At 51.9% G+C, this 141834-nt stretch overlaps 7 protein-coding genes and 1 pseudogene across 8 annotated transcripts; 5 read left to right on the top strand and 3 right to left on the bottom strand.

Annotated features, from left to right (window-relative positions):
* Window positions 1–3950: 3950 nt before the first annotated feature.
* Window positions 3951–4886, bottom strand: LOC309685862 (olfactory receptor 14I1-like; the record flags this gene model as incomplete). Its single annotated transcript, XM_082501560.1, has 1 exon — window positions 3951–4886. The coding sequence occupies one exon, from the start codon at window positions 4884–4886 to the stop codon at window positions 3951–3953; it is 936 nt and encodes a 311-aa protein (XP_082357686.1).
* Window positions 4887–17162: 12276 nt separating this feature from the next.
* Window positions 17163–18098, bottom strand: LOC309685869 (olfactory receptor 6E1-like; the record flags this gene model as incomplete). Its single annotated transcript, XM_082501566.1, has 1 exon — window positions 17163–18098. The coding sequence occupies one exon, from the start codon at window positions 18096–18098 to the stop codon at window positions 17163–17165; it is 936 nt and encodes a 311-aa protein (XP_082357692.1).
* A 7395-nt stretch (window positions 18099–25493) lies between these two features.
* On the top strand, window positions 25494–26453 carry LOC309685861 (olfactory receptor 8A1-like; the record flags this gene model as incomplete). The annotated part of the gene is made up of 1 exon (XM_082501559.1): window positions 25494–26453. The coding sequence occupies one exon, from the start codon at window positions 25494–25496 to the stop codon at window positions 26451–26453; it is 960 nt and encodes a 319-aa protein (XP_082357685.1).
* Window positions 26454–34593: 8140 nt separating this feature from the next.
* On the top strand, window positions 34594–129159 carry LOC309685860 (olfactory receptor 14C36-like; annotated as a pseudogene). Its single transcript has 2 exons — window positions 34594–35353; window positions 128946–129159. The product of its transcript is annotated as an olfactory receptor 14C36-like (transcript).
* LOC309685841 (olfactory receptor 14J1-like) lies at window positions 47002–47937 on the top strand (the record flags this gene model as incomplete). Its single annotated transcript, XM_082501545.1, has 1 exon — window positions 47002–47937. One exon carries the CDS (start codon window positions 47002–47004, stop codon window positions 47935–47937), a length of 936 nt encoding a protein of 311 aa, XP_082357671.1.
* Window positions 58283–72605, bottom strand: LOC309685840 (olfactory receptor 14A16-like; the record flags this gene model as incomplete). The annotated part of the gene is made up of 2 exons (XM_082501544.1): window positions 58283–58924; window positions 72312–72605. The coding sequence occupies 2 exons, from the start codon at window positions 72603–72605 to the stop codon at window positions 58283–58285; spliced, it is 936 nt and encodes a 311-aa protein (XP_082357670.1).
* LOC309685839 (olfactory receptor 14J1-like) lies at window positions 105823–106752 on the top strand (the record flags this gene model as incomplete). The annotated part of the gene is made up of 1 exon (XM_082501543.1): window positions 105823–106752. One exon carries the CDS (start codon window positions 105823–105825, stop codon window positions 106750–106752), a length of 930 nt encoding a protein of 309 aa, XP_082357669.1.
* LOC309685838 (olfactory receptor 14J1-like) lies at window positions 125433–126368 on the top strand (the record flags this gene model as incomplete). Its single annotated transcript, XM_082501542.1, has 1 exon — window positions 125433–126368. One exon carries the CDS (start codon window positions 125433–125435, stop codon window positions 126366–126368), a length of 936 nt encoding a protein of 311 aa, XP_082357668.1.
* Window positions 129160–141834: the final 12675 nt, after the last annotated feature.

The raw sequence follows: 141834 nt of genomic DNA, 5'->3' as shown, positions 1-141834 counted from the left end.
TTTTGGGCAAGGATTTCCGATGCTTGTGCAATGCCTCACACAACTGTGGCCTGGGCACTCATAGACAACACATACCTGATCATTTCCATAGTGTCAGTGTCAGTGTGTGTGCCTTCGGAAACCATGCGCGTGCTAACAAGCAATGGGATTTGGGTGAGTGGCGTGTATGTACAGTGAATATGAACTACAAATTTATACCCTTGTGAAGGCAGGATTTCAAAAGTTTCAAGCAAAGTCCTTACTGTCAAAAATGCTGAGTTTATTTTTTCTAAGCTAAGAATAACCTAGACTTTCTTTGTTTTAAATAAATGCCCTCTGTCCCCCCTTCCACTCTTCCTTGCCCAGCAAGACTGCAACCTGCTGCCTCCTGTTCTGTGGGTCGTGAGCCATCCATTGCAGAACAGCCTTAAACACGGCCTCTTCTTTCCCACGGAGCTGCTCCTTCTGCATGACACACAGGAGGTCTTTGATGGAATGCTGCAGAAACTCTCTCGACACCCTGGTCACCCCCTCCAAGTGATGGGGGATGAAAGCATGGGCGTCTTCTCGCAGGTCAATAATAAAGTCAATAATAAAGGCAGTAGTAATACTCGGTGAATCTCCAGATGCCAACGCAGTTCTCCAAGCACAGCTGGGACTTTAAGAACTCGCAGCACAGTCTGACGATGCCCATGACGTTGAACTGGTCGGCTGCTATCAGCAAACGTTCAACATTGTCGGCCGTGACCGGTACTGTGCCGGTGTAGGCGTACTTGGTAATGAGCCGCATCATTTCAGGTGAAGTGCCAGGGATTTTATAGACATTGTTCCCGGCATTGCTCCAGCGGGTGGAAAACAAAGCCCTGAAAAAAGCAAAGCAGTGCTGGGGGAAAAAGCATCTTTGCTGCATTAAACCCGGACCCTATTATCCCCTGTGCCTCCTTCCTGGGGCACCAATTTGGGCACACACAGTAGCCACGCTGGGAGGCCGTGGGGCTTATTAATTCATGTGTTACGAGCCGGTTGTTTTAACAAGGAGTCACCGCCTCCGGCTGTGCACAGAGAGCCACAGGGCCAGTGCCCTCCTTGCTTCAACAAGACCACCAGAGAATGGCGCTGTGTGGGGAAGGAACACCTCCCGCCCCACGGCAGACAAGCCCGGCTGGCCACGCTCCAGCCCTGCACCGCATCGGGGGGTTCGTCAGACACCGCTTCCAGTGCTGCTGTGAGATCTTGGGTTGGGGATGAATTCCGGTGTCCAGGGAGGCACCAGGACTATGGGGAAGTGCTGGAAAAGAGGTTCAGTGCCGAGGGAAGCGCTGGAGAGACACTAAGGCAGCGTGACACAGCCTGGGAAATGCTGTGTGTCCCCATCCCCTCTTGTTCCAAGCACTGACCTGAAGCATTGACTGCAGCTACAGAGGATGTTCTTGTGAGCACTGAACTCAATGCCACCCATCACAGAGTCTCTCCTCCAGGCAAAGCTCACTGAAGACGGTGCAAAGCACAGCACTCCTCTTCCTCTCCCTGGGTGAGGATGAGTGTCGCTGGGAGCCAAGCTATTGCCCACGTCACAGCCTGTGGCAGTGGAAAGTGCTTCTCCTGGAGGTGCTACAGCGCTTTGTCTGTGCCCTCCCTCCAATATCGTCTCCCAACCCCTGCCTGTCTGGTGGCTCTGGAATGTGCCCCAAAGTGAAATCACAGGCGCAGGGGTGACCTGGGACCGGCTGTGAGCCCCCGTGCAGCTGGTGCTTTACCTCTATATTGATTCATGGGTGGTGGCAAATGCTCTGTGGGAGTGGTTACAGCAGTGGGAGCAGAGCAACTGGCAGTGCAGAGGTAGACCCATCTGGGCTGCTGAACTGTGGCAAGACATTGCTGCCCAGATAGAGAATCTGGTTGTGAAAGTACATCATGTAGATGACCACGTACCCAAGGGTCAGGCCACTGAGGAACATCAAAACAACCAGCAGGTGGATCAGGCTGCTAAGATTGAAGTGGCTCAGGTGGACATGGACTGGCAACGTAAGGGTGAACTATTCATAGCTTGGTGGGCCCATGACGCCTCAAGCCATCAAGGAAGAGATGCGACATATAGATGGGCTCGTGACCAGGGGGTGGACTTGATCACGTTCACTATTGCACAGGTTATCCACGAATGTGAAAGGTGTGCTGCATTTAAGCAAGCCAAGCGGTTAAAGCTTCTTTGATATGGAGGACGTTGGCTGAAATATCAATACGGGGAGGCCTGGCAGATTGGTTCTATCACACTCCCTCAAACCCGCCAAGACAAGCACCACGTGCTCACAACGGTGGAAGCAAACACCGGATGGCTGGAAACACACCCTCTGCCCCATGCCACCGCCCTGAACAACTATCGTTGGCCTTGAAAAGCAAGTCTGATGGCGACATGGCACCCCAGAGAGATTTGAGTCAGACAGTGGGACTCATTTCCAAAACAGCCTCATAGACACCTGGGCCAAAGAGCATGGCACTGGGCGGGTGTATCACATCCCCTACCATGCACGAGCCTCTGGGAAAATGAAACAATACAACGGACTGCTATAAACTACACTGAGAGCCATGGGTGGTGGGACCTTCAAAAGTCGGGATACACATTTGGCAAAGGCCACCTGGTTAGGTAACATTTGAGGATTTGAATATGTTCAGGAAGACAGTCTGGGATATTCCTGACACAGGCAAAGGCAAAATTATCTGTTGGATTTCTTTATTTTAAAGGCCCTGAGTGCACTTGGTGGGTGATGCGGGAGGATGGGGATGATCAATGTGTTCCTCAAGGGGATTTGATTTTGGTGAGAATGGCCAATGAATCAAATGATATGATATTTATTGCTAAATTACCACTATATGCTCTACCTATGGTATTACAGTGAGAGTGACCTAAATTAATGAAGAATGAACTTTGATGAAACTGAGCAAAGTGCAGAAGTGATGGAACCAGAAGTGGCTGCAGCAACTGGCACCCGGGAATTGTCTTGAGATCGACATCTTCAACCCACAGATGATGGGCATGGGCCATGCCGGCTACACCAGCTGTGAGCTCCAGATGCAGCACGCAACAAGTCAACACCACACATCACGTCTCCTGCCGGGAAAGACAGTTACAAGAGACGGAGCCCAAAGTCATGGACTAAATGAACTCAAGGGACATTTCAGTGGGATGGGCCATGGACTAAGGGAATGATATCTGTGTGCATATATACATATATGAAAGACAGGAAAATGGTGGTGATTTATGGAAAAGTGTAAGACCTGGGCATGAGGTAGATGGTATAGAATAAGGGGCGGACGCTGTCCTGGTTTTGCCTGGGATAGAGTTAATATCCTTCCTGGTAGCTGCTCTGTTTTGGATTGACTTTGAGAATAACATTGCTAACACATATTGTTTTAGTTGTTGCTGAGTGATGCTTATATTGTCACGGACTTTTTCAACTTCCTGTGGAAGGTGGGGGGCCACAGACAAAACATGCTGGCCAAAGGAATATTCCATCCCATAGATGTCATGCTCAGTATATAAATGGGAGTTAGCAGAGGGGCAGGGATCGGTGATCACATCTCCGGACAGGCTGGGTAGTTAATCATTGGGAAGTGTCAGCAATTTGTGTTGCATCACTATATTTTATTATTATTATTATTAGTAGTAGTAGTAGTAATAATATCTTTTCTGTTACTGTTCTTTTAAACAATATTTATCTCAGCCCATGTCTTTTATTTCTGTTTCTCCCTTTTCTCCCTATTTTACCTGGGACATCCCATTTCATTTAAGAGCTGTTATCTGACCAGCTACATCTGACTCAGTGTTGTGCAAGGGTCAGACCCAGTAGGATCAAGCCTCAAAAAAAGTAGTATAAACCCAGAAAAATATCAATAAGCAGGATTATCACAAGAGAAAAATTCAGGCTCGTGGTCTAAGATCAACTCTGGGCAATGTGCGGAGAAGGGGCGGCAGGTTATTGTCGGTGAAACAGCGTCCATTGGGCCTGTTTCCACAGGGCATCCTTGAGCTCCTGGTTCCTCATGCTGTAGATGAAGGGGTTCACTGCTGGAGGCACCACCGAGTACAACACTGCCACCACCAGGTCGAGAGATGGGGAGGAGATGGAGGGGGGCTTCAGATGTGCAAACACTCCAGTGGTGATAAAGAGGGAGACCACGGCCAGGTGAGGGAAGCATGTGGAAAAGGCTTTGTGCCGTCCCTGCTCAGAGGGGATCCTCAGCACCGCCCTCAGGATCTGCACATAGGACAGCAGAATGAAAACAAAACACACAAATGCTAAACAGGCACTAACCACAATCAGCCCAACTTCCCTGAGGTAGGAGTGTGAGCAGGAGAGCTTGAGGATGTGGGGGACTTCACAGAAGAACTGGTCCACGGCATTGCCCTGGCAGAGGGACAGTGAAAATGTATTGGCCGTGTGCAGGAAAGAATTGAGAAACCCACTGGCCCAGGCAGCTGCTGCCATGTGGACACAAGCTCTGCTGCCCAGGAGGGTCCCGTAGTGCAGGGGATGGCAGATGGCAACGTAGCGGTCATAGGCCATGATGGTGAGGAGAGAATACTCAGCTGAAGTAAAAATGAGAAAGAAAAAGAGCTGGACAGCACATCCTGCATAGGAGATGGCCCTGGTGTTCCAGAGGGAGTTTGCCATGGCTTTGGGTAGAGTGGTAGAGATGGAGCCCAGGTCAAGAACAGAGAGGTTGAGGAGGAAGAAGTACATGGGGGTGTGGAGGCGGTGGTCGCAGGTGATGGCGGTGATGATGAGGCCGTTTCCCAGGAGGGCAGCCAGGTAGATGCCCAGGAAGAGCCCGAAGGTCAAGAGCTGCAGCTCCCGTGTGTCTGCGAATGCCAGGAGGAGGAAGTGGGTGATGGAGCTGCTGTTGGACATTTGCTGCCTCTGGGCAGGGGGACCTGTCCAAGGAGGAAAAGGCAGTGACAAACTGGGAGAGACTTCTCTGAGGAAATCCCAATGCCATTCCTCACAGAAATCCCCCTCCCACAGCTGAATGAGGAATGACCCAGCTCATTCCCAACCCCACAAACTCAGTGACACTCTCCCTTATCGGGTAAAATACTGCCTCGACACCAACTTTCCATGAGGGCACCTCTGGGGCACGAGTCAGAGGCAGAGTCAGAGGCAGAAGAGAAGCTGACCCGCACCCCCTCCCAAACTCCTTAGATGCAGAGTTCAACAGAGGGGTGGGGAAACAAGGAGAAACACGTATGTTCTCTGAAAAAATGAAGCGAGGAGAGGGAGTCAGGCAGGCGTGCAGTGAAGCCTTCTCCTCAGTGACATTGTCTCCAGACAGAGACACTGCATGGCACTTGCTTTTATGTTGTGCATCACTTGTAGGACACAAACACTTCTCCTGGACTGGAGGTGCAGCTGCTGAGAAGGCATCTTGGGCTCTGGACCCTTTGGCTGTGGGGCAGGCGGGAGAGAAGAGCAGAGGCTTCCTGCCGAGAAGTTGTCTGAAGGTCAGGGGGTGGCCGGAGGTGCCAGGATCACCCCTGCCTGGGCACTTCTGGCAGCAGCTCCCTCTCTGTCCCTGCCTGTGTCTGGGCTGCCAGGAGCTGCCCCTGCCTGGAGCTGCTTCTCTGCCCCCGGGTCTCCTCCCTGCCAGTGCCCCAGAGCCCATCCCACCCGCTGTGTGCTCAGCTCTGCCCTGCAGACCCCTCCTGGCAGCACAGCGCTGTCCGGGGGCATCTCTGGGTGTGTGGGGGCTCAGGAGGGGTTCAGGGAAGTGCTGTTGAGAACGAGGGTCTCTGTGCCTTCTCCACAAAGGAGAAATCCTTTCCCACCTCCCACTGCCCACCCAACAGCCGAGAGGAGAAATCCCACAGCACAGACTTGTTCCCTTTCAGGGGAAAGGTGCCTCGATGTCCTTCTTCAAAACGGGCCCTCTGCAAATGTCCTGGGGGTGATGGGGATCTGGAGCAGCCCTGACCCACACAGGTCCATCTCAGCAACAGAAGGCATCTGCCTTGCTGGCAGTCACTCCTTCCACCCACTGCTTCTCCCCACAGAAGCTCCGTGGGAGCTCCCCGGGCAGGCGCAGAGCTGACCCTGGCAGAGTCCCTGCCCCGGCACACAGCCCCTGGGGTGTAAGGACCCTGCTGGCAAGGACAGCCCTGGCCACCCCTGCCTGCACACCCCTACGCACACCTCCACAACCATCCCCAGCAGAAGGCAGCCCTCGGGCCCTGTCCCTCTCACCGGGCAGCAGGGAAGCCCTGCTCTGGAGCACATCCTCCTCCTCTACAGCAGAGAAACTGAGAGAGTCCTCCTGACAGAGCCCAGCAGCTCTCAGATGGACCAGCTTGAGGAGATCCCTCCAGGAACTGGAGCTGCATTGCCCGGCACCCCGAGACTTACCACGCAGAGGGCGGTGAAGATTTCTGCCCCATTGAGCTCTCAGCACCCCCCACTCCCAACTGCCTTTAAGCTCTCTCTGCCTCGCAAGTCTCCTCTCGCTGCCTGCAGGCAGTGCCCCCAGCCCTGCTCCTGGGCAGAGCTGTCTCTCTGCAGCGCTGCCCGCTTGCCAGGAGCTCCCTCCGGCCCAGCAGCCCGGCCCAGCTCAGCAGCAGAGGACCAGCCCAAAGTGGCACTCTCTCTGTCCCCTCTGGGCTCCCTGGAGGTGTCCCTGGGGCTCCAGGGGAACCTACTGGTAAACAGCCTGAAGGAGTCCCTCGTGTTCCCACCCTTAGATGTGGAGAGAGACTTATTTCTAGCTGTTGCAAATTTAAGTCTAAGAGTAACTGTTTTGTTTTAGTATTAGACATGACAGCAGGATAATGCCAGGGAGCAATCTCCTTTTCTTCTTTGGAGGGAAGGGATTCAGCTGAGTCAATGGAGGCTTCTCAGCCTGGGTTTGTAGTCCCTGGGGCTACAAGAGGAGTTAGCTCCATCCCATGCCCACCACAAACCCCCAGCAGGTGGCATTCCTCTGGCCTCACTTCACATGGGCACAAGAGCAGCTCCTGCATGAGAGCTCCTGGTCTCAGCTCACTTGTGAATGAGTGGAGAGGGAGGGCAGGAGGAAGATGTTCGGACACAGACACCTGGGGACATCTGTGGTGCCAGAGGTGACCAAGAGGCATGTTGGGAACTGCAAGCTCTATTGGAGCAGTTCAGAGAGACAGGGCAGCATCTGGGGGCATCTTGGTGGAGGCTGGGGGGAAATCCCTTTGGCCAACTTCAATGACAGAAGGTGTCCACGTGGAGGACAAGTGCCCCTGTAACTCTTCCTTCTGCCCAGGGCAGCCCATAGAGGGATTCAGCTGACCAAATGGAGTCGTGCGGCACAGGCAGAGTTAAGTTTCTCTCTTCTCCATCAGTTGTCTTTTCCACATGTCCCTGGAGTAGAATGGCAGGTGTCTCACGTGCATCCCTTCATTGCCTGACCTAATTCAGGGCAGCTGAACCTCAATTTAGTTTACAAATTCAGGGCTGTAGTGGTAGGGGAGGTGCCAGGGCTCTCCAGCACAACTGCATGTGCCTGACAGGGACAGCCGAGGTCCTGTACAGGAACCCCGTCCCCATCCAGCCTGGCTGTGTGACAGCCATCACCCAGAGCATCTCAGACAGAGTGGGTGCCTTTGGGCCACTGACTGAGTCCCACCCCTGCACTGGCACAAGCTCTGTCCCTTTCTCTCTCCAGAGAAACTGGGCAGCGCCTGAACAGCAAGCACATCACACCAGGGTCTCCTCTCATGCTCCTTCACTCTCAAACTATGCTGGTTCTTCTCTCCTGAATTGTTTAGCCATCCCCTTGATGATAGAATCATGGATCAGGCCAATGATTTTCACAGTGGGCCTGAATCACAGCATGTTCACACCAAGGACATTTTCAACACCATCTTGTTCTTCCTCAGACCAGCTTCATCTCCACCACAGAGTTTGCTCCCTTTGTGTGCACCTCAGTTCCTCTTCACACTGCCCTTTGCCATCCACTCCAGCATGTCTCTGCTCTGAAGCAAATCCTTTGCGCAACTGAGGTCTTGGGGCCTTGGAAGCAGGTCTTGTGAGTCTGCTCTCAGCCCAAGTGTGCCACAGCTCAGGTGCCGCAGCCCAGCCATGCCCCAAGGTCTTCAGCCTGGGCACAGAGAGGAGGGGCTGGAGCTGTGTGTGCCATCTCTTCATTCCACTTGGAGGGAAGAAGAGCTGAGGGGTGTTTGGACATCTCCCATGACTGGGGTGCTGTGATGGGTGGGTGCAGGATGATCAGGAGGCCAGAAATTTTGAGAGAGGCTTGCCCTCAGGGTGAAGGACCTGCTTAGATTTGTGGAGCTCCTCTAGGTGATAAATAAACTGGGTGAACCAGTAAGGGTCAGAAAAGAGACTGGTAAGGGTTACATTGTGGTGGGAGACAACAAACCTATTTACATCACCCTGTCAACTTTAATTGCCCTGGCATTCACTGGAAGGGGACCACAACTGCATGCAAACTGTCCTGGAGGCTTCTCGAGAATATTGGTCAAGACACAGCTGAGGACCCCAGTCTTTATAGCACAGCTGCCAGATCGGCCAACAATGGTAATGCTCATCTGCATCTGTTAATTTCCATGAAGGTAGAGCTGGACATGGACGTCTAAAGAATGTCAGTTTTGGCTATCATGTCCATGAAATAGTGGGGCCTGTCCCCCCAGAGGGAAGGAGAATAGAAGAATGTAGATGCTAGACCTCAGAGGAGCAGCCTTTGGCCTCATCTTGTGACTTTTAGTCGGGGAGCACATGTGAGCAGCACAGAAGGGCAGCAGAGCTCAGTATACCTCATCTGCAAGGACAGCATGTGTCAAGTATGAGAGTGTAGTCATACCAATAGTCAGAAAAAAACAAGCCCAGCTGTCAGGAGAGGAGCTTGGGGAAACAGAAAATTCATGGGGAAGCTCTATAGAGAAAATGAAGCATGTGAGATGAGGAGGCATGTGTTAAAACAAAGGAAGAATTCAGAAATACGGTTGGTTTTAGAAAAGCCACAGGTCCTATAGAGCTGACACTTGCACGGAAGTTCAAGGGCATAAGGATAAGCTGTTACTACTCCAGGAACTTTGAAAGAAGAATTGAACATCGTGTGTGACCACTGCCGAATTCGCTAAGAGCATGTGTAGATCCAAGTTTTTCTCTGTTCTCTTCTCTCCTCCTTCTTCACCAGCAAGGCCTCCCAGTTCCATGTGCCTAAGAGGCAAAACCCCATGCAAAACCCAGCAGTGGATGGAGATCAAGTCTGGGGATACTTAGCTAAGGTCAACCCTTAGTAGTCCATTGGACCAGATGGGATGAATCTAAAGATGTTGGGAGAGCAGCCCAATGTCACAAGAGGGCTGCTGTGATACATTTTGGAAGGTCATCATGACTGAAGAATCCACATGCATTGTCGGGAAATCACAGGCATTGGCATAGCCCCAGAAAACCCCAGTGCTGGCAGGAAGGAAGCAGGCACAGGAGTAGGAGTGTGTAGCTGTGGTGGGGACGGCCAAGGACCTTGGTGGGGCTTTGACACCCAAACAGAACTGAGAGCCTTGTCTGCTCAGCTATGGCTTCTGTCTCTTCCACTGTGTGCCACGAGAGGACACCAGATTCTGACAGCTCCAGTGCATTTTTTCTCCTCACCTGCCCTCCACAGAGCCTGGGACGTGCGCTACTGCTGATCTGCACCTGGTGTTACACATTCCCACATTGCATTGCCCCCACAAAGTGACCAGAGTATTTTAAGAGGCCAAGGATACCCCTTCCCAGGGGATGGGGCTCTGGGCTTGACCATTCTGCTTGGTAAAGCACATCAAGGGTTTTCACAGGGGTCTTCACATTTAAATTTCCTCCTGTACCAAGTGCCTTCGACTTCCTGCTTTACCAGTCCCCAGAGACAGGTGCTTTGCCTGCTCATTCCCTCCATGGTCTCTTCAGTGAGGGACGTCAGCAGGGCCTGCCAACACCCTCAGAAACCTCCAGGTTTGCTGCTTCTCCAGAAGCTTGGTCAGCCTTTCAGGAGCTGCAGTTCAGGAACTCGGCACCAGAGGGCTCATTCCCACAAAAAAAACCACCCGAAGGAACCAAGTTGGGGCATAATTTTCCTTTAGTCTTCAGGTCTGATGTGGCTCATTAAAGAGATTTTGGGAGTGCAGTCAAAGTGAAAAGATGTCAAAGCAGAGAGACAAAGGGAATAACATGTTTGATTTTAACTAGCCCCTTTGGCATTAATGCCAATGCGTTTGGCTTAGAGGAATGACTTCAAGTAGAGTCGGCACCATCCAGAGCCATATGGATGGACTGGCACAGACCCCGCACCATCCCTTGCAGGAGGCACCCCCCCTCTCCTAGGCTGAGGCATGCATTCAAGATGCAAACCTCTGCAGTGCCCACTTGTCACAGGCCTCCTGGCAGAGGCTGACTCATTCCCCATGACCCTCCAAGCCTGCATCAGCTCATTGGGCTTTTGCTCCCCAGCACTGCAACGCTCCAGCCCATGGCAGCTTTGGCTTTGACACCCTCCCTCCATGCTGGGCCAAGGCTTCTCAGTTCCTCCTTGGCAGCTGCCCCCTGCTTCCACCTCCTGCCTGCTGCCTTTTGGCCCTGGCGCTCACTCACTTTACACCAGCAGCCTCCTCAGAGGGATGTTTCTCTTCATGGCTATTCAGAGAGATCCTTCCTGCCCTTGGAGGATGCTGTCCTGTAAGGCCTATGAGATTCCCTGAGCTCCTTCACCCTTCAGAGCTGCTTCCCAGGGCACCGCTTGTATCAGTCTCCCACACACATCAAAGTCGTCTTCTCTGGAGCCCGCCCATCTGTGCTCCGCTGCTGGCCTTCCTCACTCCTCTTTGGCACCTGGGACACCACTATTTCCTGGTCACGACAGCCAGGGCTGACACTGTTGATCACATCCTGACCAGCTCTTCCATGTTGGCCAGTACCTGGGCTAGGTGAGCACCACCCTTCCTGGCCCACCTGGCAGCTGTGTTAAGAAGTCATCCCAAGATCCTCCAGACTGTTGGCACCCTGTTGCTTTGCCTGGCCACTGAATGCCAGGATACTTACGGTTCTTCATGGGAACCTGCTCATGAACCTGGAGGCTTCTCTGGGTAGATGTCAGAACAGTTTCAAAGGTCCCTTATGGAGGCTGAGTGCCTTTCTTGCTGGGATCATCACAGACCAGCACCTCCTGGTGAAAAAAAACACCCTTGGATGCAAACTCTCTGGTCCTACGCACTGGTAAGTGTGTAGTTGGCTCATGTGAACCCTGGCTTGTTCCCCATCCACTGCTGGTTGTTCTCCTCTGGAATCCTGCCTCAAAGCACAAAGGCCTGGGAGACCTTGCTGGTGGTAACAGAGGAAAAGAGGACATCAAGTGTCTCAGATCTATCTACACCTACTCCTACTAAATTCAGCAGTGCTGCTACATTATCCCTTGGGCTTCTTTAACTGTTCCAGAAGTAGCAAAAGCTCATCTTGGTGCCCTGGAATTCCTTTTGAGTTTCAATTCAGTTTTGATATGGACCATTGCTGCGCCTGGACAGTGCTCTCCTTTAGGGCAAGATGTATCCAGGCACACTGTTCAAGTTATTGGTCTTTTCATTGACTGTATCACCAAGGGAGTGAGTGAAGATGCCTGTGCGATGTGCTTCATGGCCATGCAACGCGTGTCACTGTGGGATAGAGAGGGGTCAGACCTTGCCTCTGAATAGACCTGGTGACTGATGCCTCTGACTGATGCCTCTGAATGATGGCATCACACAACAGAACAGACACCAAATAGCACTCTCTGCGATGCTGTCTGGGGCATCTGTGATGCATCCACCCTGAATGGGAACTGTTTTCTCGTAGGTCCCGTGTGGTCCATGCCAGCCTTGGCATCTCATGTAGCTCTCTGGGCCTAGGTTTGAACATGAAATTGAGTAGCTGCCCCAAATTCTGTCAGGCAATGTGGGGCTGAACAGGGGAACAATGCCATTATTGTCACTGCAGATCTCTATGATTAGAGAGAGAACACAGAAAAGAATATAGGAGTTCTCTATCATAGGTTCTATGATTCTGTGGTTCTGTGAAAGGGCGGTCGATTGGAAGCTTGCTGAACACCTGGGGTCAGAAGGTTGTGTCCAGAGATACGCAATCCATCTAGAGGTCATTTACTACGTCTGTACGTGGGGAGTCGACACTGGGACCAACACTCTTTAACAACTAGGTTAATGGCCTGGATGGTGGGGCAGAGTTCACCCTCAGCGGGTTGCAGATGATATGAAACTGAGAGGAGCTGCTGCTACACAAGATGGTTGTGCTGCCCTTCTGAGGGACCTCAGCAGGCTGGAGAAAGGAGCAGAGGGGAACTTCACCGAGTTCAACAAGGGGAAATGCCCAGGCAGCAGTAACACCATTCAGCAGTACATGTTGTAGAATCATAGAATCATAGAATTGCTGAGGTTGGAAGGGACCTTTAAGGTCATCAAGTCCAACCATTAACCTACCCTGACAAAAAACACTTCAAAACCATGTCCCTAAGTACCAAATCTGCCCTTTTTATAAACACCTCCAGGGATGGTGAATCCACCACCTCCCTGGGCAGCCTATTCCAATTATAAAAACCCGTTCAGTGAAAAAGTGTTTCCTAATATTCAATCTACACCTCCCCTGACATAACTTGAACCCATTTCCTCTGGTCCTATCACTTGTCACCAGGGAGAAGAGGTCAGCCCCCACCTCTCTACAACCTCCTTTCAGGTAGTTGTAGAGGGTGATAAGGTCTCCCCTCAGCCTCCTCTTCTCCAGGCTAAACAACCCCAGTTCCCTCAGTCGTTCCTCATAAGATTTGTCCTCCAGACCCCTTACCAGTTTCGTTGCCCTTCTCTGGACACGTTCCAACACCTCAATGTCCTTCTTGTAGTGAGAGGCCCAAAACTGAACGCAGTACTCGAGTTGGGGTCTCACTGGGCCGAGTACAGGGGGATGATCATTGCCTCAGTCCTGCTCGCCACACTAGTCCTGATACAGGCCAGGATGCTGTTGGCCTTCTTGGCCACCTGGGCACACTGCCGGCTCACATTCAGCCGGCTGTCCACCCGGGTCTTTTTCTGCCGGGCAGCTTTCCAGACACACCGCCCCCATCCTGTAGTGCTGCAGGGGGTTGTTGTGACCCAAGTGCAGGACCCGGCACTTGGACTTGTTGAACCTCACACCATTGGCCTCGGCCCATTAGTCCAGCCTGTCCAGATCCCTCTGCAGAGCCAACCTACCCTCAAGCAGATCAGCACGCCCACCTAGTTTAATGTCATCTGCGAACTTACTGAGGGTGCATTCGATCCCCTCATCCAGACCATTGATAAAGATATTAAAGAGAACCGGCCCCAGCACCAAGCCCTGGGATACAACACTTGTGACCGGACACCAACTGGATTGAACTCCATTCACCACCACTCTCTGGGCACGGCCATCCAGATGGTTTTTTACCCAGCGAAGAGTACACCTGGTCCAGGCCATGAGCAGCCAGTTTCTCCAGGAGAATGCTGTGGAAAACGGTGTCAAAAGCTTTGCTACAATCCAGGTAGATTACATCCACAGCTTTTCCCTCATCCACTAAGTGGGTCACCTTGTCATAGAAGGAGATGAGGTTTGTCAGGCATGACCTGCCTTTCACAAACCCATGCTGACTGGGCCTGATCACCCTATTCTCCTGCATGTGCCATGTAATGGCCCTGAGGATGATCTGTTCCATGACCTTCCCAGGCACCGAGGTCAGACTGACCGGCCTGTAGTTCCCTGGATCCTCCTTCCTGCCCTTCTTGTGGATGGGTGTCATGTTTGCCAACCTCCAGTCAGCTGGGACCTCCCCGGTTAGCCAGGACTTCTCATAAATGATGCAAAGTGGGCTGGTGAGCACTTCCGCCAGCTCCCTCAGTACCCTTGGGTGGATCCCATCTGGCCCCATTGATTTGTGTACCTCCAGGTGCTGAAGCAGGTCCCTCACCATTTCCCCTTGGATTACAGGGGATGCATTCTGCTCCCCATCCTTGTCTTCCATCTCAAGGGTCTGGGCACTCAGAGAACAACTGGTTCTACTGCTGAAGACTGAGGCAAAGACGGCATTAAGTACCTCAGCCTTTTCCTCATCCTTGGTCACGATGTTACTGGTCCCATCTACTAGAGGATAGAGATTATCCTCAGTCTTCTTTTTATTGCTAATACATTTATAGAAACTTTGTTTGTTGCCCTTGACAACAGAAACCAGGTTTAGTTCTAGCTGGGCTTTGGCCCTTCTGATTTTCTCCCTACATAGCCTCTCTACCTCTTTGTAGTCCTCATGAGTGGCCTGCCCTTCCAAAGGCCATAAATCCTCTTTTTCTCCTTAGGTTGCAACCCTAGCTCCCCGTTCAGCCAGGCCGGTCTTTTTCCCAAACGGCTTGTCTTTTGGCACAGGGGGACAGCCTGCTCCTGCGCCTTTAAGACTTCCTTCTTGAAAACCATGCAGGCTTCCTGGGCTCCTTTGCCCTGGAGGACTGCCTCCCAGGGGACTTTGTCAACCAGGCTCCTGAAAAGCCCCAAGTCTGCCCCCCGGAAGTCCAGGGTAGCAGTTCTGCTGACAATTACGATAGATGGGACTCCTCGTTTTGAACTACAGAAATTCAACAGACCTCGTAAAGGAATAGTTCATCACTTTAGAGAATTATATTTTTTTGTGTGTGTGTATATATACATTAGAAGACAAATACAACAGTAATTTGAGTGAGACTGCACTTTTAGAGGACTCTAGTGTCTGAATTTGTGACTATATTTACTTTATAGCCAGCTGTGGTGTGTGGGTTTCGATGTCTCAGCGTTTTCGAGCTTGCCCGGAGCGGGGACCTCAGGAGGGAGACCTCAGCACTCGACCCAAGCTGCCACCACGGTTATTTCATACCATGAGCGTCGTCACATTCAATACAGATTAGAAAGTTTGCTGCAAAGTTCATTCTCTCCCTTGATGGCTGCCATCCTGAGAACTTCTTCCCCAGTGCCAGATCCCCCAGCCCTCCCCCTCCTCCCGAAGCCGTAGCGCTCGCAGTGTCCCACATTTACTGTCCACTGCTGGGAGTGCACAGCTTCTGACTGATATCGTTGGCTGAGTGTAGTCTTTGTATATTTTGTATTGGTATCTGGATCCCTATTGGTTCTTTAGTGTTATTAATGTAAATTATCCAATCTTTGTCTATTAAATCTGTTGACATTTCCACCCATGTGTTTGCTTGTTTTTGCCTGATTCCCCTTCCTGGGTGGGCAGGGGTCATCGGGTGACAGAGTGATTGTCTAAAGGACCATAAATTGTGAGGGATTTCTCAAACCATAACACAGGCACAACTTTATGGTGAGGCTCTGGACTTGGTTTCTTCTTCCCCATTGCTCGGGGAAGCCGGGAGGTGGTGTGCGGTTTTCCTACACTCGGCCTCGCTCACCCTCAGACCCCACCACCCCCAGGAAGAGCCCTGAGTCACCAGTGAGGGGCAGGACCTGCCTTCCCAGGGCCTGGGGGTCAGGGGTTGGCCTTTCTGCTGCATCAAACCAACCAAGGGGTTCCTCAGCATTACAGCCACCTGCACAGTGCCTTTGCCTATCTGCAACCACAGCCTCCAGTTATCTCCTCTAACGAGCCCATGGGGAGGCTTTGGCAGTAACGACCCTCAGTGGGCCCAATCAAGGCTTCAAGGTACTTTGCTTCTGACTTGGACTTCTGGAGCACTTTGTTCAGTCTCCTCTCAGTGTCTGCGGTTAATGGAGTCAGGGCCAAATACACCATGGGGCTCGTTAAAGTACAGAAAGTCCAAACGAGCTATTTCTCTCCCTGTAATATTCTTCACGTATTCAATAAAGCTAATTGGAGATGTTTCATACTGTAATTTAGAAGGAAGATTTTAAAGAGAACCTAACAGAAAATATTAATTTTTTTTTATTTCAAAGGGTTTTTTTATTAACAGTTCAGTTAGAGAAGAGGCGATAGAAGCAGTCAGCAGTTGATATTGATGCAGAGGGTCTCCTCAGGAGGTCCGGGCAGCCAGGAAAAGCAGTCCCCTGAGGTCTGAGACTGTATGGACAGCCTTGCTCCTCACCTCCCCTTCCTCCCCATCCCTGTCATTGGCCAACTGGGGTTTGCATCACTTTTCCTTACCTCAGACTTCTCCACTGAACTCTGCAGCTGGGTGTTACAGCTCCATTGCACCATCTCCCTCCTGCGCTCCTCAGAGACCTGGCTGCACCCAGGCGCAGGAGGAGTTTTCCTCTTCGCAAGCAGAGAAAAGTAAAGCATGATCAAGTTTGATAAACAATAAAACACCCTCTGCAACCAGATGCTCAGGACAAGCTGCCTCTAATGCGGTTGCTTTGCTACAAGGGATGATCTTATCAGAAATGCTGTAGATGGACAGGTACAAAAAGAGAGATATAAACGTAGTTACAGACTTGGCTAAAGGAGATAATTAGACGACGGAAAGACAGGCAAACTTGTAACTCCCTGAAGCTCAAAGCAGCAGCTGGATAGGTGACAGGAATCTGAATGACCAAAGAGGAAGGGCAGGAGAAAAGTGGAGTGCAATAGAAAAGGCCTTTGTCGAGACAGTCTGCATCTGAAAAGCTGACTTTAGAAATGGTCATTGTATATAAACAGGTGATACATGTCTGAAAGTTGAGGGAAATTAAAACCACTTTATTAACAGGCAGAATAGTGGCAATGAAGTCACAGGGGAAGATCTATAATTCTGTGGAATGTAATTTTTGAAAGGTCATTGGATTTGTAGAGGTCTTGTGAGAGAGGACAATCAAGTGTTGGACCCAACTTTGAAGGAGGCCAAAAGTGCAGCTCAGGGAACTACTGGCCCAGAAAGCCAACCACATCCTGGGCTGCATCAAAAGGAGCGTACCCATAATGTGTCCTACAGCCCTAGGCAACAATCCCCGTAGTCCAAATGGTGATCCAGAGAGCTGCTCTCTGTGATTCATCTTGATGGGTTTACACCCCTGACATTGCTTGTGCCTTCTTCAGTTGCAGATGAGCTTCTTATCACTCAACCTAAAACAATCCAATGAGAACATAAATCTCCTGAGACATCTGCGTTTGGAGGTTATATGCATATTCATTGGTATTATTTAACATAGGAGAGCAGATCATTGGAGTTGCTGTCCAGAAAGGCATCATGATTGAGGGAAAAGCTATCGTGTTGCACGGGCAATGGCTTCATTCAGGGCCAGTATCACAGCCTTGTTTCTAAGACTGTAGATGAATGGATTTAAGAATGGGTACAGGACAGTGTTCAGCAAAGCTACCATTCTGTTTGCCTCCAAGGAAACATCTCCTGAAGGATGCACATAGAGAGCAATGCAGCTCCCGTATACAATGGCCAAGGTGGTGAGATGAGAAGAACATGTAGCAAAGGCCTTCTTCCTGCCGGAGGCTGCTGGGAGGTGTAGAATACAGGGAAGGATGCCTATGTAAAATGTCAGAGTTAAACATAAGGAACTGAGAACAACAAACGATAATAAAACCGAGTCTATTTTCCAAATCAGGCTGGTGTCAGAGCAGGACAATTTGAATAAGGGGGAGTTGTCACAAAAAAAATGATGGATCTTGTTTGAGCCACAGAAAGTCAGCTTGTAGAGGAGGACCGGACGGTAAGTCAAGAGTGTGATGCCCATGACCCAAGCAGCAAGAACCAGGTGGATGCAGAGCTGAGGCTTCACGATGGCAGTGTAACGCAAAGGCTGGCAGATGGCAACATAGCGGTCAAAGGACATGACAACAAGTAGAACAAACTCTGTACAGCCCAGGGCAAAATAGAAATAGGATTGGGCAAAGCAGCTGCTTAGTGAGATTGTTCTCCTACCAGAACCCAGGATCACAAACAATTTGATGCTCGTGGAGGACGTAAACCAGATTTCCAGGAAGGACAGGTTGCTGATGAAAAAGTACATGGGGGTTTGCAGGCGGTGATCCACACACACGAGGAAAATGATGGTTGTGTTCCCCATCACTGTTGTCAGGTATATGAGCAGAAGGACCAGAGAGAGAAATAGCTGTAGTCTTTGATCAAGCCCCGAGAAACCCTCGAGGATGAACTCAGTAACTGCAGTTTCATTTTCTGGTCCCATGCTGAATTTCAGTTCATCCTGCCGAGACAGGAACACGGCACAAAGCCAAGTGTGATAATTTCATGGTCTGGATGACCAGGTCTGTCCTTCCTCTTCTACGCCTTTGTTTTCCTGCAGTCTTCCTATAGAACACAGAGATAGTCCTCCAAGCATTTCTCACACCCTGGCTTTTATGTTTTACATTTCAGTTAGAGTCCCCAGAGTATTTGTCATCTTCTTTCTACCTTTTTCAAACACTCACAAAGGGTTCTTTCTGCAGAACAGAAGATTTTAAAGAGGCTTTTAGCCATTTCAGCCCATTCCTGGGAAATTCCAAATTCACTCAGACCTATTGCAAACATCTGTCATACCTATGTGCCAAACTCATCTCTTCTATTGCACAAATGCTAAACCATCAAATCAAATCAAATCAAATCAAATCAAATCAAATCAAATCAAATCAAATCAAATCAAATGTGTATGTTGAAAGCTCTTTTTTGTACTTTTCCGTACTTGCCTTTTTGGGCTAGGAATCCCTGAGGATTTGTTGATTTCAAACCAAGTAATATCAAGCACCTCTTTTGTAATCCCCTGCTCTCCTCCACAGATTCTTGTTCTCTTCTTGCTTTCTTCAGGAAAGGGGGAGTGGGTGGAATAGGGACCACATAGAACTTGTCTTCTTCCGTATTCTAAATAATGATTGAAATTTACCATGGTTCCACACACTCTGTCACACGGTCTCCTCTGACATTTGTCCGTGCTGAAATGCAGTGCTTTCCAAACAGCGGCTCATTGCTATTACTACCAAATGTCCTGACCTAAATGCAGGGCAAGAGAAGAGTGTCTGGAAGAGATTTGTAATCTTTCTTTGGCATGCCAGTTATGGGTTGGGAGGACCCAGCCTCTAGCATTTTCTTGTGTCTCCATTGACTGTAGAGGGAGCCTTGGGGAAACAAGTTCTCATAGGCACCTGCAACGAAGTACATGAAACTCATTATTCAAGTCTCAAATCTCTGACTCATTAACTTACTGTTGTTTTTTACATCAAAATACACATCTAACAGAAGGAAGCACAAGAAAAAATACATGCAATAAAGACTGATGTTTTTCCCTTCATCTTTGCATTTGCTTTTAGACATAGAAAGAAGCAGAGCAGATGACCCCCCCAAATTAGGATGATTCAAAATGGAAGGGGAGGAGAGGGAGGGGAGGAGACGGTGGGTTTGAAGCAGGGATGCAAAGCTTCTCCACAGCCTGTGTTGTCCCCGCAGGCTCTGTCCAGGGCAGAATGGGTAGCACTCACCCAAGGAGTAAAATGGGAAGTTCAGTATAGGGCGGTGCCCCATGCTTGCATGGACATTTGAGCTTAGGGCTCAGGCTTGTCTTAGAACCCAATCGCCCGGCTTGTTCTTTGCCTCTAGTCTGGCACAGGGGAATTTCTGCACTGGCTCTTGCCTGGAAAACTTTCTGAGGTTAAACCACTGGCTGGATGCGGCTCAGGCTCAGTCACCTACAGCAGGATGAGCATAGTGAGTCAGTGCAACAGAGGTCACAGTCCCAGTTTCCATTTTCTGGGTCAGTTCAAACACCCAAAGGGTTGTGTGTTCTTACTCTGTTGGGTGACACCTAAATTATCTGAAAATAAGAGGAGAGAGCAACGCTCATGTTTCATAGTAGCTGGAGCCCACGCGGGCTGCTCCCGGCAAAGGGACAATGCCGCAGAAGAAGCAGTCTCTACACTGGGCACAGAGGGTCCGATGGCATACAAGTTGGTGGGCTGAGCATGGATAGAGTTGTCATTGCCCAGCAGCTAAAGATAAGCATGGAGCACAACCAGGAGTTCGTAAGGACAGAATAGTATGAGGGGTTGCAAATGGCGCTGCAGCAAAGGAAACACATCCCAGCACATAGGTTAAACTCAGCTGGGCCCAGGAAGACAGAGGAGAAGGTCTGTGACTTGTAAGCAGCCACAGAGACTGCCAAACATGTTAGGGGAATGACCAAAGTGAATTAAATGGCCAAGAAGGACAAGATGCTGAGGAAGGGATCCATGGGGGTGTGGTATAGCGGCAGAGTCAAATGACGGCAATGGTGACTGCATTCCCCGTGACAGTGAGCAGATAAATCACCAGCAGCAGTGTGAAAAGGAGGACTTTCCACTCTGGAATGACTGGAAAGGTCTTCAGGAAAGATGTGGTATGGTTGTGAGGATCCATTTCTGTACCCAGTCAGTTGAACGCATGACAAGGGTAACTAATACCATGTTGTGTTTTTGACCCTTCCTTCCCTTTTCTTGGGCTTCCTCTTCCTTCTTGAAATGGGACACCAGAACTGCCCTCTGTAAGGATTCTGCTTTTCTCTGTGTTTTTACCCAGTGGCATGAAACAAATATTGATCCAGCCCACTTGTCTTCAGACTCAGGAAATGCCTCTCCAGCCTTGCTGGTTTGCATGGGTATTCTGGACTGCCAGCTAGGAACTGATATTTCTGGCAAAAGCTGTATGAATTCTGTTACATTTCTCATGGTGGTGTAGCTGGGCATCAAGCCTGTGCAAGTGTGCAGCCAGAGCACTTCAGTCATTAATCCCCTGGGTGGTCCAGGGACCCTCCCAACTCATCATCTACATCGACAAGAGGAGACACTGGTCTGAGAGAGGGGATTGACATGGAACCAAAGGATTGAGTTGAGTCACCCCCTTCAAAATTAACCAGCTCCAAAATGAGCCAAAATGAGTCACCTTCAAAATTAACTGCTGGACTTGGCAGTGTTAGGTTCACAGTTGGACTCGATGATCTTAAAGGCTTTTTCCAACCTCAATCACTCTATAATTCTATGATCATTTCAGAAGCATCTCTTCTACAGACCCACGCAGCCATTGCAAAAGTCTCCTTGCAATTTCCCTTTAAGCCTTCCCTTGACTAGGATGCCTACAGCACCATAATCCGTGTGTTGCTATATACGTACTGAAATCAGCACTCTCGGATAAGTCCCTGTTGTGTGTAGCCCTGGAAAACTCCTTTTGAGTGTAAAGGAAAACAGAACCAGCAGGAAAGTGGTTTGGCAACAAAATAGGAAAACAGAGCAAAGGGGGAAAAAGGGACCGTGTGAGTGGAAACAGGTTTCTAGTCAGCAGGCTTCTCTGATGGAGCCCTGCAGTAGCCTGTGTCCCGTGTTCTCATTGGAGCCGATTTCCAACTACCTTCTGTGCGGGCGCATCCTCTGTTCTTAGTGGGCATGTGTGAATGGCAGTGAACTTCAAGCTGGAATCACCGGTGAGGAGGATACGAGGTCTGTCTTCCAGCAACTGGAGCAGGGCTGCAAACATCCTGGACTCCAATGCCCGGGTGCAGGCAATGAGGAGACCATGAAGACCAGGGTCCAGCAGCTGGATAGAACCAGTGCCTAAGGCAGACCTGGGTCTTCTCCTAGAGAGACTCATGGGCTGGAGAAGGCTGACTGGCTCTCTCCTGCCCTCTGCACAAGGCTCACAGGGCCCTGCTGACCATAGACCTCAACGTTGCAAGAGCTGAGGAACTCATGGAGGAACAGCATGGTACAAATTGGCAAAATGGGCTTTGAGTCCTTGCCGGTCCTGGCTCTCCAGACTGTACCTGCACAGCTTGATCAGGACACGGTTCTTCAGCCGCCACCAGCATCAGGTAGGCACCAGTGAGGACCCTCAGCTCCCTTCAGTCAGGGGAGCGGTGTCTGTAAGCAAGTTGTCTTGTGGAAGAAAAAGGGGGCCAAGGTGTCTGGGAGTCACTATCAGAACCCAAGTGGGAAAGGAAAAATGCTCTTGTTTTTGACAGAAAATCTCATCTGGAGTCAAAGCGTGGGTCAGACCTTAACTAGAGCCAAGAGTGAACGTAAATATCATCCAGGAAAAAATTCCTTCATGTGCACTGGCTCAAACCAGATCACTCACAGAATCCCAGGATCACACCGGTAGGGTTTTGGAGGTGGTCTGTGGAGATTGTCTTGTCTCACCCACCTGCTAAACCCCCCTTCAGTTAATGTGCCTGAAGGGTGGTGGGATCTGCTCAGGGAAGGCTGCTCATGGGCCCCTCGTCCCCCCGCTCTGGCCTCACACACATCAAGAGCGACCAACAGCTGGGGCACATCTGGAGCAAGGCTTCATGTGTGATCAGAGATGGATCTGCAGAGACCCCCACCAGGAATGGCTGCAACCTTACAGTTACAAAAGGACTCTGCTTGTGAAGAAACCATTAGCCTTGGTAACTAGGTGGTTCCATTCTTATGATGCAGGTGGATGGAGACCTCTCTTATGAAGAAAGGTTGAGAGAGTTGGGGTTCTTCAGTCTGCAGAAGAGAAGGCTCCAGGGAGACCTTACAGTGGCCTTCCAGTACTTAAAGGGGGCCTACAAGAAAGCTGGAGAGGGACTTTTTACAAGGGCATGTAGTGATAGGACGAGGGGGAATGGCTTCAAACTGGAAAAGAGGAGATTTAGATTGGATATGGGAAAAGAAATTCTTCACTCTGAGGGTGGTGAGACACTGGCACAGGTTGCCCAGAGAAGCTGTGGCTGTTCCATCCCTTGAGGTGTTCAAGGCCAGGCTGGATGGGGCTTTGAGCAACCTGGACTGATGGAAGGTGCCCATGACAGGGGGTTGGAACAAGATGATTTTTAAGGTCCCTTCCAACTCTAACCATCCTAGGGTCTATGATTCTATAACCTGAAACGGGAGATTCTGACCTGGAACAGGAAGAACATCAGACAGACAGACACTGGAGCAAGTTGTCCAGGCAGGCTATGGAACGTCTACTCTTTGAAGTTTTCAAGACCCTACTGGGACACAGCCCTGACCACCAAGTCTGACTTCACTGGAGACAATGCTCTGTGCAATTGCTACCCTAAATGATGTCTCAGGGTCCTTCTCTCCCTTTGCACTCAGAGGAGAGACCTGAAGGGTCCACCTGTCATGAGGAGCAAGTCAGCAGAGCTTAACCTAAGTCAGCTCCCTTAACCTAAAGCTGGAGCCAAGCAGAACCCTGTGCACCATTCCTCTAGGAGGGTGGAGTCCTAACTGTCACTAGATCAGCAGCTGAGCTCACTTTAGCCCCCAGCAAGTGAAGCACCTTGACCTCTGGGGAAGGTTTGGGTTTCCTCTCTCCTTAAAGGGCAGAGCCTGGCACCCCTGTTGGGGACTTATCCTGTCCCACATTCCCAGTCTCCTTAGCTTGGAGGAAATCACTCCTCCCTCCCCAACAACCATTCGTGGAGTCTAGAAGGAGAAGCTGTGAGGAGCATCTCATTATAGTTCTGCTCTGTGAGCTGGAAGAGATCACGGCTCATTCCCCGGCTTGTTTCCCCACCTCCGAAGAGCACAGAGGTCCAAGGGAGGGCAGCTCAGGGCTTTTATCCCCCCGGGGCTTCACTTGCACAGGGCTCACTTGCTGTGACACAGAGAGTTGAGCTGCAGCAGGAACCTTCAGGAGCCTCTTCTATAAACCCGGGAGGCACTGCAGAGAAGGGGATATTCAGGTGCTGCTGAAGACTCTCAGAAGGAGATGGTGACAGGTGAGTGCAAGGACAGAGCAGTGACTAAGTCATGGGTCAGGGTCTGCAGGCAGAATTGGAAAGGGGAGGGTGGAATGGAGAAGAGGCAGGAGATAGCCCCCAGACCTTGCCTTTCATGCTCCATTCCCCTCAGAGGAAGGGCTGTGACATCCTGCTGGGGACTACAGGTAGGTGCTGGGTTTGCTGAGGTGGGTATCATTAATGTGCCAATGGCTCTTTGCACAGCGGCCACTAGGAAGTGGGACCATGTGTCTTGGTACAGCCCTGTCCTGCATGTCTTCTTCTTCCAGCTCACTCTTTCCTCTGGATACCCTCCCTGGGTCTTTGACACCACTGAACAGATACAGGCAGCGTGGTTGTCAGTGCAGAGACAGAGCTGCGGGGCATCAGCTGATGGGCACTCGGACACCTCCGTGGACATGAAGAGGTTGGAGAGGAGGGTATGGGGCCAGCGTGCCAACACACGTCCTTTAATGTCTCAACTCTTATTCTCTCTCTGTCTCTTTCTCCATCTTGCTTGTGTCTTAGGGCTTCACCTCAATGCCTCAGCTCTCTCACAGCTGTCTCTCAGCCATCCACATGGGGTGTGATTTACTGAGAGCACTGACTCTGGGGCACCCTCCCCATGGAAGCACCTTCTGGAACAATGCATCCCAGTGTAGGTGCGCTGAATCACTGAGTCAAAGGGCTCCTCCGTCCCAGGAACTCTCTGGGCTCACCAGGTGCCTGCCTTGGCCATCTCCAACTCTCTGTAAAATGTGTGAAGTTTGAGGCAGAGCATCATCAGGGACAGTGTTTTGTCTGACCCGAGTATTATGGAAGCCCAGAGAGGTGGTGTAGGCTTTCTCTTTCAGCCACAGGCGTTCCCTGGGCAGGCAACCAGGTGTGTATCAGGCATTTACTGGAAACGTGTGCTTCATGAGGATCCTTCTCTGCCTCAGCCCCCACTCACCCCCGGGACACTCTTGTGTCTTCACTGCAGTGCTGAACAGGGAGCCCTGAGCACTCAGGTGGCAATGCTGAGGTCCAGGTGCTGTGCTGCTGCAGGGAGGCAGCCCAAATGCACCCAGAAATGTAAGGTGAGGAGGAAGAGATGTCCAGCAAATGATCGTCACCCCTGTCCTTTTTGCCTCCTCCTTGTGCAACGTCGCTTTTCCTCATTTGGCTTAGAACCTCAGGGACCTCTTCTCTGGAATCCCGTTTTCCCCACCCTTCTCTCCCAAGTTCAAATCTGCTTGTGAGTCTCCTGTCTAACAGACCCTTTGCAGTGCCTTCAGCTACCAAGCTAGTAAGTTCTGGCCACTCTTGGTCAGTGGAAAGAGATGGACTGTCCAGGGACAGAATTGTGTCATCAGAAAGCAAATGTTTCAGGGAGTTGAGACCTCTAGCCCTCTTCAGTGTCCATTCTTCCTCAGTGGAAAGAAGCTGTCTATGGCACGATGCGTTCCCCTAAAGGCTTTTTTTGCATGATGGAGTTTTCCTCTCTGGCCCGTCTTTCTGTTGCTTGAAATTTGGCTAAAACCTATGCTGGGTACTCCTGGCAATAACTTCACGCATCACAATCTAATTGTGATCAAATGAACATTTTCTTTCATTCCACAGAAATAGGCACCTCGATGCGGCAACTCACCTCTCTAATCAAAGGAGATTCTTCAAAGAAGAGCAGTTTGGCCCTCTCAAAGAACCTTTTCTTGCCCTTTCGCCAGGAATAGTGCCCCTAAACCAAGTCGGAATTCAGTCAAATGGGGGAAAACCTCCATGTTATCTCTGGCAGTGACTTCTTCCCAGTTCATTTTCACAAAAAGCACAGAAACGCATGCCCTTCCCCAGGTTCCCTTCCTGCCTCATGGGGAAAAGAAGGTCCTACAGCACCTCATGGAGAAAGAGGAATGGGACAACCAGACCTCACCAGTGGTGTTCCTCCTGCTGGGATTGAGTAACGTCCCCAAGCTTCAGGTGCCTCTCTTCATCCTCTCTCTCATGATCTACATGGTGACCATGTTTGGCAACATCCTCGTTGTTGTGCTGGTGGTGGCACATCGGCATCTTCACACTCCCATGTACTTCTTCCTGTGGAATTTATCCAGTGTAGAAATCTGCTATACCTCCACTATCCTGCCCAGGCTGCTGGCCAGCTTCCTAACCAGGGACAGAACCATTTCTGCTCAAGGCTGCATGACGCAGTTCTTTTTCTTTGGCTGTTTTGCAGGTGCTGAGTGCTATCTGCTGGCCACCATGTCCTATGATCGGTACTTGGCCGTATGTCAACCCCTGCTCTATGCAAGCCTCATGAACTGGAAGCTCTGTCTCCAGCTGGCGGCTGGGTCCTGGCTAGCAGGATTACTGATGTCTACCATAGTCACTGGACAATTTTCCAAGTTACCCTTCTGTGGTCCCAATGCAATTGATCACTTCTTCTGTGATTTTGCCCCGTTGCTAGAGCTCGCTTGCAGTGACACCACCGTGCTTAGACTGGTGACTTTCATAATCTGTTTTCTGGATGTAGTCGTCCCGTTTGTAGTCACTTTGGTATCCTACATCTGCATCATAGCTGCGATCCTGAGGATCCCCACCACCATGGGGAGGCAGAAGGCCTTCTCCACCTGCTCCTCTCACCTCATGGTGGTCACTGTTTTCTATGGCACCCTCGTCGTTGTCTATATGATACCCAGGACAGCCTCACTGAGGCAGCTCAATCAAGTGCTCTCCTTTTTCTACACCATCCTCACGCCCATGGTCAATCCTCTCCTCTACAGCCTGCGGAACAGGGAGGTCAAGGGGGCTCTAGGAAATGCACTCAGAAAAACTGTGGCCTGCGTCGAGAGCTCATACTAGTTGAGATCCACCAGGAAGACACAGGTTGTGGGTCTCCTTTGACCAAGCATGGACAATTCGTAAGTGCATATTTTGTGTCCCAGGTCCATCTTTAGAAGTGCAGAATCTGTGGACTGGTTGTGGAATGAGAAGTGGGAGAGATGAATTTGTGTCTTAAAGAAATACAGGTCTGGTGTTGAAGAGTGTCAAATCTTCCCTGGCTTGCTTCCTTCTTTAAAGTAAACACGATTGTGATCCTGCAGGTGGGAGCTGTGAAATGCCACACCTGCCCAGGAGTGGGAGAAAACTTACGCTAAACATGCTGTTTCCTCTTCCGTTACCCAGCCAAGCTGAGGGCTGCCATTCTTGCATGCCTGGGACTCCTCAGGGCACCTCCCTATTGGCAGTGAGAAGTGGGCGGCTGAATCAAGCCCCGCTAGTGGACACGTCTAAATCCCAGTAGATGCATGCCAGCCCTCGTGTTCTCTGGGCTTCCTAGCAGAGGACAACTGTGAAAGCTAGTCTGACAGGGTCACACACCTCCGCCCTCCCTCCCCCCGAAAAGAAAAACCAAGATCCATCTTCAGAAGAAAGGCAAACAAGCTGGGTCTTGGCTTCCCAATGTTTGAACACAGCAATCATCACTTTCCCCCTTCTTTCCTCCTCCTAATCTGCCTCCCCCTCTCCGACCCTCCTCTCCCAATGTCTTTACTTTTTTGTTTCCCACTGGCTGACTGAGGTATGGCAAACTCAGTCCTCCTGTTTTCTTCTTTCTTGCATGAGAGAACAAGGTCAGCTCATGAGGCTTGACTGACTACACACACCCCCAGCAGCGGGCGTGCCCCATTTCCTGCCCTGAGGCACGCACACAAGATGGAAATGTCTCCATCATCCCTGATTTGCGCAAGGGCCTTCGGCCCTGACATACTGCCACAACACGCTTATTCCTCCTCCAAGCACAGACGAAAATTCCTTCCCACTTCCAGGCTCAAATCACAGTTGCAAGAATTTGCTGCCCTTCAGAAGAGGCCTTGAGCTTCTTGGATCTTCTTGGTGCTCATGGCAATGTTCTTGGCTGCCTCCAGGGTTGATGGGCTTCTTGTCTATAGCAAGGACATTATGACAAACTTTTAGGAAATGTTTGCTTTTCTGTCATTCCGACATATAGAAAGAGTAGACATAGAAAAGAGTGAAATACACGGAAATGGATGCTGAGCTAAGGGACAGTAAGAACCAGGTGAGACACCCCCATAGCTGTGGCTTCCTGGCAAGAAGTCCATCCTGCAAAAGGGCTCCAGCCTCTGCCGCTCTGGAGTGGGGAATCAGCAGTGTCCATGCCACCTGGGGACTCAAACAGTGCCTTTTGAAAGACCACCCTTCCTCTGAACTGCTTTGGATTTGTTCTTGAGGATGGGGTATCACGGCTCACGCTGCAAATACTGATTTCACTGGCACTGCCCAGAGCAGCTGTCCAAGATGCAAACTGCTGCATTTAGATTTAGGCAGATTAATGTTTGTGGGTGACTTTGGATTGTTTTTTTGTGATTGGTGGGGCTTTTGTTTGTTTAGTTTTGGGGGAGGGTGTTACTTTTTTTAGATACTGATAGGGAACTCACACAACCGCCTGAAGGATTGTTGGAGGATTACTGACAGAAGGCCCAGCATTTCTTGCATCTCAAGACATGAGATGCCAGAGGCCAAGGGAAAGATGTTTTGGGCACTACCTTGGGATTTGGGGAACAGATACTCGCTCCCCTCTCGCAACACCCTGCTCTCCTCAGTGAGGGCTGTGAGAAACTCTGCCAACCAGGTCTGAACTCACATTTGTCTCAGGTAACTTATGTCTAACTGCAGCCAATGTGGTCCAGCCAGCTCAGGATTTGAGTTTCCATTGGAGGACAAATCATTTCAATTCACACTTCTTTTCCATCTTCACTCTGACACTGAATGTTGTGTGACACAACTGTCCTGGCTCTCCGGGCAGGATGGGCAAAAGTTTGATACCTGAACGGGAACTTTTGCCCTTGCTGGAAATAGGAACGCAGCAGGCTCGAGCCAAGAGACCCAAGAAACAAAACTTCCCATAGGGCCAACTAATGAAAACGTGCCACAGGCTGTGGGACCTTCTCTTTACTGACAGAGAATTAGTGAGTCTAGAAAATACAGCTTCACCTATTTTTCCCTTTCTTGTAACTTGGTTCTCAGAATTTATGTAGAATAGAATCATGGAATCATAGAATCATGGAATCATAGAATCATAAAATCATGGAATCGTTTAGGTTGGAAGGGACCTTTAGGATCATCGAGTCCAACTGTTAACCAAGTCCACCACTAAACCATGTCCCTCAGCACCATCCCAACATGTCTTTTCAATACCTCCAGGGATGGTGACTCAACCCCTTCCCGGGTAGCCTGGTCCGATGCTTGATAACCCTCTCAGTCAAGACGTTTTTTCCTAATGTCTAATCTAAATCTCCCCCAGTGCAACTCAAGCCCAATTCCTCTTGTCATATCGTTTGTTACTTGGTAGAAGAGACCAAGCCCCACCTGGCTACAACCTCCTTTCAGGTAGTTGTAGAGAGCAATAAGGTCTCCCCTCAGCGTCCTTTTCTCCAGGTTAAAAACCCCCAGTTCCTTCAGACACTTTGAATCTGCTTTGCCACTTTGAAACTGTCTCTGAAAAACTAGCTCAGGATACGTTTTTTATATTTGATTGAGCCCCAATTAATGTGCTGCATTTAAGTGAGTTTCCATACCTGGAGCAGCTTTGCACAATGTCTGCTCAAAGAGGAGAAATAGCTCAGCCTGCAGTTGGAAATGGGTGAAGCTGGGGGCAATAAATGTGTTGCTTCAGATAATATTTGGTACGCATAAAATACAAAAAGGTTGTGAAGGTGAATGGGCAGGAAAGAAACGGAAAACTGGTCACCCAGTGGAGCTGTGCAAGAGGAGGATGGAGCTGTACATAACATGAGGCCATGCAAGTGGGATCAGCATGAAGAGAAGACAACTTTTGTAGGGAAGATGTTGCAAGGGAGTACCTTGACACCTTGACTTCGCCCAACTGCAAAACAGAGTTTGGGCATAGGGCAGAAGTGACGGGCAGAGGTGTCCTGTGCTAAAAGGACTTCTCTGAGAGAAGGCTTGTGGGATTTTCGTTGCAGAGATTTGAGGCAGTCCTTTCAAGATCTAAGGTGGCTGAGCTTTGGAAAGAAGGAAGAATCAGAATGCATCTCAAGGATAGTTTGGAATTAGTTGTACTATCTTTTCTCTCTCCTATAATGTAAAGATTACAATAGTGTCCTTAAGTCATCCATGCTCCATATCTTTGTTCCCTCCTTTTATGAAGAGAGGGAGGTGGAATAGGGGAGTAGTTTCTCAGGCCAACGGATAGATCCCAGGTTAGTGAAAGGGCACAAAGGCAGGCAAATCGGTGATCACACCAGAAGATTACCTGCGTTTCCATTCTCGGAAGTCCGAGCTGTGCAGCAGAGAGCTCAGAGCTGCCTTCATCTGCCCCGCATTCCAGCATGGAAAATGAAACTAATCTAGTCCAAAGGTTGGGTTTGATTCTCTTCACATCCTAAAGCACCACATGGGGCCGGAGACAGGCAGGACACTGAAAGAGGAATCACACTTCCCCACTTCCCTGGACAAAATCTTAGGTGCTTGTGGGAATCTCAGGAGGCGTGGCATACCGATTTCTGGGTTCAACGAGCTGGTCAAATGCCTTGTCCCCGTGTCTGTAATGGTGGCTTCGATGTTGGGCTCTCGTGTGCAGAGTCTGCACAGGGACGCTGCTGTTTCTTGAGCAACCTGCTTGACCTCAGAACTAGCCCTGCTTGGAACTAAAGGTCGAAGTAGAGACCCACTGATCACAGGACAGTTCCACCCTGAATTGTCCCATGAGCATCTGCTGTAGCCACCCTCACATCCAGGCTCAGGGAAGGGCTGTAGGGAAAGGGTCTGTTGGGGTCTCTGGTCCAGCCTCCCACCAAAGGGTGGGAAATCGCCAACCTCAGACTCTGGTCAGCTGTGACTGTGGAGCTGAAACCTGAAAACCTCCAAACATGGAGATCAAAGATCCTCTGGGAGGGTCCCGCTGCGGTGCAGCACCACCCTCCTACTCAGTTTTCACTCTTATGTCCTCCAGGTCATTATAAACATTTCAAACAGGGCATATTACGATATCGACCCCTGCAGAACCCTACTGGAGAGATACCTCCAGACATAGTACCATGCAGGAACCACGTGCCTCCAAGCCCAGCAGTTCAGCTGTTTTTTTACCCACCTGCTTATCTACCCATGCAGATTCTACTGTCCTCAGTTAGAAACAAGGTGGGGGTGATGCTGAATGCCCTTCTGACTTCCCAGTAAAAGTTACCGCTCTCTCTGCCCAGCAATCCTGTCCTTTCAGCACAGAAAGCAAAGAGGATGGCCAGGTGCGATCTGCTTTGGGTAAAACCCGTCACCTTCTGTTTCAAACACACAGAAAAAGTCCCTGAGTGGACATGCTCTGGGGCACAGCCTTCAGCTCCCCTGCTAATCCTTTGGGGCATGCACTTTTTGGGCGCTGCCAGTGAGCAGACAATACCCCCAGTCTCCGTGATCTTCCAAATCACAGAGTGACCACTGTGACACTGGCTGCCCCCTCAGCTCCCTCAGCTTCCGCCCCTCCTGTCCATAGGCTGGTAAGGATTGTGTTTGCTCGAGGACTTGACCCCAGCCGTTGCTGGTGGTTCTCCTGCAGGTTCCATCCTTGAGCCCGAGGCCTGGGAGACCTTGCTGGGGCAGACTGAGGCAAAAAGGACATGGGGTATTTCAGATCTATCAGCACCAGTTCTTATGAAACTCAGCAGTGGCCACACAGTGGCTTTGTTTCTCCTTGAACTGTTCCTGAAGGAGTAAACACTCATTCTGGTGCCCTTGAATTGCCTTTCGGGGTTAGATTGAATTGTGCTCTGGACTATAGCAGAGCTTGGAGGAGGCTGTCCTTGAAGACCAGCTGGAATGAGCTCTGCCACCATGTCACAGCTCTGTCTACCACAGGAACGGCTCCAGCTCGTCCTCCCTGTGCCCCTGGCTGAGATCATTGCTGCACGTTTGTGCTGAAGCCCCCCAGCTGTGGCACCAGGCAAGCCGTGACTTGCCATAAGGAATCCTGGTGTGCAAAGCCCTGTGTGTGCTATTGATGGGACAAGAAGAGGGGTTACTCATGGCCAGCTCTTCTTCTGCTGGGAGAAAGGACACAGCTGGAAGTAAGTGTCTCTGCGCAGCTGAGGGAGGGAACATCAGGGATTGCATCAGGCTGTTTTCCAGCGGGTTCCCCTGGAGCCCCAGGGACACCTCCAGGGAGCCCAGAGGGGACAGAGAGAGTGCCAGCGTGGGCTGGTCCTCTGCTGCTGAGCTGGGCCGGTCTGCTGGGACGGAGGGAGCTCCTGGCAAGCGGGCAGCGCTGCAGAGAGACAGCTCTGCCCAGGAGCAGCTCCTCTGCACAGCGCAGCAGGGCTGAGGGCACTGTCTGCAGGCAGCGAGGGCAGAGCAGAGTGTTCACCAGGGGAGGCATCTCCACAGCCCTCGGCACAGTAAGTCTCTGGCTGCGGGGCAGTGCAGCTGCAGCTCCTGGCACTATCTACAGCTGGCACCTTCCATGGCTGGGGCAAAGGAGAAGGACGTGCTCCAGAGCAGGGCTTCCCTGCCCCACCATCAGAGGCACAGGGCACGATGGCTGCCTGTTCCTGGAGACGTCTGCAGGAGGTGACACTGGGTGTGCAGGCAGGGGTGGGCAGGGCTGTCCTTGCCAGCAGGGTCCCTGCACCCCGGGGGCTGTGTGCCGGGGCAGGGGCTCTGCCGCCTGCTAGGGTATGCTCTCAGCCTGCCCGGGGAGCTCCCATGGCGCTGTGTGGAGAAGCTGTGGGTGGAAGGAGTGACCGCCAGTGAGGCAGATTACTTCTGCTTGTGCAAGGGAACTGCAGGGTTGAGGACTGGTCCCAGCTCCAGGTCACCCCAAGGACATTTGCAGAGGGTTCTTTTGAAAAACAATGTCAAGGAACTAGTCACCTGCAAGGGAACAAGTCTATGCTGTGAGTTTTCTCCTCTTGGTCGGCTGGATGGGCAGGGAGAGATGGGAATGGATTTCTCCACCGTGCACAAGGCTCTGAGACCCCATTTGTTGATAGGACTTGTCTGAGGTTCTCGTTAACCCCTGCACACGAAGATGTCCCTGGGCAGTGCCCTGATGCCAGGAGGGGTCTGCAGGGCAGAGCTGTGCACGCAGCAGGCGGAATGGGGTCTGTGAGCATGAAGAGGGAGGAGATATGGGGAGAGAGAAACAGGTCCTGGCCAAGACAAGCTCCAGGTAAGAGAGTCATGGGCAGGGAGGAAGAGAGCCGGGCTCCCAGAAATGCTGTGGGAAGGGGGATACAGGCATCTCCCTGCCCTCCCCGACAGTGCAGATGCCTTCCCTGGAGCAACCCCTGGTCCCCTCGCTCACACAGCAGAGCCTCTGCCCTTCGTGTCATGCGGGTTTGGTCATGAGTTGCCTTTCCAGCAACCTGACCACCACAGAGGAGATTTGCTCAAGTGTCCGACTGTGTCTCCCTCACCTGCCTGCCCTGGCAGAGGTACTTTGGCATCCCCTCTTCTCCCGTCTGCCCTTGTTCTTACTGTTACACTCCCTGGTGGGGGGGGCTAAGGATTGAAGCGCAGCTGAGACACCAACACTGCACGTACTTTCGTGCACGTATGTCCATGGAGGAAAAGCAGCCAACTTGCATCCTGTCTGCCTTTGGCGCTCTGGGAATCACAGTGTATGCGGCTGGAAATGACCTGATCGTGCCTTCAGGATAAGCAAATTTAAGATAAGTGATTCCTTCTTTGAGGGGTCCTGCTGGGCTGCAGGCTGCCCTCCAGAAGGACACAGTTCTCCCACGGCATCTCTGTGTTATCTAGCAGTCCCACAGAGAAGACATCGTGGTGCTAAAGCCATGGAAACGCTGCTGGGCAGCTGTCTGTGGGCAGCTGTAATGAGCCCTCTGTGTCCCTGGCTGGGAGGGCAGAGCTGAGGTCTTCCTCAGGTACGATTAGAGGGGCTGAGGGCTTTAGAGAGATGCACTTGGAAGGCGCATTCCTCTGCTCTCACCAGTGCCACAGAATCGTAGACTCCTAGAATGGTGTGGTTGGAAGGGGCCTTTACGGGTCACCTAGTCAACCCCCTGCAATGACAGCCCGTTTGTGTCTCAGGACCCACAAGGCGCAGCAGGATTTCTGTCTTAAAAACACTCCCAAGGTGTGTTGGGGCAACTAAAACAGTACGAACACAACAACATCCCCACAGCTCTGCTCTGCAGCCGGGTGCATTGGGAGCCACAATGCTGAACAGCTCTTTGCTATCAAAAGTGGATTTAATCTGAGATCACCCCAAGTTCCTATTTTCCTTTTGCTGTAGGGCGGGTCTGAGTCCTGCAGAGCCAACAGCAGAACCTCCTGTTCTCTGGGGCACCCTCAGACAGCACCAATCTCAGCTCACAAAAGGTCTTCCTGGAAAGGTAAAAGTGGTTTGGGGGTGTTTTATGAGAAATTGAATAGATTATACTCAGAGAATTCCAGCTCTGGAGCCCCAAACAAAAGAAGGGCATGGGCCTGTTGGAGTGGGTCCAGAGGATGGCCACAAAGATGATCAGAGGGCTGGAGGCCCTCTCCGATGAGGACAGGCTGGGAGAGTTAGAGTTTCTCAGCCTGGAGAAGAGACGGTTCCATGGAGAACTTACTGCGGCCCTCCAGTAACTAAAGGGGCTACAGGAGAGCTGGGGAAGGACATTTTACAGGGGCATGTAGTGACAGGCTGAGGGGGAATGACTTTCAACTGGAAGAAGGTAGATTTATATTAGGAAGAAATTTTTCACTTTTATGGTGTTAAGGCACTGGAGCAGGTGTCCCAAAGAAGTTGCGGAAGCTCCAACCCTGGAGGTGTTCAAGGCCAGGCTGGATGGAGCTTTGAGCAACCTGGTGTGGTTGGAGGTGTCCCTGCCCATGGCAAGGGGGTTGCAACTCAGTGATCTTCAAGGTCCCTTCCAACCTAAACCATTCTATGATTCTATGAATTCTACCCTAACTTGTCACTGTCTTTACATTTTGAAAAGGTCCCTGTGCCCAGAAGAAAATGCCCAATGGCAGCTCCATCACCCACTTCCTCCTCCTGGCATTTGCAGACACATGGGAGCTGCAGCTCTTAACCTTCTGGCTCTTCCTGGGCATCTACCTGGCTGCCCTCCTGGGAAACGGCCTCATCATCACTGCCATCACCTGCGACCACCGCCTCCACACCCCCATGTACTTCTTCCTCCTCAACCTCTCCCTCCTCGACCTGGGCTCCATCTCCACCACTCTCCCCAAAGCCATGGTCAATTCCCTCTGGGACACAAGGGACATCTCCTTTTTGGGATGTGCTGCACAGGTATTTCTGCTTTTCTTCTTGCTCGGAGCGGAGTTTTCTCTTCTCACTGTCATGGCCTATGACCGCTACATTGCCATCTGCCATCCCCTGCACTACGGGACCCTCCTGGGCAGCAGAGCTTGTGTCCACATGGCAGCAGCTGCCTGGGGCAGTGGGTTCCTCAATTCTCTCCTGCACACGGCCAATACATTTTCACTGCCCCTCTGCCAGGGCAATGCCCTCGACCAGTTCTTCTGTGAAGTCCCCCACATCCTCAAGCTCTCCTGCTCACACTCCTACCTCAGGGAAGTTGGGCTTCTTGTGGTCAGTGCCTGGTTAGCATTGGGGTGTTTTGTTTTCATTGTGGTGTCCTATGTGCAGATCCTGAGGGCGGTGCTGAGGATCCCTCAGAGCAAGGACGGCACAAAGCCTTTTCCATGTGTGTCCCTCACCTGGCTGTGGTCTCCCTCTTTATCATCACTGGAGTGTTTGCCCACCTGAAGCCCCCCAACATCTCCTCCCCATCTCTGGACCTGGTTGTGTCATTTCTGTACTCGGTGGTGCCTCCAGCAGTGAACCCCCTCCTCTACAGCATGAGGAACCAGGAGCTCAAAGATTCCATTCAGAAACTGATTTCATGGTCACCTTCTAAGCAGCAGTAAAATTACCATCTCTCTCCACAGATGACTCATAGGATGTTCTACGCCAGTCCTGAGCTCTCTTTCTTCTCTTCATTCTTACTTTCATTCTTACTTTTTTTTTTAGATTTTTCCTGCAGAAAGGTTTCGATGCCTTCCACTTCAAAAGAGGCATTAACCCACTATCTCTCCACTGGTGCCTCTATAACAGTGTCTAACACCAGGTCAGGACTGAAACTCTCACAGCATCCCTATAACAAAATGGGATCTACTTTGTGCTATGCAGAAACACTGGTCCTTACTTCTAAAGCTGGTCTCAGGAGAAGGCTTGAGCAATGGCATCCCCAAAAGGACTGTTGCTTTTGGGTTCTTTTAGAGCTCGAGGATTGGATTTAGGACTCACTCGTCAGCATGTAGTGACAGTGGAAGCAATGGCTGGTCACTGAGTGACATAGCCAAGGTTGTCACATACAAGCCGTGACAGACAACTTTATTCTCAAGGGGGAAATGGAGTTTCCTGGAGATCCCCTGGGCTCTCCACAAGCAGCATTTGCCTGGGGTGGGCATGGAATGGAGCCCCACAAAGTGAGAAATCACCCAAGATGGAGACACCAAGCTGAGTGGTGCTGTTGACTTGCCTGAGGGATGGGATGGCATCCAGAGGGACCTGGACAAGATGGAGAAGTGGGCCCATTTGAACCTCATGAAGTTCAACAAGGCCAAGTGCGGGGTCCTGCACACGGGTTGGGGCAACCTCCCATATCAGTATAGGTCGGGGGGATGAAGGGATTGAGAGCAGCCCCGCTGAGGAGGACCCGGGGGTATGGGGCAATGAAAAGCTGGACATGAGCTGACAATGTGCACTCACAGCCCAGAAATCCAGCCGTGTCTTCGGTTCCATCAAAAGAAGCATGGCCAGCAGGGAAAGGGAGGTGGTTCTGCCCCTCTATTCTGCTCTCATGGGACCCCACATGGAGTGCTGCCTCCAGCTCTGGAGCCCTCAGCACAGGTGTCGTGGTTTAACCCCAGCCAGCAGCTAGGACCATGCACCCACCGGTGCAGTTCTCCCCCTTCCCCCAGGAGGAAAGGGAGAAGAGGGTGAAAAAGAGTGGAAAGGGAAATAAAACAAATAAGCAAACAAAAAAAAAACACCCAAAGTCATGCGTTGAGGTAAAGAGAGCTTAATAGAACAATAACAGAAAAGGAAAACAACAACAACAGCAACAACAATATTACTACTGCTACTAATGACAATACAAGTCACTGTCACCACTCAGTGAATTGGTGCCTTCCCGAGCAGCGTTTGCACGTACCCGCCCCCTGGTTAAACCCATCCAAATACTGAGCATGACTTCTGTGGAATGGAATATTTCATTGCCCATTCCATCATTCTCTCTCGGCCCTTTTGAGCTTCTACAGAAAGCTGAAAAAAAAGTCCTTGAAAAATATGAACAACACCTAGCAACAACTAAAACAATATGCATTACTGACATTCTTTTCCTACCAAATCTGAAACACAGCAGCCACTGGAAAGAAAATTAGAGTTGTGGTCAAGGTCTCCCTGTCCAAATGGTGGGCAGTGACGAGTGGCGTTCCTCAGAGGTCCGTATTGGGTCTGGTGCTGTTTAACATCATTGTTGGTGACATGGATGTTGGGATGGAGTGCACCCTCAGCAAGTTTGCCAATGGCACCAAGCTGTGTGGAGCGGTCGACATTCTGGAGGGGAGGAATGCCATCCAGAGGGACCCGGACAGGCTTGAGAGGTGGGCCTGTGCAAACCTCGTGAAGTTCTATTATGCCAAGGGCAAGGTCCTGCATGTGGGTCAGGGCAATCCTGTGAACAAATCCAGGCTGGGTGAAGAATGGCTTGAGAGCAGCCCTGAGAAAAAGGACTTGGAGGTGCTGGTGGATGAGAAATTCAAGATGAGCTTGCAATGTGTGCTGGCAGCCCAAAAATGTCAACCGCATCCTGGGCTGCATCACCAGTAGCATGGCGAGCAGGGCGAGGGAGGTGGTTCTGCCCCTCTACTCACTCTGGGGAGACCCCGCAGTGCTTCATCCAGCTGCTGGGCCCCAGCATAAGGAGGACATGGATCTGTTGGAGTGGGAAAAGAGGAGGCCACAAAGGTGATCAGAGGGGTGGAGCACCTCTGCTGTGAGGACAGGCTGAGAGAGTTGGGGTTGTTGAGCCTGGAGAAGAGAAGACTCCGGGAGACCTTATAGCAGACCGAGTAGCTGAAGGGGGCCTAAAGGAAAGCTGGAGAGGGACTTTTTACAAGTGGTAGTTGTGGAGCTGGAGCTGGTGGACAGTCAAGGTAGGCCAAAGCATCTCAGCTGAGACAACTGATTTCTCTCCCTCCGGGAGAAAAGGAAGCCTGGACAATTGCACCCAAGCTGTCCATCGCTGGAGGAGGATGGGCAAGGAGTGGGTGCGGATGTTGCAGAGTCTGCTTGGAGATGTTCCCGTAACCCAGACCCCTTCAAAAGAGCATGCCGTTCATTTTGTCTCTTTGCTTCCCTCTGTGAATGGAGGGAGCTCGTGACCTTAGCGTGTGACTCGCTGTGAGCCCATGTGAACCGAGTCCAGGGCAGGGAGTGCTTTGGTGTTCGTGGGATCCCAGTTTGGCACAAAAATGTGTTTTCCTTTGGTCTAAGGCTATCCACTGTGGAGAGTGGACTTCAGCGGAGGTAAGGTGGACTTAATGTACAGCAGAGGAGTGTATTTTGCATTTTGTATATTGTATTTTTCTATTCAACCATGCCTTCCTTTGGGCTTGTTTTTGGGTTGCAAAGAAAATTCTGTGTCTGGGTGCAGTTCATTCCCCAAGTGAAACAGGTGGAAACTGGTGCCAAAGGGCTGAAACCTGCAACTCCAGAGTGTAGCAGAGAAAGCTCAGATTTGAGGAAAGGTGCTGTAAGTCCCAGGTGGCTGATGAGAGAAAGGCGGGGTTGGAGGTGAGGACAAAGGCTGCCCACAGAGTGTCTGACATACAGGGTCTTGACTGCCCTACTCAGTCAGACTCTGTTTGGAGAGGTCCAGTTTCAGTGTCATTTGAAATTGCTGATATCAATAGACAGAGAAATTAAGCAGACAAATAAAAAAAAAGTAAGAAAAATAAATCCTTTCTTCTCATTATTTACTATTGAAACCTTTTCACTTCTGAAATCTCTCTAATTAACCACAGCAGAATTGTATAATAAGAAAATTATGCCCAGAGCCATTGCTCGTTATGGCATTTTGCATGTTAATGAGCCCTCTGGTGCCCAGTTCCTGAACTGCAGGTACTGAGGGTGGATTGAAGTGGTCTCTAGAGCAGTGCAAGTCAGCCTCCAAGGTTCTGAGGGCGTCAGCGGTCCCCACTGAGGGCCATCCCTGACTGTCCCTGAAGCAGAAAGCCAGAGGCACTGCTTCCAGTTGGAAATGAAATGTGAAAGTGTCTGTGAAAGCCCTTGCCGTGTCTCATCAAGCAGGATATTCAAGCGCTGACCCCCACACCCTGGCAATGGGGACTTCTTCCTTCAAGGGATGCTCAGGGCTCTTCCTTGGAGCGGTGAGATGAGGGAGTGTGTGTAGGAAACGTCTCGGGCTGTCTGGAGGGTGGGTGAGGAGGCAGCGAAGCAGTGTGTCTGTGAGGAACTGGAGTTCTCTCAGGGGTTCCAGTGGAAGAGTCCACAGCCATTGTGGAAAGGACAAGGATTTCAGTTCTGCTGGGGCGGGGTGGGGGGGATGTCGTGCATCCTGACCACAGGCTGTCCTACACTTTCCTCTGCCTGTGCCTGTTTCTCTACAGATTTCAACCACCACCCCTGCTTCCCCACCTCACTCCCACCCCGTGCTGGCCCAAGCTTTACTCATGACTCTCTGTCTTCACTAATTCTTCAAACACAAAGCCATGTTTTTCTGAGCTTTTGCCAATGAGTTCCCCATAACCTGTGCAGCTTCTTCCAAAGCCCTCCTAATGCTCCTCTCTCTCCAGAGATGGAGCCACAAGAGGGAACCCCACCCCTGAGCCTTCCATCCTGTCTGTACTGAGAACTATGTGCCCATCCATTGCAGCACCACAAACTGTTTCATTTCTTCTACTGCACCTTCGCAGTGACTCCATCGCTGTCAATGGCAGAGGGCAGGGGCTGTGCGGCTGGGTAGCAGCTCCACAGGAAAGGCTCTGGTGGTCTTTGGGTTTCATTTGGTACAACAGGAGCCATCAGTAAAGACAGCCAACAGCATCCTTTGCTTCTTTTATCATTCCCTGAAATCACAAGTGCTTCTCTTTTATTCTCCTTATACCCTCCCAAAAGAACAGCCCACCTGTGCTGGTTTGAGGTGAAACAGAACCCCTCTTCTGTTCAGCAACTTTACTTTGCAGCTGAGCCACTTTGAACTAACTGAACTCTCTGAAATTAACAGCATATTGTGGTGACACTGTTCAGACCGATAAAACCTGATTAGTTGTAATGTATGCCGAGGAATGGTATGCAGAATTCTCTTTCTCCTACTTATTGGTATAACACCCAAGGCCAGCTGACTTGTTTCTTTGCCCCATTGGAAGGTCAGAAACAGAAGAGCATAGAGGAGTCGCACCTGTCTGGAGGAGGGGCCAGGACAGGTGACCCCAAACTGACCATCAGGGTAATTCATCCCATCTGTTTCATGCTCAGTATAAAAGCTGAGGGATCAAAGGGTCAGGTTTTTTCCTTCAATGGCTGTTGTCTTGGGAGGTTTCTGGCTGTTTGTCTGTCTTTGATTGCTATCTGTGCATTCCTGAATGCAGTTCTCATCCATCCCAGAGTTGAGCTGGGGACTTTCCCCAGGCCTGCTGGTGACGTGATTATCATCCTGGGAGTTTGATCCAGTTCAGTATGTATGTCATTATTTCTTTTTTATTTTGTTATTAATATTGTGTTAAAGTACCAGACTTTCTTCTAAGTTCATAAGTATTTTTCTCTTCTTCCTGTCCATGGAGAGAGAGGTAGGGGAGAGCGTCTATTGTTTGCTGCAATGGCCAGCGTGCTCCAAACCACAGTAAGAATAAGGGAACTGTACTGTTGGACTGAAGGCAGTCCTTGATCCTGCACATGGAATTCCGTCAACAAATAACTTGTGTTCATTTAATATTTGGTTGGCTGACTCAGGGAATTGTCCCTGACACTCCCTTGGCTGGACTCAAACAGTGTTTTCTCTGGGAAGCTGTCTGGAGGAACTGCCTCATATCAACTTCATTCCGTGGTCTGTAAACTTAGGGCCACGCGCTGCAGTTGAAGTGGAAGGTTCGTGGGTGATGGTGGTGACTGCAATGACACATCATGCAGCTTTTGGTCTGGGTCTCTGGACACTCTGAACCAATGGAACACTGAAGTGCAGTAAATCTGGATTTGGAGCATACGGAAAACACCATGAAAATGTTTAATCTGGTTGAAGCAGCAAAATTCTGTGAGTGTTTGCCCCTGTAGAGGCAGTATGGGAAGTGCACAGCATCAAATAGATGGTGCAGCTTGAGCGGTGTGAGTAGAATTGTAGAATCATAGACTCATAGAATAGTTTAGATTGGCAAGGAAATTAAAGATCACCAAGTCCCAGCCCCCCTGCCCTGGGCAGGGACACATCCCACTAGACCAGGTTTCTCCAAGCCCTGTCAAACCAGGCCTTGAACACCTCCAGGGATGGGGCAGCCACAGCTTCCCTGGGCAACCTGCGTCAGTGTCTCACCACCCTCACAGTGATATTTTTTTCCAAATATCTATTCTAAATCTCCCCTCTTCCAGTTTGAAAGCAATCCCCTTGTCCCGTCCCTACTTGCCCTTGTAAAAAGTACCTCCCCAGCTTTCCTGTTGCCCCCCTTCAGATACTGAAAGGCTGCTATAAGGTCTCCCAAAGAGCTTTCTCTTCTCCAGGCTGGATGCTGATGGTCCAGGGCCAGATGCCTGGCTGGACATCTGTGCCACCCACCACATGTGCTGTTTCATAGTCGGAAGCCATGGGCTGGAGCCTGCAGGTCCTTCTGTCACTAGAAGCTCATGACTGTCCTGCTCAATGACTTGCTGTGGTTCAGGTTGAAGGTCAGCCATCTCCCCTCCCCACAAGGTGTTGCATGGACAGCAGGGCCAGGGAACCCTGTGGGGTGTGCGTACGCCTGCCTCTGTTTCTGCTTGAGCCCCACTGGTGAGATGGGCCAGCATCCTGGGTGCTGGCAAGGGTCTCAGGCTCCCATGTGGGGTTTTGGAAGCTGTGGAGTGGCCACAGGGGACAAGCAGGCACCCTCCAGTGAAGCCCATAAGTGTTGCCCAAGCTCCCTCTCAGAACCTCAGGCCGTTTACCCACTGCTGTCCCATGTGCTGTTCATGGCCCAGCACAGGGCCGTCAGGACGACAACAGGGAGCACATTCATCACTGCCAGCGGCGGCACGTTGCAGCTGGAAGAGCCGAGGGGTCGTCACCACCAGTGCAGCAGCCGACGTATTGCCCACAGTCCTCACAGTGCCTGCGGTGCCCTTGTTCCCGGGGCTGATGTCACAGAGTCGCTGGTTCCGGGTGCTGGGCATGGTGGCCTCTCAGGGGGAAGGAGGGGCAGCCTGGGGGGTTCCAAGCAGGAGGGGAGGCAGAAGCTGGGATGGGACACCCCCGAGAGACCCCGCTGAATGCTCTGCCTGTGGGATGAGGGTGTGCAGGCCCTGTGGCAGGCAGCAGCGCCTGGCTCCGAGCACTGCCTGCTGACAAACCAAGTGTGGCATCATTGCCCTTTGGGCAGTGCCTGCTGCGACAGGGCTATGCGTAGATGTTTTAAGGCAAAAGAGGGTTGATTTAGACTACATAGACTACATCTTTGGCAGCAGGCTGGCCAGCTTGGTGAGGCGGGCTTGAATCCAGAAGACTTGGGGCTGGGGTGAAGGGGACAATGCTCATGCCATCACAGCTTACTGGGGAATAAGCCCGGCCAACCAGAACAGTGACAAATATTCCTAGGTGGACTCCCAAGGTGATATCCAGAAAGCCAACCACCTCCACGGTGCGTACGACTGTGATGGATCCTCTCGCTCTCCTCCAGGAAAACCTGCATGCTTGATGACCTCTCTGAAATGCCTGAATTGATGAGGCCTTCTACAGACAGCTGGAAATAGCCTCATGGTCACAGGCCCTGGTTCTCATGGGGGACCTCAGCCATTCTGGTATTTGCTGGAGAAACAACACAGCCAGGCACACGCAGTCCCAGAGGTTTCTGCAGAGCATTGATGAGAACTTTTTGACACAGTTGGTGGGGAAACCAACGAGGAGAGGTGCGCTGCTGGACATATTGCTGACAAATAAAGGAGGACTAGTTGGGGATGTGAAGGCTGGGGGTAGCCTTGGCTGCAGTGACCATGAGATGGTGGAGTTCCGAATCCTGTGTGGAAGAAGCAGGGCAAAAAGTAGAACTGGACTTAAGGAGAGCTGCCTTCGGACACCTCAAAGACATACTTGGAGGAATCCCATGGGCAAAGGCTTTGGCAGGAAGGGGGGTGCAGGAGAGTTGGTTAATAGAAAAGGTCCACTTCCTCCAAGCTCAAGATCGGTGCATTCCTAGGAATAAGCAATTGGGAAGAGGAGGCAGAAAATCTGCAAGGACCTTCTGGAAAAAATACAGGTGCAAGAGGGAAGTTTACAGAAAGTGGAAAAAGGGACTGGCCACTTGGGAGGAGTATATAAAAATTGGGGGAGTATGTAGGGATGGAGCGAGGAAGGCTGAAGCCGGCCCTCAGCAATCCCAGACCCTGGAGGAAGAGAAAAAGCCTGGAAAAGGGAAGATTTTCCCTTGGTCAAGGTGGATAGGGTTAGAGATCATTTAGGCAAACTTGACACCCACAAATCCATGGACCCTGAAGGGACGCACCCGGGAATGTTGAGGGACCTGGCAGATATTATTGCAAAGGTGCTCTCCATCATCTTGGCTTTAAACTGGAAGAGGGCAAGTTCAGATTGAACATTAGGAAGAAGATTTTCACTTTAAGGGTGGTAAGGCACTTGAACATGTTGCCCAGAGAGGTTGTTGAGGCCCCATCCCTGGAGGTGTTGAAGGCTAGGCTGGACGTGGCCTGGGGCGACCTGGTCTAGTGAGAAATGTCCCTGCAATGGCAGGGGGGATGGAACTTGATAATCTTTAAGGTCCTTTCAAACCTAAACCATTCTATGATTCTATGATCTTTGAAAGGTCACAGGGGACAGGAGAAGTGCCTGAGGACTGGAGGAAAGCCAAAGTCACGCCAGTCTTAAAAAAGGGCAAGAAGGAGGACCCAGGAAACGGCAGGCTGGTCAGCGAGACCTGGAAAGGCTGGAGAGTTGGGTGGAGAGGAACATAATGAAATTCAACAAGGGCAAATGTAGAGTCCTGCACCCTGGGATGAAAAATGCCATGCACCGGTAAAGGTTGGGGGTTCACCTGCTGCAAAGCAGCTTTGCCGAGAGGGACCTGGGAGTCCTGGTGGACAATAAGTTGACCATAAGCCAGCCCTGGTGGCCAAGAAGGCCTATGGTCTCCTGGGGTGCATTACAAAAGAGCGTGGGCAGCAGGTGGAGGGAGGTCATCCTCCCCCTCTGCTCTGCCCTGCTGAGGCCACATCTGAAGTATGGTGTCTAGTTCTAGGCGCCACAGTTCAAGAAAGACAGGGAACCACTGGAAAGAGTCCAGTAGAGGGCTACAAAGATGTTCAGGGTACTGGAGCACCTCTCTTATGAGAAACAGCTGAGAGAGCTGCGTCTGTTGAGCCTGGAGAAGAGAAGGCTGAGAGGGGATCTCCTCAATGCTTATCAATATCTAAAGGACGGGTGTCAAGAGGATGGGGCCAGACTCTTTTCTGTGCTGCCCACTGACAGGACAAGGGGAAACGGGCACAAACTGGAACACAGGAAATTCCATCTGAACACAAGGAAAAATGTCTTTACTTTGAGGGCACCAAAGCACTGGAACAGGCTGTCCAGAGAGGCTGTGGAGTCTCCTTCCGTGGAGATATTCAAAAGCCGCCTGGCTTCATTGCTGTCCAACCTGCTGAAGATGACCCTACTTTGGCAGGTTGGTTGCACTAGACAATCTCCAAGGGTTCCTTCCAACAACTACCATTCTGTGATTCTGTGGTCCTGTGATTCTGTGATCTTCTATGTTTTCCGTTGGCCAAAGGGATTCCCCACCAGTGCCCCCAGATGCTGCCCTATCTCTCACAATTGCTCCATTAGAGCATGCAGTTCCCTGCACGTGTCCTGAACCACCTCTGGCACCTCAAATGTCACCCGGTGTTTGCATCGGAAAAGCTCCCTCCTGGCCTCTGTCTCCATTGCTCACATGGCAGCTCAGAGAAGGAGCTCACACCGATTTAGGGCAGCTGAGCTGAGGCAAGAGGAATCCTCCCTCTGGTGGGTCTGTGGGGTGCACTGGAGAAACTGAATGTCCCTCCGGCCTCAGGAACACTGCTGAGAGCAGAGATGCCTCATTGACTTGGCTCAATCCCTGCCCTGCACTGGTGGAAATGATCCCTGGCCTGTCACTGCCTCCGTGCCCTGCCTGGCAATGGGGCAGGAATGGGGGTTTCCAGAGGGGCACACGGATACCTCCTGTAGGTCCGCACACCCTGACAGAGCACTTTCCACCACAGGGATCAGTCCGTCCAGGGTTCAGAGAGGGACACTCGGTGATGACTGCATTCTGCTTCAAACTCTGCTCCCCAGGAGAGACCCCGCTGCCTTGGAGGAGCTGTCAGCCCTGGAGGCGCAGGGACACCTCGAGGGATTGGGGCAGTGTGGGGAGGAGGCAGAGAAAGCCACAGCTGGTCCTCTGCTGCTGAGCTGGGCCGGGCTGCTGGGACGGAGGGAGGTCCTGGCAAGCGGGCAGCACTGCAGAGAGACAGCTCTGCCCAGGAGCAGCTCCTCTGCACAGCGCAGCAGGGCTGAGGGCACTGCCTGCAGGCAGCGAGGGCAGAGCAGGGAGGCAGAGAGAGGTTGAAGGCAGTCTGGAGAGGGAGGATGCTGAGGGCGAATGGGGGGAGAGCTCTTCCCAAAGCAAAGCAGCTGCAGTAGCTGGAGAGATCTCCAAAAGCTGGCACCTCCCACAGCCCGTGAGATCTTTCAGGAGGACGCTCACAACTTCTCTGCTGTGGAAGAAGAGGACATTCTCTAGATTGGGGCTTCCCTGCTTCACCATCAGAGGATCAGGGCATGACAGCTGCCTTCTCCCAGGAATGGCCAAAGGGCTGTGAAGGTGGGTGTGCAGGCAGGGATGGGCAGGGCTTTCCTTGCCAGCAGGGTCCCTGCACCCCGGGGGCTGTGTGCCGGGCAGGGACTCTGCCATCTGCCAGGGTCAGCTCTCCGCCTGCCCAGAGAAGTCCCACGTAGCTTCTGTGGGGAGAAGCTGTGGGTGGAAGGAGTGACCCCTGGCTGGGCAATGTCCTTCACCTTGAAGAGGGTGCTGTGTGGGTCAGGGTTCTTTACACCTCCAGATGACCTCTGGTCATTCCTGGAGGGACTTTTCAAGATGGAGTTCCCTTAATATGAAGGTAAATTTCTTTTGCTGTTTCTTCTCTTGGTTGGCTGGGTGGGCAGTGGCACATGTCCAAGAGGACTTTCAAATGAAAGATCAAAGGAGGGATCCCTGTAGAGATAAGGAGCTTTCCTGAGTCTGTGTCTTCGGTTTCCAGCTCTGGGGGCTACAGACAGCACCAGCATCCCCTTTCCAGTCTCACAAGGGTCTGTGGGACCTGCCCTTTAGCCCCTGCACACACGCAGAGACTGCAGGGCAGAGCTGGGCACACGGGGGCTGCCATGGGGTCTGCGAGCACTGGCAGGGAAGAGACGTGGGGGCAGGGAAAAGGCTGCTGGCAGGGAGAGCTCCAGGCAGTGGAGATGGGCTGGGAAGGAGGGAGCTGCTCCTGGAAGCCCTGCTGCAGGGGAGATAGGGGCACCTCCAGCCACCCCTGCAGTGCAGATGCCTTCCCTGAGCCACCCAGCACAGCCCTCAGCCCTCACGGCCATGGGCTCTGGGGTGGGAGTCAGCTCTGTGCCCGGCAGAGCAGCAGGAGAGGCGAAGGGAATCCCTCCTGCCACGTGCCCCATTGCTGCTGCCCAGCGGTGGGGCTGAGGGCACCTGCCCTGCATGATCAGTGTCTGGGCGGTGGCGTGCCCAGCAGGGTGAGGGTAACGCTGTCCTGAGTGCCCGGCTGCCTCTCCCCGTGACTCTCCCAGCCAGACCCTCACGGGATTTCTCCTGGTTTCTCCACGTGTCTCCTTTAATGTTACATTTTATTGCTGTCAGCCTCCCTGGGATGGGAATTTCAGCTGCAGAGTCCCACACTGATCTTGTTCATCCACTCCTGCCGGTGTGTCCATGGGAACCAGTGTCCCCGCTTTCCTCTGACCTGTGGGGCTGTGGGCAATGCAGAGAGAGCCTACGGGAAATGGCTTTCATTTTTCTTACAGAAGTCTGCATTGACTTACTCTGTTTCCCTCCTTGGACAGGTGCCCCTGCCCAGAGGCAGCAAATGTCCAACAGCAGCTCCAGCACCCACTTCCTCCTCATGGAGTTTGCAGACACACGGGAGCTGCAGCTCTTGCACTTTGGGCTCTTCCTGGGCATCTACCTGGCTGCCCTCCTGGGAAACGGCCTCATCGTCACCGCCATCGCCTGCAACGACCGCCTCCACACCCCCATGTACTTCTTCCTCTTCAACCTCTCCCTCATAGACATGGGCTCCATCTCCACCACTCTCCCCAAAGCTATGGCCAATTCCCTCTGGAACACAAGGACCATCTCCTACTGGGGATGTGTTGTCCAGCTCTTTTTCTTTGTCTTCTTGATTGTAGGGGAGTATTGCCTTCTCACCGTCATGGCCTATGACCGCTACATTGCCATCTGCCAACCTCTGCACTACAGGACCCTCCTGGGCAGCAGAGCTTGTGTCCGCATGGCAGCAGCTGCCTGGGCCAGTGGGTTCCTCAATTCTCTCCTGCACACGGCCAATACATTTTCACTGCCCCTCTGCCAGGGCAATGCCCTGCACCAGTTCTTCTGTGAAATCCCCCACATCCTCAAGCTCTCCTGCTCACACTTCTACCTCAGGGAAGTTGGGCTGATTGTGGTTAGTGCCTGTTTAGCCTTTGGGTGTTTTGTTTTCATTGTGGTGTCCTATGTGCAGATCTTGAGGGCGGTGCTGAGGATGCCCTCACAGCAGGGACGGCACAAAGCCTTTTCCACGTGCCTCCCTCACCTGGCCGTGGTCTCCCTCTTTATCAGTACTGGAGTGTTTGCCCACCTGAAGCCCCCTTCCATCTCCTCCCCATCTCTGGACCTGGTTGTGTCATTTCTGTACTCGGTGGTGCCTCCAGCAATGAACCCCTTCATCTACAGCATGAGGAACCAGGAGCTCAAGGATGCCCTACACAAACAGGCCCAATGGACACTGTTTCACCGAAAATAACCTGCCGCCCCTTCCATGCACATTGCCCAAGGCTTATCTTAGGCTCTGAGCCTGCTTTTTTCTCTTGTGATAATCCTGCTTATAGATATTTTTCTGAGTTTACACTGCTTGTCTTTAGGCTTGATCCTACTGTGTCTTACCCTTGCACAACACTGTTTCAGGTGTGGCCTGACAGATAACAGCTCTTCAATAAAAGGGCACCTCCCAAGTGCAGTGCCTGAAGGATGGACTGTTCCTCCAAAGTTCCTTCCAAAAACACGTTCAAGGAATCAATATTTTAATGAGTCTCTTCTTGTGTTTTCAATATTTCTGGAGCTAAGCTGATGGTACTATTGGGTTCCACTGCACCAAATATTCTGGATTTAAAAGCGCTCTTCTTGGTGCCCAATGGAAGGGGAGACAGTCCATGAGCTCCCATTATCTCCTCAGTCTTCTTCATGTATGAGAGGACTGACGGCATATACCGGACATTCTGGAAATGCATTTTTTAGGGGGGAGGAGAGGCGGGATTAGGGACTCAACACTTGCCCTTGGACTGGAACGGATGGAGACTCCAAAGGTGAAACACCCTCCAAGGTGAAGTCCACCAATATAAAGCACTGAATCAATGTGTCCACGCACAAGGACGCTGCAGTGCCGAGGGAGTCAGCAGGGCCTCATCAGGCACAGGGAGGGGAGAGTGGGGAGACACAGGAGGTTCCTGAGGGGACCCCAGGGCCAGGACTGCTGTGCTGTCCTGGGGCGTGGGGCTGACTGGGGAGAGAAGGGGGCAAATTCAGTCAGGGCTGGGGATCACGCACAACATGAATTCCGGAGAGGCAGAGAGTGACTAGACTCTTTCCTCGTTTCCTCGGCGCCAGCACGAGCCCCGGGGCTGATGGGCAGGCTGACCTCCTTGTCTGCCCCCAGGAGCTGCTGTGCCCTTGGGAGGAGCTGGGGCTGTGCGGTGAGTGCCCAGAGCTCTGCATCAGCCTGCGGCGGGCAGTGCTGTGGGGCCAGTCCAGACTGGGCTGCTGGGCTGGGCTGTCCTGGGGAGAGGGCAGGGGAGGTGGGCAGAGCTGTGCAGGGGCTGGGGAGTGCTGGGAAGTGCCTGGGAGAGGACAACGGCAGTGTTAGAGCCCTTTCCAGGGAAGACTGAGACAAAGAATTCATTGAGTATCTCAGCCTTCTACATGTCCCGAGAGACCAGGTCTCCCGGTTCCTTCCCGTGTGGACCCACGTGTTCCCTAATCTTCCTTTTGTCACCCACATACCTATAGAAGGTTTTCTTGTTGCCCCTCATGCCCCTGGCCCCATTCACCTCTACCTGGGCTTTAGCTTTCCTAACCTGATCTCTCGCTGCTCGGACAATTCCTGCCAGGCTACCTGTCCTTGCTTCCACCCTCTGTAGGCTTCCTTTTCCTTTTTGAGATTGACCAGGACCTCCTTGGTCATCCACGCAGGCCTCCTGCTGTCTTTGCCTGACTTCCTCTTTGACGGGATGTATTGCTCCTGAGCTTGGCTGAGGTAGCCCTTGGATATTAGCCAACTTTCATGGGTCCCTCTTCCTTCCAGGGCTTTGTCCCAATGTAGTTCACCAAGCAGGTCCCTGAAGAGGCCAAAGTCTATCTCCTGAAGTCCAGGATAGCGAGCTTACTGTGTGCTCTCCTAGCCACCTTAAAGATCCCAGACTCTGCCACCTCAAGGTCACTGCAGCCAAAGTTGCCCTTGACCATGACATTCCCCATGGGTCCCTCTTTCTTGGTCAGGACAAAGTCCAGCATGGCACCTCTCCTCATTGGCTCTGCTGTCACTTGGATAAGGATGTAATCGTTAATGTGTTCCAGGAACCTCCTGGATTGCCTGTGCGCTGCTCTGCTTTCCTTCCAACAGCTATCAGGGTGGCTAAAGTTCCCTCTGAGGACCAGGGCTTGTGAATGTGAGCCTACTCCAATCTGTCTATAGAGGACCTTATCCACTCGGTCTTCTTGGTACCCCCATGTACTTCTTCCTCTTCAGCCTCTCTGTTCTTGACCTGGGCTCCATCTCCACAACTCTCCCCAAAGTCATGGCCAATTCCCTCTGGGACACCAGCGTCATCTCTTATGCAGGATATGCTACACGGGCCTTGCTGTTTGTCTTTTTCATTTCAGCAGAGTTTTCTCTTCTCACCATCATGGCCTATGACCGCTAGGTTGCCATCTGCCATCCCCTGCACTATGGGACCCTCCTGGGCAGCAGAGCTTGTGTCCGCATGGCAGCAGCTGTCTGGGGCAGTGTTTTTCCCTATGCTGTGCTGCACACGACCAATACATTTTCACTGCCCCTCTGCCAGGGCAATGCCCTCGACCAGTTCTTCTGTGAAATCCCCCATATCCTCAAGCTCTCCTGCTCACATTCAGACTACCTCAGGGAAGTTGGGCTTCTGGTGCTTAGTGTCTTACTAGCATTCAGGGCTTTTGCTTTCATTCTCTTTTCCTATGTGCAGATCTTGAGGGCTGTGCCGAGGATGCCCTCGGACCAGGGATGGCACAAAGCCTTTTCCACGGGCATCCCTCACCTGGTTGTGATCTCCCTGTTTATCAGCACTGCCATGTTTGCCTACCTGAACCCCTCCTCCATTTCCTCCCCATCTCTGGACCTGTTGGTGTCATTTCTGTACTCAGTGGTGACTCCAGCAGTGAACCCTCTCATCTACAGCATGAGGAACCAGGAACTCAGGGATGCCCTGTGGAAACTGATGACTGGTATCTTGTCAGAAGCAGCAATGAACTGCCCATCTTCTACATATCACACATGATGTAACTCATTACAGGCCCAGACCGTCTTTAGTACTTTTTTTCCTTTCCTTTGTTTGTTTTTTAGCTTTTCTCGGTTTTGTTAATGCTGTCAATAAAAGTGAAGAATCATCCTTTATCCTATTGCTATGTCAGGATCTGTCTGTGTTGTGGGAGCCACAGACTTTGTGTAAATAAGAAACTGTTCTCTCTTTGTTTTTAAAAAACTGAAGGGCCCTGCACTGACTTGTTTGTCTGAGATCCTTTTCCCGAGAACTTCTCTGGAGGTGCAGGGGCCACGTCTGTGTGCTGAGGTGAAGGGGGCAGGAGCCACCCAAGCTGGGTCTGCCTCCCAGCCTGACCAGCATGGCCCTGGGCACCACAGCCCCCAGCTCTGCAGAGCCGCACCACCAGCTCGGGGGCTGTAGGACGCCTGGGGAGGGGTGCAGGAGTGGCTGGCCAGGCCAGCACGGATGAGCTCTCTCAGGAAAAGGCTCTGAGGGGAGATGGGCTGTGGTAGGAGAAGAGCAGGGCACCGTGTGTGTGCAGGGCAGCCATGGAAAGAGGAACCCTTTGCTCTGGTGGGACAGCTCACGGCAGGCTGCCCTGTCCCTGGGGCCAAAGGACCTTCCTGAGGGTGCCCTGGGCCAATTCTCTCATGCCATCCTGGGAAGGACGTTTGGCACGGGGGGCTGCAAGCTGCCTGGGGTGGTTATCTCCTCAGCATGAAGGCTGGGTGGACCATTGCCAATGAGGCTGCTCTGCTGGTCTGTGCTGGGAGAGAGCAGGAGGTGTCCAGATTCAGGGAGGGTGTGGGCTGGCGGGGCTGGCAAGTGCCCCAGAGAGGAAAAACCTCAGGGAAGAGCTGAAGTGGGGGAGTGTGCAGGGTGGGGGCACATAGCAGTGTCCTGGCACAGCCGGGCTCCTGCGAGAGACATGAGGGACCAGCAGAGCAGGGTCTGGGCTGTGCCTGTGCTCACTGGACACCCCGGGAAAGTTGTCCCAGCGCCATCATCACAGAATCGCACTATCATGGAATTTCCTATATTGGAGAAGACCTGTAAGATCTAATCATAGTCTAATCATTAACCTAACACAGACAAGCCCACCACTAAACCATGTCCCTCAGCACAATAACTACATGACCCTTAAACACCTGCAGGGATGGGGACTCCACCACTGCCCTGGGTAACGCATTCCAATGCCTGATGACCCTTTCAGTAAAGAAATTCTTCCTAATACCCAGTCAAAACTTCCCTTGGCGCAACTTGAAGCCATTTCCTCTTGTTCTAACACCCGTTACCTGACAGAACACGTCGACCCCCACCTCTCTGCCACCTCCTTTCAGATATGTTTAGAGAGCGATAAGGTCTCCAATCAGCCTCTTTTTCTCCAGGCTAAACCACCGCAGTTCCCTCAGCCGCTCCTCATAAGACATGTTCTCCAGACCCCTCACCCATTTCGTTGCCCTTCTCTGGACACGCTCCAGCGCCTCAATGTCCTTTTTGTGGTGAGGGGGCCGAAAGTGAACACAGTACTCAAGATGCGGCCTCCCCAGTGCCCAATACAGGGGGAAAATCTCCTCCCTGGTCCTACTGGCTACACTAGTCCTGATACAGGCCACGATGCCAGTGGGCTTCTTGGCCACCTGGGCACACTGCTGGCTCATGTTCAGCTGCTATACCAACAACAGAGGTCCCTCTCTGTGAGCAGCTTTCCAGACACTGATCCCCAAGCCTGTAGCATTGGCGGGGGTTGTTGTGGCCAAAGTGTGAGACGCAGCACTTGGCCTCATTGAAACTCCTACAGTCTGCCTTGGCCCATGGGTCCAGTCTGTCCGAATCCCTCTGCAGAGCCTCCCTACCCTCAGGCAGATCAACACTCCCCCCCAGCTTGGTGTCATCCGCAAACTGACTGAGGGTGCGCTCCATCCCCTCATCCCGATCATTGATAAAGAGGTTAAACAGGACTGGCCCCAGCACTGAGCCCTGGGGGACACCACTCCTGACCGCCCGCCAACTGCAATTAACTCCATTCACCACCACTCTCTGGGCACGGCCTTCCAGACAGTTTTTTACCCAGCAAAGCGTGTGCCCATCCGAGCCATGAGCAGCCAGTTTCTCCAGGAGAATGCTGTGGGAAACAGTGTCAAAGGCTTTACTAAAGTCCAGATAGACAACATCCACAGTCTTTCCCTCATCCACTGAGCGCGTGACCACGTTGTAGAAGGAGATCAGGTTAGTCAAGCAGGACCTGCCTTTCATAAATGCCTTTGATAATGTGGCACTGAGTTCCACCTGTCTGTATCAGATTTTATCCCACAGCGAAGGACCGCAAAACTAGAAAGGGCTACTGCAATTGTGCCAAGAGAATTAGAAAAAGCCATTAATGAGGGCAGGCAGTATGACAGCCTTAGAGGAAGAAATCAAATTATTATCAAAAATGGTAATATAGAATGGCTTAGCTCTAGAGCACCTTTTAGAAGTACAGGACAGAGTAGGTGCGTTCTTGAATAAGAGCTGCTGGGGTTTTTATGTCAGTCAAGACCAGAAAAACAAAACTGAGAGAAACAAGAGAAAGACTCATTTAAAAATATTACACGAAATAGGGAAGGGATCTCCCCTAAATCTCTTTGGGTGGCTAACCTCTTGGCTCCCAGACTTAGGAACAGGACTGTGAACTGAAAGGATTTGGGTGGTTGTATTCACTCTCTTGTTTTGCTTTCTAATTAGATGGGTGTGTTTACAGTGTAATATTACCTTATGAACTTGACTTACGACTTAAATAATGAAGAGTATAGTGTGACCCTGACGGTGAAAGGAAAAGGAGGGACTGTTAGGAAAATCTCATTCCAGAACTATTGTAACAATTACTTTTTAGAGTACGAAACTGTATGAACTTTCTTAAGATATACAGCGTTTCTATTGGGTACTGCATAGCCATGGTTCAGTCAGCATGACTACAGGACCCAGCTCATTGTCGGGAGGAGAAGACAGCCCCCAGCCTGAAGAAGAAAGGATACTCCAGCACTGCGCGGATGACGCCAGCCTCCCAGCCCCTCTGACACCCCTGTGAAACCCTCCCCTCATCTGGCATCAGAGATAAGGAACTGCAGCAAGACCGACTCCAGGGACGTCTCCATTAGGAGAGCAGCAGGTGGATGATGATGCCACAGCATGAGAGTTGCTTTGCCAAACAGCAGCCTGCGTGTGCGTGTTACGTAGCCATCACTCAAATTGTGTTGTACCTGAATGCTCTAAAGGTATAAGAACCATGTGTGAAACTGCATTTGGGGTGTCCCAATTTGACTGGGACCACTCGTGCTCGTGAACAGAGAATCACTCATGTAATTCCATACTTTGTGTCCCAATCTCTCTCCTGGGACAGCATGGGCAGTTGGAAAGTTTTCATGATGTTATCCTCGAAGGCCGAGAATTGTCCCCAGGGGTGGCCCAGAAGGCACTTGACTGCCTTTATGGTGCTGTCCTCCCAGGCAATGATCGTTCAGGAAGGACTCTGACTGAAACCATGACTCGAATAGGACTGCCTCAAGAACATGAGAGCGATGTGCCATCCTCCCCTATGCAAGATGGTCCCCCTTTCGAGCCCAGTCGAAAGGAACGGGTGGTTTGCAAACTCTTTTGGGCAAGGATTTCCGATGCTTGTGCAATGCCTCACACAACTGTGGCCTGGGCACTCATAGACAACACATACCTGATCATTTCCATAGTGTCAGTGTCAGTGTGTGTGCCTTCGGAAACCATGCGCGTGCTAACAAGCAATGGGATTTGGGTGAGTGGCGTGTATGTACAGTGAATATGAACTTCAAATTTATACCCTTGTGAAGGCAGGATTTCAAAAGTTTCAAGCAAAGTCCTTACTGTCAAAAATGCTGAGTTTATTTTTTCTAAGCTAAGAATAACCTAGACTTTCTTTGTTTTAAATAAATGCCCTCTGTCCCCCCTTCCACTCTTCCTTGCCCAGCAAGACTGCAACCTGCTGCCTCCTGTTCTGTGGGTCGTGAGCCATCCATTGCAGAACAGCCTTAAACACGGCCTCTTCTTTCCCACGGAGCTGCTCCTTCTGCATGACACACAGGAGGTCTTTGACGGAATGCTGCAGAAACTCTCTCGACACCCTGGTCACCCCCTCCAAGTGATGGGGGATGAAAGCATGGGCGTCTTCTCGCAGGTCAATAATAAAGTCAATAATAAAGGCAGTAGTAATACTCGGTGAATCTCCAGATGCCAACGCAGTTCTCCAAGCACAGCTGGGACTTTAAGAACTCGCAGCACAGTCTGACGATGCCCATGACGTTGAACTGGTCGGCTGCTATCAGCAAACGTTCAACATTGTCGGCCGTGACCGGTACTGTGCCGGTGTAGGCGTACTTGGTAATGAGCCGCATCATTTCAGGTGAAGTGCCGGGGATTTTATAGACATTGTTCCCGGCATTGCTCCAGCGGGTGGAAAACAAAGCCCTGAAAAAAGCAAAGCAGTGCTGGGGGAAAAAGCATCTTTGCTGCATTAAACCCGGACCCTATTATCCCCTGTGCCTCCTTCCTGGGGCACCAATTTGGGCACACACAGTAGCCACGCTGGGAGGCCGTGGGGCTTATTAATTCATGTGTTACGAGCCGGTTGTTTTAACAAGGAGTCACCGCCTCCGGCTGTGCACAGAGAGCCACAGGGCCAGTGCCCTCCTTGCTTCAACAAGACCACCAGAGAATGGCGCTGTGTGGGGAAGGAACACCTCCCGCCCCACGGCAGACAAGCCCGGCTGGCCACGCTCCAGCCCTGCACCGCATCTGGGGGTTCGTCAGACACCGCTTCCAGTGCTGCTGTGAGATCTTGGGTTGGGGATGAATTCCGGTGTCCAGGGAGGCACCAGGACTATGGGGAAGTGCTGGAAAAGAGGTTCAGTGCCGAGGGAAGCGCTGGAGAGACACTAAGGCAGCGTGACACAGCCTGGGAAATGCTGTGTGTCCCCATCCCCTCTTGTTCCAAGCACTGACCTGAAGCATTGACTGCAGCTACAGAGGATGTTCTTGTGAGCATTGAACTCAATGCCACCCATCACAGAGTCTCTCCTCCAGGCAAAGCTCACTGAAGGCGGTGCAAAGCACAGCACTCCTCTTCCTCTCCCTGGGTGAGGATGAGTGTCGCTGGGAGCCAAGCTATCGCCCACGTCACAGCCTGTGGCAGTGGAAAGTGCTTCTCCTGGAGGTGCTACAGCGCTTTGTCTGTGCCCTCCCTCCAATATCGTCTCCCAACCCCTGCCTGTCTGGTGGCTCTGGAATGTGCCCCAAAGTGAAATCACAGGCGCAGGGGTGACCCGGGACCGGCTGTGAGCCCCCGTGCAGCTGGTGCTTTACCTCTATATTGATTCATGGGTGGTGGCAAATGCTCTGTGGGAGTGGTTACAGCAGTGGGAGCAGAGCAACTGGCAGTGCAGAGGTAGACCCATCTGGGCTGCTGAACTGTGGCAAGACATTGCTGCCCAGATAGAGAATCTGGTTGTGAAAGTACATCATGTAGATGACCACGTACCCAAGGGTCAGGCCACTGAGGAACATCAAAACAACCAGCAGGTGGATCAGGCTGCTAAGATTGAAGTGGCTCAGGTGGACATGGACTGGCAACGTAAGGGTGAACTATTCATAGCTTGGTGGGCCCATGACGCCTCAAGCCATCAAGGAAGAGATGCGACATATAGATGGGCTTGTGACCAGGGGGTGGACTTGGCCACGTTCACTATTGCACAGGTTATCCACGAATGTGAAAGGTGTGCTGCATTTAAGCAAGCCAAGCGGTTAAAGCTTCTTTGATATGGAGGACGTTGGCTGAAATATCAATACGGGGAGGCCTGGCAGATTGGTTCTATCACACTCCCTCAAACCCGCCAAGACAAGCACCACGTGCTCACAACGGTGGAAGCAAGCACCGGATGGCTGGAAACACACCCTCTGCCCCATGCCACCGCCCTGAACAACTATCCTGGGCCTTGAAAAGCAAGTCTGATGGCGACATGGCACCCCAGAGAGATTTGAGTCAGACAGTGGGACTCATTTCCAAAACAGCCTCATAGACACCTGGGCCAAAGAGCATGGCACTGGGCGGGTGTATCACATCCCCTACCATGCACGAGCCTCTGGGAAAATGAAACAATACAACGGACTGCTATAAACTACACTGAGAGCCATGGGTGGTGGGACCTTCAAAAGTCGGGATACACATTTGGCAAAGGCCACCTGGTTAGGTAACATTTGAGGATTTGAATATGTTCAGGAAGACAGTCTGGGATATTCCTGACACAGGCAAAGGCAAAATTATCTGTTGGATTTCTTTATTTTAAAGGCCCTGAGTGCACTTGGTGGGTGATGCGGGAGGATGGGGATGATCAATGTGTTCCTCAAGGGGATTTGATTTTGGTGAGAATGGCCAATGAATCAAATGATATGATATTTATTGCTAAATTACCACTATATGCTCTACCTACGGTATTACAGTGAGAGTGACCTAAATTAATGAAGAATGAACTTTGATGAAACTGAGCAAAGTGCAGAAGTGATGGAACCAGAAGTGGCTGCAGCAACTGGCACCCGGGAATTGTCTTGAGATCGACATCTTCAACCCACAGATGATGGGCATGGGCCATGCCGGCTACACCAGCTGTGAGCTCCAGATGCAGCACGCAACAAGTCAACACCACACATCACGTCTCCTGCCGGGAAAGACAGTTACAAGAGACGGAGCCCAAAGTCATGGACTAAATGAACTCAAGGGACATTTCAGTGGGATGGGCCATGGACTAAGGGAATGATATCTGTGTGCATATATACATATATGAAAGACAGGAAAATGGTGGTGATTTATGGAAAAGTGTAAGACCTGGGCATGAGGTAGATGGTATAGAATAAGGGGCGGACGCTGTCCTGGTTTTGCCTGGGATAGAGTTAATATCCTTCCTGGTAGCTGCTCTGTTTTGGATTGACTTTGAGAATAACATTGCTAACACATATTGTTTTAGTTGTTGCTGAGTGATGCTTATATTGTCACGGACTTTTTCAACTTCCTGTGGAAGGTGGGGGGCCACAGACAAAACATGCTGGCCAAAGGAATATTCCATCCCATAGATGTCATGCTCAGTATATAAATGGGAGTTAGCAGAGGGGCAGGGATCGGTGATCACATCTCCGGACAGGCTGGGTAGTTAATCATTGGGAAGTGTCAGCAATTTGTGTTGCATCACTATATTTTATTATTATTATTAGTAGTAGTAGTAGTAGTAATAATATCTTTTCTGTTACTGTTCTTTTAAACAATATTTATCTCAGCCCATGTCTTTTATTTCTGTTTCTCCCTTTTCTCCCTATTTTACCTGGGACATCCCATTTCATTTAAGAGCTGTTATCTGACCAGCTACATCTGACTCAGTGTTGTGCAAGGGTCAGACCCAGTAGGATCAAGCCTCAAAAAAAGTAGTATAAACCCAGAAAAATATCAATAAGCAGGATTATCACAAGAGAAAAATTCAGGCTCGTGGTCTAAGATCAACTCTGGGCAATGTGCGGAGAAGGGGCGGCAGGTTATTGTCGGTGAAACAGCGTCCATTGGGCCTGTTTCCACAGGGCATCCTTGAGCTCCTGGTTCCTCATGCTGTAGATGAAGGGGTTCACTGCTGGAGGCACCACCGAGTACAACACTGCCACCACCAGGTCGAGAGATGGGGAGGAGATGGAGGGGGGCTTCAGATGTGCAAACACTCCAGTGGTGATAAAGAGGGAGACCACGGCCAGGTGAGGGAGGCATGTGGAAAAGGCTTTGTGCCGTCCCTGCTCAGAGGGGATCCTCAGCACCGCCCTCAGGATCTGCACATAGGACAGCAGAATGAAAACAAAACACACAAATGCTAAACAGGCACTAACCACAATCAGCCCAACTTCCCTGAGGTAGGAGTGTGAGCAGGAGAGCTTGAGGATGTGGGGGACTTCACAGAAGAACTGGTCCACGGCATTGCCCTGGCAGAGGGACAGTGAAAATGTATTGGCCGTGTGCAGGAAAGAATTGAGAAACCCACTGCCCCAGGCAGCTGCTGCCATGCGGACACAAGCTCTGCTGCCCAGGAGGGTCCCGTAGTGCAGGGGATGGCAGATGGCAACGTAGCGGTCATAGGCCATGATGGTGAGGAGAGAATACTCAGCTGAAGTAAAAATGAGAAAGAAAAAGAGCTGGACAGCACATCCTGCATAGGAGATGGCCCTGGTGTTCCAGAGGGAGTTTGCCATGGCTTTGGGTAGAGTGGTAGAGATGGAGCCCAGGTCAAGAACAGAGAGGTTGAGGAGGAAGAAGTACATGGGGGTGTGGAGGCGGTGGTCGCAGGTGATGGCGGTGATGATGAGGCCGTTTCCCAGGAGGGCAGCCAGGTAGATGCCCAGGAAGAGCCCGAAGGTCAAGAGCTGCAGCTCCCGTGTGTCTGCGAATGCCAGGAGGAGGAAGTGGGTGATGGAGCTGCTGTTGGACATTTGCTGCCTCTGGGCAGGGGGACCTGTCCAAGGAGGAAAAGGCAGTGACAAACTGGGAGAGACTTCTCTGAGGAAATCCCAATGCCATTCCTCACAGAAATCCCCCTCCCACAGCTGAATGAGGAATGACCCAGCTCATTCCCAACCCCACAAACTCAGTGACACTCTCCCTTATCGGGTAAAATACTGCCTCGACACCAACTTTCCATGAGGGCACCTCTGGGGCACGAGTCAGAGGCAGAGTCAGAGGCAGAAGAGAAGCTGACCCGCACCCCCTCCCAAACTCCTTAGATGCAGAGTTCAACAGAGGGGTGGGGAAACAAGGAGAAACACGTATGTTCTCTGAAAAAATGAAGCGAGGAGAGGGAGTCAGGCAGGCGTGCAGTGAAGCCTTCTCCTCAGTGACAGTGTCTCCAGACAGCGACACTGCAGGGCACTTGCTTTTATGTTGTGCATCACTTGTAGGACACACTCACTTCTCCTGGACTGGAGGTGCAGCTGCTGAGAAGGCATCTCGGGCTCTGGACCCTGTGGCTGTGGGGCGGGCGGGAGAGGAGAGCAGAGGCTTGCTGCCGAGAAGTTGTCTGAAGTTCAGGGGGTGGCCGGTGGTGCCAGGATCCCCCCTGCCTGGGCACTTCTGGCAGCAGCTCCCTCTCTGTCCCTGCCTGTGTCTGGGCTGCCAGGAGCTGCCCCTGCCTGGAGCTGCTTCTCTGCCCCCGGGTCTCCTCCCTGCCAGTGCCCCAGAGCCCATCCCACCCGCTGTGTGCTCAGCTCTGCCCTGCAGACCCCTCCTGGCAGCACAGCGCTGCCCGGGGGCATCTCTGGGTGTGCGGGGGCTCAGGAGGGCTTCAGGGAAGAGCTAACGAGAACGGGGGTCTCTGTGCCTTCTCCACAAAGGAGAAATCCATTCCCACCTCCCACTGCCCACCCACCAGCTGAGAGGAGAAATCCCACAGCACAGACTTGTTCCCTTTCAGGGGAAAGGTGCCTCGATGTCCTTCTTCAAAACGGGCCCTCTGCAAATGTCCTGGGGGTGATGGGGATCTGGAGCAGCCCTGACACACACAGGTCCATCTCAGCAACAGAAGGCATCTGCCTTGCTGGCAGTCACTCCTTCCACCCACTGCTTCTCCCCACAGAAGCTCCGTGGGAGCTCCCCGGGCAGGCGCAGAGCTGACCCTAGCAGAGTCCCTGCCCCGGCACACAGCCCCCGGGGTGCAGGGACCCTGATGGCAAGGACAGCCCTGGCCACCCCTGCCTGCACACCCCTACGCACACCTCCACAACCATCCCCAGCAGAAGGCAGCCCTCGGGCCCTGTCCCTCTCACCGGGCCGCAGGGAAGCCCTGCTCTGGAGCACATCCTCCTCCTCTACAGCACTGAAACTGAGAGAGTCCTCCTGACAGAGCCCAGCAGCTCTCAGATGGACCAGCTTGAGGAGATCCCTCCAGGAACTGGAGCTGCATTGCCCGGCACCCTGAGACTTACCACGCAGAGGCTGGTGAAGATTTCTGCCCCAGTGAGCTCTCACCACCACCCACTCCCAACTACCTTTAAGCTCTCTCTGCCTCGAAGGTCTCCCCTCTCTGCCTGCAGGCAGTGCCCCCAGCCCTGCTCCTGGGCAGAGCTGTCTCTCTGCAGCGCTGCCCGCTTGCCAGGAGCTCCCTCCGTCACAGCAGCCCAGCCCAGCTCAGCAGCAGAGGACCAGCCCATGGTGGAACTCTCTCTGTCCCCTCTGGGCTCCCTGGAGGTGTCTCTGGGGCTCCAGGGGAACCGCCTGTGAAAAAGGCTGATGCAATCTCTGATGTTCCCTCCCTCAGCTGTGCAGAGACACTTACTTCCAGCAGTGGTATTTCTCCCAGCAGAAGAAGAGCTGGCCATGAGTAACCCCTCTTCTTGTCCCATCAGTATCACACAGGGGTTCTTGGACTCTTGGTACCAGGATTCCTTATGGCAAGTCACCGCTTGCCTGGTGCCACAGCTGGGGGGCTTCAGCCCAAACGTGCAGCAATGATCTCAGCCAGGGGCACAGACAGGACGAGCTGGAGCTGTTCCTGTGGCAGACAGAGCTGTGACATGGTGGCAGAGCTCAGTCCAGCTGGTCTTCAAGGACAGCCTCCTCCAAGCTCAGCTATAGTCCAGATCGCAATTCAATCTAACCCCCAAAGGCAATTCAAGGGCACCAGAATGAGTGTTTACTCCTTCAGGAACAGTTTGAGGAGAAACAAAGCCACTGTGTGCCCACTTCTGAGTTTGATAGAGCAGGTGGAGCTATATCTGAGATTCTCTACATCCTCTTTGCCTCATTCTGCCCCAGCAAGGTCTCCCAGAGCTCTGAGACTCGGGGCAGGAATCTGGAGGAACGCCACCAGCAGTGGATTGTTCCCAAGTCACCTTAACTAAGACAATCCTTACCAGTCTATGGGACAGGAAGGGTGGCAGCTGAGGGAGATGACAGGGTAAGCCAATGTCCCAGCATGTCCAATGACACTCCGTAATCATTGAAAGGCCATGGAGGTTGAGGGAGGGAACATAGAGGGACATAGACAGGCCAGAGGGATGGGCCAAAAGGAATATCATGATGTCCGATAAAGAGAACTCTGAAGTCCTGCCCTTGAGGTGCACTAACCCCGTGCAATGACAGAGGGCAGGGGCGGTGTGGCTGGGTGGCAGCTTTGCAGGAAAGGCTCTCGTGGTCCTTCAGTTTCATTAGGCAAAACAGGAGCCTGGGGCAAAGAAGGCCAACAGCATCCTTTGCTTCTCTTTCCATTCCCTGAAATCCCGAGTGCTTCTCTTTTATTCTCCTAATACCCTCCCAAAAGAACAGCCCACCTGTGCTGGTTTGAGGTGAAACAGAACCCATTTTCTGTTCAGTAATTTGACTTTGCAGCCAAGCCTCCTCGAACTAACTGAACTCTCTCAAATTTAATGCATATTGTCCATAAGCTGTTGGCTCTCAGAGTGACAAAACCTGATTATCTATAATTGATGCGAAGGCATGGTATGCAGAGAGGCTCTTGCTTAGACTTTTTGCTATAACAACCAAGGGCAGCTCACTTTGTTATATGCCCCGTTGGAGGGTCGGAAGCAGTAAATTGTAGAGGGGTCACACCTTTGGATAGGAGCGGAGATGAGAAGTGACCCCAAACTGACTAACTTATCTAAACTGACAAGTCCTTTCTCTCTCTCCCTCTTCTCCTTGGAAAGAGAGGTGAGGGAGAGTATCTGTCGTTTGTCGCAGTGGCCAGGCCGGCCCAAACCACGACAAGGGTGAAGGAACTGCACTGTTGGACTGAAGGCAGTCCTTGCTCCTGCACACAGAATTCCAGCCACAAATAACTTCATGTTCATTTAATATTTGGTTCGCTGTCTTGAGAAATTGTCCCTGACACACCCTTGGCTGGGCTCAAGCAGCATCTTGTCTGGGAAGCTCTCCTAACAAACAGCCTCATCCCAACTTCATTGCGTGGTCTGTAAACGGAGAGGCAAGCCCTGCAGTCAAAGTGGAAGGTTTGTGGGTGATGGTGGTGACTGAAATGACCCACAATGCATCTTTGGTGTGGCTTTCTGGATGCTCAGAACCAATGGACCTCTGAAGGAAAGTCAATCTGGAATTGGAGCTTACGGAAAACACATTTAAAACTCTTTTCTGCTGAGACGGTTGGAGCAGCAAAATTCCTGTTAGTGTTTGCCTGTGTAAAGGCTGTATGGGAAGTGCACAGCATAAAACAGACCATGCAGCTTGAGCTAAAATATACGTTAAGGAGGAAAAGGATGTTAGAAACTCAATAAGCAGGTGATTGAACCAGGGAAATGCCCTAGGAGATCCCACTGTCTTAAAGTAGCAGATCCCACTTCTCCAACCTGTCAAGTTTACGTTAGTCATTGCAAAGTGAAAAAGGAAGCCAGTGCCATTGGAACCCTGTGGTGTGCCATGAATGATTCACAGGATCTCCTGAGAGAAATGGATGAGAAGGTAAAGAATGTGCAAAAAAAACCCATCTGTAAATTGAAGGAGGAGGAATTTCCCCAAATAAAGACAATCATCTTAATCAAAATTTGAGAGGAAGATCTCAAGGTAAACAGACATAGACCCTGGTTACAAATCAAACAGCTGGACTTAGAAGTTGGACAAGCACAAGATTTAGAAACAGAACTAAAGGTTTTAGAAAATGAGCTACAGAAAGCTGGAACAGCAGCTCAGCTTCCAGCAGAGTAACATATAGTCATGAACAGAAGTCACAACCAATCTAGACCCAAGGTGGGAAAATGTCATCTTCCAACCAAGGCAGTGAAAGGGATTAATGTGAAAAGACCCATCAGGTCAGCCTGCATAGTAAGGGAAAGCAATATTTATTATGCTGTAGATGCAGAAGGCAATAAGCATTGGATTTTGCCTCAGAATATTCAAGGAGAGTTTATCGAAGTTCATGCGTGAGCTCAGACAAACACTCTGAGCAGCGGGTGGGGGCCTAACTTGAAGAAGTATGTATATCTCTGGTGTAGGAACTGCCTTTCTTGTGCCATGACCCATGCAGACAACCCTGGATCAAAAGCCCAACTCCAGCACCAACATATTGGAAGCCCACGGGCACAACTGCAGATCAATTTTGTGGGACCTCTGTAAGTGACAGCTTGAAACACCAAACACATCTTGGTAGTAGGAGATCCTTTTAGTATATAGACAGAAGCCCCCCCTTGCAAAACCAACATGATGGCCACCACTGTCAATCTGCTCTTTTAACTGCTCCACACCATAGAGTCTGATCTCAGCACTCACTTTATCACAATAATTATGCATGAGCACTGCAAAGCTTAAACGTAAGATGTGCCACCCTGTCTCTGTCAACCCGTGGGGCAGAGGAGAGGGAAAAGCCAGTAACGGGGTTTGGATGTTGAAGGTGGGGTCCAGCAGAGATGAGGCGTCAAGGGAGTGGATGGGGAGAGATAGGCAAAGGTGAGACAAGTTCTGATCTTGATTGTGGGGCCACTACTGTTGTAGGAGCACGACTGGCCAGCAGCTGGCCCCAGCAGTTTGGGGACAAGAGGTTTATCACAAAACCGCTCTTCCCAGCAGAGCCAAGATAGGGTCAGAGGGAAAGAGGAGCGGCAGGCCAAGGGGAGATGGCTGGCATGGTGATGATTCTGAGGGCACTTCCACAGCAGCAGCCTGGTTGGCCCTCAGGAGACATGCTGGCCAGCAGGCATGCTGAGGTCATCCAGCGCATCAGAGACCCCACCCAAGAGGAACCCCATCCTTGGGGAGGGGAGGGGGTGAGGCAGGTGGAAGAGGCCCACCTGGGTTCTGATCCTGGGGGCACCTCTGTTACAGCAACCTGACCAACCATGGCAGACAGAAGGGCAGGCAGGGCTCATGGCCACCTGGCTCAGGGCGAGCCCTGACACTGGCAGAAAATCTTCTCCTTATCTCCAGGTTGAACATCCCCTCTTTCACCCAACACTTGTCTTTCATCCTCTTAATATGCACCAGAGGTGGAGAGCCAATCTCTGTATTTTTATGACCTCCTCCTAGGTTCTGACAGGCTGCAAGGAGGTCCCCCTAAGCCTTCTTTCTGCTCTTGACCTTCCTTGCAACCACTGGCTCAAGGGGAGCTTTGCCTTCCTAAAGACAATGACATCAATAGAGATAAGTTTCTTCCTTGTCATGTCCTTGCTGTCACCTCCGGGCAGCTGCTTTATGGCCCCTGTCAGAGCCAGCCTCATCCCTCTACTCACCCAGCCTCCCTGCCCCCCAAAAGCATTATCATCACGGGAAGACCCGTGGTGCATGAAGAGGTTTCTAGGGCAATCAAAACCACAGTCAGTGGAGAGAGGGAAACAAGGGTGGGCTCTTTGTGTGCTGTATTATGTTAGTGTAAGATATCTACCCATATAGACACACAGCAAAAACGGATCCTTCCGAGAGCTGGTCTGACACCTTCCATCTATCCAGAACCTGGCCCCGGGATCCCCTCGTCCCCCTTCTCCCCCCAGGCACAGACAAGCACACACTCACGCAAATGTCTCTCTCCAGCACAGAGTCACAGAATCATTGAGGCCAGAAGCCAGTCAGCGTCCAACTTCTCTGGGCTGCCCCTTCATGCTTCATTTTAGTCAGGACCTCCTTTCTCACCCATGCCAGGCTCCTGCCAGCTTTGACAGACTTCCTATATGATGGGGTGGACTGTTCTGGAGCTGCAAGAGTCCATCCTTGACTAGCAAAGAGCTCTCTGCTCCCCTCTTCTCCGCAGGGCCGTATCCCATGGGATTCTTCTGATCAGGTCCCTCAGAAGGCCAAAGATTGCTCTCCTGAAGTCCCCATCTTGGCCTTGTTCCCTTCTTTCAGGAGCCTCAACTCTACCTTCTCACCCCTGACTGTGACATCCCTGACAGTGGGAGATGGGAAATTTTTTTTCTACACTCTGGAGCACGTACGGAGACCCCAGTTCTTGTTAGCATTTGTCTGAGCCTCTTCTTATCCCCTTGGCACGTAGAGATGTCCCTGGGCAGTGCCCTGCTGCCAGGAGGGATCTGCAGGGCAGAGCTGAGCACACAGCGGGAGGGATGGGGTCAGTGAGCACTTGCAGGGAGAAGATGTTGGGACAGAGAAACAGCTCCCGGCAGGGACAGCTCCAGGCAGCCCAGACGTGGGCAGGGAGTCGGAGGGACCTGCTCCCACAAACACCCTGGGAGAGGGGACTTGGGCACCCTCCCTGCCATCCCCTGCAGTGCAGACACCCACTCTGAAGGAACGCCCTGGTCTCCTCTTCCACCCAGCAGAGCCCAACCCTCTCTCCCTCTCTTGCCTCCTCACAGCAACACTCCTGGCATTTCTCCACATTTCCCCTTTCTGCTGGTTTAGGGCAGCTTATCGTATCTAGATGGGGACTTAAAAACATTGCCTTTTTATTTTGGGTGGCAGTATTTTGCTATGTTATCGGGTCTTTTTTAATGTTTCCATTTTCTGTCCCTTACGTAATTGCACCTTGCGAATTGCCACAGTCAGACTCACCTTGGGACGGCGGGAGGCCTCTGTTGGACATTGTGCATAATTACACCTTGGGTTATATTATGGGCCATTTAGCAAGAGGGGGGATGTCTCTTGAGTCTTTGTATGTGCCGGTGGCATCAATAGCAACAGTTTTTGAAAGTCTGGAGTACCCTTGGAATGTTTTGGTTATTGTGCTTGGGTTATTAAATTTTGCGGGCTCTTTCTTCTTCATTGGTGGATCTGGAGTATAGGGAAGTGTCCAGCGGCAACTCCCCGGCCCCCACAGCCGACATCATACCCGCACAGCCCCCACCTGTCCCTGTGACAGACAATGCGCCTGCACAGACCCTGCCGTCCCCTGCGACACTCAGACCCTGCCAGCCCCCATGGCAGGCATCCATCCGATCCAGACTCCGTTGGCTAAGATCCCGCCGGTTCCTATGTCAGGCACCGCACGGTATTTCTCCTGCACAGCACCCACCAGCCCCCATGACGGACATTGCACCTCTCCAGTCCCCGCTGGCTACCATGACAGGACCCGCAGCTGCAACGAGTATTACACCTACTCCGACCTTGGTGATGGATGATGCAGCTGAACTACAGACCCAGTCAGTGCCGGTATCAGTCAACCCTGTGCATAAGACGAGACGTGCAATAGGACCAGATAGCAACAGTCAGTCAGGGACATCACGCAATGAAGAAACAGAGGAAACCACTCCATCGTTATCCCTAAGTGAGCTGTGAGACATACGTAAGCATTACGGCTGTCAGGAAGGCGAGCAAGTGATTCCTCCGCTACTCGATTGCTGGGACACTGGAGCCGATAGTTTGGACTTAGATGGTAGAGAAGCCAAGCGGTTGGGACCATTGACTAGAGAATTGGGTATTGACAGGGTTTTTGGAAGAACACCACAATCCCTTAGCCTCTGGAGATGACTCCTGTAAAGTGTGAGGAGCAAGTATCCCTATAGGGACGCTATCCCATACCACCCATCCAAGTGGACAACTATTGAGAGAGATGTTCAGAATCTGAGGGAAATAGCTGTGCGGCAGATGATTTTTACTGATTTGGACAACCTGAAGACACCATTAGATCCAGATGCACTCAAAATTACCGGACCCACTTGGCGCATGTGGGTACGGAGAGCACCAGCGGCACATGCTCATGGATTGGTATTATTTTGCTGGAAAGAGGATGAGGCACCGACAGTGGGTCATGTGGATACTGACATGCAGCATTATGCACATAATCTTTTTCTGCCGCGCAGGACAGTGTTTCAGCATTGGACAGGTCACGTGACCAGGCCGCTGTCTCAGTTGAGGAAAAACCATAAATCTGCGGTAGCATGTGGCAGTGTATTGGACAACTGGTTAGATGATGTCCCTCGGCAGGTCAACACCTCAGCCATGGAAAGATCGTCTGAAAAAGCTAGGTGGGAACTTGATGAAATGTAAAACAGAACCAATTTTGTTCAGTAACTTCGCTTCTTAGCTGGGCTTCTTCTAACTACTGAAATTAAGAGTATATTGTGCAGACAGTGTTCACTCTCTCAGAGTGATCAGACCTATGGTCACAGCGGATGCCCAGGCACGGTGTGCAGAGACGCTCTTGCTTATACTTATTGCTATAACACCCAAGGCCAACCAACTTTGTGGTTTCCCCCTTGGACGGTTGGAAGTGGAAAAGCATAGTGAGGTCCCACCTGCGGGGAGGAGCGGACAGGACAGGTGACCCAAAACTGACCAACGGGGTATTCCATCCCATCTGCCTCATGCTCAGTATAAAAGCTGAGGGATCAAAGGGTCAGCTCGCTTCCTTCAATGACCGGTCTGAGGAGGACTCTGTCTGTTCGTCTGCCTGTGATCCCGATCCTGAATCCTTATCTGGAATCCAGTTCCCATCCAGCACTGAGTCCAGTCTGGGATTGCCCCAGCGTCAGCCAGTGACGTGATCATCATCCTGGGAGCTTGATATGGTTTTGTATATATTTCATTATGGACTTTTTATTTTATTATTAATATTTCATTAACATAGTTTAGGTCCTTCTAAACTCGTAAGTCCCTTTCTCTCTCTCCTGCCTCTCCTCGGTAGGGGAGAGCATCTGCCGTTCTGCCTGAGTGGCCAGTCCAGCCCAAACCTCAATACCTACACATTCACCCTCCATTTGGAGAGGTCCAGTTTCAATATCATTTGGAAATTGCTGATATCACTTAATGCGTAAGCAGATAAACAAAGACAAGTGGAAGAAAAAGGAAACTTTTTTCTTTTCTTTTCTTTCATTTTTAAAATAATTTCACTTCTGAAATCTCTCAAATAAGAATTGTAAAGTGAAGAAAATTATGCTCAGAGCCTTGGCTTGTTAGGGCATTTTGCATGTTAATGAACTGGCCTCTTGAGAAGTAAAAGGCAGCAACAAAGCTTCAAGTTTCTTAGCATGTCAGTGGGCTGCACTGAGGGCCACCCCTGAAAAGACCTTGGGGGGAATGACCAGAAAAGGGACTGTCCCTGGAGGCTGGTGAAGCAGGAATTCAGAGGCACTGCTTACAGGTTGAAAATCAAACATGGAAGTGGTTGTGAAAGCCCTTGACCTGTCTCATCAAGCGGGATGTCCAAGCACTGACCCCCACACCCTGGGAATGGGGATCCTTTCCCACACAGGAAGCTCAGGGCTCTTCCTGGGAGCACTGAGATGAAGGGGTGTGTGATGCCAAGGGCAAGACAGTGGTAGGACACCTCTCAGGCCCTCTGGAGGGTGGGGTGGAGGCAACAAGGCCCCGTTGATGTAAGGAACTGGAGTGCTCTCAGGGGCCTCAGTGGAAGAGACCGCAGCCATAGTCAAAAGGACAAGGATTTCAGTTCTGTTGGGGAGTCCCAGCCCCAAAAAAGGGGCCATACGCCCCACAGGCTGTGGCTGTTTCTCTGCAGATGCCAAGATCAGAGGAGATGATGCCAGCATCAGAACAGATGCAGATGCCAACCCCTGCTTCCCCACCCCACTCTGACCCCATGCTGTCCCAAGCTCTACTGATGACTCTGTCTTCACTATTTCTTCAAACACAAGGCTGTCGTTTTCTGAGGTTTTCCTAATGGCTGTGAGTTCCCCATAACCTGTGCGGCTTCTTCCAAAGCCCTCCTAATGCTCCTCAGATGCCAAAGATGTCTCATCCCATAGACTCATTTGAATCCTCTATTTAGCTCCATGTCATTGCACTGAACTGCACATCCTCCTTCTGCTGCTGCCTCAAAGACAAAACTAGATCTATTTCACTGCAGTATGACACCCTCCTGATATCCCAAATCTGAGTTTGTTACACGGTGTGCAAGCCAATAACACACAGAGCAGAGGTATTTCCAAGTTTATTCCATTAATGCGCGGAAATGGGGTGCTCAGCCCAAAACGGGAGCACAACTTAGCTTCAAAAGACTCCACTTCTATGCATTGATGTTTACATATTCAAACAATTCATATATATATTCACAGTTACTCATTGTTATTCTCTTCAAGGATTGGTTGAGATTTCTTTGCTTCCCATGTAAATTAGTGCACAGACTCTGTCTTCTTCTTCCATTCACAGTATCACAGTATGGTAGGGATTGGAAGGGACCTCAAAAGATCATCTAGTCCAATCCCCCTGTCGGAGCAGGAACACCTAGACGAGGTTGCACAGGAAGGTGTCCAGGCGAGTTTTGAATGTCTCCAGAGAAGGAGACTCCACAACCTCCCTGGGCAGCCTGTTCCAGTGCTCTGTCACCCTCACTGAGAAGAAGTTTCTTCTCAAATTTAAGTGGAACCTCTTGTGTTCCAGCTTGAATCCATTACCCCTTGTCCTATCACTGGTCGCCACTGAGAAGAGCCTGGCTCCATCCTCATGACATTCCCCCTTTATATATTTATAAACGCTAATAAGATCACCCCTCAGTCTCCTCTTCTCCAAACTAAAGAGACCCAGCTCCCTCAGTCTTTCCTCATAAGGGAGATGCTCCACTCCCTTAATCATCTTAGTTGCCCTGCACGCAGCACGCGGGCAGCTGGTGGGCGTCACCCAGGGCTTCACCGCGGTGAGATCGCTGCTCACCGAGCTCTGAGGAGGGCAACCATCTTGTGAAGGGGTGAGTACCAGTCACACTGTGCTTCAGCAGCAGCTGTGCTAGCTTGTCTAGTCAGGTGCAGAGGTTAGCACTCCTCACTTGTTAGACCCTCCCATTTCTTGTCAGTGTCCCTGACTACCGTTGATCATGGTCTCCACCAGAAAGAGAGCTTGTTTCAGAAAGACTGTGTCAACACAGACAGAGCAACTGCCCCGAACCGTGGCCGTTCAGGTCTCTGGCTGCAGGGAGTGTCAGAGCCTACGGCTGCCTGGTGAGGGAGACCAGGATTCCACCTGTGTGAGGTGTGAGCAGGTGCAAGATCTGCTCAGCATGGTTGTAAAGCTAAAGGAGGAGCTAGAGACACTGAGGACCATCAGAGAGTGCGAAAGGGAGATCGACTGGTGGAGCAACTCCTTGATGTGCCAAACAGAAAGGCCCCAAGGGGATACCCCCCAGAGGGTGATGGACCCCCTGCCCTCACGGGCAGAGGTAGGGATCCAAAAAGATCATGAGAGGTGGAGGCGAGTTCCAGCTAGGTGTCATGGGCGACCCCCCTCTCTACCTGCTCAGCCTCCCCAGGTGCCCCTCCGTAATAGGTTTGAGGCCCTGGATCTTGAAGAAGACGTAGGTGAGGATGTGGTGCAAGCCCCGCCTGCAAGGTCATATAGGAAGAGGCGCTTGACTCCACGCCTCAAGACTGCCTCTGATAAAAAAGAACGAAGGGTAATTGTAGTAGGCAATTCCCTTCTGAGAGGGACAGAGGGCCCGATATGCAGAGCTGACCCTCACCACAGGGAAGTGTGTAGTCTACCCGGAGCCCGGATCAGGGACATCACCAGGGTACTTCCATTGTTCTCTTTTGAATAGGTGGTATCATTTGGGTAGGTGGTCAGTGAGTCAGTGGTCGCGATCTCCCCCTGGCAGAATTACCTTTTACCACTTCTTTGATCTTGGCAGTTCCAAGAGGTTTTCTGGGTTCGCTGACCCGCCCTACAGTTCATCACTCTCTTGACAGGAATCCCCTGCTTCTCAACAATGCTACATTGTCTGGTGGTAGTTCCTTAACTGAGTCATAGATAAATCATGTCTAGTTACTCTTTTTCTATTTTCATATTAGGTAAATTATTAAATAGGGTTGGGGCAGTACAGGGGACTTGAAAAGCAGCAGGTGTCCTTGGTTGCTTCAGTTACAATGACATTTATATTACGTTTTCTTAGTTTATGTCAATTTTCCTGCAACAGAGAGAGCTGCCCTGTTATTACAGAGATGCTCCTCAGGAAGGCAGTTCTGATGCTGTGATGACACATTTACCGAAGGCCTCACTATTATCCAGCACAGTAGGGAAAGCCTGTGAGGAGACATGGGCAGCTTACTGCTGCTGAAGGTGAACCCATTGAATCCCTTTCTTCAATGCTTCTTTGAGCTCCTGGTTCCTCATGCTGTAGATGAGGGGGTTCACTGCTGGGGGCACCACCGAGTACAGCACTGCCACCACCACGTCCAGGAATGGTGAGGAGATGGAGGGGGGCTTCATGTAGGCAAACATGCCAGTGCTGATAACGAGGGAGACAACCATTAGATGAGGGAGGCACGTGGAAAAGGCTTTGTGCCGTCCCTGCTCCGAGGGGATTCGCAGCACAGCTCTGAAGATCTGCACATAGGACACCACAATGAAAACAAAACACTCAAAGAACAGACAGACACTGACCACAAGGACCCCGGCTTCCCTGATATAGGAGTCTGAGCAAGACAGCCTGAGGATCTGGGGGACTTCACAGGAGAACTGGTCCACGGCATTGCCCTGGCAGAGGGGCAGTGAAAATGTATTGGCCGTGTGCAGCACAGCGTTGAGAATCCCACTGCCCCAGACAGCTGCTGCGATGTGGAAACAAGCTCTGCTGCCCAGGAGGGTCCCGCAGTGTAGGGGTTGGCAGATGGCAATGTAGCGGTCATAGGCCATGACGGTGAGAAGAGAAAACTCTGCTGATATGAAAAAGAAAAAGAAAAAGACCTGTGCAGCACACCCTTGGTAGGAGATGGTCCTGCTGTCCCAGAGGGAATTGGCCATGGCTTTGGGGACGGTGGTGGAGATGCAGCCCAGGTCAAGAACAGAGAGGTTGATGAGGAAGAAGTACATGGGGATGTGGAGGTGGTGGTCGCAGGCGATGGTGGTGATGATGAGGCCGTTTCCCAGGAGGGCAGCCAGGTAGATGCCCAGGAAGAGCCAGAAGGTCAAGAGCTGCAGCTCCCGTGTGTCTGCGAATGCCAGGAGGAGGAAGTGGGTGATGGAGCTGCTGTTGGACATTTCCTGCCTCTGGGTATCTCTTATTCTTAACTGTGACTATCTGTTAAGGAGGAAAAGACAGTACTGAGTCAGAGCACACTTCTCTCAGCAAAATGGATGGCATATGTCTTCGCAGCCCCACATTCAGACCCTCTTTTCAGGAGCACCTCTCTGCAGCTCCCTCACTTGAGCTCTGGCTTTTGCTGGCTGAGGCTGCCACTGGGAGCAGGGCAATGGGCTCCCGAGGAGTCCTCCTTGCTCTGCAGCAAGAGGGAACTAGGACAGCAGGGCTATCTCCAATTAAATGTAATCGTGTTATATCAAAGAGCTTTTCAGCGTTGTTGTCGGCAATTTGCCCAACTGCACAGCAGAGGAGAGGGGATTTTGTTTTCTCTGTTTTGTTCTGGTTGTACCTGCCGCATTTCGGAGCGGTTTGGGATGGCCGAAATCCCTGACATTTCTAATGCACTCCAGGTGAAGTCTTGTGGGTCCTGAGAGGCAAAGGGAGAGTCCCTTAGTGCAGAGAGAGGAGAGCAGCTCTGCCCATCAGTCCTCTTCTCCGCTGCCCTGTGCTGGCAGCTTGCAGCTGGAGGAGGATCCCTCTCAGGTCTTGCCATCAAAAGAAGCAGGACACTGCGGAGAAGAAAGGAATCCAGGTTCAAAGGGCAGATATACAGGCTCATTGCCTTTTCTCATCTCTCCCCTCCCAGACTGGGACCAGGAGGGATCATTGCAGCTGCCCACGTACATCTGCCCAGCAGCATTTCCATGGCCTGAGCACCGAGATGTCTTCTCCATGTGGATCCGAGGGAGCACGGAGATACTATGGGAGAGCTGTGCCCTTCTGGAGAGCACCCTGCAGCCCCACAAGACTCCTCAGGGAAATAGTTGATGTCCTTAAGTTGCCTGGAGGAGACCTGGGCACATTGCTCCCACAGACACGACTGCAGAGCAGGACCCAAAGGGTTGGCATCTGAACGGGAGCTGAATCTGCCACCCGCAACCCCCACCCCCCGCACTGACTCAGTTTATCCTCAGTTTATCCAACGGTGAGAACAAGGGCAGCTCAGGCAGGAGGGGACGGCAGTGAAATGCCACAACTCTCCTGACAAGGGAGGAGGGACATGCTAGGCAGACGGCAATCCGGGGTTCGTCCTTTGCTGGGCTCTGGCTGCTGCAGGGTCAATGCGTGCCCGAGACCCCGTGGGCTGGAGGGCAGAGCTGTGCCCCGGTTGGGAACGGAGACCAGGCAGGAGCTGCCCAGGGGAAGGTGTCTGTGCTTCAGGGACAGCACGGACGGGCCCACATGCCCCTCGCCAGTGTTTCAGGCAGCAGCTCCCTCTCACTCCCTGCCCGTGTCTCTGCTGCCACCAGCCCTCCCCCTGTCCCCGGCTCAGCTCCCGTCAGTGCTCACAAACCCCATCCCACTGCTGTTCGCCCACCTCTGCCAGCCAACACCTCCAGGGACGGGGCGCTGCCCAGGGGCACCTCTGAGTGTGTGAGGGCTAAAGACCAGTTCACAGCGAACCTGATGTGGCTGCAAAGGGGAAGATGCTGCTGAGTTGGTGTGTTGCCCGAGAGGTCCTCTGAAAAATATCATGAGGTAGAGCTCACCCGTGCTGTGCTCTCTTGAGAGCACAAGCACCATGCCCTGACCTGCTCATCCCTACCCTACCATGCTGGGGTCACTCCTTCCACCCACAGCTTCTCCCCACAGCACTGCGGGGAGCTCCCTGGGCAGGTGGAGAGCTGACCCTGGCAGGCGGCAGAGTCCCTGCCCCGGCACACAGCCCCCGGGGTGGAGGGACCGTGCTGGCAAGGACAGCCCTGACCACCCCTGCCTGCACACCCACCTTCACAGCCCTTCGACCATTCCTGGGAGAGGGCAGCCGTCATGCCCTGTGCCTCTGATGGTGCAGCAGGGAAGCCCCAATCTAGAGAATGTCCTCTTCTTCCACAGCAGAGAAGTTGTGAGCATCCTCCTGAAAGATCCCACGGGCTGTGGGAGGTGCCAGCTTTTGGAGATCTCTCCAGCTACTGCAGCTGCTCTGCTTTGGGAAGAGTTCTACCCCAATTCACCCTCAGCATCCTCCCTCTCCAGACTGCCCTTAACCTCTCTCTGCCTCCCTGCTCTGCCCTCGCTGCCTGCAGGCAGTGCCCTCAGCCCTGCTGCGCTGTGCAGAGGAGCTGCTTCTGGGCAGAGCTGTCTCTCTGCAGCGCTGCCCGCTTGCCAGAAGCTCCCTCCGGCCCAGCAGCCCGGCCCAGTTTGGCAGCAGAGGACCAGCCCACGGTGGCACTCTCTCTGTCCCCTCTGGGCTCCCTCAGAGATGTCCCTGGGGCTCCAGGGGAACCACCTGCGAAACAAGCTGAAGTCATCGCTGATGTTTTCTCCCTCTGCTGGGCAGAGAAACTTCTTCCTTGCAGTGCCATTTCCCTTTCGGAGACAGAGTTATGTCCAAGAATCCCCTCTTCTTGCCCCACTAGGAGACAGCACACCCAGGCAGTGAAAGGCAGGAGTCTCCTGTACCTCCTGTACCCATGCAAAGCACAGGTGACACATGAGGTGCCAGAGGTGGTCTAAGACACGTGCTCGTAACTGATGGAAATATTAAGAGGGACAGGGCAGTGTCTGGAGTCATCGTTTTGAGGCTGGTGGGGCATGGTGGTGACACTCTCTCTCCTCCACCAGCTGTCTTTACCCCATCTCCTTTGGCACCCATGGCCCGTTTCTCACAGACACCCCTACAGTGCCCAACCTCATTCAGGGCAGCTGCTCCATTGGAAGGTGACCTACACCCTGCGGTGCTACGGGAGGTGCCAGGGCTCTCCTGCACAGCCGCATGCAGCCAGCAGGGACTACACAAGACGTGCAGGAACACAATTGCCATTCAGAGCAGCCGTGTAACACACCCCAAGAGAACCTCTGGGACGTTCAGTGCCTTTGTTCATGCAGCTGCAGTGAGGCAAGTCCTGTCCCATCTCCATCCAGTAGATGTAGGCAGTGCTTCTCCCACAGCCTTTAGTCATCCCTTTGATGATGCAATCATGGAACAGAGCAATGATTTACCCCATGTTCTTGGATCACAGGATGTCCATCGCCGAGGACATTTTCCAAAGCACCTTGTCTTTCCTGGAGATCAGCTTCCCCTTGCACCACAGGCCCTGCAGGCCTGCAGAGATGTCCCAGAGAGCAAAGCCCTCTCCTACCAGGGCTGCACAGCCCAGCCCTGCTTCTCTCTGGTCCTGAGGGTTTGCTCTTCTTCGGGTCACCTCATTTCCTCTTTCTATTGCCATCTGCCATCCACCCCTGCATGCTCTGAACAAAACCTTTGCCTTGCATAGGACCTTGGGCACTTGGCACCAGATTCCTTTGTTGCACATCTGAGTGTGGTCTTCGTACCTTGGCTGAGGTCCAGCACAACTCTGCTCTGACCTAAAGAACCTATAATGAGGGAGAAGAAGGGGACAAATTCTTATCTTATTTACATCTCCATTTCACAGCTAAATGGAGAAGTTGAAACACGTGTGGAAAAGGCCTTGGTGTAAGGTGTGTGTAAGAAGTCCTCCTCTTGAGAACTTTGATGTTGGTCTGTACATTCTCATGTTTTTCATAAGACAGACCAGCAAGATGATACTTTCTCTGCTCCTATGTACGTAGAGATTTGTGCAGCCATCTGCAAAACCACATTTCCTCCAACAAACTGAATGTAGAAAGTGTGTTCCGAGAAAATGTTTCTATCAGGACGTTTCACATCTAAATGGCGCCGGGAGCAATGAAGTTTGGGTAAACTGGATAGATCCTGCTTTTATTTCTTTGCTATCCAACATTGCCCCCACCTGCTAGCGCTTCCCTCCTGACATCCCTTTCTTTGAGAGGGTCAGTGCTAGATGGCAACTGATCCACATATTGCCCGAGTTCATCCAGTCACCTTCTCTTCCAGGCACACAGAAAAGCAATCCAAGGGGACATGACCTGGGACATGTTCCTCATTGTCGTGGTTTAGGCCAAATCCACCACTGGGGACCCGAGGGACCCCAGACGGGACCGACAGATGCTCCCCTCTACCTCTCTTCAAAGAGAGAGGCAGAGGAGGAAAAAGAGACTTACGAGTTTAGAAGAAACTAAACTACTTTAATGAAATATTAATAATAAAATAAAACGAAATAATGAAAAATATATACAAAACCGTATCAAGCTCCCGAGACGACAGTCATGTCACCGGCTGGCACTGGGGCAGTCCCAGGCTGGACTCAGTGATGGACGGGAACTGGATTCCGGATCTGGATTCAGGATCGGGATCACAGTTAGACGAACAGAGTCCTCCTCAGACGTCAGCCATTGAAGGAAGAGCCCGTGACCCTTTGATCCCTCAGCTTTTATACTGAGCATGAGGCAGATGGGATGGAATACCCTGTTGGTCAGTTTTGGGTCACCTGTCCTGTCCGCTCCTCCCTGCAGGTGGGACCCCACTATGCTTTTCCGCTTCCGACCCTCCAACGTGGCATATAACCAAGTTGGTTGGCCGTGGGTGTTATAGCAATGAGTATAAGCAGGAGCCTCTCTGCATACCATGCCTGGGCATCAGCTATAAACAATTGGTCTTATCACTCTGAGAGAGTGAACATTGTCTGCACAATATGCAGTTAATTTCAGTAGTTAGAAGAGGCCATCTAAGAAGCGAAGTTACTGAACAAAATTGGTTCTCTTTTACCTCACACCAGGACACTCATCTAAAGTGAAGCTAAGCAGCCTCAGCTCCCCAGCTCATCCTCTGGATCTTTTGGAAAGATGCATGCCACGTTGCTTTTTGCAGTTGTCATGTAGTCCCCCAGCCTCCAGGACCTTTCCAAGATGATAGAGAGTGGCCTCACTGTGACATTCTCTTCCTTTCTCAGCACCCTTGCATGCTACCTCTTTTCCCACATACTGGTACTGGTTGACTTTGCCCAAATCACCTTTGATTTGATTCCCATCCAGCCCTGGCTCTTCTCCTCCAGAGTCTTGCCTTGAGGCACCAAGGCCTGGGAGACCTTGCTGGTGAAATATGAGGCAAGTCACACATGGAGTATCTCAGTTCTATCTATGCTGGCTCCTACTCAATTCAGCAGTGTCCAGTCAGTATCTTTGTTTTCTTCTTTAATTGCTCCTGAGGTAGGCAAAGATCATTATGATTCCCTTGAATTTGCCCTCAGGTTTCAACTGGGTTTTGTTACAGACAAATGCTTGGAAGATGCTGTCCTTGAAGACCAGCTGTAGTGAGCTCTGCTGTCCTTCAGTGCTGCTGCTGATTGGATCCCCACTAAAACTGCCCAGAACAGTCCCAAGTCTGCTCTCTAATGCCCAGCATCTGCAGTCTTCTATTCTTGTCCCTCCCTCCCCTCGGGACCTGGGACCCCCCTGTTTCGGGGTCATGACAGCCAATCTTCACATCCCGCACCAGCTCTTCTTTGCTTGCAAGGATCAGATCCGGGTTTGTATTACCCCTGTTGACCCATCTGGTCGCTGTGCTAAGGTGTTGTCCTCAGACATTCCAGAAACTGCCTGCAGTGTGCACGCTGCCGTATTCCCCTTCCAGAAAATGCCCGGGGCACTGCAGTCCCCAGGGAGACTCAGGCTTCTACAGCCAGAGACTTCCTTGGCATGCTGAGCAAAGGCTATGCCCACTTCCTCACCCTGCCTGCAGGTTCCTGAACTCCCACTATGGGAGGCCACTTCTGCTAGCCTCTCCTCTGACCTTCCCTTACAGGGGCTCGTCAAACTTTTCACCTGGTCCACAGAGTAGCTCCATACATTCAGCAAACCTCTTCACTTTCAGTGAACCCCACCCCAGATCCTTCCTGCCTGTCTCTCCTGGAAAGCCGAATCATAGAGTCATAGAATGGCTTAGGCTGGAAGGGACCTTGAAGATCATCCAGTTCCAACCCCCCTGCCCTTGGCAGGGACATGTCCCACTACACCAGGTTGCTCAAAGTCCCATCCAGCCTGGCTTTAAACACCTCCAGGGATGGGGTAACCATAGCTTCTCCGGGGAACCTGGGCCAGTGCCTTACCACCATTGAAATGAAAAATTTCTTCTGAATATCTAATCTAAATTTCCACTCTTCCAGTTTAAAGCCATACCTCCTGGTCATATCACTATGTGCCCCCTTGTAAAAAGTCCCTCCCCTGCTTTCCTGTAGACCCCCTTTAAGTACTGCAAAGTCACAATGAGGTCTCCCTGGAGCCTTCTCTTCTGCAGGCTGAACAACCCCAACTCTTTCAGCCTGTCCTCAGAGGAGAGGTGCTCCAGCCCTTGGATCAACTTTGTGTCCCTCCTCTGGGCCCGCTCTGACAGGTCCATGTCTTTCCTCTGTTGGGGGCTCCAGAGCTGGATGCAGTAGTCTAGGTGGGCTCTCACCAGAGCAGTTCTCTTGACCTGCTGGCCACGCTGCTTCTGATGGAGCCCAGGATGCAGCTGGCTTTCTGAGCTGCAAGCATGCATTGCCAGCTCATTTCTATCTTCTCATCAATCAGCACCCCCAGGTCCTTCTCCTCAGGACTGCTTCCAGCCATTCTCTGCCCAGCCTGGATTTGTGCTTGGGATTGCCCCAACCCAGATGTAGGACCTTGCGCTTGGCCTTGTTGAACTTCATGAGGTTGGCATGGGCCCACCTCTCCAGGCTGTCCAGGTCCCTCTGGATGGTATCCCTTCCCTCCAGTGTGTCTACCTCACCACACAGCTTGGTATCATCAGCAAACTTGCTGAGGGTGCGCTCGATCACACTGTCCATGTCACCAACAAAGATATTGTCCCAGTATCAACCCCTGAGGAATGCAACTCATCACTGCTCGCCACTTGGACATCGAGCCGTTGACCACAACACTTTGTGTGTGACCGTCCAGCCAGTTCTTTATCCACCAAGTGGTCCATCTGTTGAATCCATGTCTCTTCAATTTAGAGACCAGGATATCATGTGGGACAATGTCAAAGGCTTTGCACAAGTCCAGGCAGGTGACATCAGTTGCTTTTCCCTTGTCCAGTACCACTGTAACGCGTTCACAGAAGGGCACCAAATTTTGTCAGGCATGACTTGCCCTTGGTGAAGCCATGCTGGATGCTACCTATCACCTCCTTATTTTCTATGTGCCTCAGCAGAGTTTCCAGGAGGATCTGCTCCATGATCGGGCCAGGCACAGGGGTGAGACTGACTGGCCTGTAGTCCCCCAGGTCTTCCTTATTTCCCTTTTTGAAAACAGGGCTTATGTTTCCCCTTGGCCAGTCAGCAGGAAGCTCACCAGACTGCCACGACTTCTCAAATATGAGGGACAGTGGCTTAGCAACTTCGTCTGCCAGTTCCCTCAGGACCCGTGGATGTGTCTGATTAGGTCCCATGGACTTGTGCACCTTCAGGTTCCTCAGGTGGTTTATACCTGATCTTCACCTACAGTGGGCAGTTCTTCATTTTCCCACTCCTTGCCTTTGCCCTCTGCATCATGGGCAGTGTGGCTGCGGTCGTTGCCAGTGAAGACTGAGGCAAAAAAGTCATTGAGGACCTCAGCTTTGCCTCTGTCCCGGGTGACCAGTTCTTGCATTTCCTTCTGGAGAGGGCCCACATCTTCCCTAGTCTTTCTTTTCTCGCTGACATACTTAAAGAAGGATTTTTGTTTGTCTTGATGCCCCTGGCCAGATTTAGTTCTATCTGGGCTTTAGCTTGTCTAACCCGATCACTGGCTGCTTGAACAATTTCTCTGTATTCCTCCCAGGCTTCCCACCCCTGTTTCCACCCCCTATAGGCCTCCTTTTCACTTGTGAGCATGTCCAGGAGCTCCTTGTTCATCCATGCAGGCCTCCTGGCTTTTCTGCCTGCCTTCTTCTTTGTAGGGATGCATGACTCCTGAGCTTGGAGGAGGTGAGCCTTGAATATTAACTGGCTTACTTGGGCCCTTCTTCCCTCCAGCGCTTCATCTCATGGCACTATACCAAGCAGATTCTTCAAGAAGCCACAGTCAGCTCTGCTAAAGCTTAGGGTGGTCAGCTTGCTGCGCACCTTCCTCGCTGCCTTGAGGATCTCAAACTCGACCATTTCATGGTCATGGCAGCCCAGGCTGCCCTTGAGCTTAACACTGCCTACCAGCCCCTCCTTGTTGGTAAGGACAAGGTCCAGCAGAGCTCCTCTCCTCGTTGACTCCTCTACCACTGGGAGAAAAAAGTCGTCGTCAATACAATCCAAGAACCTCCTGGACTGCCTATGGCCTGCTGTGTTACCCTTCCAACAGATGTCAGCAAACTTGCTGAGGGTACACTCTGTGCCCTCATCCAGGACGTTGATTAACATGTTGAACAAGACTGGCCAGTACTGACCCCTGGGGAGCACTGCTACTTACAGGCCTCCAACTAGACTCTGCGCCGAACACTATGCTATCAGCCTCATTCCCCACAGTATTCTTGTGTCCAGTTAGGACATTATGGTCTGATTGGGTGGATAAGTAGACGGGTAATAAATGAGATCAGTACTCGGGCTTGGAAGAACGTGGTGAACGCATAGTGTTCTGCCCAGAGGGATGTATCTAGTCGGGTACCAGCATGTTTCAAGGGCTTTTAATTACCCAAAGGAGATGAGAAAATGCTTTTTTTATAGCATTTGTAGCTGACACCTCATTGAGGAGAGCAGACACTATATTAGAGGGCAGGGTTGCCATCCCAAGGGACCTAGACAGGCTTGAAGGACAGGCCAACAGTAACATCATGTTATCCAACAAGGACAGATCTGAAGTTCTTTTGCTGAGGTTGACTAAGGGCCTGAAGTGACAGAGGGCAGGGACTGCCTAGGTTGGTATCAGCACTGCAGGAAAGGCTCCGGTTATCCTTCGGTTTCATTAGGGAAAACATGAAGCCATCGGCAAAGGCCAAAAGCATCCTGGGTGGTAGGAACAGGAGCACAGTCAGTGGGAGTGATTACCGCCCTGGGTTCAGCACATTTGAGAACAGATCCAGAATATTCATCTAGGTTCTGACCCGCTGCAATGCCTGAGAACCACTGGTAAACTGGAGCTCATTTAGTGGAGGGCCACCAAGGTGGTCAGGGTTGGAGCAGTTGTGCTGTGAGAAGAAGCTGAAAAAGCTGGGCTTGTCCAGCTGGAAGAAAGGAAGATCTTGGGGGAACATGCAGCAGCATGTCTCAGTGGACAACCGGATGACCATGAGCCAGCAATGTGTCTTGGTAGCCAAGAAGGCCAATGGCATCCTGGGGTGCACCAAGCAGATTGTGGCCAGCAGGTCGAGGGAGGTCATCCTCCCCCTCTACTCTGCCCTGGTGAGGCCTCATCTGGAGTACTGTATCCAGATCTGGGCTCCCCAGTTCAAGAAGGACAGGGATCTGCTGGAGAGGGTCCAGCAAAGGGCTACGAAGATGATGAGGGGATTGGAACATCTCTCTTGTGAGGAAAGGCTGAGGGACTTGGGGCTTTTTAGTCTGGAGAAAAGGAGACTGAGGGGGAATTCTATCTATGCTTATAAATACTTAAAGGGAGGGTGCCAGGGGGATGGGAACAGTCTTTTGTCAGTGGTGCCCAGTGATAGGACTATAGGGAACAGGCACAAACTTGAATGTATGAAATTCCATCTTAACATGAGGAGGAAGTTCTTTCTTTTGAGGGTGGCAGAGCACTGGCACAGGCTGTCCAGAGAGGTGGGGGAGTCTCCCACTCTGGAGACATTCCAAACTCGCCTGGTTGCCATCCTGTGCAACCTGCTGTAGGTGACCCTGCTCTTGGAGGGGGCTTGGACTAGCTGATCTCCAGAAGTCCCTTCCAACCCTGACCACTCTGTGATTCTGTGAAACTAGAGAGACGTGGATTTGAAGGGTGGACTGTTCGGTGGATGAGGAACTGCTTGGATGGTCCCATCCAGTAGTGGTCAACGGCCTCATGTCCAGATGGAGACTTGTGCTGATGACACCACCCTGAGTATTGCGATTGACACTCCCAGGGAACAGGATGTCATCCAGAGGGACCGGGAAAGGCTCAAGAAGTGGGCCCGTATGAACAGCATGAGGTTCAACAAGGCCAAGTGAAGGGTCTTGCACCTGGGTCGGGGCAATCCCTGATATCAATACAGCCTGGGGGATGAAGGGATGGAGAGCAGCCCTGCCGAGAAGGACTTGGGTATACTGGGGGATGAAAAGCTGGACATGAGCTGGCAATGTGTGTGCTCGCAGCCCAGAAAGCCAAAAGAAGCATCACCAGCAGATCGAGGGAGGGCATTCTGCCCCTGTGCTCTGCTTTGGTGAGACCCCACCTGCAGTGCTGCTCCATCTCTGGATCCCTCAGCACAGGAGAGACATGGACCTATTGGAGTGGGTCCAGAGGAGGCCACAAAGATGCTCCGAGGGCTGGAGCACCTCTGCTGTGAGGAAAGGCTGAGAGAGTTGGGGTTGTTCAGCCTGGAGAAGAGAATGCTCTGGGGAGACCTTATTTTGGCCTTCCAGTACCTAAAGGGGGCCTACAGGAGAGCTGGGGACAGAGTTTTTAGCAGGGCCTGTTGCGATAGGACAAAGGGTGAGGGCTTTAAACTAAAAGGGGGGAAATTTACACTCGATATAAAGAACCTTTTAACAATGAGGATGGTGAGACACCGGCCCAGGTTGCCCAGAGAGACAGGAGATGCCCCATCCCTGGAAACATTCCAGCCAGGTTGGCCGGGGCTTGGAGACAGCTCGTCCAGTTGAAGGTGTCCCTGCTCATGGCAGGGGGGTTGCACTAGTTGGCCTTTAATGGTCCCTTCCAACCCAGACCATTCCATGATTCTAAACAGAGCCCGTTTTTACTGGGAAGGGACCAAGTCTGTACTGGAAGGGTTTAATGGAATCCAGTTTGAAATGGCACAGTGCCCAGTCGTACTGGGAGGGGATGACAGGATGCAGTTTATACTGGGAGTGTGCTCAGCCTGTACTTGGAGGGGTTAAAGAGGACTAGTTTGTAGTGGGAGGGGCCAAGTTTGTACTGGCAGGGGTTAAAGCAACCCAGTTTGTACTGTGACAGAGCCCAGACTGTAGTGGGAAGGGGCCAGGGGCTCCAGTGTGGACTGGGAGGGTGGCCCAGTGTACCCTGGGAGGGTCTAAAGGGATAAAGTTTGTACTGGGACAGGGCCCAGTCTGTTTGTACTGAGACGAGGCCCAGACTCTGCTGGGATTGGCTCAGAGGATCCCGTTTCTACGTGGAGAGGGCCCAGTCTGTACTGGGAGGAAACTGGGGGATCCAGTCTTTACTGAGATGAGGCCCAGTCTGTACAGGGCAGTGTTAAAGCGATCCATTTTGTACTGGTACACAGAGCAGTCTGCACTGGGAGCTGGGCTGGGATCCACTTTGGATTAGGAAGAGGCTCTTTCTCCACTGGGAGGAATTAAAGGGATTCTCTTCATACTGGGACAAGGCCCCTTCTGTACTGGGAGGGAATCAGGGGATGCAGTTTGGACTGGGACAGGGCCCAGTCTGTCCTGGCATAAGTTAGAGGATCCAGATTGTATTGGAGGTGGCCAGTTGGTAGTGGGTGGGGACCGGGGAGTCCATTTTGGACTCGGCATTGACCCAGTCTGTACTCGAAGGGGTTAAATGGAGTAATCTCTATTTGTTGACAGTCTGTTCTGTATTGGGAGGGGAGCAAGAGATGCAGTTTGTACCAGGAGGGAACCCAGTCTGTACTGGGAGGGGACCACAGCATCTAGTTCGTACTGCCACAGGGACCAGTCTGTAGTGGGAGGGGTTAAGGGATTTGGTGTGTACTGGGAAGGGCGCAGTGTATACTGGGAGGGTTTAAAGAGATAAAGTTTCTAATGGAATGGAGCCCAGTGGTTACAGGGAGGGGGCCATGGGATCCAGTTTGTACTGGCACCTGACCCAGTTTCTGTGTGGAGGGGATGAGGTGGTGGAGTTTGTACTAGGACAGGAACTAGTTTTTACTAAGAGGGGATCGAGTGATCCAGTTTGTACTAGGAGAGGGCCCCATCTGTACTGGCAGAGGTTGAAGGGATCCACTTCATACTGGGTCAGGGCCCAGTCTCTACTGGGAGGGGTTGAGGAGATCCACTTTCTAGTGGGACAGGGACCAGTCTGTCATGGGAGGGGTTAAAGGGGTGCAGTTTATACTGTGAGAAGGCTCAGTCTGTACTGGATTGGGGATCCAGTTTGTACAGGGACGGGGCCCAGTCTTCTTGGGCTTGGTTCAAAGGGACCCATTTTGGACTTGAAAGGGCCCAGTCTGTGCTGGGAGGTTCCCAGGAGATGCAGTTTGTACTTGGATGGTGCCCAGTCTGCATTCCGAGAGGATCAGGGGATCCCACTGCTACTGGGATTGGGCCCAGCCTATACTGGGACACGTTAAAATAACCCACTTTGTACTGTACAGGACCCAGTCTGTACTGGGAAGTGTTAAATAAAGGCCAAGAAGGCAGATGTCATGGTGGGAGTCTGTTATAGACCACCCAACCAGGATGAAGAGACAGATGAAATATTCTAGAAGCAGCTGGGACAAGTGTCACGATAGCCAGCCCTTGTCCTCGTGGGGGACTTCAACTTACTGGATGTCTGCTGGAAATGCAATACAGTGGAGAGGAAACAGCCCAGAAGGTTCCTGGAGTGTGTTGAGGATAACTTCCTGACACAGGTGGGGAGGGAGCAGAGGAGGGAAGCACCCCGCTGGACCTGTTGTTTGCCAACAGAGAAGGGCTTGTGGGGGATGTGAGGATTGGAGGCCGTCTTGGGCATAGTGATCATGAAATGACAGAATTTTCAATTCTTGGAGAAGTCAGGATGGGGGTCAACAGAACTGCCACCTGGGACTTCCAGAGGGTGGGCTTTGGCCTGTTTTAGGGGTGTGGTTAACAGAGTCCCTTGGGAGGAAGTCCTGAAGGGCAAAGGAGTCCAGGAAGGCTGGACATTCATCAAGAAGGAACTTTTAAAGGCACGGGAGCAGGCTGTCACCATGTGCCGAAAGACGAGCCGTCTTCAGCCGAAGACCTGGCTGAACAGAGAGCTTTGGCTGGAACTGAGGGGAAAAAAGGAGTTTATGACAGTTGGAAGAAGTGGCAGGCAACTCGGTTGGACTGTAAGGATGTCATGAGGTTATGAAGGGAGAAAATTAGAAGGACTAAAGCCCAACTAGAAATTAATCTGGCCATGCCATAAAAGACAATTAAAAAACTCTTTCTGTAAATACACCATCAACAACAGGAGGGCCAAGAAGAATCTCCATCCTTTATTGGATGTGGAGGGAAAGACGGTGTCCAGGGATGAGGAAGAGGCTTACGAACTTAATGCCTTCTTTGCCTCAGTCTTTAAGAGTAAGACCAGTTGCTCTCTGGGTACCCAGCCCCCTGAGCTGGAAGACAGGGTTGGGGAGCAGAATGAAGCCCCCACAATCCAAGGGGAAATGGTGAGGAACCTGCTACATCACTTAGAAATACACAAGTCTATGGCGCTGCTTGAGATCCACCCAAGGGTACTGAGGGAACTGGCGGGTGTGCTCACCAAGCCACTTTCCATCATCTATCAGCATTCCTGGCTAACTGGGGTGGTCCCAGTTGACTGGAAGATAACAAACGTGGTGCCCATCTACAAGAAGGACCAGAAGGAGGACCTGGGGAATTACAGGCCTATCAGTCCGACCTCGGTGCTGGGAAAGGTTACGGAGGAGATCATCCTGAGTTCCATCATGCAGCACATACAGGACAACCAGGCGATCAGACCCAGCCAGCATGAGTTTATGAAAGGCAAGTCCTGCCTCAGAAACCTGACCTCCTATGACAAGGTGACCAGCTTAGTGGATGAGGAAAAGGCTGTGGATGTTGTTTACCTGCGCTTCATTAAAGCCTTTGACACGTTTTCCCACAGCGTTCTCCTGGAGAAACTGGCTGCTCATGGCTTGGACAGGTGTACACTCTGCTGGGTAAAACACTGGCTGGACGGCCAGGACCAAAGAGTGGTGCTGAATGGAGTTCAATGCATTTGGCAGCCGGTCACAAGTGATGTTCCCCGGGGCTCAGTACTGGGACCAGTTGTCTTTAATATCTTTATCAACGATCTAGACAAGGGGGTGGAGTGCTCCCTCAGTAATTTTGCAGATGACACCAATTAAGGTGGGAGTGTTGATCTGCCTGAGTGTCGGAAGGCTCTACAGAGGGATCTGGACAAGCTGGATCCATGGGCCCAGGCAAATGGTGTGGGGTTCAACAAGGCCAAGAGCCGGGTCCTGCCCTTGGGTCACAACAACCTCACGCAGCGCTACATGCTTGGGGCAGAGTGGCTGGAAAGATGCCCAGCAGAAAAGGACCTGGGGGTGTTGGTGGCTGAATATGAGCTGGCAGTGTGCCCAGGTGGCCATGAAGGCCCACAGCATCCGGGCTTGTACCAGTAAGAGTGTGGTGAGCAGGACTAGGAAAGTGATCGTCCCCCTGTACTCTGCACTGGTGAGGCCCCACCTCGAGTACTGTGTTCAGTTTTGGACCCCTCATGACAAGAAGGACATTGAGGTGTTGAAGCGTGTCCACAGAAGGGCAACGAAGCTGGTGAGGGGTCTGGAGGACAAGTCTTGTGAGGGAACTGGGGTTGTTTAGCCTGGAGAAGAGGAGGCTGAGGGGAGACTTTCTCGCTCTCTACAGTTCCCTGAAAGGACGTTGTAGCAAGGTGGGGGTTGGTCTCTTCTCCCAAGTAATGAGAGAGAGGACTTGAGGAAATAGCCTCAAGTTTCTCCAGGGGAGATTTACATTGCGTATTAGGAAAAATTTCTTCAGCTAAAGGGCTTTCGAGCACTGGAACAGGCGGCCCAGGGAAGTGGTTGAGTCACCATCCCTGGAGGTATTTAATGGATGTGCAGATGTGGCACACAGGGACATGGTTTAGTGGTGGACTCGGCAGTGTTAGGTTTACAGTTGGACTCTATGATCCTAAAGCTCTTTTGCAATTCTCAATGATTCTGTGATTCTTTTGGGACTCTGGATTTTGTTTTGTCCTTGCCCCTTTTTGGGAGGGCAGGAGTTGTCACAGAATTTTCCTACACTCAGCCTCGCTCACCCTCACACCCCACGGCCCCCAGGATGAGCCCTGAGCCACCAGTGAGGGGCAGGACTTGCCTTCCCAGGGCCTGAGGGTCAAGGTTTGGCCTTTCTGCTGCATCAACCAAACCAAGGGGTTCCTCAGCATTACAGCCACCTGCACAGTGTCTTTGCCTACCTGCAGCCACAGCCTCCAGTTATCTCCTCTAACGAGTCCATGGGGAGGCTTTGGCAGTAACGACCCTCCGTGGGGCCAATCAAGGCTTCAAGGTACTTTGCTTCTGACTTGGACTTCTGGAGCACTTTGTTCAATCTTCTCTCAGTGCCTGAGGCTCATGGACTCAGCACCAAATACACCATGGGACTCATTAAAAGACAGAAAGCCCTAACAAGGTGTTCATCGTTCTTGTAATTTTCTTCAAATCTTCAAGACTTGTACAGCCAATTAGAGAGGTTTCAGAGTGTAATTAAGGAGGAGATTTCAAAGCGCACCTAATAAAAATGTCTTTTTTATTTTAAAGGATATACTATATTACTCCTGATTATCCCTTACGATTAGGATAGAAGCATTCTCTGATTGTTCTGGATACAGGGTGTCCCTTCAGGGGGTCTGGACAGGGAGGAGAAGCAGTCCCTGGAGGTCTGACACTGTAGGACAGCTTTGCTCCTCACCTCCCCGCCCTCCCCATTTCTGACATTGGCCACCTGGGACTGACACCCCTGGTCCTTGCATCAGACTTCTCCACTGAAGTCTGCAGCTGGATGTCACAGCTCCATTGCCCCATCTCCCACCTGCGCTCCTCAGAGCCCTGGCTGCACCCAGGCGCAGGAGAACTTTTCCTGTTTGTAAGAAAAGAAAAGTAAAGCATAATCAGATTTCCTAAACAATAACACACAGTCCGCAATCACAGGCTCAGGACAAGCTACCTCTAATGAGGCTGCCTTTCTACAAGGGAGTTCTTATGAGAAAGAGTTTAGGAAGGTAGATAGACAAGACAGATATAAACACAATTAAGGAGTTGGCTGAGGAGACAATTAGATTGTTGAAAGACAGGCAAGCTTTGAACTCCTTGAAAGTCAAAGCAGCAGCACAGGTGAGAGGTATCTGAGTGAAGAAAGAGTAAGGGGAGGAGAAAACTGGCGAAGAATGGAAAGGGCCTTTGCCCAGAGAGTCTGCATCTGCAAAAATGACTTTAGAAATGAGCATTCTCCCAGGAGAAGGGTAAGCATCTGAAAGATTAGAGAAAGCACACACAGTGTGTAACAGGGAGAAGAGTGGTAATGAGGTTACAGGGGAAGATCAATATTTCTTTGGAATATCCCTTTTGAAAGGTCATGGGATTGGCAGAGCTCTCTGGTGAGAAGACAAGCAAGTGTAGCACCTGTCTTTGAAAGAGTCCAAATGTGCAACCCAGGGAGCCACTGGCTGTACAAGCTCACTTTGGTGAGGAGTGTTGTGCCATCAGTCAGAGCCCTCCTTGGTGACATTTCTGGGCACCGATAACAGAAGAACATGTCCAAGAAACATCAGCATGGATTTCATAGAATAGAATCATAGAATCATAGAATTGTTGAGGTTGGAAGGCACGTTTAGGATCATGAAATCCAACCATTAACCTACCCTGGCAGAACCACTTCTAAACCATGTCCCCAAGTACCACATCTACCCTTTTTTTAAACACCTCCAGGCATGTTGAATCCACCACCTCCCTGGGCAGCCTATTCCAATGCTTGATAACCCTTTCAGTGAAACAATTCCTAATATCCAATCTAAACCTTGCCTGGCATAACTTGAACCCATTTCCTCTTGTCCTATCACTTGTCACCAGGGAGAAGAGGTCAGCCCCCACCTCTCTACAAGCTCCTTTCAGGGAACTGTAGAGAGCAATAAGGTCTCCCCTCAGCCTCCTCTTCTCCAGGCTAAACAACCCCAGTTCCCTCAGCTGCTCCTCATAAGATTTGTCCTCCAGACCCCTCACCAGCTTCACAGAATCACAGAATCACAGAATTATCAGAGTTGGAAGGGACCTCTAGAGATCATCTAGTCCAACTCCCCTGCTAAAGCAGGATTGCCCAGAGCACATTACTCAGGACTGCATCCAGGTGGGTCTTGAAAATCTCCAGGGAAGGGGACTCCACAACCTCCCTGGGCAGCCTGTTCCAGTGCTCTGTCACCCTCACCGTAAAGAACTGTTTCCGTGTATTTGAACGGAACTTCCTGTGTTCTAACTTGTGCCCATTGCCCCTCGTCCTGTCACTGGGAACCATTGAAAAGAGCCTGGCTCCATCCTCCTTCAACCCACCCTTTAGATACTTGTATGCCATAATAAGGTCTCCCCTCAGCCTTCTCTTCTCCAGGCTAAAGAGTCCCAGGTCTCTCAGCCTTTCCTTGTAAGGCAGATTCTCCAAGCCCTTAATCATCTTAGTTGCTCTTCGCTGGACTCGCTCCAGCAGTTCCCTGTCCCTCTTGAACTGGGGAGCCCAAAACTGGACACACTATTCCGGTTGTGGCCTCACCAGTGCAGAGTAGAGGGGGAGAATGACCTCCCTCGACCTACTGGCCACACTCTTCCCTATGCAGCCCAGGATTCCATTGGTTTTTGGCGACAAGGGCACATTGCTGGGCCATGGATAATTTACTGTCTACTACAACCCCCAGATCCTTCTCCTCCGAGCTGCTCCCCAGCAGGTCCGCCCCTAACCTGTACTGGTGCCTAGCATTCTTCCTCCCCAGGTGCAGGACCTTGCACTTGGTTTTGTTGAAGCTCATTAGGTTCTTCACTGCCCAGCTCTCCAGTCTGTCCAGGTCACGCTGGATGGCAGCACAGCCCTCTGGGGTGTCAGCCACCCCACCCAGTTTGGTATCATCAGCAAACTTGCTGAGGATACACTCTGTCCCCTCATCCAGGTCATTAATGAATATATTGAACAAAATTGGACCAAGTATTGACCCCTGGGGGACACCACTGGTTACAGGCCTCCAACTAGACTCTGTGCCGCTGATCACAACCCTCTGAGTTCTGTCCCGCAGCCAACTCTCAATCCACCTCACTGTCACCTCATCTAGCCCATACTTCCTCAGCTTCCTAATGAGGATGTCATGGGAGACAGTGTCAAAAGCCTTGCTAAAGTCAAGGTAGATGACATCCACAACTTTCCCCTCATCCAGCCAACCAGTTATAACATCATAGAAAGCTATCAGATTGGTCAAGCATGATTTACCCTTGGTAAATCCATGTTGACCACTTCCAATAACTTCCTGTTCCTCAATGTGTTTGGAGATGACATCCAGAATGAGTCGCTCCATTACCTTCCCAGGGACAGAGGTGAGACTAACTGGTCTGTAGTTCCCTGGGTCCTCCTTCTTGCCTTTTTTGAAGATTGGAGTGATGTCAGCCTTCCTCCAGTCCTCAGGCACCTCTCCTGTTCTCCATGACCATTCAAAGACGATGGAGAGTGGTCTAGCAATAACATCCGCCAGCTCTCTCAGCACTCGCGGATGCATGCCATCAGGGCCCTTGGACTTGTGAATGTCCAGCTTGGCCAAGTGGTCTCTGACACGGTCCTCCTCAACTGAGGGAAAATCTTCCTCTCTCCAGACCTTCCCCTTTGCCTTCAGAGTATGGGATTCATGAGGGACAGCTTTAGCAGTGAAGACCGAAGAAAAGAAGGCATTCAGTAACTCTGCCTTCTCTGTGTCTTCCACTGCTAGGGCTCCTGTCTCATTCACCAGTGGGGCTACATTTTCCCTAGTCTTCCTTTTTCTATTGATATACTGAAAGAATCTCTTCTTATTGTATTTAACTGCAGTGGCCAAACTGAGTTCTGATTGAGCTTTGGCCCTTCTCATTTTCCCCCTACGTAGCTTTGTTATATCTTGATAGTCCTCACGTTACCCTTCCAGTTCTCTCCCCATCCCTCAGGAGAGGAGAGTGAGTGAGCTGCCGGGTCGGGGCTCAGCAGACGTGTTTCCCTTTCCACTCAGTGCTGTAACAGTTCTGCGCACTAAAATTTCTTTTCCATCTTGATGACGACAAATTAAATATCATTCATTTTATTCTTGTCCTTCATTCTTACTTCATAAGACAGCTGTAACTTAAGAGCATTTAGATTCAGGCACGAAGTTTTTAAAACAGCCTTTTTCTCTCATTGCAAACTCCTTCCTATCATTTCATGGTAAGACCTCTCCACGGATGTTGCCCCTAATTTATTTTGGCGGTCTCTCTTTCCTCCATATTTCAAATTTGAGAGGAGTTTATTGTTTTACTAAGCAATGTCAAGGGACAGACCCCCAACTGGTGGAAAGCACAAAGCAGGCCAAATTTTGTATGTGGTGGAGCCCAGTACACCACCATTATATTCATTTTGGATCTCTGCAGACCTATCCCTTCAGCAGAGCGCCTGGAAGGGCTGAAGTCCCTCCATCTGCCCTTCATATCAGCATTGAAGGTGAAATTATTCCACTCAGAGGTGGTGTTTTGATTCTTATCACAGCCTAAAACACTACACGGGGCAGGAGATATTCCAGGACACCTCAAGGGGCATCACACTCTTCTGGACCGAAAAGTGGAATCTCTGGGGTCATGGCGTATGAACACTTGTGGTCAGGGATCTGGTCAAATGACCCAGCTCCATTTCTGTAATGGTGGTTGAGTTTGCTCAAGTAACCCCTGAGGTGATCCCCAGCCACTGCTGGTTGTCCTCCTCCACGGGAGGGGATCACAGGGTGCATCCCCTCAACACAGGGGACATCCCCTGTACTCATCCTTCCTGCCAGTCTCTCCATCAGAGCCTGTATTCCTCCCCTGCAGAGCTCCACGTGAGCAAGCTGTCCCACCACATCTCGTTGAGTCAGAACCCGTCACAGTGGTATGACAAGCCGCAGGGCTCCAGCTCCTCCTGCCTGCCATCCACCTCCTCCTGGCTGGGCACGTTTTGGCTGCAGCAGCTCAGCTGTGGCACAAGGGTGGAGCACAGACTCCTCACAGGAAAGCCTAAGCCCTCCTCCTGACCAGAAGAACCATTGTACATCGAGCAGGGTTGGTTTCTTGTAAGGCTCATGCTCTCTCAGAACCTTTGGATGCAAACCCTCCGGTCCCATGGACTGGTAAGGGTGCAGTTTGCTCAAGCAACCCCTGGCCTGATCCTCATCTACCGCTGGTTGTTCTCCTCCAGAGACCTGCCTCCAAGCACAAAGGCCTGGGAGACCTTGCTGGCGGTAACTGAGGCAAAGAGGATGTCAAATATCTCGATCTACCTGCACCTACTCTTACTAAATTGAACCGTTGTCCCACAATATTTCTGATTCTTCTTTAGCTGTTCCTGAAGTAGAAACAGCTCATCTTGTTGCCTTTGAGTCGCCTTTCAGTTTCAATTGAGTTTTGGCATGAACCATTCCCGTGCTTGGAGGATACTTTCTTTGAAAACAAGACGCCTCCAGGCACACCGTGAAAATGATTTGTCTGTTCCTCGGCTCTGTCATCATTGGTGTGAGCAAAGACCCCGGTGTGATGTGCTTTGTGTCCATGCAATGCCCACAGCTGTTGGGTAGAGAAGGGACAGGCCTTGCCTCACTGATGGCGTCTGACAAGGATGCCTCTGACTGAAGGTATCAGTCAATGGCACGCAGGCTCCAAATCTCATTCCTTGCAATGCCTTCTGGGGTGTCTGTCACACACCCACCACCAACGGGAATTGCTCTGCTCTTGGTTCTGTGCTGTCCCTGCCAGAGTTGGCATCTCAATTATCTCTGTGGGCCTCCATTTAAAAATTAAATTGAGCATTTAGTTTTGACAGGCAACGTGGAGATGAGCATGAAGCAACTGCCAATCTAGTGAGTGGAGACCTGGTGAACACAGCTGATGGAGAGAGAGACAGAGAGCCAGAGCTCTCCCTGTGGCACATGACTCCAGTTGTTCAAATGAATAACTCTAAAAGCTGCCCTGAAAATAATGAGTGGGGACATGTTCAGTGGCCACAATTTGGGCATCAGCTCTCCTTCCAGCTGGCCAAAGGAAATTCCCAGCAGCCTTTAAGAGAAGTTGCCCTGTCGCTATGAACTGCTCCAGTAGGGCTTGCAGTTGCCTGCACATATCTTCGTCCACCCCCGACACCTTAAATGTCACCAGGCGTTGTGTCTGAACAGCCCAACCCTGCCCTCCACCTCCATTAACCGGCAAGGGAGCTGAGGCAAGGAGCTCACGTGTAGCTGTCGATTTTGTGCACACCTGAAGACCTGAGGCAAGAGGAATCCCACCTCCTGTGGGTTTGTGCTGTGCGTGGGAGGGAGCTGAGCGCCCTTCTGGCCCCAGGACTACAAATGGACAAATGAGATGCGCCTATTGACTCATGTGCATCCCTTCCCTCAGCAGGGGTAAAGGAGATCCCTCCCAGTAGCCGACTGGGTGTCCCGTCAGATGATGGGACCCGGAAAGGTGATTCTCAAACACAAAAATCTTTTCCTAATAGGAGAAATGACAGTGCAGGAAAGAAGTACTTCTGCCCAGCTGAGGGAGGTGACATCAGGGACTCCTTCAGGCTGTTTCCCAGCAGGTTCCCCTGGAGCCCCAGGGACACCTCCAGGGAGCCCAGAGGGAACAGAGAGTGCCACCGTGGGCTGGTCCTCTGCTGCTGAGCTGGGCCGGGCTGCTGGGACAGAGGGAGCTCCTGGCAAGCGGGCAGCGCTGCAGAGAGACAGCTCTGCCCAGGAGCAGGGCTGGGGGCGCTGCCTGCAGGCAGCGAGAGGAGAGGAGCGAGGCAGAGGGAACTTAAAGGCAACTGGGAGCAGGAGGACGCTGAGAGCTCACTGAGGGAGAAATCTTCACAGACTTTGACACAGTACATCTCTGGCTGCAGGGCAATGCAGCTCCAGTTCCTGCAAGGATCTCCTAAAACTGGCACATCCCGCAGCTTGTGGCATCAGTAAGGACAACTCGGACAGTTTCTCTGTTGTAGAGGAGGATGTGCTGCAGGTCAGGGACATTCCACTGCACCGTCAGAGGGACAAGAACACGATGACTGCCTTCTCCTAATGTCTGCAGGAGTGTAAAGGTGGATGTGCTTGTGTGGTATCCCAGGGCTGTCCTTGCCAGCAGGGTCCCTGCACCCCGGGGGCTGTGTGCTGGAGCAGGGACTCTGCCGCCTGCCAGGGTCAGCTCTCCACCTTCCTGGGGAGCTCCCACGGCGCTGTGGGGAGCAGCTGTGGGTGGAAGGAGCATCCCCCAGCAGGGTAGGGTCCTCCTGCTTTTGAGGGTTGCTGCTCACAGGTCAGGGCTGCTCAAAGATGCAAATCACCCCCAGGATATTTCCAAGGGTTTGTCTCAAAAAGAAGATCAAAGCAGGAATCACTATGAAGATAAGGAGCTTTCCTGAGTCTGTCTTTTCAGTTTCCTATTCTGGGGAGGGGATGGGGGAAGAGAAAAGTGTACCTGGAAAAGGAGCTTTCAAGTTTTAACAAGTCACTGAGACTCCTGAAATTCAACTCTGAGGGCTCATTAGAATCTGCCACAAGCCTCCTAAGGTGCCTTCAGCCACTCCTCTGCCTATGGACAGCATCAACATCCCCTCTGCTGGACCTGTCAGGGTTGTCCTGACCTGCCCTTTTCCACCTGCAAAGAGGAACATGCAAACAGGCAGGTTTCTGTCCAGCCCAGGTGAGCGCACAGAGTTTGGGGTGGGATTTGTGACCACTCACAGGGAAAAGGCATGGGACAGGGAAACACCTTCCAGGAGGAAAATCTCCAGGCAGCAGGGATATGATCAGGGAATGAGAGGAAACTAAAACCAGAAAGGTGGTGGGAGGGAGAATTCAGAAATCTCCATGTGATCCCCTCCAGTGCAGACCCCTTCCTCTGAGCAAGCCCCCTTGCCTCCTCTCCCACCCAGCAAAGCCTCTGCCCTCAGAGCTGTGGGGTCCAAGGCGTGAACCACCTCCTCTGCAGCCAGAGCTCCAGCAGAGCGCGGTGCAGCTCTCCAGCCGTGTGTCCGCTGCCCTCTGCAGAGCACAGGGGCTGAGAGTGACTGCCGGGCAGTGCTGGTGTCCGGGAGGTGACGTGCCCGGCTGGGTAAGGGTAAGGCTATCCTGAGTGCCCGGCTGCCTCTCCCACGGCCTCTCTGAGCTCACTGTGGTTTTCCTTCTTCCTCTACTCTTCCTTCTTCCTCTACGGGTCTGTGCTATTGCTATTGTTATCTTGTTCTGGCTGTCAGGCTCTCTGGGGAGGTAGAGTTTCCGCTGCAGACACACACTGATCTTGTGTGTCCTTTCACTCAGCTGTGTCTATGGGAACAAGTCCCAGATTTCCTGGCACACGTGGAGATGTGGTCAATGCAGTCTGTAGGGCTGGGATATGAGCCGGCTCTTACTTAATGAAATATCATCATAAGGACAACAGGCTTCCTCCCTGAGGTGTCCTTCCAAGCTGTGACCTTCCCTCAGGATGCAAACCTGTCCTCAGAGCACTTCTGTTTTATCTGAAAGCCCCAGATAGAAGCACTGAGATGTTATGATGGAGGAAATGCTGTTGGGTTGGTGAGATGATCCATGTGTGTCCTTGTCTAGAAGTGGGGGGCTGAGACCTTGAGAAAGGGTGAGACATTTAGCGGTCTGCAGTGACCAGTGTCACCACTGGTGACACCAGTGTCTGGTTGACTTCCAGGGTAAGGTGGGAGTGTGATCAACCTCCATGTGAGAAAGGTGGAAGCCCAAGGCTCTGGGAAGAAGATGGAGAGGCAGACACGCTCCTCTCACCCTGCACTGAGCCAGAGGCAATCCTCTTGCCTCACAGGACTCGCTCTGTTCTCCCTGAGCACAGCAAAAATGCTGGGGCTTTCTGCCGTCCAATAACACTCCCCATGTGGGATGAGGGAAGCAGTAAAATACCCAAACCTTGCAACATCCATTCTACCATCCTGGTTCCTTAGCACTGGGAGTGCAGACACTGAAAAGCCCTTCTGCGTAAGAAGTAGGTTCCTCTAAGTCAAGAGCCAGGACTGGCTCCTGCCCCCACCATGCCCACACACCCACTGCTGCAGGGCAGGGCTGACTCCTCAGAAGCCAACAGGCAGAGGCCCTGCTCCTCACAACACACTCAACCAGCACCAACCAGAGCTGCAGGACCAGTGATGAAGGAAGGTCACCTGGAAAAAGAATGGGGTTTGTGTGTAGCCGTCAAGGGTCTAAGGAAAAAGGCTTTGATTTTCATCAAAAAAATCTCCCCTAACTCTTCATTGACCCTTCCTCTATGGACAGGACCACATGCCCAGAGGCAGCAAATGTCCAACAGCAGCTCCATCACCCACTTCATCCTCCTGGCATTCACAGACACACAGGAGCTGCAGCTCTTGACCTTCGGGCTCTTCCTGGGCATCTACCTGGCTGCCCTCCTGGGAAACGGCCTCATCATCACCGCCATCACCTGCGACCACCGCCTCCACACCCCCATGTACTTCTTCCTCCTCAACCTCTCTGTTCTTGACCTGGGCTCCATCTCCACCACTCTCCCCAAAGCCATGGCCAATTCCCTCTGGGACACCAGGGCCATCTCCTACTGGGGATGTGTTGTCCAGCTCTTTGTCTTCTTGATTGTAGGGGAGTATTGCCTTCTCACCGTCATGGCCTATGACCGCTACATTGCCATCTGCCAACCCCTGCACTACGGGACCCTCCTGGGCAGCAGAGCTTGTGTCCGCATGGCAGCAGCTGCCTGGGGCAGTGGGTTCCTCAATTCTCTCCTGCACACGGCCAATACATTTTCACTGCCCCTCTGCCAGGGCAATGCCGTGGACCAGTTCTTCTGTGAAATCCCCCACATCCTCAAGCTCTCCTGCTCACATTCCAACCTCCAGAACGCTGGGCTGCTTGTGTTTGGTTTTTCATTATCTTCAGTCTGTTTTGTTTTCATTGTGGTGTCCTACATGCAAATCTTCAGGGCTGTGCTGAGGATGCCCTCGGGGCAGGGACAGAACAAAGCCTTTTCCACGTGCCTCCCTCACCTGGCTGTGGTCTCCATGTTTATCAGCACTGCCACATTTGCCTACCTGAAGCCCCCCTCCATCTCTTCCCCATCCCTGCACCTAGTGGTGGCATTCCTCTATTTGGTGGTGCCTCCAGCAGTGAACCCCCTCATCTACAGCATGAGGAACCAGGAGCTCAGAGACGCACTGAAGAAACTTCTTCAATCACTTGTCTTTCAACAGTGCAGCCCATGTCTCTTCAAAAGTGATTTTGAATTCCTATCAGCAACCTCCTGTGCTTTGGGCATTTTACCTGTGATAGTCCTGTTTGCCCAGGAGTGTCTACATCCACTCCACTTCTCCAGAGGCATGAACCCAGCCTGACCAGTCTGACTGAAAGGCCTTATACGTGTGTCTTTCATGATGGTAGAGTTTTTCTCCCATGCCACAGCTTTCTAATAAAAGTAGATTTTCTCAGTCCCAGTGTCTGGAGTTTGAGCTCTTCTTCCAAAGCTGAGGTCAGGAATAGGCTGAAGAGATTGCAGCCATGAGACCATGCTGCTGAGCTGGGGTTCGTCATGGCCTCAGGGGTGGATGGCACGGGGTGATGTGTTGGGGAATGAGTCTGTCCTGAGCCTTTACGTGTGGGCGCCCAGTTCCAATGGTAACGATGAATGACCAACAGGGACCTGCCTGGGACTGTCTCCTTGTGGCTTTTGGGCACCGCAGCCCACTCACCCTGCAGAAGAGCACTGCCAGCTCAGGGTCTTGTGGGGACCGTGGGGATGGAGCTGGAGTGGCCAGCCAGGCCAACATGGACGCAGTCCCCCAGGAAAAGGGTCTCTGGGGACAGGGACATCCCTGGACACGAGCAAAGGAGCACCTCCATGCTTCCACAGGGGAGGTAAATGAAAAAGAGACCCGTTTCTGCATGCAGCAGCTCAGGGCAGTTTGCACTGTTGCTGGGGCCGCAGGAGAAGCCTGAGGAGCCCCTGGGTCAGGAGTCTTGTGGTGGGGAGAGGGGCTGGCTCAGTGGGGCTGCCAGCAGTTGGTGATAAGGGTCTCTTGGAGACAAATGCAGGGGACAGTGGGAGGCCCTGGGCTCTGTCTCCTCATGCTATGGCTGGCCCTCAGCCCTGGGGCTGATGAGGAAGGCTGAGACCACCTCTCTCTGCTCCCCGGGACCTGCTGTGCTCTTCAGAGGGGCTGTGGCTGCGGGGTGAGTGCCCAGAGCTCTGCAGCACCCTGTGGTGGGGATTTCTGTAGGGCCGGCCCAGGCTGGACTTCTCTCCTGGGCTGGTCTGGGCAGGAAAGTGTCTGGGAGAGGAAAACACCTGTGTAGAGCTCAGCTGGTTGGGTGTGCAGGGGGAGGGCACCTAACAGGGTGCCCACAGGGCAGAGCCAGGTGACACGGTGAGGCAAACAAGTCAGCAAAGGTGCAGAAGAGAGGGGCCCGGTCTATGCCATATTCCCTGGACACCCCGGGGAAGCTGCACGAGAGGCATTCTTTCTGACCACTCCACACACCGGGCTTTCCATCTCTGGCCGTACAGCCCAGCTCTGAGGAGGGACCTTTGCTTCATGGTCATCCCCATCCTTTGCAGCTTCGTGATACCCAAATACACTGCAATTATTAATAAAAAGGAAACCAGTTTCCTAATGACACACATCACACACCAAATCCCAGAAGCTCTTGCCACTGCTGGTCCCTCAGCCAAGCCTGTTGTGAGACAAATCTGACTCCATCAGGTGCTCATGGCCTTGTCTCGAGAGATATTGCAAATCTACATTGTTGTAGACTCCGCCAAGTTGCCTGGGTCTGTGCTCCAGTGTATGGCTCTGAGAGATTGCTGAAAAAAAAAAAAACCCAAACAATTCTCTCAGCCTTTCCTTGTATATAATGTGCTCCAGGCCTCACCCATCTTTCTGGCCTTTGCAGGACTTGCTCCCACCTGTCAGGGTCTTTCTTGTGCTGGGGAGCCCCAGATTGGACACAGCCATCCTGATGTGGTGGTCCTGTGGTGGGTCAGCCTTGACCAGCTGCCAGACACCCACCCAGCTGCTCCTTCACACCCCAGACTCAAAAGGACAAAAGGAGAAAATAAGATGCGATAGCTCACGAGTCAAGATAAAGACAAGGAGATGACTTACGAATTACTGTCAGGGGCAAAGAAGAGTTGACTTGGGGATGATCAGTTTAATTCATTGCCAATTAAAATAGATTTTGATAGTGATGAAATATAATATAATAAAAATATTAAAGACCATTCTCCTTCCCCACTGCTTTTTCCCAGGCTCAGATTACTCCATGGTTCCCAATTCTTCTACCCACCCTGACTCTGAGACATGTGGGGGGTGGGGGTGGTGAATGGGGGGTTATGGTCAGCACAGAACCTCTGCATCGCCTTCCTCCTTACACTTTTACCCTTCCCGGCATGGGTCCTCTCCACAGGATCTCACCCTATTTCTGGTACAGGCTACGTGTTGTTAATTTCCTTCAGTCTTACTTCTCTCCTTTATACTCACAAAATCACAGAAATATGGAGTTTGGAAGGGACCTCTAGATATCACCTAGTCCAGCCCTCCAGCTGAGACAGGCTCAGCTAGATCAGCTTTTTCAGGGCTTGTCTAGGTGGGTTTGGATATTTCCACAGATGAAGACATGCAATACATGTTTCAGACAGATGGGAAATTACAAAATAAGCACAATTAAAGAGTTTGCTAATAACAGAATTAGACTACTGAAAGATAGGCCAGCTTTTAAGTGCCTGAAGCTCAAAGCCACAACTGGATTGTTGAGAGGTGTCTGAATGGTGAAAGAGGAAGGGGAAGGGAAATGTAGAGAGCAATCGCAAGTGCTTCTGTGCAGATGCACTGCTGGAAAGGTGCCTTCAGACATGGTCAGTTTAGTTAGGAAATATGAGAAAGATGAGGAAGATTAAATGCGGAGACTGAGAGAGGGAGTCCTGACAATGCAAGTACAGGGGAAGATCAATAGCTCTCCTCTTCCTATAAAATAAACTCATTTGACCTTATGGGAAAAGACTGATATTTATTACAAGTATTCACTTGTTAAGGTGATGAGGTCATGCTCATATGCATGTTAATATTTCTCAGGCTTCCAGGCAGCGCTCCGCTGTCTGACCATCAGTACCCAGTGGTGCCTCCAGAGGGCCCTGTGTCTCTGAAGCACCTGCCTGGGCCTGGCCACTGTCCCAGAGGAGCTGCTGGAGACCAGAGCCCCTGGGAAGCTGCAGCTGGAGCCTGGGCAGAGGGCCTCAGGCACCTACACTGGCACCGCGCACCCACATCCTTGAAACTGCATCCCACCCCAATTTTATGATCACTTGCCTTTGCAAACAAAGGCAGCACACAAAATCGCTGAGAAATCACTTATTAAAACAAGACAAAACCAAGCAAAGAGAATAACAACACCAAAAATGTTTGAAGTTTAGAGTTGCAAGAGGAGATCAACCAAAGCACAAATACAGGCTGGGTGCAGAATGGATAGAGAGAAGCCCTGAGGAGAAGGACTTGGAGGTGTTGGTGGATAAGCCCAATATGAGCCAGAAATGTGTGCCTGTATCCCAGAATGCCAACCACATCCTGAGCTTCATTAAAAGTAGCATGGCTAGCAGGTCGAGGGAGGTGATTCTTCCCCTCTACTCTACTCTTGTGAGACTCCACCTGGAGTACTGCATCCAGCTCTGGAGCCTCCAACAGAAAAAGGACACGGAACTGTTGGCGTGAGTCCAGAGGAGGGTCACAAAGATGATTAGAGGGCTGGAGCGCTTCTCCTCTGAAGACAGGCTGAGAGAGTTGGGGTTGTTCAGCCTGCATAAGAAAAGGCTTCAAGGAGACGTTATAGACCCTTCCAGTACCTAAAGGGGGCCTACAGGAGAGCTGGGGAGGCACTTTTTTCAGGGAGAGGAGGAGTATATAAACATTGCGAGAGTACGTAGGGATGCAACGAGGAAGGCTGAAGCCCACTTGGAATTAAACGTGGCCAGGGATGTCAAGGACAATAAGAAGGGCTTCTCCAAGTGCATCAGTAGTAAAAGGCAGACCAGGGAAAATGTGGGCCTGCTACTGAATGAGGTGGGTGCCCTGGTGACGGAAGATGCAGAGAAGGCAGAATTACTGATACCTTCTTTGCTTCAGTCTTTACTGGTAAGGCCGGCCCTCAGCAATCCCAGACCCAGGAGCGAAGAGAAAGAATCTGAGAAAATGAAGACTTTCCCTTGGTCGAGGAAGATCAGGTTAGAGATCATTTAGGCAAACTTGACACCCACCGCCCTGATGAGTCACTCCCAGGAGTGTTGAGGGACCTGGCAGATGTTATTACAAAGGCGCTCTACATCATCTTTGAAAGGTCAGGGGGACAGCAGAGGTGCCTGAGGACTGGAGGAAAGCCAAAGTCACACCAGTCTTCAAAAAGGGCAAGAAGGAGGACCCAGGAAATGGCAGGCCGGTCAGTGAGACCTGGAAAGGCTGGAGAGCTGGGTGGAGAGAAACATAATGAAGTTCAACGAGGGCAAGTGTAGGGTCCTGCACCTGTGGAGGAAAAACCCCATGCACCAGTAAAGGTTGGGGGTTCACCTGCTGCAAAGCAGTTTGCTGAGAGGGACCTGGGAGTCCTGGTGGACAATAAGTTGACCATAAGCCAGCAATGTGCCCTGGTGGCCAAGAAGGCCTATGGTCTCCTGGGGTGCATTACAAAAGAGCATGGCCAGCAGGTGAAGGGGGGTCATCCTTACCCTCTGCTCTGCCCTGCTGAGGCCGAATCTGGAGTAGTGTGGCCAGTTCTAGGTACACCAGTGCAAGAAACACAGGGAACTGCTGGAGAGAGTCCAGTAGAGGGCTACAAAGATGTTCAGGGGACTGGAGCACCTCTCATGAGAAACAGCTGAGAGAGCTGCGTCTGTTGACATGGAGAAGAGAAGGCTGAGAGGGGATCTCCTCAATGTTTATCAATATCTAAAGGGAGGGTGTCAAGAAGATGGGGCCAGACTGTGCTGCTCAGCAACAGAACAAGGGGAAATGGGCACAAACTGGAACACAGGAAATTCCATCTGAACACAAGGAAAAATGCATTTACTTTGAAGGCACCAAAGCACTGGAACAGGCTGTCCAGAGAGGCTGTGGAGTCTCCTTCTGTGGAGATATTCAAAAGCCGCCTGGCTTCATTCCTGTCCAACCTGCTGAAGGTGACCCTACTTTGGCAGGGGGGTTGCACTAGACTATCTCTGAGGGTTCCTTCCAACCCCTACCATACTGCGATCCTGTGATTCTGTGGTCTTCTATGTTTTCTTCTGGCCAAAGAGATTCCCCACCAGCATCCAGGACAATGCCCGCAGATGCTGCCCTGTCTCTCACAATTGCTCCATTAGAGCTTGCAGTTCCCTGCACGTGTCCTGAACCACCTCTGGCACCTCAGACGTCACCCAGTGTTTGCATTGGAAAAGCTCCCTCCTGGCCTCTGTCTCCATTGCTCACAGGGCACCTCAGAGGAGGAGCTCACAGCAATTTAGGGCAGCTGAGCTGAGGCAAGAGGAATCCCCCCTCTGGTGGGTCTGTGGGGTGCACTGGAGAAACTGAATGTCCCTCCGGCCTCAAGAATACTGCTGAGGAACTCTGAACATTGATGCCTCCTGTAGGTCCACACACCCTGGCAGAGCAGAGATTCCTTCCCACCACAGGAATCAGTCCATCCAGGGTTCAGAGAGGGACAGTTGGTGATGACTTCTTTGTGCTTCAAACTCTGCTCCCCAGGAGAGACCCCGCTGCCTTGGAGGAGCTGTCAGCCCTGGAGGCACAGGGACACCTCGAGGGATTGGGGCAGTGCGGGGAGGAGGCAGAGAAAGCCACAGCTGGTCCTCTGCTGCTGAGCTGGGCCGGGCTGCTGGGCCGGAGGGAGCTCCTGGCAAGCGGGCAGCGCTGCAGAGAGACAGCTCTGCCCAGGAGCAGCTCCTCTGCACAGCGCAGCAGGGCTGAGGGCACTGCCTGCAGGCAGCGAGGGCAGAGCAGGGAGGCAGAGAGAGGTTGAAGGCAGTCTGGAGAGGGAGGATGCTGAGGGTGAGTGAGGGGAGAACTCTTCCCAAAGCAGAGCAGCTGCAGTAGCTGGAGAGATCTCCAAAAGCTGGCACCTCCCACAGCCCGTGGGATCTTTCAGGAGGACGCTCACAACTTCTCTGCTGTGGAAGAAGAGGGCATTCTCTAGATTGGGGCTTCCCTGCTTCACCATCAGAGGCACAGGGCATGACAGCTGCCTTCTCCCAGGAATGGCCAAAGGGCTGTGAAGGTGGGTGTGCAGGCAGGGGTGTGCAGGGCTGTCCTTGCCAGCAGGGTCCCTTCACCCCGGGGGCTGTGTGCCGGGCAGGGACTCTGCCACCTGCCAGGGTCAGCTCTCCGCCTGCCCAGAGAGCTCCCACGTAGCTTCTGTGGGGAGAAGCTGTGGGTGGAAGGAGCAACCCCTGGCAGGGCAGGGTAATTCTGCTTTGAAGAGGGTGCTGTGTGGGTCAGGGCTGTTTACACCTCCAGATGACCTCTGGTCATTCCTGGAGGGACTTTTCAAGATGGAGTTCCCTTAATATGAAGGTAAATTTCTTTTGCTGTTTCTTCTCTTGGTTGGCTGGGTGGGCAGAGGCACATGTCCAAGAGGACTTTCAAATGAAAGATCAAAGGAGGGTTCATGTAGAGATAAGGAGCTTTCCTGAGTTTGTGTCTTTGGTTTCCAGCTCTGGGGGCTACAGACAGCACCAGCATCCCCTTTCCAGTCTCACCAGGGTCTGTGGCACCTGCCCTTTAGCCCCTGCACACACGCACAGACTGCAGGGCAGAGCTGGGCACACGGGGGCTGCCATGGGGTCTGTGAGCACTGGCAGAGAAGAGATGTGGGGGCAGGGAAAAAGCTGCTGGCAGGGAGAGCTCCAGGCAGTGGAGATGGGCAGGGAAGGAGGGAGCTGCTCCTGGAAGCCCTGCTGCAGGGGAGATAGGGGCACCTCCAGCCACCCCTGCAGTGCAGATGCTTTCCCTGAGCCACCCAGCACAGCCCTCAGCCCTCACGGCCATGGGCTCTGGGGTGGGAGTCAGCTCTGTGCCCGGCAGAGCAGAAGAGGCGAAGGGCATCCCTCCTGCCACGTGCCCCATTGCTGCTGCCCAGCGGTGGGGCTGAGGGCACCTGCCCTGCATGATCAGTGTCTGGGCGGTGGTGTGCCCAGCAGGGTGAGGGTACTGCTGCCCTGAGTGCCCGGCTGCCTCTTCCCGTGCCTCTCCCAGCCAGACCCTCACGGCATTTCTCCTGGTTTCTCCACATGTCTCCTTTAAAGTTATCTTTTTATTGCTGTCAGCCTCCCTGGGGATGGGAATTTCAGCTGCAGAGTCCCACACTGATCTTGTTCATCCACTCCTGCCGGTGTGTCCATGGGAACCAGTGTCAAAGTTTTCTTCTGACCTGTGGGGCTGTGGGCAATGCAGGTTGTGCGGGTGGGGAAGGAGTCCATTTTCTCTCACTGAGATCCCATAAATTGGGTATGTCCTTTGGGTGTCCAGAAGCTGCGAGCTGCCCTCCAGGATGCCAACCTGTCCCATAGCACCTTTGTGTTATCGTAAAGCCCCACAGAGAAACAGAGACTCTGTGACTGAGGAAATGCTGTTGGGTGGGTGAAATGAGCCGTGGGTGTCCTTGGCTAGAAGTGGGCTGCTGAGACCTTGAGAAAGGGTGAGACATTTCATGGTCTGAGATGAAACCTTCTGCTCTCAGCACTGTCTGATGGCATAATAGAAGAGGGAATCCCCCTCCATCTCATGACGGTGCAAGATGGAGGGACAAACCATCTCCCTTGACTCTGCTCTCTGCCCCAGGCAATCCTCATGTCTCACAGCACTCACTCTGTTCCCCTGGAGGGCAGCAGAAGTGCTGAGATGTTGAAAAGCCCATCTGCATTAGGTGTGGGTTCCTCAGCCAAAGCAGAACACCAGGACTGGCTCCTGCCACCACCCTCCCTATGAACTCCCTGCTGCAGAGCAGGGCTGACCCCTCGGCAGCCACTGGGCAGCGCCCTGCTCCTCACGGCAGAGGCAGCCAACGCCAATCAGAGCTCCAGCCATGGACGTGAGGAAGGTCTCCTGGAAAATGAAAAGGGACTGTATGCAACAGAGACAGAGCCAAGGGGAAATGGCTTTCATTTTTCTTACAGAATTCTCCATTCACTTACTCTGTTTCCCTCCTTGAACAGGTCCCCCTGCCCAGAGGCAGCAAATGTCCAACAGCAGCTCCATCACCCATTTCCTCCTCATGGAGTTTGCAGACACACGGGAGCTGCAGCTCTTGACCTTCTGGCTCTTCCTGGGCATCTACCTGGCTGCCCTCCTGGGAAACGGCCTCATCATCACCGCCATCGCCTGTGACCACCGCCTCCACACCCCCATGTACTTCTTCCTCCTCAACCTCTCCCTCATAGACATGGGCTGCATCTCCACCACTCTCCTCAAAGCCATGGCCAATTCCCTCTGGAACACCCAGGATATCTCTTACTCTGGCTGTGCTGTCCAGCTCTTTTTTGTACTCTTTTTTATGTCAACAGAGTGTTCTCTCCTCACAGTCATGGCCTATGACCGCTACGTTGCCATCTGCCAACCCCTGCACTACAGGACCCTCCTGGGCAGCAGAGCTTGTGTCCACATGGCAGCAGCTGCCTGGGCCAGTGGGTTTCTCAATTCTCTCCTGCACACGGCCAATACATTTTCACTGCCCCTCTGCCAGGGCAATGCCGTGGACCAGTTCTTCTGTGAAGTCCCCCACATCCTCAAGCTCGCCTGCACACACTCCTACCTCAGGGAAGTTGGGCTTCTTGTAGTTAGTGCCTGTTTAGCCTTTGGGTGTTTTGTTTTCATTGTACTGTCCTATGTGCAGATCTTGAGGGCTGTGCTGAGGATCCCCTCTGAGCAGGGACGGCACAAAGCCTTTTCCACGTGTGTCCCTCACCTGGCCGTTGTCTCCCTCTTTATCAGCACTGGAACGTTTGCCCACCTGAAGCCCCCCTCCATCTCCTCCCCATCTCTGGACCTGGTGGTGGCAGTGTTGTACTCGGTGGTGCCTCCAGCAGTGAACCCCCTCATCTACAGCGTGAGGAACCAGGAGCTCAAGGATGCCCTATGGAAATTGGCCCAATGGACACTGTTTCATTGACAATAACCTGCCGCCCCTTCCATGCACATTGCCCAAGGCTTATCTTAGGCTGTGAGTCTGCTTTTTTCTCTCGTGATAATCCTGCTTATAGATAATTTTCTGAGTTTACGCTGCTTGTCTTGAGGCTTGATCCTACTGTGTCTGACCCTTGCACAACAGTGTGTCAGGTGTGGCCTGACAGATAACAGCTCTTCAATAAAAGGGCATCTCCCAAGTGCAGTGCCTGAAGGATGGACTGTTCCTCCAAAGTTCCTTCCAAGTACATGTTCAGTGATTTGGTCTTTTAATGAGTCTCCTCTCCGTACGTTCTCAACGTTTTTGGAGCTAAGCTGATGGTACTATTGGGTTCCACTGCACCAAATATTCTGGATTTAAAAGCGCTCTTCTTGGTGCCCAATGGAAGGGGAGACTCCCATTATCTCCTCAGTCTTCTTCATGTATGACAGGACTGATGGCATATACCAGACGTTCTGGAAATGCATTTTTTAGGGGGAGGAGAGGCAGGATTAGGGACTCGACACGTGCCCTTGCGCTGGAACAGATGGAGACTCTGAAGGTGAAACACCCTCAAAGGTCAAGTCCACTAATATAAAGCACTGAATCAATGTGTCCACGCACAAGGACGCTGCAGTGCCGAGGGAGACAGCAGGGACTCATCAGGCACAGGATGGGGAGAGTGGGGAGACGCAGGAGGTGCCTGAGGGAACCCCAGGGCCAGGACTGCTGTGCTGTCCTGGGGCGTGGGGCTGACTGGGGAGAGAAGGGGGCAAATTCAGTCAGGGCTGGGGATGAGGCACAATATGAATTCCAGAGAGGCAGAGAGTGACCAGCCTCTTTTTCCTCGTTCCCTCAGCGCCAGCACGAGCCCCGGGGCTGATGGGCAGGCTGACCTCCTTGTCTGCCCCCAAGGAGCTGCTGCACCCTTGGGAGGATCTGGGGCTGTGCGGTGAGTGCCCAGAGCTCTGCATCAGCCTGCGGTGGGCAGTGCTGTGGGGCCAGTCCAGACTGGGCTGCTGGGCTTGGCTGTCCTGGGGAGAGGGCAGGGGAGGTGGGCAGAGCTGGGCAGGGGCTGGGGAGCTATCAGGGTGGCTGAAGTTCCCTCTGAGGACCAGGGCTTGTGAATGTGAGCCTACTCCAATCTGTCTATAGAGGACCTTATCCACTCGGTCTTCTTGGTACCCCCTACGTACCCTACCTTCCACTACTTCTCCCTCCTCAACCTCTCTGTTCTTGACCTGGGATCCATCTCCACAACTCTCCCCAAAATCATGGCCAATTCCCTCTGGGACACCAGGGTCATCTCTTATGCAGGACGTGCTACACGGGCCTTGCTGTTCGTCTTTTTCATTTCAGCAGAGTTTTCTCTTCTCACCATCATGGCCTATGACCGCTACATTGCCATCTGCCATCCCCTGCACTACGGGACCCTCCTGGGCAGCAGAGCTTGTGTCCGCATGGCAGCAGCTGTCTGGGGCAGTGGGTTCCTCAATTCTCTCCTGCACACGGCCAATACATTTTCACTGCCCCTCTGCCAGGGCAATGCCCTGCACCAGTTCTTCTGTGAAATCCCCCACATCCTCAAGCTCTCCTGCTCACACTCCTACCTCAGGGAAGTTGGGCTGATTGTGGTTAGTGTCTTACTAGCATTCGGGGCTTTTGCTTTCATTCTCTTTTCCTATGTGCAGATCTTGAGGGCTGTGTTGAGGATCCCCTCTGAGCAGGGACGGCACAAAGCCTTTTCCACGGGCATCCCTCACCTGGTTGTGATCTCCCTGTTTATCATCACTGCCATGTTTGCCTACCTGAACCCCCCCACCATTTCCTCCCCATCTCTGGACCTGTTGGTGTCATTTCTGTACTCAGTGGTGACTCCAGCAGTGAACCCTCTCATTTACAGCATGAGGAGCCAGGAACTCAAGGATGCCCTGTGGAAACTGATGACTGGTATCTTGGCAGAAGCAGCACTGAACTGCCCATCTTCTAACATATCGCACATGATGTAACTCATTACAGGCCCAGATTGTCTTTAGTACTTTTTTTCCTTTCATTTATTTGTTTTTTAGCTTTTCTGGGTTTTGTTAATGCTGTCAATAAAAGTGAAGAATCATCCTTTATCCTATTGCTATGTCAGGATCTGTCTGTGTTGTGGGAGCCACAGACTTTGTGTAAATAAGAAACTATTCTCTCTTTGTTTTCAAAAAACTGAAGGACCCTGCACTGACTTGTTTGTCTGAGATCCTTTCTCCGAGAACTTCTCTGGAGCTGCAGGGGCCGCGTCTGTGTGCTGAGGTGAAGGGGGCAGGAGCCACCCGAGCTGGGTCTGCCTCCCAGCCTGACCAGCATGGCCCTGGGCACCACAGCCCCCAGCTCTGCAGAGCCGCACCACCAGCTCGGGGGCTGTGGGACACCTGGGGAGGGGTGCAGGAACGGCTGGCCAGGCCAGCACGGATGAGCTCTCTCGGGAAAAGGCTCTGAGGGGAGATGGGCTGTGGTGGGAGAAGAGCAGGGCACTGTGTGTGTGCAGGGCAGCCATGGAAAGAGGAACCCTTTGCTCTGGTGGGACAGCTCACGGCAGGCTGCCCTGTCCGTGGGGCCAAAGGACCTTCCTGAGGGTGCCCTGGGCCAATTCTCTCATGCCATCCTGGGAAGGACGTTTGGCAGCTGGGGCTGCAAGCTGCCTGGGGTGGATATCTCCTCAGCATGAAGGCTGGCTGGACCATTGCCAATGGGGCTGCTCTGCTGGTCTGTGCTGGGAGAGAGCAGGAGGTGTCCAGATTCAGGGAGGGTCTGGGCTGGCGGGGCTGGCAAGTTCCCCAGAGAGGAAAAACCTCAGGGAAGAGCTGAAGTGGGGGAGTGTGCAGGGTGGGGGCACATAGCAGTGTCCTGGCACAGCCGGGCTCCTGCGAGAGACAAGATGGACCAGCAGAGCAGGGTCTGGGCTGTGTCTGTGCTCAATGGACACCCCGGGGAAGTTGTCCCAGCGCCATCATCACAGAATCGCACTATCACGGAATTTCCTATATTGGAGAAGACCTGTAAGATCACATAGTCTAATCATTAACCTAACACAGACAAGCCCACCACCAAACCACGTCCCTCAGCACTATAACTACACGACCCTTAAACACCTCCAGGGATGGGGACTCCACCACTGCCCTGGGTAACGCATTCCAATGCCTGATGACCCTTTCAGTAAAGAAATTCTTCCTAATACCCAGTCAAAACTTCCCTTGGCTCAACTTGAAACATTTCTTCTTGTTCTAACACCCGTTACCTGACAGAACACGTCGACCCCCACCTCTCTGCCACCTCCTTTCAGATATGTTTAGAGAGCGATAAGGTCTCCAATCAGCCTCTTTTTCTCCAGGCTAAACCACCGCAGTTCCCTCAGCCGCTCCTCATAAGACATGTGCTCCAGACCCCTCACCCGTTTCGTTGCCCTTCTCTGGACATGCTCCAGCGCCTCAATGTCCTTTTTGTGGTGAGGGGGCCGAAAGTGAACACAGTACTCAAGATGCGGCCTCCCCAGTGCCCAGTACAGGGGGAAAATCACCTCCCTGGTCCTACTGGCTACACTAGTCCTGATACAGGCCACGATGCCGGTGGGCTTCTTGGCCACCTGGGCACACTGCTGGCTCATGTTCAGCTGCTATCAACCAACAACAGAGGTCCCTCTCTGTGAGCAGCTTTCCAGACACTCCTCCCCAAGCCTGTAGCATTGGCAGGGGTTGTTGTGGCCAAAGTGTGAGACGCAGCACTTGGCCTCATTGAAACTCCTACAGTCTGCCTTGGCCCATGGGTCCAGTCTGTCCGAATCCCTCTGCAGAGCCTCCTTACCCTCAGGTAGATCAACACTCCCCCCCAGCTTGGTGTCATCCGCAAACTGACTGAGGGAGCACTCCATCCCCTCATCCCGATCATTGATAAAGATGTTAAACAGGACTGGCCCCAGCACTGAGCCCTGGGGGACACCACTCCTGACCGCCCGCCAACTGCAATTAACTCCGTTTACCACCACTCTCTGGGCACGGCCTTCCAGACAGTTTTTTACCCAGCAAAGCGTGTGCCCATCCGAGCCATGAGCAGCCAGTTTCTCCAGGAGAATGCTGTGGGAAACAGTGTCAAAGGCTTTACTAAAGTCCAGATAGACAACATCCACAGTCTTTCCCTCATCCACTGAGCGGGTGACCACGTTGTAGAAGGAGATCAGGTTAGTCAAGCAGGACCTGCCTTTCACAAATATCTTTGATAATGTGGCACTGAGTTCCACCTGTCTGTATCAGATTTTATCCCACAGTGAGGGACTGCAAAACTAGAAAGGGCTACTGCAAATGTGCCAAGAGAATTGGAAAAAGCCATTAATGAGGGCAGGCAGTATGACAGCCTTAGAGGAAGAAATAAAATTATTATCAAAAATGGTAATATAGAATGGCTTATCTCTAGAGCACCCTTTAGAAGTACAGGACAGAGTAGGTGCGTTCTTGAATAATAGCTGCTGGGGTTTTTATGTCAGTCAAGACCAGAAAAACAAAACTGAGAGAAAGAAGAGAAAGACTCATTTAAAAATATTACACAAAATAGGGCAGGGATCTCCCCTAAATCTCTTTGGGTGGCTAACCTCTTGGCTCCCAGACTTAAGAACAGGACTGTGAACTGAAAGGATTTGGGTGGTTGTATTCACTCTCTTGTTTTGCTTTCTAATTAGATGGGTGTGTTTACAGTGTAATATTACCTTATGAACTTGACTTACGACTTAAATAATGAAGAGTATAGTGTGACCCTGACGGTGAAAGGAAAAGGAGGGACTGTTAGGAAAATCTCATTCCCGAACTATTGTAACAATTACATTTTAGAGTACGAAATTGTATGAAATTTCTTAAGATATACAGCATTTCTATTGCGTACTGCATAGCCATGGTTCAGTCAGCATGACTACAGGACCCAGCTCATTGTCGGGAGGAGAAGACAGCCCCCAGCCTGAAGAAGAAAGGATACTCTAGCACTGCCCGGATGACGCCAGCCTCCCAGCCCCTCTGACACCCTTGTGAAACCCTCCCCTGATCTGGCATCAGAGATAAGGAACTGCAGCAAGACCGACTCCAGGGACGTCTCCATTAGGAGAGCAGCAGGTGGATGATGATGCCACAGCATGAGAGTTGCTTTGCCAAACAGCAGCCTGCGTGTGCGTGTTACGTAGCGATCACTCAAATTGTGTTGTACCTGAATGCTCTAAAGGTATAAGAACCATGTGTGAAACTGCATTTGGGGTGTCCCAATTTGACTGGGACCACTCGTGCTCGTGAACAGAGAATCACTCATGTAATTCCATACTTTGTGTCCCAATCTCTATCCTGGGACAGCATGGGCAGTTGGAAAGTTTTCATGATGTTATCCTTGAAGGCCGAGAATTGTCCCCAGAGGTGGCCCAGAAGTCACTTGACTGCTTTTATGGTGCTGTCCTCCCAGGCAATGATCGTTCAGGAAGGACTCTGACTGAAACCATGACTCGAATAGGACTGCCTCAAGAACATGAGAGAGATGTGCCATCCTCCCCTATGCAAGATGGTCCCCCTTTCGAGCCCAGTCGAAAGGAACGGGTGGTTTGCAAACTCTTTTGGGCAAGGATTTCCGATGCTTGTGCAATGCCTCACACAACTGTGGCCTGGGCACTCATAGACAACACATACCTGATCATTTCCATAGTGTCAGTGTGTGTGCCTTCGGAAACCATGCACGTGCTAACAAGCAATGGGATTTGGGTGAGTGGTGTGTATGTACAGTGAATACGAACTACAAATTTATACCCTTGTGAAGGCAGGATTTCAAAAGTTTCAAGCAAAGTCCTTACTGTCAAAAATGCTGAGTTTATTTTTTCTAAGGTAAGAATAACCTAGACTTTCTTTGTTTTAAATAAATGCCCTCTGTCCCCCCTTCCACTCTTCCTTGCCCAGCAAGACTGCAACCTGCTGCCTCCTGTTCTGCGGGTCGTGAGCCATCCATTGCAGAACGGCCTTGAACACGGCCTCTTCTTTCCCACGGAGCTGCTCCTTCTGCAGGACGCGCTGGAGCTCGTTGACGGAGAGCTCCAGAAACTCTCTTGACACCCTGGTCACCCCCTCCAAGTGATGGAGGATGAAAGCATGGCCTTCTTCTCGCAGGTCAATAATAAAGTCAATAATAAAGGCAGTAGTAATACTCGGTGAATCTCCAGATGCCGACGCAGTTCTCCAAGCACAGCTGGGACTTTAAAAACTCGCAGCACAGTCTGACGATGCCCATGACGTTGAAATGGTCGGCCACTATGAGCAAACGTTCAATGTTGTCGGTCGTGACCGGTACTGTGCCGGTGTAGGCGTACTCGATAATGAGCCGCATCATTTCAGGTGAAGTGCCGGGGATTTTATAGATGACCTTCCCGGCATTGCTCCAGTGGGTGGAAAACAAAGCCCTTTTCAGGGCTTTTTTCAAAGCAAAGCAGTGCTGGGGGAAAAGCATCTTTCTGCATTAAACCCGGACCCCGTTATCCCGTGTGCCTCCTTCCCGGGGCACCAATTTGGTCACGAGCAGTAGCCACGTTGGGAGGCCGTGGGGTTTATTAATTCATATGTTACGAGCTGGTTGTTTTAACAAGGAGTCACCACCTCCGGCTGTGCACAGAGAGCCACAGGGCCAGTGCCCTCCTTGCTTCAACAAGACCACCAGAGAATGGCGCTGTGTGGGGAAGGAACACCTCCCGCCCCACGGCAGACAAGCCCGGCTGGCCACGCTCCAGCCCTGCACCGCATCTGGGGGTTCGTCAGGCACCGCTTCCAGTGCTGCTGTGAGATCTTGGGTTGGGGATGAATTCCAGTGTCCAGGGAGGCACCAGGACTATGGGGAAGTGCTGGAGGAGAGTTTTCATGCCGAGGGAAGCACTGGAGGGACACTAAGGCAGCGTGACACAGCCTGGGAAATGCTGTGTGTCCCCATGTCGTGGTTTGGCCTCAGCCAGCAACAGAGAACCACGCAGCCGCTCACTCGACTCCCACAGCCGTGGAAAAAATCAACAGAAAAGGGCAAAACTCGTGGGTTGAAATATTATAATTTAACAGAACAGACAAAGGGAAAAAGAAAGAAAAGAAAGAAAGAAAAACAATAACACCAGTAAAGGAATACAAGAACGCGATTACAGTACCGCCGCGAAGCGCACTGACCGGATCCGCACCGCCGCAACCTGCCCCCGAGTGGCGACTAATTCCCCTGCCCCGGCTAGCTCCTTTTATAGCGGGGCATGGGTCACGTGGTATGGAATACGTGCCTCCCCTGCCGGCTCCTTGGAAATTAACCCCATCCTTGCCGGAACCAGGACATTATCCACCCCTTATTCCATACCATCTATGTCATGCCCAGATCTTTCAGTTCCCATAGTCTATGAGCCATCCCTTAAAAATGTCCATTAAGCTCACGTAGTCCATGACGGTAGGCTCCAGCAGTGAGAACAGTCTCTCAGGGCACATAAGATGATGTGTAGTGCTGAACTGGTGGGTGCTGTATTTGAAGCTCATAACTGGGGAATGCAATACAGTCCATGCCCATGGTCCACAGGTTGAAGATGTCGATCTCAAGGAAAATTGCTGGGCGCCAGATACTGAGATCAGTTCTTATTACATCATAAAATTATTCACTGGCTATTCTCACCCAAAATCAAATCCCCATGAGGTACACATCGGACCTCCCCATCCTCTCGCATCACCCACCAAGTGCACCCGGGTCCTTGTGCAAAAGCAATCCCACGGATGGGTTTGCCTTTGCCTGAGGCAGGGCTAACCCAGACTGTCTTTCCTAACATATTCTTCATATGCACTACAGGGACTTTATCCCCTTCTACTGTACGTGGAAGTTTTGATTGGGCAGGGCCAGCTCGATTGGCAGATCCCCTAGTGTTAACTAACCAGGTGGCTTTTGCTAAATGGGTATCCCAATGTTTGAAGGTCCCACCCCCCATGGCTCTCAGGGTAGTCTTTAGCAGTCCATTATATCGTTCTATCTTACCCGAGGCTGGTGCGTGATAAGGAATGTGATATACCCACTCAATGCCATGCTCTTTGGCCCAGGTGTCTATGAGGCTGTTTTGGAAGTGAGTCCCGTTGTCCGACTCAATTCTTTCTGGGGTGCCATGTCGCCATAGGATTTGCTTTTCAAGGCCCAGGATAGTGTTACGGGCGGTGGCATGGGGCACAGGGTATGTTTCCAGCCATCCAGTGGTTGCTTCCACCATTGTGAGCACGTGGCGCTTGCCTTGGCGAGTTTGTGGGAGTGTGATATAATCAATCTGCCAGGCCTCCCCATATTTATATTTTAGCCATCGTCCTCCGTACCAAAGAGGCTTTAACCGCTTGGCTTGCTTAATGGCAGCACACGTTTCACATTCGTGGATAACCTGTGCAATAGTGTCCATGGTCAAGTCCACCCCTCGGTCACGAGCCCATCTATATGTCGCATCTCTTCCTTGATGGCCTGAGGCATCGTGGGCCCACCGAGCTATGAATAGTTCACCCTTACGTTGCCAGTCCAGATCCACCTCAGCCACTTCAATTTTAGCAGCCTGATCTACCTGCTGGTTGTTTTGATGTTCCTCAGTGGCCCGATTCTTGGGGATGTGGGCATCTACATGACGTACTTTCACAACCAGATTCTCAATCCGGGCAGCTATATCTTGCCACAGTTCAGCAGCCCAGATGGGCTTACCTCTGCGCTGCCAGTTGTTCTGCTTCCACTGCTGTAACCACCCCCACAGAGCATTTGCCACCATCCATGAATCAGTATAGAGGTAAAGTACCGGCCATTTCTCTCGCTCAGCAATGTCCAAAGCCAGCTGGATGGCTTTTACCTCTGCAAAGTGACTCGACTCACCTTGTCCTTCAGTGGCTTCTGCAACTCGTCGTGTCGGATTCCACACAGCAGCCTTCCACTTTCGATGCTTTCCCACAATTCGGCAGGACCCATCAGTGAACAGGGCATGTTTCTTCTCATTTTCTGGCAGTTCATTATACGGTGGGGCCTCTTCTGCACGCGTCACCTCTTCCTCTAGTGATATTCCGAAATCTTTGCCTTCTGGCCAGTCCATGATCACTTCCAGTATGCCTGGACGACTGGGGTTTCCCATTCGAGTTCGCTGGGTGATCAGTGCAATCCACTTACTCCACGTAGCATCAGTTGCATGATGTGTGGCAGGGACCCTTTCTTTGAACATCCAGCCCAGCACTGGCAGTCGAGGTGCTAAGAGGAGCTGTGCTTCAGTGCCAACCACCTCCGAAGCAGCTCGAACCCCCTCGTATGCTGCCAATATCTCCTTTTCTGTTGGGGTATAGCGGGCTTCGGATCCTCTGTATCCCCGACTCCAGAACCCCAGGGGTCGACCTCGAGTCTCCCCTGGTGCTTTTTGCCAGAGGCTCCAGGTAGGGCCATTCTCCCCGGCTGCAGTGTAGAGCACATTTTTAACGTCTTGTCCTGCCCTGACTGGCCCCAGCGCTACTGCATGAACTATTTCCTGCTTAATTTGTTCGAAAGCTTGTCGTTGCTCAGGACCCCACTTAAAATCATTCTTTTTCCACGTCACTTGATATAGAGGGCTCACAATCAGACTGTAATTTGGAATATGCATCCTCCAAAAACCCACAACACCTAAGAAAGCTTGTGTTTCCTTTTTACTAGTCGGTGGGGACATAGCTGCTATTTTATTGATCACATCCATTGGGATCTGACGGCGTCCATCTTGCCACTTTATTCCTAAAAATTGTATCTCCTGTGCAGGTCCCTTAACCTTACTTCGTTTTATGGCAAAGCCAGCTTTCAGAAGGATTTGAACTATTTTATTCCCTTTCTCAAAAACTTCTTCTGCTGTGTCGCCCCATACAATGATGTCATCAATGTACTGCAAATGTTCTGGAGCTTCACCCTGTTCCAGTGTGGTCTGGATCAGTCCATGACAAATGGTGGGGCTGTGTTTCCACCCCTGGGGCAGTCGATTCCAGGTGTACTGGACACCCCTCCAGGTGAAAGCAAACTGTGGCCTGCACTCTGCCGCCAAAGGGATTGAGAAGAACGCATTGGCGATATCAATCGTTGCATACCACTTGGCTGCCTTCGACTCCAGTTCGTATTGAAGCTCTAGCATGTCTGGCACAGCAGCGCTCAGCGGTGGTGTGACTTCATTCAGGCCACGATAATCCACTGTTAGCCTCCACTCTCCATTAGATTTTCGCACTGGCCATATGGGACTATTAAAGGGTGAGCGAGTCTTGCTAATCACTCCTTGAGTCTCTAGTTGACGAATCAACTTATGGATGGGAATCACAGAGTCTCGGTTAGTACGATATTGCCGTCGATGCACCGTTGTGGTAGCAATCGGCACCTGTTGTTCTTTGACCCTCAACAACCCTACCACAGAGGGGTCCTCTGAGAGACCAGGCAAGGTGGATAACTGTTCAATTTCTTCCGTCTCCAAGGCAGCTATGCCAAAAGCCCACCGGTATCCTTTTGGGTCCTTGAAGTATCCTCTCCTGAGATAGTCTATGCCAAGGATGCATGGAGCCTCTGGGCCAGTCACAATGGGATGCTTTTGCCACTCATTTCCAGTTAGGCTTACTTCAGCTTCCAGTACAGTCAACTCTTGGGATCCCCCTGTCACTCCAGAAATACAAATGGGTTCTGCTCCTCTGTAATTTGATGGTATTAAGGTGCATTGTGCACCAGTGTCCACCAGAGCCTTATACTCCTGTGGCTCAGATGGGCCAGGCCATCGAATCCACACAGTCCAATAAACTCGGTTGTCCCTTTCCCCCACCTGGCTGGAGGCAGGGCCCCTCTAATCCTGATCATAGTATACATTACTCACTTGTTGCAAAAATAATTTGGAAGTCCCTTCAAGAGGATCGGAGGTTAGATCAGGCCTTCCATTCTGTCTGGGGAACTGTCTGCTGGAAACAGGAGCTGCACTTTTTCTGGAGGGATCCCCTTTTGTGTTTGTTCTTCTTTGCAGCTCACGTACCCGTGTCCGTAGTGTTGAGGTAGGTTGTCCATCCCACCTCCTCATGTCCTCTCCATGGTCATGCAGGTAAAACCACAGGGTGCCTCGTTGTGTGTACCCCCTATACTCTTCCTCTTGAGTAGGGAAACGCCTGCTCCTAATAGCTGAGATGCTGGCCTGTACAGGTGGGGAGTAGGACATACTCTCTTCAAGTTGCTGGACCTTCTGGGACAGTTTCTCCACAGCTGAAACGAGGGGGGAAGATAGGCTTTCTTCATATTGACGGAGTCGTCCAGCCACCTCATCCACCGTTGGTCCCTATTCACCTCTCCATTCCATCACTGCCAAGGAGTTGGCATATGATGATGGTGCGCTCCGTACAAACTTCCGCCATATGGGCCTTGTGCACTGGACTTCATCAGGATCTGTGGGTAACTGCGCATTATCTGGGTCAAAGTAAATCATCTCTCGTACGGCTAATTCCCTTAGGTACTGGATACCTTTTTCCATGGTGGTCCACTTGCTTGGACGACATACAACATCTTCACTGAAAGGATACCTTTCCCTTACACCTGCCAGGAGTCGCCTCCAGAGGCTGAGGGCTTGTGTCTTTTTCCCAATTGCCTTGTCAATGCCTGCCTCCCTAGACAAGGATCCCAGCTGCTTAGCTTCCCTGCCCTCTAATTCCAAGCTACTGGCCCCGTTATCCCAGCATCGGAGCAGCCATGTGACAATGTGCTCACCAGGAAGTCGACTGAAATCTTTTCGCATATCTCGCAGCTCACTCAGGGATAGGGATCGGGTTATTACCTCTGGTTCTGTCTCTTCCTCCTGTTCCTTTGATGGCCCTGGTTCATCATCATCCTTTACTATGCGAACTGATTTCTTGGTGTATTTCTTCTTCTGTATAGGAGCAACCGATACTGGCACAGGTTGGTTGTCCGGTTCAGCTGCAGTGCCTGCCACTGGGGTTTGAGTGGCTGCATTGCCTGTCACCAGGGTTTGAGTAGCCACAGTGCCTGCCACTGGAGTTAGAGTAGCCTCATTGTCTGCCACCGGAGTTGGAGTAGGCATAGTGCCTGCCACCGGGGTTGGAGTAGCCTCCTTGTCTGCTGGTCTGGCTTTCCCCTCTTTCCCCTGAGGGTCCTGCATAGTACTGAGCAGTGTTTGGTAGATACTGGCCAGGGCCCAACACAGTGCCATAAGTTGTGCCTCTCTGGAATAGCCACAGCATTTTCCTTTGAAATATTCTATTACTTTATCAGGGTCCTGTAGTTGTTCAAGGGTGAAGTCCCAAACCATTGGAGGTGAGAAGTTCTCTAGATACCTGCCCATGTTCTCCCACATCCCATGCCACCCCTGACTATCTGGCCTTGGGACAGATTTCTGAGTGGTAGTCTTAAACAGCTGTTTTACCCTAAAAAAGACTTGAAAAACATTCAGGAGACATAGCAATAGGAACACGCTGGTTTGAGCATCCCAAGGATATTCAAAATTCTCAAGAGGTGTTACACCTGGCCCAAAGGAGAAAAAGGAGGCAAAAGAGCTGGGGAAAGTATCTCCCCCTGTTTCTCCCATAGATTGGGTGTGATTATTGATAACTTCTGAGAGACGGTAACCAAGGTATGGACAGGACAGCAATACTACACAGAAACCCCAACAAAGCCACTTGAATAGTGATGTTGCCATATCATAAGCTGATATTGCACAGGACAGCAAAATTATAGTCCTGATCCCTCTCCCTGAGATAACAAACAGCATCACAGGGAGTACATACAGCATATAAGAATTTACATAACACAGCCATGTAAACAAACGAAGCAACATTGTAACCGGCAACTATTTAACTAATAGGAGAAATACATATAAGAAATCCGTTTTAACAAGCTCTGGTCAGATCTGTCGTTATTACAACCCTTCGAGCCCCACGTTGGGCGCCAAAAAGGACTGTCGTGGTTTGGCCTCAGCCAGCAACAGAGAACCACACAGCCGCTCACTCGACTCCCACAGCCGTGGGAAAAATCAGCAGAAAAGGGCAAAACTCATGGGTTGAAATATTATAATTTAACAGAACAGACAAAGGGAAAAAAGAAAGAAAAGAAAGAAAGAAAAAGAATAAAACCAGTAAAGGAATACAAGAACGCGATTACAGTACCGCCGCAAACCGCACCGACCGGACCCGTACCTCCGCAATCCGCCCCGGAGTGGGGATTGACTCCCCCGCCCCGGCTAGCTCCTTTTATAGCAGGGCATGGGTCACGTGGTGTGGAATACGTGCCTCCCCTGCCGGCTCCTTGGAAATTAACCCCATCCTTGCCGGAACCAGGACAGTGGGTCAAATTCTACAGGTACACAATGAATTAGAAGTGGGAAGAATAATAAAATTTTGCTGAGCACAACATTATAACAAGAAAAACAAAGAAACACACACACACACAGCAAAAACCTGAGAAGACAGTCTGGGCCTGTAAAGAGTTACACTGTGAATGCTGTGCAGAAGAAAACAGGCACGCTGTTGTTTCTGAAAAACATCCAACCATCATTTTTCTCAGAGCATCCTTGAGCTCCTGGTTCCTCATGCTGTAGATGAGGGGTTCACTGCTGGAGGCACCACCGAGTACAGCACTGACACCACCAGGTCAAGGGATAGGGAGGTGAGATAGACAGGGGCTTCAGGTGGGTAAACGCTGATGTGCTGACAAACAGAGGCCATGAGGAGGTGAGGGAGGAATGTGGGAAAGACTTTGTGCTGCCCCTGCTCCGAGGGGATCCTCAGCACAGCCCTGAAGACCTGCACATAGGACAGCACAATGAAAACAAAACCTCCAAATCCAAAAACGATACTAATCACAAGTACTGCATCTTCCCTGAGGTAGGAGTGTGAGCAGGAGAGCTTGAGGATGTGGGGGATTTCACAGAAGAACTGGTGCAGGGCATTGCCCTGGCAGAGGGGCAGTGAAAATGTATTGGCCGTGTGCAGCACAGCATAGGGAAAAACACTGGCCCAGGCAGCTGCTGCCATGCGGACACAAGCTCTGCTGCCCAGGAGGGTCCCGTAGTACAGGGGTTGGCAGATGGCAATGTAGTGTTTGTAAGCCATGACAGTGAGAAGAGAAAGCTCTGCTGCAACACAGAAAAAGAAAATAAAAATAAAACAACCAAACACCTGAAGAGCACATCCTGAGTAAGAGATGGCCCTTGTGTCCCAGAGAGAATTGGCCATGGCTTTGGGGAGAGTGGTGATGGAGCCCAGGTCAAGAACAGAGAGGTTGAGGAGGAAGAAGTACATGGGGGTGTGGAGGAGGTGGTCGCAGGCGATGGCGGTGATCATGAGGCCATTTCCCAGGAGGGCAGCCAGGTAGATGCCCAGGAAGAGCCAGAAGGTCAAGAGCTGCAGCTCCAGAGTGTTTGCACATGCCAGAAGGAGGAACTGGGTGATGGAGCTGCTATTGAACAGCTACTCTGGGCATGGCGCACTGCTGAAAGAGAAGAAGACATTGACAAGTTAAGGGAGACATCTTTGAGCCCATCCTGTGCTCTTTCCCAACAAATCCCCCGATAATGACTTCTTTTTCTTTGGCATACTTTCCTCCATTTCTGGGAGGTTATGTGTTAAAGGACATGTGTCTGAAGGACATGTCTTAGGCACAAAGACTGAAGGACAGCAGTAAAATGATGAGGCTTCTGGGTCAATACTTCCTTCAGTGAAAACCCTGACACAGCGTCCCAGCCTTCCTTTCCACAAAACCCTTCCGGAGGGGATGATGGCCACAGGGCCATGGTCTCATTGCAATTACAGAGACATGGTGGGATAGCTCGCAGGACTGGAATGCTGTCACGGACGGCTATGTACTGTTTCGGAAAGACAGGCCAGCAGGGTGAGGTGGTGGAGTTGCTTTCTACAAGACAGAGCAACTGGAATGTCTTGAGCTCTGCCTGCAGCTGGATGAAGAACGTGTTGAGAGCTTATCGTTAAGAATTAAGGGACAGGCGATGTGGGAGACACTGCTGTGGGTGTTTACTACAGACCACCAGATCAGGAAGAGGAAGTTGATGAGGCCTTCTACAGACAGCTGGAAATAGCCTCATGGTCACAGGCCCTGGTTCTCACGGGGGAACTCAGCCACCCTGGTATTTGCTGGAGAAACAACACAGCCAGGCATACGCAATCCCAGAGGTTTCTGCAGAGCATTGATGAGAACATTCTGACACAGTTGGTGGGGAAACCAACGAGGAGAGGTGCACTGCTGGACGTATTACTGTCAAATAAAGAAGGACTGGTTGGGGATGTGAAGGCTGGGGGTAGCCTTGGCTGCAGTGACCATGAGATGGTGGCGTTCCGGATCCTGCATGGAAGAAGCAGGGTAAAAAGTAGAATCAAAAGCCCGGACTTCAGGAGAGCTGACTTTGGCCTCTTCAAAGACATACTTGGAGGAATCTAATGAGCAAAGGCTCTAGCAGGAAGGGAGGTGCAGGAGAGCTGGTTAATAGAAAAGCTCCACTTCCTCCAAGCTCAAGATGGGTGCATGCCTATGAGTAATAAATCAGGCAGAGGAGGCAGGAAATCTGCATGGATAAGCAAGGACCTTCTGGAAAAACTCAGGTGCGAGAGGGAAGTTTAGAGAATGTGGAAAAAGGGACTGGCCACTTGGGCGGAGTATATAAACATTGCGAGAGTACGTAGGGATGCAACGAGGAAGGCTGAAGCCCACTTGGAATTAAACCTGGCAAGGGATGTCAAGGACAATAAGAAGGGCTTCTCCAAGTACATCAGTAGTAAAAGGCAGACCAGGGAAAATGTGGGCCTGCTACTGAATGAGGTGGGTGCCCTGGTGACGGAGGATGCAGAGAAGGTGCAGTTACTGAATGCCTTCTTTGCTTCAGTCTTTACTGTTAAGGCTGGCCCGCAGCAATCCCAGACGCTGGAGCGAAGAGAGTCTGGAAAAAGGAAGACTTTCGCTTGGTGGATGAGAATCGTGTTAGAGATGATTTAGGCAAACTTGACACCCACAAATCCATGGGCCCTGAAGGGTCACTCCCAGGAGTGTTGAGGGACCTGGCAGATGTTATTGCAAAGGTGCTCTCCATCATCTTTGAATGGTCACGATGGACAGGAGAGGTGCCTGAGGACTGGAGTAAAGCCAAAGTCATGCCTATCTTCAAAAAGGGCAGGAATGAGGACCCAGGAAACAGCAGGCCGGTCAGCAAGACCTGGAAAGGCTGGAGAGCTGGGTGGAGAGGAACATAATAAAGTTCAAGGGTAAGTGTAGGGTCCTGCACCTGTGGAGGAAAAACCCCATGCACCAGTAAAGGTTGGGGGTTCACCTGCTGCAAAGCAGCTTTGCCGAGAGGGACCTGGGAGTCCTGGTGGACAATAAGTTGACCATAAGCCAGCAATGTACCCTGGTGGGCAAGAAGGCCTATGGTCTCCTGGGGTGCATTACAAAAGAGCGTGGCCAGCAGGTGGAGGGAGGTCTTCCTCCCCCTCTGCTCTCTCCCTGCATCTGGAGTACTGTGTCTAGTTCTAAATACCCCAGTTCAAGAAAGACAGGCAACTGTTGGAGAGAGTCCAGTAGAGGGGGAGCTGAATGTCCCTCCGGCCTCAGGAACACTGCTGAGAGCTGAGATGCCTCATCGACTTGGCTCCATCCCTGCCCTGCACCGGTGGGAATGATCCCCAGCCCGTAACTACCTCCGTGCCCTGCCTGGCAATGGGACAACAATGGGGTTTCCATAGGGGAACACGGACACCTCCTGTAGTTCTGCGCACCCTGGCAGAGCAAATCCCACCACAGGGATCAGTCCATCCAGGGTTCAGAGAGGGACAGTTGTTGATGACTTCATTGTGCTTCAAACTCTGCTCCCCAGGAGAGACCCCGCTGCCTTGGAGGAGCTGTCAGCCCTGGAGGCGCAGGGACACCTCGAGGGATTGGGACAGTGCGGGGAGGAGGCAGAGAAAGCCACAGCTGGTCCTCTGCTGCTGAGCTGGGCCGGGCTGCTGGGCCGGAGGGAGCTCCTGGCAAGCGGGCAGCGCTGCAGAGAGACAGCTCTGCCCAGGAGCAGCTCCTCTGCACAGCGCAGCAGGGCTGAGGGCACTGCCTGCAGGCAGCGAGGGCAGAGCAGGGAGGCAGAGAGAGGTTGAAGGCAGTCTGGAGAGGGAGGATGCTGAGGGTGAGTGGGGGGAGAACTCTTCCCAAAGCAGAGCAGCTGCAGTAGATGGGGAGATCTCCAAAAGCTGGCACCTCCCACAGCCCGTGGGATCTTTCAGGAGGATGCTCACACTTCTCTGCTGTGGAAGAAGAGGACATTCTCTAGATTGGGGCTTCCCTGCTGCACCATCAGAGGCACGAGCATGATGGCTGCCTTCTCCCAGGAATGGTCGAAGGGCTGTGAAGGTGGGTGTGCAGGCAGGGGTGGGCAGGGCTTTCCTTGCCAGCAGGGTCGTTGCACCCTGGGGGCTGTGTGCCGGGCAGGGACTCTGCTGCCTGCCAGGGTCAGCTCTCTGCCTGCCCAGAGAGCTCCCACGTAGCTTCTGTGGGGAGAAGCTGTGGGTGGAAGGAGTGACCCCTGGCTGGGCAATGTCCTTCTGCTTTGAAGAGGGTGCTGTGTGGGTCAGGGCTCTTTACACCTCCAGATGACCTGTGGTCATTCCTGGAGGGACTTTTCAAGATGGAGTTCCCTTAATATGAAGGTAAATTTCTTTTGCTGTTTCTTCTCTTGGTTGGCTGGGTGGGCAGTGGCACATGTCCAAGAGGACTTTCAAATGAAAGATCAAAGGAGGGTTCATGTAGAGATAAGGAGGTTTCCTGAGTCTGTGTCTTTGGTTTCCAGCTCTGGGGGCTACAGACAGCACCAACATCCCCTTTCCAGTCTCACCAGGGTCTGTGGCACCTGCCCTTTAGCCCCTGCACACACGCAGAGGCTGCAGGGCAGAGCTGGGCACACGGGGGCTGCCATGGGGTCTGTGAGCACTGGCAGGGAAGAGATGTGGGGGCAGGGAAAAGGCTGCTGGCAGGGAGAGCTCCAGGCAATGGAGAAGGGCAGGGAAGGAGGGAGCTGCTCCTGGAAGCCCTGCTGCAGGGGAGATAGGGGCACCTCCAGCCACCCCTGCAGTGCAGATGCCTTCCCTGAGCCACCCAGCACAGCCCTCAGCCCTCACGGCCATGGGCTCTGGGGTGGGAGTCAGCTCTGTGCCCGGCAGAGCAGCAGAAGAGGCAAAGGGCATCCCTCCTGCCACGTGCCCCATTGCTGCTGCCCAGCGGTGGGGCTGAGGGCACCTGCCCTGCATGATCAGTGTCATGGCGGTGGTGCGCCCAGCAGGGTGAGGGTAATGCTGCCCTGAGTGCCTGGCTGCCTCTCCCCGTGACTCTCCCAGCCAGACCCTCATGGGATTTCTCCTGGTTTCTCCACGTGTCTCCTTTAAAGTTACCTTTTTATTGCTGTCAGCATCCGTGGGATGGGAATTTCAGCTGCAGAGTCCCACAATGATCTTGTTCATCCACTCCTGCCTGTGTGTCCATGGGAACCAGTGTCCCCGCTTTCCTCTGACCTGTGGGGCTGTGGGCAATGCAGAGAGAGCCTACGGGAAATGGCTTTCATTTTTCTTACAGAAGTCTGCTTTGACTTACTCTGTTTCCATCCATGGACAGGTGCCCCTGCCCAGAGGCAGCAAATGTCCAACAGCAGCTCCAGCACCCACTTCCTCCTCATGGAGTTCGCAGACACACAGGAGCTGCAGCTCTTGCACTTTGGGCTCTTCCTGGGCATCTACCTGGCTGCCCTCCTGGGAAACGGCCTCATCGTCACCGCCATCGCCTGCAACCACCGCCTCCACACCCCCATGTACTTCTTCCTCCTCAACCTCTCCCTCATAGACCTGGGCTGCATCTCCACCACTCTCCCCAAAGCCATGGCCAATTCCCTCTGGAACACCAGGGCCATCTCCTACTGGGGATGTGTTGTCCAGCTCTTTTTCTTTGTCTTCTTGATTGTAGGGGAGTATTGCCTTCTCACCGTCATGGCCTATGACCGCTACATTGCCATCCGCCGTCCCCTGCACTACGGGACCCTCCTGGGCAGCAGAGCTTGTGTCCGCATGGCAGCAGCTGCCTGGGGCAGTGGGTTTCTCAATTCTCTCCTGCACACGGCCAATACATTTTCACTTCCCCTCTGCCAGGGCAATGCCCTCGACCAGTTCTTCTGTGAAATCCCCCACATCCTCAAGCTCTCCTGCTCACACTCCTACCTCAGGGAAGTTGGGCTGATTGTGTTTAGTGCCTGTTTAGCCTTTGGGTGTTTTGTTTTCATTGTGGTGTCCTATGTGCAGATCTTGAAGGCGGTGCTGAGGATCCCCTCTGAGCAGGGACGGCACAAAGCCTTTTCCACGTGCCTCCCTCACCTGGCCGTGGTCTCCCTCTTTATCAGTACTGGAGTGTTTGCCCACCTGAAGCCCCCCTCCATCTCCTCCCCATCTCTGGACCTGGTTGTGTCATTTCTGTACTTGGTGGTGCCTCCAGCAATGAACCCCCTCATCTACAGCATGAGGAACCAGGAGCTCAAGGATGCCCTACACAAACAGGCCCAATGGACACTGTTTCACCGACAATAACCTGCCGCCCCTTCCATGCACATTGCCCAAGGCTTATCTTAGGCTGTGAGTCTGCTTTTTTCTCTTGTGATAATCCTGCTTATAGATATTTTTCTGAGTTTACACTGCTTGTCTTTAGGCTTGATCCTACTGTGTCTGACCCTTGCTGTGTCTGACCTGACACTGTGTCAGGTGTGACCTGACAGATAACAGCTCTTCAATAAAAGGGCACCTCCCAAGTGCAGTGCCTAAAGGATGGGCTGTTCCTCCAAAGTTCCTTCAAAAAACACGTTCAAGGAATCAATATTTTAATGAGTCTCTTCTTGTGTTTTCAATATTTCTGGAGCTAAGCTGATGGTACTATTGGTTTCCACTGCACCAAATATTCTGGATTTAAAAGCGCTCTTCTTGGTGCCCAATGGAAGGGGAGACGGTCCATGAGCTCCCATTCTCTCCTCAGTCTTCTTCATGTATGACAGGACTAATGGCATATACCGGACATTCTGGAAATGAATCTTTTATGGGGGAGGAGAGGCGGGATTAGGGACTCAACACTTGCACTTCGACTAGAACGGATGGAGACTCCGAAGGTAAAACACCCTCCAAGGTGAAGTCCACCAATATAAAGCACTGAATCAATGTGTTCACGCACAAGGACGCTGCAGTGCCGAGGGAGTCAGCAGGGACTCATCAAGCACAGGGAGGGGAGAGTGGGGAGACACACTGTGCCTGAGGGGACCCCAGGGCCAGGACTGCTGTGCTGTCCTGGGGGATGGGGCTGACTGGGGAGAGAAGGGGGCAAATTCAGTCAGGGCTGGGGATCATGCACAACATGAATTCCGGAGAGGCAGAGAGTGACCAGCCTCTTTTTCCTCGTTTCCTCGGCGCCAGCACGAGCCCCGGGGCTGATGGGCAGGCTGACCTCCTTGTCTGCCCCCCAGGAGCTGCTTTGCCCTTGGGAGGATCTGGGGCTGTGCGGTGAGTGCCCAGAGCTCTGCATCAGCCTGCGGTGGGCAGTGCTGTGGGGCAAGTCCAGACTGGGCTGCTGGGCTGGGCTGTCCTGGGGAGAGGGCAGGGGAGGTGGGCAGAGCTGGGCAGGGGCTGGTGAGGGCTGGGAAGTGCCTGGGAGAGGACAAGGGCAGTGTTAGAGCCCTTTCCAGGGGAGACTGAGGCAAAGAAGTTGTTGAGTATCTCAGCCTTCTCCATGTCCCGGGTGACCAGGTCTCCCAGTTCCTTCCTGGGTGCGCCCACATGTTCCCTAGTCTTCCTTTTGTCACCCACATACCTATAGAATGCTTTCTTATTGCCCCTCATGCTCCTGGACTGATTCACCTCTACCTGGGCTTTAGCTTTCCTAACCTGATACTTGGCTGCTCAGAAAATACCTCCCAGGCTACCTGTCCTTGCTTCCACCTTCTCTAGGCTTCCTTTGTCTCTTTGAGATTGACCAGGAGCTCCTTGGTCATCCACACAGGCCTTCTCCTGTCTTTGCCTGACTTCCTCTTTGACGGCATGTATTGCTCCTGAGCTTGGCAGAGGTAGCGCTTGGATATTAGCCAACTTTCATGGGCCCCTCTTCCTTCCAGGGCTTTGTCCCAATGTAATTCACCAAGCAGATCCCTGAAGAGGCCGAAGTCTGCTCTCCTGAAGTCCAGGATAGAGAGCTTACTGTGTGCTCTCCTAGCCACCTTAAAGATCTCAGAATCTGCCATCTCAAGGTCACTGCAGCCAAGGCTGCCCTCGACCATGACATTCCCCATGGGCCCCTCTTTCTTGGTCAGGACAAAGTCCAGCATGGTACCTCTCCTCATTGGCTCTGCTGTCACTTGGAGAAGGATGTAATCGTTAATGTGTTCCAGGAACCTCCTGGATTGCCTATGCGCTGCTCTGCTTTCCTTCCAACAGCTATCAGGGTGGCTGAAGTTCCCTCTGAGGACCAGGGCTTGTGAATGTGAGCCTACTCCAATCTGTCTATAGAGGACCTTATCCACTCGGTCTTCTTGGTACCCCCATGTACTTCTTCCTCCTCAGCCTCTCTGTTCTTGACCTGGGCTCCATCTCCACCACTCTCCCCAAAGTCATGGCCAATTCCCTCTGGGACACCAGGGTCATCTCTTATGCAGGACGTGCTACACGGGCCTTGCTGTTTGTCTTTTTCATTTCAGCAGAGTTTTCTTTTCTCACCATCATGGCCTATGACCGCTACGTTGCCATCTGCCAACCCCTGCACTACGGGACCCTCCTGGGCAGCAGAGCTTGTGTCCGCATGGCAGCAGCTGTCTGGGGCAGTGGGTTTCTCAATTCTCTCCTGCACACGGCCAATACATTTTCACTTCCCCTCTGCCAGGGCAATGCCCTGCAACAGTTCTTCTGTGAAATCCCCCACATCCTCAAGCTCTCCTGCTCACATTCAGACTACCTCAGGGAAGTTGGGCTTCTGGTGCTTAGTGTCTTACTAGCATTCAGGGCTTTTGCTTTCATTCTCTTTTCCTATGCGCAGATCTTGAGGGCTGTGCTGAGGATGCCCTCTGAGCAGGGATGGCACAAAGCCTTTTCCACGTGCCTCCCTCACCTGGTTGTGATCTCCCTGTTTAACAGCACTGCCATGTTTGCCCACCTGAAGCCCCCCTCCATCTCCTCCCCATCTCTGGACCTGGTGGTGGCAGTGTTGTACTCGGTGGTGCCTCCAGCAGTGAACGCCCTCATCTACAGCATGAGGAACCAGGAGCTCAAGGATGCCCTGTGGAAAGTGATGACTGGTATCTTGGCAGAAGCAGCAATGAACTGCCCATCTTCTACATATCACACATAATGTAACTCATTACAGGCCCATATTGTCTTTAGTACTTTTTTTCCTTTCATTTGTTTGTTTTTTAGCTTTTCTGGGTTTTGTTAATGCTGTCAATAAAAGTGAAGAATCATCCTTTATCCTATTGCTATGTCAGGATCTGTCTGTGTTGTGGGAGCCACAGACTTTGTGTAAATAAGAAACTGTTCTCTCTTTGTTTTTGAAAAACTGAAGGACCCTGCACTGACTTGTTTGTCTGACATCCTTTCTCCGAGAACTTCTCTGGAGCTACAGGGGCCACGTCTGTGTGCTGAGGTGAAGGGGGCAGGAGCCACCCGAGCTGGGTCTGCCTCCCAGCCTGACCAGCATGGCCCTGGGCACCACAGCCCCCGGCTCTGCAGAGCCGCACCACCAGCTCGGGGGCTGTGGGACACCTGGGGAGGGGTGCAGGAACGGCTGGCCAGGCCAGCACGGATGAGCTCCCTCGGGAAGAGGTTCTGAGGGGAGATGGGCTGCGGCGGGAGAAGAGCAGGGCACCGCGTGTGTGCAGGACAGACATGGTAAGAGGAACTCTTTGCTGCGGTGGGGCAGCTTGGGGCAGGCTGCCTGTCCATGGGGCCAAAGGACCTTCCTGAGGGTGCCCTGGGCCAATTCTCTCATGCCATCCTGGGAAGGACGTTTGGCAGGTGGGGCTGCAAGCTGCCTGGGGCAGAGATCTCCTCATCATGCCGGATGGGTGGAAATTCTCACTGGCCTCTGTGTCCTAATGGGGCTGCTCTGCTGGTCTGTGCTGGGAGAGAGCAGGAGGTGGCCAGATTCAGGGAGGGTCTGGGCTGGCAGGGCTGGCAAGTGCCCTAGAGAAGAGAACCCCAGGGAAGAGCTGAAGTGTGGGAATGTGCAGGGTGGGGGCACACAGCAGTGTCCTGGCACAGCCGGGCTCCTACAAGGGACATGAGGGACCAGCAGAGCAGGGTCTGGGCTGTGCCTGTGGTCAATGGACACCCCGGGGAAGTTGTCCCAGGGCCATCATCACAGAATCACAGTATCACAGAATTTCCTAGATTGGAGAAGACCTGTAAGATCACATAGTCCAATCATTACCCTAACACTGACAAGCCCATCACTAAACTATGTCCCTCAGCACAATAACTACATGACCCTTAAACACCTGCAGGGATGGGGACTCCACCACTGCCCTGGGTAACGCATTCCAATGCCTGATGACCCTTTCAGTAAAGAAATTCTTCCTAATACCCAGTCAAAACTTCCCTTGGTTCAACTTGAACCATTTCCTCTTGTTCTAACACCCGTTACCTGACAGAACACGTCGACACCCACCTCTCTGCAACCCCCTTTCAGATATGTTTAGAGAGCGATAAGGTCTCCAATCAGCCTCTTTTTCTCCAGGCTGAACGACCGCAGTTCCCTCAGCCGCTCCTCATAAGACATGTGCTCCAGACCCCTCACCCATTTCGTTGCCCTTCTCTGGACACACTCTGGTGTCCTTTTTGTGGTGAGGGGGCCGAAAGTGAACACAGTACTCAAGATGCGGCCTCCCCAGTGCCCAGTACAGGGGGAAAAACACCTCCCTGGTCCTACTGGCTACACTAGTCCTGATACAGGCCACGATGCCGGTGGGCTTCTTGGCCACCTGGGCACACTGCTGGCTCATGTTCAGCTGCTATCAACCAACAACAGAGGTCCCTCTCTGCTGAGCAGCTTTCCAGACATTCCTCCCCAAGCCTGTAGCGTTGGCGGGGGTTGTTGTGGCCAAAGTGTGAGACGCAGCACTTGGCCTCATTGAAACTCCTACAGTTTGCCTTGGCCCATGGGTCCAGTCTGTCTGAATCCCTCTGCAGAGCCTCCCTACCCTCAGGCAGATCAACACTCCCCCCCAGCTTGGTGTCATCCGCAAACTGACTGAGGGTGCGCTCCATCCCCTCATCCCGATCATTGATAAAGATGTTAAACAGGACCGGACCCAGTACTGAGCCCTGGGGGACACCACTCCTGACCGCCCGCCAACTGCAATTAACTACGACCACCACCACTCTCTGGGCACGGCCTTCCAGACAGTTTTTTACCCAGTAAAGCGTGTGCCCATCCGAGCCATGAGCAGCCAGTTTCTCCAGGAGAATGCTGTGGGAAACAGTGTCAAAGGCTTTACTAAAGTCCAGATAGACAACATCCAAAGCTTTTCCCTCATCCACTGAGCGGGTGACCACGTTGTAGAAGGAGATCAGGTTAGTCAAGCAGGACCTGCCTTTCACAAATGCCTTTGCTAATGTGGCACTGAGTTCCACCTGTCTGTATCAGATTTTATCCCACAGTGAAGGACCTCAAAACTAGAATGGGCTACTGCGAATGTGTCAAGAGAATTAGAAAAAGCCATTAATGAGGGCAGACAGTATGACAGCCTTAGAGGTAGAAATCAAATTTTTATCAAAAATGGTAATATAGAATGGCTTAGCTCTAGAGCACCTTTTAGAAGTACAGGACAGAGTAGGTGCGTTCTTGAATAAGAGCTGCTGGGGTTTTTATGTCAGTCAAGACCACAAAAACAAAACTGAGAGAAACAAGAGAAAGACTCATTTAAAAATATTACACAAAATAGGGCAGGGATCTCCCCTAAATCTCTTTGGGTGGCTAACCTCTTGGCTCCCAGACTTAGGAACAGGACTGTGAACTGAAAGGATTTGGGTTGTTGTATTCACTCTCTTGTTTTGCTTTCTAATTAGATGGGTGTGTTTACAGTGTAATATTACCTTATGAACTTGACTTACGACTTAAATAATGAAGAGTATAGTGTGACCCTGACGGTGAAAGGAAAAGGAGGGACTGTTAGGAAAATCTCATTCCAGAACTATTGTAACAATTACATTTTAGAGTATGAAATTGTATGAACTTTCTTAAGATATACAGCATTTCTATTGCGTACTGCGTAGCCGTGGTTCAGTCAGCATGACTACAGGACCCAGCTCATTGTCGGGAGGAGAAGACAGCCCCCAGCCTGAAGAAGAAAGGATACTCCAGCACTGCCCGGATGACGCCAGCCTCCCAGCCCCTCTGACACCCTTGTGAAACCCTCCCCTGATCTGGCATCAGAGATAAGGAACTGCAGCAAGACTGACTCCAGGGACGTCTCCATTAGGAGAGCAGCAGGTGGATGATGATGCCACAGCATGAGAGTTGCTTTGCCAAACAGCAGCCTGCGTGTGCGTGTTACGTAGCGATCACTCAAATTGTGTTGTACCTGAATGCTCTAAAGGTATAAGAACCATGTGTGAAACTGCATTTGGGGTGTCCCAATTTGACTGGGACCACTCGTGCTCATGAACAGAGAATCACTCATGTAATTCCATACTTTGTGTTCCAGTCTCTCTCCTGGGACAGCATGGGCAGTTGGAAAGTTTTCATGAAGTTATCCTCGAAGGCCGAGAATTGTTCCCAGAGGTGGCCCAGAAGGCACTTGACTGCTTTTATGGTGCTGTCCTCCCAGGCAATGATCATTCAGGAAGGACTCTGACTGAAACCATGACTCGAATAGGACTGCCTCAAGAACATGAGAGCGATGTGCCATCCTCCCCTATGCAAGATGGTCCCCCTTTCGAGCCCAGTCGAAAGGAACAGGTGGTTTGCAAACTCTTTTGGGCAAGGATTTCAGTGTCAGTGTCAGTGTGTGTGCCTTCGGAAACCATGCACGTGCTAACAAGCAATGGGATTTGGGTGAGTGGTGTGTATGTACAGTGAATATGAACTACAAATTTATACCCTTGTGAAGGCAGGATTTCAAAAGTTTCAAGCAAAGTCCTTACTGTCAAAAATGCTGAGTTTATTTTTTCTAAGCTAAGAATAACCTAGACTTTCTTTCTTTTAAATAAATGCCCTTTGTCACCCCTTCCACTCTTCCTTGCCCAGCAAGACTGCAACCTTCTGCCTCCTGTTCTGCGGGCCCTGAGCCATCCATTGCATAATGGCCTTGAACGTGGCCCCTTCTTTCCCACAGAGCTGCTCCTTCTGCAGGACGCGCTGGAGCTCGTTGACGGAGAGCTCCAGAAACTCTCTCGACACCCTGGTCAACCCCTCCAAGTGATGGAGGATGAAAGCATGGGCGTCTTCTCGCAGGTCAATAATAAAGTCAATAATAAAGGCAGTAGTAATACTCGGTGAATCTCCAGATGCCGACGCAGTTCTCCAAGCACAGCTGGGACTTTAAGAACTCGCAGCACAGTCTGACGATGCCCATGACGTTGAACTGGTCGGCCGCTATCAGCAAACGTTCAACGTTGTCGGCCGTGACCGGTACTGTGCCGGTGTAGGCGTACTCGATAATGAGCCGCATCATTTCAGGTGAAGTGCCGGGGATTTTATAGACAACGTTCCCGGCATTGCTCCAGTGGGTGGAAAACAAAGCCCTTTTCAGGGCTTTTTTCAAAGCAAAGCAGTGCTGGGGGAAAAGGATCTTTCTGCATTAAACCTGGACCCCGTTATCCTGTGTGCCTCCTTCCCGGGGCACCAATTTGGGCATGTGCAGTAGCCACGCTGGGAGGCCGTGGGGTTTATTAATTCATGTGTTACGAGCCGGTTGTTTTAACAAGGAGTCACCGCCTCCGGCTGTGCACAGAAAGCCACAGGGCCAGTGCCCTCCTTGCTTCAACAAGACCACCAGAGAATGGCGCTGTGTGGGGAAGGAACACCTCCCGCCCCACGGCAGACAAGCCCGGCTGGCCACGCTCCAGCCCTGCACCGCATCTGGGGGTTCGTCAGGCACCGCTTCCAGCGCTGCTGTGATATCTTGGGTTGGGGATGAATTCCAGTGTCCAGGGAGGCACCAGGACTGTGGGGAAGTGCTGGAAAAGAGGTTCAGTGCTGAGGGAAGCACTGGAGAGACACTAAGGCAGCGTGACACAGCCTGGGAAATGCTGTGTGTCCCCATCCCCTCTTGTTCCAAGCACTGACCTGAAGTATTGACTGCAGCTACAGAGGATGTTCTTGTGACCACTGAACTCAATGCCACCCACGCTGATAACCACATCGCAGAGTCTCTCCTCCAGGCAAAGCTCACTGAAGACGGTGCAAAGCACAGCACTCATCTTCCTCTCCCTGGGTGAGGATGAGTGTCGCTGGGAGCCAAGCTATCGCCCACGTCACAGCCTGTGGCAGTGGAAAGTGCTTCTCCTGGAGGTGCTACAGCGCTTTGTCCGTGTCCTCCCTCCAATATCATCTCCGAACCCCTGCCTGTCTGGTGGCTCTGGAATGTGCTCCAAAGTGAAATCACAGGCGCAGGGGTGACCCGGGACCGGCTGTGAGCCCCCGTGCAGCTGGTGCTTTACCTCTATATTGATTCATGGGTGGTGGCAAATGCTCTGTGGGGGTGGTTACAGCAGTGGGAGCAGAGCAACTGGCAGTGCAGAGGTAGACCCATCTGGGCTGCTGAACTGTGGCAAGACATTGCTGCCCAGATAGAGAATCTGGTTGTGAAAGTACATCATGTAGATGACCACGTACCCAAGGGTCAGGCCACTGAGGAACATCAAAACAACCAGCAGGTGGATCAGGCTGCTAAGATTGAAGTGGCTCAGGTGGACATGGACTGGCAACGTAAGGGTGAACTATTCATAGCTTGGTGGGCCCATGACGCCTCAAGCCATCAAGGAAGAGATGCGACATATAGATGGGCTTGTGACCAGGGGGTGGACTTGATCACATTCACTATTGCACAGGTTATCCACGAATGTGAAAGGTGTGCTGCATTTAAGCAAGCCAAGCGGTTAAAGCTTCTTTGATATGGAGGACGTTGGCTGAAATATCAAAATGGGGAGGCCTGGCAGATTGGTTCTATCACACTCCCTCAAACCCGCCAAGGCAAGCGCCACGTGCTCACAACGGAGGAAGCAAACACCGGATGGCTGGAAACACACCCTCTGCCCCATGCCACCGCCCTGAACAACTATCCTGGCCCTTGAAAAGCAAGTCTGATGGCGACGTGGCACCCCAGAGAGATTTGAGTCAGACAGTGGGACTCATTTCCAAACAGCCTCATAGACACCTGGGCCAAAGAGCATGGCATTGGGCGGGTGTATCACATCCCCTACCATGCACGAGCCTCTGGGAAAATGAAACAATACAACGGACTGCTATAAACTACACTGAGAGCCATGGGGGTGGGACCTTCAACAGTGAGGATACACATTTGGCAAAGGCCACCTGGTTAGGTAACATTTGAGGATCTGAATATGTTTGGGAAGAGAGTCTGGGTTATTCCTGACACAAGCAAAGGCAAAACTATCTGTGGGATTGCTTTTTTTTAAGTCCCTGAGTGCACTTGGTGGGTGATGCAGGAGGATGGGGATGACCGATGTGTTCCTCAAGGGGATTTGATTTTGGTGAGAATGGCCAATGAATCAAATGATATGATATTTATTGCTAAATTACCACTATATGTCATCACTACTACAGTGGCTATATGCTCTATCTATGGCATTGCAGTGAAAGTGACCTAAATTAATGAAGAATGAACTTTGATGAAACTGAGCAAAGTGCAGAAGTGATGGAACCAGAAGTGGCTGCAGCAACTGGCACCCGGGAATTGTCTTGAGATCGACATCTTCAACCCACAGATGATGGGCATGGGCCATGCCGGCTACACCAGCTGCGAGCTCCAGATGCAGCACGCAACAATTCAACATCACACACCACGTCTCCTGCCAGGAAAGACAGTTACAACAGATGGAGCCCAAAGTCATGGACTAAATGAACTCAAGGGACATTTCAGTGAGATGGGCCATGGACTAAGGGAATGATATCTGTGTGCATATATACATATATCAAAGACAGGAAAATGGTGGTGATTTATGGAAAAGTGTAAGACCTGGGCATGAGGTAGATGGTATAGAATAAGGGGCGGACGCTGTCCTGGTTTTGCCTGGGATAGAGTTAATATTCTTTCTGGTAGCTGCTGTGTTTTGGATTGACTATGAGAATAACATTGTTAACTCATATTGTTTTAGTTGTTGCTGAGTGATTCTTATATTAAGTCACGGACATTTTCAACTTCCCGTAGAAGGTGGGGGGGCACAGACAAGACAAGCTGGCCAAAGGAATGTTCCATCCCATAGACGTCATGCTCAGTATATAAATGGGAGTTGGCTTGGGGGAAGGAATCGGTGATCACTTCTCTGGACAGGCGGGGCAAATGATAATTGGGTGGTGACAGTAATATATTTTGCATCACTTTATTCTATTTATACTTATTATTATTATTGTTGTTGTTACTGCTACTGCTACTGCTTTTATTTTCTGTTACTGTTCTATTAAAAAATATTTATCTCCGCCAATGTTTTGTTTTTCCCTGTTTTTCCCTTTTCTCGCTATTCTACCTGAGACATCCCGTTTCATTTAAGAGCTGTTACCTGACCGGCCACATCTGACTCAGTGTTGTGTAAGGGTCAGACCCAGTAGGATCAAGCCCCAACACAAGTAGTATAAACCCAGAAAAATATCAATCAGCAGGGTTATGACAAGAGAAAAATTAGGCTCATGATCTAAGATATGCCCTGGGCAATGTGCAGCGAAGGGGTGGCAGGTTATTGTCGGTGAAACAGCGTCCATTGGGCCAGTTTCCATAGGGCATCCTTGAGCTCCTGGTTCCTCATGCTGTAGATGAGGGGGTTCACTGCTGGAGGCACCACCGAGTACAACACTGCCACCACCAGGTCCAGAGATGGGGAGGAGATGGAGGGGGGCTTCAGGTGGGCAAACATGGCAGTGCTGAGAAAGAGGGAGACCAGCCCAAGGTGAGGGACACACATGGAAAAGGCTTTGTGCCGTCCCTGCTCAGAGGGGATCCTCAGCACTGCCCTCAAGATCTGCACATAGGACACCACAATGAAAACAAAACACCCAAAGACTAAACAGGCACTAACCACAATCAGCCCAACTTCCCTGAGGTAGGAGTGTGAGCAGGAGAGCCTGAGGATGTGGGGGATTTCACAGAAGAACTGGTGCAGGGCATTGCCTTGGCAGAGGGGCAGTGAAAATGTATTGGCCGTGTGCAGGAGAGAACTGAGAAACCCACTGCCCCAGGCAGCTGCTGCCATGCGGACACAAGCTCTGCTGCCCAGGAGGGTCCCGTAGTGCAGGGGATGGCAGATGGCAACGTAGCGGTCATAGGCCATGACTGTGAGGAGAGAACACTCTGTTGACATAAAAAAGAGTACAAAAAAGAGCTGGACAGCACAGCCAAAGTAAGAGATATCCTGTGTGTTCCAGAGGGAATTGGCCATTGCTTTGGGGAGAGTGGTGGAGATGCAGCCCATGTCTATGAGGGAGAGGTTGAGGAGGAAGAAGTACATGGGGGTGTGGAGGCCGTGGTCGCAGGCAATGGCGGTGATGATGAGGCCGTTTCCCAGGAGGGCAGCCAGGTAGATGCCCAGGAAGAGCCAGAAGGTCACGAGCTGCAGCTCCTGTGTTTCTGCAAACTCCATGAGGAGGAACTGTGTGATGGAACTGCCATTGGACATTTGCTGCGTCTGGGCATGGTGACCTGTCCAAGGAGGAAAAGGCAGTGACAAACTGGGAGAGACTTCTCTGAGGAAATCCCAATGCCATTCCTCACAGAAATCCCCCTCCCACAGCTGAATGAGGAATTATCCAGCTCCTTCCCAACCCCACAAACTCAATGACACACTCCCTGATCGATTAAAATACTGCTTCAACACCTCCTTTCCATGAGGACAGCTCTGGGGCAGGACTCCCAGAGTCAGAGACAGTAGAGAAGCTGACCCGCTCCCCCACCCCAACTCCTGAGATGCAGAGTTCAAAAGAGGGGTGGGGAAACAAGGAGAAATGCGCCTGTGCTCTGAAAAAAGGAAGCGAGGAGAGGGAGTCAGACAGGTGTGCAGAGAAGCCTTCTCCTCAGTGAAAGTGTCTCCAGACAGAGACACTGCAGGGCACTTGCTTTTATGTTGTGCATCACTTGTAGGACACACTCACTTCTCCTGGACTGGAGGTGCAGCTGCTGAGAAGGCATCTCGGGCCATGGACCCTGTGGCTGTGGGGCGGGCGGGAGAGGAGAGCAGAGGCTTACTGCGGAGAAGTTGTCTGAAGGTCAGGGGATGGCAGGAGGTGCCGGGATCCCCCCTGCCCGGGCATGTCTGGCAGCAGCTCCCTCTCTGTCCCTGCCTGTGTCTGGGCTGCCAGGAGCTGCCCCTGCCTGGAGCTGCTTCTCTGCCCCCGGGTCTCCTCCCTGCCAGTGCCCCAGAGCCCATCCCACCCGCTGTGTGCTCAGCTCTGCCCTGCAGACCCCTCCTGGCAGCACAGCGCTGCCCGGGGGCATCTCTGGGTGTGCGGGGGCTCAGGAGGGGTTCAGGGAAGAGCTATTGAGAACGGGGGTCTCTGTGCCTTCTCCACAAAGGAGAAATCCACTCCCACCTCCCACTGCCCACCCAGCAGCTGAGAGGAGAAATCCCACAGCACAGACTTGTTCCCTTTCAGGGGAAAGGTGCCTCGATGTCCTTCTTCAAAAGGAGTCTGTGCAAATGTCCTGGGGGTGATGGGGATCTGGGAGCAGCCCTGACCCACACAGGTCCATCTCAGCAACAGAAGGCACCTGCCTTGCTGGCAGTCACTCCTTCCACCCACTGCTTCTCCCCACAGAAGCTCCATGGGAGCTCCCCGGGCAGGCGGAGAGCTGACCCTGGCAGAGTCCTTGCCCCGGCACACAGACCCTGGGGTGCAGGGACCCTGATGGCAAGGACAGCCCTGCCCACCCCTGCCTGCACACCCCTACGCACACCTCCACAACCATCCCCAGCAGAAGGCAGCCCTCGGGCCCTGTCCCTCTCACCAGGCAGCAGGGAAGCCCTGCTCTGGAGCACATCCTCCTCCTCTATAGCAAAGAAACTAAGAGAGTCCTCCTGACAGAGCCCAGCAGCTCTCAGATGGACCAGCTTGAGGAGATCCCTCCAGGAACTGGACCTGCATTGCCCGGCACCCCGAGACTTACCACACAGAGGGTGGTGAAGATTTCTGCCCCATTGAGCTCTCAGCACCTCCCACTCCCAACTGCCTTTAAGCTCTCTCTGCCTTGCTCCTCTCCTCTCACTGCCTGCAGGCAGTGCCCCCAGCCCTGCTCCGGGGCAGAGCTGTCTCTCTGCAGCGCTGCCTGCTTGCCAGGAGCTCCCTCCATGCCAGCAGCCCGGCCCAGCTCAGCAGCAGAGGACCAGCCCACGGTGGCACTCTCTCTGTCCCCTCTGGGCTCCCTGGAGGTGTCCCTGGGGCTCCAGGGGAACCTACTGGTAAACAGCCTGAAGGAGTCCCTCGTGTTCCCACCCTTAGATGTGGAGAGAGACTTATTTCTAGCTGTTGCAAATTTAAGTCTAAGAGTAACTGTTTTGGTTTAGTATTAGACATGACAGCAGGATAATGCCAGGGAGCAACGTCCTTTTCTTCTTTGGAGGGAAGGGATTCAGCTGAGTCAATGGAGGCTTCTCAGCCTGGGTTTGTAGTCCCTGGGGCTACAAGAGGAGTTAGCTCCATCCCATGCCCACCACAAACCCCCAGCAGGTGGCATTCCTCTGGCCTCACTTCACATGGGCACAAGAGCAGCTCCTGCATGAGAGTTCCTGGTCTCAGCTCACTTGTGAATGAGTGGAGAGGGAGGGCAGGAGGAAGATGTTCGGACACAGACACCTGGGGACATCTGTGGTGCCAGAGGTGACCAAGAGGCATGTTGGGAACTGCAAGCTCTATTGGAGCAGTTCAGAGAGACAGGGCAGCATCTGGGGGCATCTTGGTGGAGGCTGGAGGGAAATCCCTTTGGCCAACCTCAATGACAGAAGGTGTCCACGTGGAGGACAAGTGCCTCTGTAACTCTTCCTTCTGCCCAGGGCAGCCCATAGAGGGATTCAGCTGACCAAATGGAGTCGTGCGGCACAGGCAGAGTTAAGTTTCTCTCTTCTCCATCAGTTGTCTTTTCCACATGTCCCTGGAGTAGAATGGCAGGTGTCACACTTGCATCCCTTCATTGCTTGACCTAATTCAGGACAGCTGAACCTCAATTTAGTTTACAAATTCAGGTCTGTAGTGGTAGGGGAGGTGCCAGGGCTCTCCAGCACAACTGCATGTGCCTGACAGGGACAGCCGAGGTCCTGTACAGGAACCCCGTCCCCATCCAGCCTGGCTGTGTGACAGCCATCACCCAGAGCATCTCAGACAGAGTGGGTGCCTTTGGGCCACTGACTGAGTCCCACCCCTGCACTGGCGCAAGCTCTGTCCCTTTCTCTCTCCAGTAGATACTGGGCAACACCTGAACAGCAAGCACATCACACCAGGGTCTCCTCTCATGCTCCTTCACTCTCAAACTATGCTGGTTCTTCTCTCCTGAATTGTTTAGCCATCCCCTTGATGATAGAATCATGGATCAGGCCAATGATTTTCACAGTGGGCCTGAATCACAGCATGTTCACACCAAGGACATTTTCAACACCATCTTGTTCTTCCTCACACCAGCTTCATCTCCACCACAGAGTTTGCTCCCTTTGTGTGCACCTCAGTTCCTCTTCACACTGCCCTTTGCCATCCACTCCAGCATGTCTCTGCTCTGAAGCAAAATCTTTGCGCAACTGAGGTCTTGGGGCCTTGGAAGCAGGTCTTGTGAGTCTGCTCTCAGCCCAAGTGTGCCACAGCTCAGGTGCCGCAGCCCAGCCATGCCCCAGGGCCTTCAGCCTGGGCACAGAGAGGAGGGGCTGGAGCTGTGTGTGCCATCTCTTCATTCCACTTGGAGGGAAGAAGAGCTGAGGGGTGTTGGGACATCTCCCATGACTGGGGTGCTGTGATGGGTGGGTGCAGGATGATCAGGAGGCCAGAAATTTTGAGAGAGGCTTGCCCTCAGGGTGAAGGACCTGCTTAGATTTGTGGAGCTCCTCTAGGTGATAAATAAACTGGGTGAACCAGTAAGGGTCAGAAAAGAGACTGGTAAGGGTTACATTGTGGTGGGAGACAACAAACCTATTTACAACACCCTGTCAACTTTAATTGCCTTGGCATTCACTGGAAGGGGACCACAACTGCATGCAAACTGTCCTGGAGGCTTCTCGAGAATATTGGTCAAGACACAGCTGAGGACCCCAGTCTTTATAGCACAGCTGCCAGATTGGCCAACAATGGTAATGCTCATCTGCATCTGTTAATTTCCATGAAGGTAGAGCTGGACATGGACATGTAAAGAATGTCAGCTTTGGCTATCATATCCATGAAATAGTGGGGTCTGTCCCCCCAGAGGGAAGGAGAATAGAAGAATGTAAATGCTAGACCTCAGACGAGCAGTCTTTGGCCTCGTCTTGTGACTTTTAGTCGGGGAGCCCATGTGAGCAGCACAGAAGGGCAGCAGAGCTCAGTATACGTCATCTGCAAGGACAGCATGTGTCAAGTATGAGAGTGTAGTCATACCAATAGTCAGAAAAAAACAAGCCCAGCTGTCAGGAGAGGAGCTTGGGGAAACAGAAAATTCACAGAGAAAATGAAGCATGCGAGATGAGGAGGCATGTGTTAAAACAAAGGAAGAATTCAGAAATACAGTTGGTTTTAGAAAAGCCACAGGTCCTATAGAGCTGACACTTGCACGGAAGTTCAAGGGCATAAGGATGAGCTGTTACTACTCCAGGAACTTTGAAAGAAGAATTGAACATAGTGTGTGAC

This window comes from Vanellus vanellus (assembly GCF_965231255.1).
Source record: "Vanellus vanellus genome assembly, contig: HAP1_SCAFFOLD_89, whole genome shotgun sequence".
NCBI classification, from domain to species: Eukaryota; Metazoa; Chordata; class Aves; order Charadriiformes; family Charadriidae; genus Vanellus; species Vanellus vanellus.
Note: the sequence above shows the minus strand (reverse complement) of the source record. Positions and strands in the feature narration are given on the sequence as shown.